Below are 121,896 nucleotides of genomic sequence, written 5' to 3'. Positions count from 1 at the left end.
ACCTGGTCACAATTAGTTTGGGTTGGGAGGGGGGTTTGTGATACTCTCTCTCTCTCTCTCTCTCTCTCTCTCTCTCTCTCTCTCTTTTGGTGCACCGCACCAGCACATTTCTAGTAACAATAATAGTAGAATGGTACTAAAGATGACAGCAACAACAACAAAACAAACAACATAACATAAAAGCCTGCTTTTAGGATGTGGAAAAGGTTGGGTTTGGGCAGAAAGGCAGAAAAACCATGCTTTTTCTACAGGCCCCACTGGCAGACACAAACAAGAGGCCTGATGTAGCACCCGGGCAGACTTCTATACAAAGAATTTGGAATTCAGCCCGCCAGATTCTCTATACATGCATCCTGGGGTCCACCCGGATGGTGCGGATTCCATGCGTCCTGAGGCCTTAAGACAGTGTGTGTCGCTTCTTTTAACTGACCATCAATCCCATTCAGGGACTCTGGCACCTCGCCACTGGGACTGAATTCCTTGTGAAGTACTCGGCCCCAAGTAGTGGATCTGCTCAGCAAACAAGGGGGCTGCTGCCTTCCTTAGGGAAAGTGGCTTGAAAAATCGCTGCAACCCTGCCAGGACAGTGACACGGCTAGGTCTCTGATCCTGGGGGCGGTTTCTCGGTGTAAATATAGAAAAAAAGTCCATAGCCATCGCACATTGCAATTTGCATGGCAATGGACTTTAAGCACAAGCACAAACAAAACTATGAGAAACATTCTGGAGGACTGAAAATAGTGTATAGAAAACCATTCACAGATAATTTACATGGGATGGCTGTACAAAAGGGAAGTGAGAAGCAACAAGACAAGACTGAGATCTGTAACTGTACAAAGAGAAAGTCTGCACCAGCGTCTATATACAACTCTAATGGCTTAATTGGTAGGATATCAGCATGTCTAGGAAGAAGTTTGAATAGCATCAGGTAACATGGCCACTGTAACAACAAAATACTCACTGCCAATTGGAAGGTTGTAGGGATTAGTGGAGTTCGTCTGTCCTACACCAATACATGGCAACTTGTCTACCGTAGAAATGTTTCGATTACCAATATCATCCAACCGATCTGATTTTGTTTCTTCAGATCCAAAAGAAATTGATGCACTTACTACCTTGTGTTCAATGTGCACGATCTGCCCAATTACATAAATGGGTTTAGTTGGCAGGTTTTCCACAAACAGGGCAACTGACTCTGATGAGAGGAAATAATTAGAGCAATTTCTATTAATTGCTTCATAGAGCCCTCCTGAATTGAGAACAAAAGCGGCAATCTCGTGGACTTCCAAGCAGCCAAAAGAAATCTTATCCTTGTTTGCCTGTTACAAATGAAATTTGCCAACAAGCCTAATTTTTAATTTATGGAAACGGTTAGCAAAATTACCATCTCAGCAACCAGGACAAAAACTAACCTGTTTCTCAAGCTTGAGTTTCACATATAAACTTTTAACCAATTCATTCTTCCCTTCCAATTCCTTCGAGAGATGTCCTTCTGCAGCTTCAGCTCTTGAACACCGATCTTGGAGCTCAGAGCGGAGCCGAGACAGGTATCCCACTTTGTCAGCAAGAACTCGAATACAGGCACGAATGTCTGCACCAACATCATCCTCGCTATCGTTGACAGAGCTGAAATAAAGCAGAAAAAAGAAAAAAGAAAGAAAGAAGAATCATTAAGAGAATATAATTGCACAAATTGCACCATAAACACCATTGCATAAAAATGCAAAAGCTCCTCTTGTGATGATGCAAGATGGAACTCAGTTTCTCAAACTGGAGGAGGTTTAAGATAGGCAAAGATGCTTAGATATTCGACCTGCATGCAGTATTAAAATAATAGGTGGAAAAGAGAACAGAAATTAATAGCTTTAAAAAAAGAGAGAAAACCAGCTAATATATGATCCACAAAGTATCTTCCCAGCTGATAGAACCAAAACTAATAGAATTACCTTCCCAAAGAAAGAGCCAGGGACCGCAATGATTCAGCAAAACCAGCTACTCCAGCTGAAGCACTGACACAGCTACGAAGCCTCTCAAATAGACCACGTATTTTGACAGCAGAAGCACGCAATGCATTATATTCAGAAACCCGTCTCTCAGCTGCACACATATTAGTATGCGCTTCTTCCCTTGCCTCATGCAAGCAATTTTCCAAATGTGCACAATTCATCTGTATGTACCAAAGAAACATTATCATATCAATGTACGTGGCATCAAGAACAAGAGCAAAACGACATGTACAATCATGCATCAGAAGATGTATGTCAACATGATATGCATACATCCCGATATTTTGGTGCAAGAAACATGGCAGACCAATACAACAATGTCTGAGGCAACAAAATACAGTGGCCGTCAAGAACCAGGTTTTCCATTTGCCGTCCTTGTTTGCCATATCAATCCCCCTAACTGAACCTATATGATTCCCCATGTTATTTCTATGTATTCTTGTGTGTGGCATGAAGTAGAAGCAGGCAGAAAAACTCTTAAGAAAAGAAGGTAGAACACAAACACTTTTAAGGATACTGAAGACATGGATGTAGATCATCTCATGAAATAAAGAGTTATGGTTGACGAGCATGATAAATATAACAATGTAAGCAGACCTGACATGTCTACAACAACTGCAAACAGTAATAGCACACTGCCAGTGGTTTAGCACTTCCAAAACTAAAACAAAATGTGTGATGTTTCGTTTGAACATTAAATCCACTCACAATTGGAAAAAACTAAATAGATTGACAGTCTGGAACACCTAGAAAGATATGAAGTATTCAAATGCAAAGTAGAAAAAAGAAGAATAAAATATCAATATCCAGTTATTGCATGTATATAAAAGTTTTTTCGAACAAGACACCTGAGAATCATCCAGGAGCTTTAAACTAATTTCAAGTTCTCTTCTGAGTGATGCAACTTCTTCCAAAGCAGAACTAAGTTTTGATTCAGTCTCACTGCATTCATTTGATTTCTCCGCTAGAGTATTTTGCAGCTCTGAAATGAGTATGTCCTCCGCTTTGGAAGCTCCATCAGAATGATCAGTAGCATTGAATCCCTGGGAAATGGTGTCAAGGGGATCTTCTATGCTTGCAATTGTGGTACCTGCTGTTTCCTCCCCCAACTGCTTTGTTGCATTGTCTAATCCATCACCAGTTAGAGGTTCAATTCGACGTGTATCTAGCATTGATGAATCCAATGAACAAGGCACAGAATCTGCATGTGATTGTGGCATGGCTGGAAGATCCGTCATATTCTCGTCCATACCTTCTTGAAGCTTAGAGCTTTGTCCAGGGAAATGCTCTTCCTTGGTGTCTAATGAAGCTGAGATACAAGAGACCTCATCCATAGGGTCAGGAGAAATATCGGGGCCTGGTCCTGCTGCATCCGCTGATAGATCAGAAACATAGTTGTCATTCTTCAATGACGAAAGTGAATTTTCAGATATATTTTTCCCATCAGGTACTGGATGCACCTGGAGATACTGTTCAGATAACCTCTGTTCAAGTTCCTGAATACGTTTTTCATAAGAGATGCACTGCATCTGTTTCACCCTTACCATTTCCTGGAGATGTTTGCAATATTCATCCTTCAGATGCAAAGCTTCTGCAGTCGTCTTCAGCACGGTACCTATCTTACTATCATCCAGGGATGCATAATCAATGTCAGGGCCAATAGAGCAAACTAAAGCTATTGCTGAAGCTAGTTCTGCTTTGAGCCAAGCATTTTCAACTTCTATCTTGCTTGTTCCTGCAATCTCAACAGAGTCACAGTCCTCCAGGAGCTCATCTGTTTCATTTTTCTGAAATGAGCCTTCAGACCTTTCATCAACCTGCCCTGAGTGACAACTGGAATGCGAAGTGGAAAATGAACCCCTTGCCACAGCATTCTTCTCCATTTTTAATGATAACACACACACATATTCAGGTGCATAACGATCTATATCTGCTATATCAATCTCAAGCAAGTTTGCATCAAAGGGAATTATGTTAACATCACATTGACTAGGAGAGTCAAAGAGCCCCATCAATGCCAGTATATCACGAGGGATGTATGGACTATGTGCTTTTAAAAACTCCTCCCTTCCTTTAACTTCAACATCCCTTTTCCTTGCCAGTCTTTCCGCTAACTGTCCAGCCAGTCCCAAATAGAGTTTCATCCAAGTCTTCCTCCTGACTATCTCAGCAAGGCATGCCCTGTAGGCAGGTCCAATCCTACGTACCATTTTGAAATCACCAAAGAGTTCATCCTGGCGGCCCATTGCTTCCTTGAAAGCTGGAAGTTGTAAACGGATGTCCCTGATGGATGATTGAACTGATGCTATTTTTTGCATACTAGCATGTACAAATAAGTTCATGTCATTTTTTTTAATCCTACAAAATTCAAGCAGCTTGCCAATAGCGCGATCACATGCCTGCATCTTGGGGATGTGACTCTTGTGATGGACATCATACATCGGACCAAGGGCTGAAACTGCATCATGAGGACGAATTGATGAAGATAACTGGCACCTCACACAGTCATCCACAAGTTTCTTTACCGTATTGACATCCTTGCTGCAGTAAACAAGTTAGTTTTAGAGCCTCCTCATGCCTATGACTAAAGCTGAGATGTGCTGTGTAAAGAAAATGAAACAAATACAAATTGCTTTGAAAATTGACCAAACACTGTAATTTTCTGTGCTATTGCTTGCACCATAATAGTTTCAGAAATTGGGAAGGGTGCTGAAAATTGACCAAACCATATCTCACGACACAGCCCTTCCTGCTCTCTTATTATTGTGAAGGGCATCTATCAGGTTTCCATCCATTACAAAGCTGGAAAACAGATAGAAGGGTGATGTCCCAGCCAACCAGAATTAATCCCACCAGTTTCCAGCATTTCCAACACCATAAAGTCATATACTAGCAACCATAGGATTAGCTCTCTCTCTCTCTCTCTCTCTCTCTCTCTCTCTCTCTCTCTCTCTCTCTCTCTCTCTCTCTCTCTCTCTCTCTCTCTCTCTTATATATATATATATAGGGCCACTAGAATATGTTAACTGGAAATATGTGAACTGGAGTATGAACCGAGATTTTCATTGGTTTATTTATTTATTTCTTAAATTTCACCATACGGATGTGATCTAAAGGATTAGTTTTATAGAGACCGACTCATGCATACGAAGGATCTTTTAAGGCTTGAAAATCAACAGCTCAAAATTTTTGTAAATATTCAAGCATCCAAAACTCACATTATTCATCAAAAATACATGATCCAACAGTCGATTCCTAGCAAATGGACCATGCCGAATACATCTGCAGGTTGTATTTGCGAAAAAAGTGTCGAAAATGCCTAGTTCAAATCCTGGTTCACATATTTCCAGTTAACATATATATATATATATATACTATGAGCAGATATACTATGCAACTGGTTCACTTCAGTTAGACTAAAAAAATCATTCAAACTGAAGTGATATGTTTAATCCATCACTAGAAGTTTTGGTGTCATCCCAAGATTACTTCACAATTCTTCAAGAGAACATTGTAATTTTTTTTAACAGGACCAAAAAGAGTAATCACAACTTCTAGTCTACAGGGAAGTGAACTATGATTTCAAACGGATGTGTGTCAACAGTAATAAAATAATAGTAAGCAACTCCTAGCATGATGAACTTAGTCACTGAATAAAAATTAAATACGATCTGGATATACTGCATTCGCAGAAAGAAATCTGGTTGAAAGAAAACAAACCTCAGAGATTGCATCATACTAGTCTGCTCATCAAGATAATGCTGATGGTCTTTAATCATGTGCTCCACCTCCCGTATGCAAACAGATGATTTATTTATGAACAGATCTTCAACTCTGCATTTTAGTTCAGAATACATTGCCTTGAGCTGAGAAACCTTTGATTCAAACTGCTTGTGGGAGCCTGTGCAATTCTCAGCAGACTTACGCAGGCCTTCCTCTTTGATGAAATCCAGCAGGGACTTGCGTGAATCAGTCTGAAGAGCTGGATGCAGTTTACATGACCTCAGCTTCTCGATGTCCTTATCCAAGTTCGTCAAAAGATCCAAGTGATACCGATGCTGTTGGGAGAAACACTTCATGAAATCCATGTACATTTGATTAATCATCTGATAATAGTGATCCATATTCCCTCTAGCAGTCTCCAATGCCTTCTCCTGCACCTTTTGCTCTCTCAAAAGCCGCCTGCAAATCTCAAATTTATCTTGAGTCGATCCATAGATAGCGTGCCCCCTCTGAAAATGGTAACGGAACTGTCTTTCATAGGAAGGCAAAGCCTTTAGAGCAGGGTCGGGTGCACCATCCAAAGGATGGGGGTTCCGCGAAGGTGAAGGCAATGGAGGTTCCAGAATCTCAGGTATCTCAATCAGCTCAGGGACAGGTAGGGGACAGTCAGGGACTAATTTAGCTCGGTTATATAGAAACAACTCGCGCCCTTCGCAAGGGAGCTTGTAATACGAGAGAGGCCGATTAGGCTCGAGCTTCACGTCCCCGCACAGAAGAAGTTGCACGTTAAGTGGAATTCCAGAGAGCAACTCCAAGCAAGTCTGCACCGCTGCAACAGACATTCCTTCGTCGCAATCGACTTCGAAACTGCGCCCATTTTCTGCAACATGAACCACCAATTTCCCACCACCACCACCCACATACTCGCTCCCCACAGAACTCATCGTCACTACCACACGGAAAGCCCCTGAACAAGAACCTTCAATCAGAAATCATCCTAAATACACAATTCCCAAATAAATTATACTCAAACCCATTCCTCAACATAAGAAACGAGGAAAAGAGCAAACAGTATTTCCATCAAACCGAATACCCATCAATCACTAATTGCTCATTACGTGTCTGATATGAGAAAACAAAGATATTTAACAGAATTTCTGCAGGAACAGATTGCCCAATTCAAAGAGCAACCTTGTCATCTAACGAATTTCGGTCATATAAGAGAAACCCATCATCATAAACACCACAATTTACTCGTTGCCTCAAAATTCCTATCAACCTCTTATGGTAACACAGAAGGAAACCCACACCCATCATCAAAGAAAAACCAAAATAACAAAAAACCCGCAACAAAATAAAGAAAGAAAAAAGATACTTTATCACCAACAAAAGAATACCCATGAATCGGATTCCGAAAGAAAACAACATACCCGAATCAACCAACGCTCATTCGCATAACCACGAAGATGGGACGATCAATTGCTCGCTGCCCACCGAACCAGAATTTCAACCCCTTCAGCAACTATTTTTCTTCTTCTCCCCTTCCTTTTTATTATTTTAATCATTTACTATTCACCATTTGGTCGGTTTATTTATTGGCTGGAGGTTGAATTGAACAAAAGAGAGAGAGAGAGAGAGAGAGAGAGAGAGAGAAGCTTCTGCAACAAGCAACCCCTCGTCACCCACAGCAGAAGACCTCTCTCCTCAGCCGGAGAAGGTTTGGAAAAGAGAAACAGCTCCAGCAGTTTCTTGCGATTTAGATTTGTTATATTATTTTATTTTTCGTTTTTTAGTTAATAATTTGTCTTTTTGGTAAGGCAAGGAGAAAGCTGGGGTTAGGAAGACCCCTGCCAGTTATAGAACCATACCATTTGGGCTCGAACTTGCAACGTCCCAACACAAGTTGACGTGCACTAACTGCTCCTGCCAGATAAGCGGAGCCCCCGTTGAAAATATTGTTTTATATTTCATTAACGTAGATAGAATAAATATTTTCAAGCTGTGGTCCCCACAGAAATCCTTGATACTGCTTGGGAATTTATTTATTTTTTTGGGAATTAGAAGAATCCTTGTTCATTACTTTGTTATCTTGCCTGGGGAAGTTATTTTGATGATCTGATCTATTTTATTTTTGTTTAATATTTAATATTTAATATTTTTCTTTTTTTTTATAGGCAGGCTGGTTTTTATTATATTTCATTAACGTAGATAGAATAAATATTTGGGGCTTTTGCAAAAAGGTACCTTCCTTATATATTTTGGCAAAAACATCCCTGAATTTTTGTTAATTCTTGCAAAAACAATCCTCAGATTTAGGGATGGCAGTGGGCCAGGGGAAAACAGGCCCGACCCCGCCTCATCTCATTTGGACCGGGGATGGAGGACATGAAACGGGAATGGAGGCGGAGATGAAGGTTAAAATCCAAACCCGTGTGGGGATGAAGGCAGGGATGAACTTACGCTTTCCTCCGCCCCGCCCTGCCCCCGATTCTCATTAGTAAAATGCTAAAATACTCTTTAGGGATGACATTGGACGAGGAAAAACAGAGCCCTGCCCCGCGTCGCCTTGTTTGGACCGGGGCTGGAGAACATGAAACAAAGATGGAGGTGGGGATGGAGGTTAAAATCAAAACTCTTGCGGGAGTGGAAGTGGGGATGGAGGTTAAAATCAAAACTCGTGCAGGAATGAAGGGCAGAATTTTGAGATGGGGGCGAGGGTGGAGACCTTGTCCTCTGCCCCCGCTCCGGTCCACTGCCATCCCTATTCAGGTTAACAACTGTTTGGTTTGTGGCCATAACCCTTAAGGACAGACAAAATAACATTTATGTCCTCATAAAAGGGCCATTAAAAAAAACAGGAACTAATTTGTAAAAACACTTCTGTATAAGGCAGCAAGATGATAATTTCCAATAGGTTCTCGGATTTGAAGAGAAAATTTATTACCCAAACACTGAATAGCAAGGTTTTTAAAGGCGTGAGGCGCAATGAGTAAGACTCATTCAAGGCATAAAGTTGAAAAAAGAACTGATATTGATCCATTTGCAGTCGTATGAATGTATGGTTCAACAAGTACACACCTCAATTGCAAACATCATTGAATTCAACTTAAACAGATCTAAGTTCATATGAAAAAGGCTAATATTGAATCTGGATCCTGTTGGGTGTTAGCCATCAAACTAACCAAACTAGATTCAAAACAGCTAACAGGATCCAAATTCGTCTTGGATGCAAGCATTATCAAACTAGACTAAATGAGAAATAGATAAATCTGCCACTTAAGTTTCTGATTTGCATCCAATTTCCGATATAAATGCAATGAATCCTATTTAACAATTAGATTACTCTACCAGATGTAATCAATTGGATATAGATCCAAATCCAAACTATTGGCATTCCTGTGTACACAAGTGCAGGTCACTGGATCCCTGTTGGCTAAATTGGAATGCCTGTGGATCTCTGAAATAAATATGTAGAATTTTTTTTTAGGGAATTAAAGTTTGGAAAGAAATATAAATAGTGCTAATTGATTTTTTAAATGAAAACTATCATCTTTGATTTGTTTCCTTTAATTCTCTGCTCAATATCAATTCTTCCCTCTTATTTTATAACCTTTCAATGGCTTTCAAGTTTTAAGGCAAATCTAAATTTAAAAGATGCCCAACATATATCTTTTTTTTTTACTTTTATTAGGTACTTATTTAATAATATAAATACATGACATTTTTTTAAAATTGTGAACTTAATTGTCATTTGACATGTAATCTATGGGTTACCTAGATTTTGGTGAATAAAGCACAGTGACTACATTATTCAATGTGTAACTAGTTAAGAGGCCAACGCCTCTCATTCAAGCTTAAACTTTTTTTTATATTATAATGAGTCTTAGGCCTCAAACCTGTCTTTTAACGCCTGTACCAACGCCCTTAGAAACCATGATGAATACCCCCACCAGTTTCATGTGCACATTGTCAAACAAGATCTGAAGAGAGTTTTCAAGGTTTCAAATCTTCACCCAATCAATGGACCAAATTTCCACACAAACACGGCAAACTGTGGGGGAAATAGTTCATTCCCTCGTGTCTAAAACTACCAATCAAGGAAAACAGTAGCCTAGCAGTGGGGGCACCACTGCAATCAATAAGAAAATCCCAGAATAAAGGTTTTCTTTTCAGAAAATGATAATCTTGTACAGATAATTTATCATGATTTTCTAAAAACCTTATAATTTTTTATATTCGCTTGATATCCAAAATTGTAAATATCCGACATCCTTAGGATTTTTTAACCTTTTGCAACTAAGAATTTAGACATTTTTGTAATAAAATTGCACCGCCCATTGAATATTTCCAACACTCATTTAAATTTAAAATCATAGGTTTTTTATGCAAATTTAGACCTCACAAACTCGCATAAATTTATTTGCAAAATCTCGACAAAATTAAAACCACCAAGATAGTAAATATTATACTCTTTCGCATAAAGATATTTGTGAAACCTCTCTTGTAAATAGCGTACTTTCGGATATATCATGAAATCACATAAATTTATAAGTAAAACTCCACTTAAAAGAAACCAACAAAATAACAAAATAGGACATTCTTATTTATCACCAAACCCTGACCCTATAGGGTATAGTAGGGGTTAGGTCCCATTGACCAGTGTGACAAATATCGCGAGATTTATGAAAAATCTCGCGTTAATATCGTGAGAAATTGCCTGAAAGTTTAAAACGGCAATTTCTCATGAGATTTTTAAAATATTGCAAGATTTATGAAAAAAACATAAATACCATGATTTAAATGCAATGTTTATGTTTTAAACGGCTATTTATCACAAAAAAATCATGTATTTTTATATTTAAATAATTTTTAATAATATTTTCTTATAAAAAATAATTTTATATTTTTAAATTTATTTGTTTATTGCTGAGATTTTGCCAAAAAAATGTAAGATTTATGGAATTTTTCCAATTTCTCGCTAGTTTTTAAAAAACTAGAAATTGTCGATAAAAACGTTTGTCACTATGCCATTGACACCCCCTGATGATGGGTGAAGAAGGATGAGGGTCCTTCTATTGGTTTTCATTAGAAAAAAATTCATTTAGGGCCAACTTTTGCCCTTAATTGAAAAAACGAGTGACACTATTTGAATTTTCAAAAATAGGCCATAGGTTTTCTGGAAACTGTCAAGCTGGGGCCTCATGTCAACATCCATCATCTTGGAATGTGATAACTTTTTTATTTCATATATTTTCCTTTAAAATTGAAAATTATTCATTCCTCATAAACGAGCGAAAAGGTAAAATATTTTAAACATTTGGTTATTTTAAACAAGGTATGCCTCTGTTTGGCAGTTTCTGATAAAATAGAGGACCATATTAGAAAATTCGGAAACATGAAGTCCATTTTTGGAATTAGCGGCAAAATGCTGCCGCTAAATTGACGAGAGTAGAGAAACTAAAAAAAAATGATTTTGGTTAAAACAGTTCTATATTTGCAGTTCATGATGATGGGTGGAGGATGAGGGTGACGATTCTGTTGGTTTTCATTAGAGAAAATTTCATTTAGGCCAACCCTTGGCTCCTAATTTAAAAAATGGGTCACACTTTTCTGAAATTCGAGAATTGGGCCACAGATTTTTTGAAAACTGTCTTTTTTTTAGAATAAGAGAAAAGCTTTATTAGGATATTGTAAAGAAACAAAGTAAGTTGACGATGGGGGATCGTCAAAACTGTGTCATTTGTACATGATAACAGTGAAGATAAAAAAACTGTCAAACTTCCCTCATCTTGGAAATGTTAATTCTTTTTTTTCAATATTTTCCTTTAAAATTAAAAAATTCTCATTCATCCTCATAAAAAACAAAAAGGTAAATATTTTAAACATTTGATTATGAAGGTCGTTTTTGTAATTTGATTTATGATTTAACCTGAGTTCATACACAATTATAAACAAAGGCATCTGTTTGGCAGTTTCCAGGAAAACAGAAGCCCGTATCAGGAAATTGAGAAACGTGAGGCACATGTTTGGAATTAGGGGAAAAAACTGCCCCTAAATGTAGTTTTCTCTTTTTTAGTATTTACTGTTGCTTTATAAAACAAGTTGGCCCTGTTTGGGAGCTGGTAGTTGAGATAAGAGTTGAGGATTTAGGTTTGAATTTGGTTAAACTATTTATGGTGGTAGTTGTTTGGGAAAATAACGTTCAGAAAGTAGTTATGGCAATGAGAAAGGCAGTGAGATGGGCCTCTCCTTTGCACTTGCACCTGAAGCTGGATTTGGTAATGACACCACCTCCTAGAGGTGGTACCTGTCAATTCCACAATTTGATAGCTTTTTCACTTTTTCAAATGCATATTCTCCCAACTCCACCTGCCAAACAGAGCCTTAGTGGGGCATTTGGGAAACAGGTCCTCTTCCATACGAAAGATGACCTCATTCTCTTAGGTGGTCGAACAATAAGTCACTTTCATATGAAAAACGATGTTTTGTATGAAAGCAGGGTCACTTCACCCCTGGGGAATCTATTTCCTATGAGAGGGGGTGTTTGGTGTGGCATCCATTTTGCATGCACCTTCCGTTTCATGGCGTGTGACAAACACCCCCTTAGAGTGCATTTGACTCATGGCACGGGACAAACCAGTCCCCGTGCAGGGGCTTGCAGCGCATTTGATCGGTGGGACAAAGCAGTCTGCTCTTTCATTTTATAAAAGGTGTGATTGGACATGCCAGTCGCACCCCTAGGCATGCAACTGGTGCATCCATTTTCCAGATGCAGTGACCTAGCCGTGTTGGCTCATCCTGCCTTAAGGTCACTGTCCTGTTAGCCTAAAACTCCGAGGGCTTACCCCTCGACCCCAAGGAGTTGCCAAGCTGATGCAGGAGAGTGACACCCATGGGATTTGAACCTAGGCTACCCGTCAAACGGCATAGGCCCATCCTACTATACTTTTATGAGTCGAAAAACTTTTAAGTATCTATGAATGTTGATTTTTTGATGGCCAAAAACTCACCTGTCAAAATCCGGTGACCTTAAGTATCGATCCTAATAAAATATACTTTTGTGGATCATATCTACAAGGACATATTTACCCAAAAACAATACAACAAACAACAAACAACAACAACTACAACTACAACTACAACTACGCCTTCATCCCAAAACAATTGGGGTCGGCGATATGAACCAACAAAGAAAATCATTTTGGGTCTTCCACATGAATCCTTCTCCTCCAATCATTTACCCAAAAACAATAATTAAAAGAAAAAAAAGATTAACTATGCCCTTTGTAGGAAATCTTTTCCCAGCTAAGAGGACAAATCAAGAATGAAATTTGGTAGCTTGCAAGTAAATATTTTACCAGTCGGGTCTCATGGCATTTGGGGTGGGGGAGGGGGCTGTTTCTAGTTTGGAACGTGAAGACAAAACTTTAGAAATTTAAACCGAAATCGACACTTTGAAACAGTATTAGAAGCACAAATATCATATGATACCTAATAATACTAAGAACAGTATGGAACAACTTCTCTTGATAAGTGTTTGAATGCCAATAGATACTTTGTGGAACTCTGCTTTTGGCTAAGATTATGATTTAATGACTTTGCACTTCCAATGACTATATAACAATTTTTGCATGCATTTGTATTATTTATCATATTACAAAAGTACTCTCAATCATGGGCGACATGTTCAAGATGTGTTTATTAGTTTGATGCATGAATAAAGAAGCATATCGCAGTTGTGACCATAGGAAAACCACCTCCATCATGGACTGCTCATTGGCTGACCTCCTGTTGGTAAAAGTAAAACCCTTGAGGTCCACCCGCCCACCAAGGAGTACACCCAGCTTCGACATTAAGATAAGGAATGCCACCAGTGGGTTTTGAACTTGTGATTACCCATCAACTTGGCAACGTTCACAAGTCGCCCCTACCAGATGATCAGACCCCTTGTAGGCATAGTTGTGCCCAGAGTTAACAATACGTGAAATAACAGATCATAAGAATGCATAATTAAAAATGTTTTGCATTCAATAGCACTGGTGGAAGAACGACAATTAGTTATTAGTAATTTGGCAGATAACATATACAAGATTAACTTTTAATTTTATAAAATTAGATAAAGAAAGTAGACATTCTTATCCAAAAAAATTAAAAACAAGAATATGTGCATGAGATTTTTTTTGAAAATCAAGTTATGGTACATGAACTTCAAGATTTGAATCCAAGTCCTTGCTAACAAGATCCAAACCTAAGATTCAATAAACTTGAAGTCAAACTGGAGCTTATTTGCTTAATGTTTCATACTATAGATATTTCTCACAAAAAAGAACAAGCATTGTTTGCCATCATTATCATAAAAGTGGAGTTAATTTTTTCCTCCTTTTTGGTTTCATTGAGAAGAGATGTAGTCACCAGAGTAACAAAATAATGCATGAAGCATTAAACGAAAAGTGTGAGTCCCAACGGGGTCTCCACTTATCTTTCTGGCATGAGCGGTTAGTGCATGTTACCTTGTGTTGGGACGTTGCAAGTTCTAATCCCAATGGTATAGTTGTATAACCTACAAGTGTCTAATTAACCCCACCTTTCTATGTCGAAAAAAAAAGTATGTTCCAAAAATATCTGGTAACTATTACTATTTACCTACATATTCTTATGGATCTATGTTACTAAAGAATAGAAAAAAAAGTAGTTTTTGAAACATGATGATTTACGGGCTTGTAAAAAAAATGATTTGAGGATAGGTTCTTTAATGTTTTTATTAGATCTTATTGTTCTAGCATGATTAATATGTTAATCTTAGTTTATATTGATAAAATATAGGTTTTATATGATCTAAAAAATCATTATATGCTTGAATCCATGTTCTTGTATGCGAAAAATCGTTTTAATGAAGATTTTGGCAAAAATGTTTTTAGGGCTTGGTTGTTTTTTGTAAAGAAAGTTTATCTAAGTATGTATGATGGATTATTTAATGTTTAGCATGATTAAATTGCATATTAATATATAAATAATCTATGTTTTCATGATTAATTAGGGTTTATTATGATTCTTGCATAGATAAACCATATTTGAGTTATTTCTTGATGGTTTTTATGATTCTTGGATGATGTATGCTATTTATTTTAGCAAGATTAACATTGATCTGAGCAAATAATTATTGTATGATGATATGAACATGATTAGAGCATCAAAAAGTCGTGATTGTATGGATCTTTACCTTGAATCTTGTTCTTTCTTGATGGATGTTGTATAATTTTGGATCTTGGTTTTTTGCCTTCATTTTTTTATCTCGACTTATTTTAGAAAAAAAATTGATAATTCATTGAAAATGAAGTCAATAAATTAAAATAAAAATACTGGAGTGTTCTACATATCCAGGGCTTCAATTTAGATTCTTGAATTGCTTCATTTGGTGTTGTATTGAGGCAGAAACGTCCTTCACAACAGAATACTAGTTTTCTGCTCTGTCTGCATGACTATTCCGACTCATGATTTTATTGATTTTAAATACCTAATAAAAATTCATCAAAATAAATTAGAAAAAATCTGAAAGAAAGGTAATAAGTATAATAAGATCCTGTACAAAGGGTTTTGTAAAAAGCGTTTTCTATAGGTCTGAAGAAATTTCCTAAATTGGGATAAATTTATGCAGATGACAGGATCTAGTTTATATTTTTCCTAAATAGGGTTTAGTCCAAGAATTTTGTGATTTTTGTACAATGAATTTTTAGGTTCTGTTTCTTGGACTGTTTTCGTATAATATAAGGGCATTATCAGTAAAATTAAAAAAATATAATTCGGTACCTGAAAATTTTGGTGGGTTTTTCAAAAAACGGGTTAACAGAGACCCAAATTTACACATGAGGTCATATATGATTGCTTGAATGTATTTTACATTATGCAGCATGGTTATGAATGTTATCTTTAAATTTGAGTTGATATACATGCAAACTGAATGTATTCCATGTTAGTCTTGTTTTATAACCATTTGTATAACATGCATGTTGATGAATATTGAATATTATAAGGTATGATCAGTGTAAAGTGAATTGTTACACATGTTGCTTGTTTAAGCATGATCATAAATTATCTATAGTTGTAGCATTTTTTTATGCATGTGAGCATATGATATGGTGACAATGATATGTGATATGAGCATGTATGTGTGGTTCGGTGTGAGCCAGGGTTCGGTGAAACCTATGGGTGCCTGTGATGTACCAGAGACAAAAAAAGATATTCATGCACATAATTTTCTCGTGGAGGCCAGGCTCATAGTGTAAATTGTGATATCTGGATGGGTCAAAAACATACTTATGAAATCTTCAGTGGAAAGATTGGGCTGATGAGCCCGAGTGTGTGTGCAGTGAGCATATGTAATTTAATTTATGAGCTTAATAATTAAATAACACCCATGACCTATTCGGAACATGTCCTTTGGATTGAGGCCCACTTTGGAGAAAGTGAGGGTACACATGACCGGGTGACCGTTGTTTTGTGTTGGAGAGTGGTGTCATCTCCTGGTCCCCTGTCTCTAATCGTAGAGGCCCTAGACTACTATGTGTCCTAGGTGGTAGGTCCAAAATCTTTGTAGAGTAGGAATCGATTATGCGCTGGACCAATGAGAGTTCTCTCGATTACGAATCGCTCCAGTAGGACCTCGAGGTGAAGTTGCAGGTTCTTTTAGTTTAATGAGGTTAATAAAATACATGATATAATATACCCCTCATTGGATTAGATGAATCGAAGTTAGAAACCCGAGAGTGTACCTTCGGGCGTGAGAAAAAGTGATACATAAGAAATCAGAATGGAATCATTGTAATATTCAGTTTGTGAATAAATTATTATTTCATTGGCATGATGCATTGTAGCATATTTATTTTTGAAATATGAATACAAGCATGATTAGTTATGTAGTTGTAAATTATGCTTAATTCTGATATTATGATATTACATGATTTAGATGATATCTGAAAATGTGTAAATGCCTATTTATGTGATTCAAATATTTGTGTTCATGTGTTTGGTGATTACCTATTGAGGTTGTGGACTTATGCCTTTATTTTTAATATTTCAGGTAATGAGTAGGCCGATGGATGATGACCGTAGGCTCGGAGTGGCGCCAAGAGTGTCATAGTTCTTTACAGTTTCAAGAAGACTTAATATTTTGATATTTGCTTATTTAATTAAGTCTTGTTAACTCCGATAAAGTTTGAGGCTAGTATTTTATTTATTAAATGCATGGTTTGATTTAATTATTCTAGTTTCATACATGTGTGGTGTCTGTAACCCGACCAAGGCTTGAATCGTATTTAAAACGAGTTTTCGCTGTGTTTTTTTGAAAAGTAATAATTTAAGAATTTTATCATTTGGAAGCTTTAACTTCGAACTTAGTTCTACAGAGCTATTAAACGCCGGTGCATGCGCAGGCTGACTCTCTAGAGCTAAATTCGATTAAGGCAAGGATAATGATGAAATACTAATTTTAAAAAACTTCTTATATGTAATGATTCAATAAGATTCGTTGATGGTGGTTTCATACTAGACCTGATACTATAAAGATAAGACATGTTCGCGCTTACGCTCAGGCGGGTCGTCTAGTACTTGGTACGTTTAGAACGAGTCCGTTGATGAGATCGTTGTATTATTACATTAAAGAAAGAAAAAAAATTCTTAAATTTTTTGTTTCAAAAATTGAGGCCTTACAAGAAGAATCACAGAATAACACAAGCTTAACTTTCGTTAAACTTGTAGATGCAAGTTCAAATGTGACAACAACACGTCACAAGGGCATCACTCTCAGTATTTGATTACTGCCCTTCACTCCAACATACGGGAGCTTCTCCTTCATCCTCCTCACAAACTTGCATACAGTCCAACTAAAGAGAGAATGATGAACATTTTAATTATTTTTATTTTTTGTCTTATACTAACAATGTGAGTCCTCCTTTTATAGGCTAATGGAGTTTCCATAAAAACTTTACAAAGTATAAAACATTTCATAAATAAAATTGCAAAGTCTCAAGAGGCTCAACCCTAATTTTGGTTAGGGTATTGAAAAGGGGAGGTCGACCGATCGACCTTATCTCCTTGTGCACATCCACCAAGGGCATTGAAGATTCTTGTGAAAATACTTAATCCAGATCCATTTGATGAACTTTCTTTTAAACTTGAACCTCCAAACATCGCAAATACCTGAGTTACTTCGCATGAAAAATTTCTAAATTTGCATAAAAAATCTATAAATTTTTTAAACTCAAACCGACAAATTACGCAAATACCTGAGTTACTTCGCATAAAAAATATAATAACTTCGCATAAAAAAGCTGTGATTTTTTTTAATTGACCTTAAAACCTTAAAAATACTAGAGTTGCTTTGCTTAAAAATTTTCAGAAATGTGCATAAAAATATGCAAAATTTCTTTCAAACTTGAATCGATAAACTATGCAAATACCTGAGTTACTTCATATAAAAAATATAATAACTTCGCATAAAAAAACTCTAAAATTTCTTTTAAATTCGAACCTCAAAACATCTTATATAGAGAAAATTTGCATCGAAAATTATAGGTGTGAGGGCTAAAAAGGTAATTAAAATAATAGTATTTACTATTTTAGACAACAAACGAATTTAAAAAATTTTAAGGCATTTCAAAAAACATATCATTTTTGTCATATAATCCGATAATTTTTTGTTATGATTTTTTAGAATTTTTGATATTTTTTTAATTTTTAATTTATTTTTTAGTTTTTTTTTGAGCCCGACCAATACAGGTTACAATAAGATACAACCTTGCTCCTACCAGTTCAACGTATTTCCACAACGTTGTAGACATTAATTTACAATAAATTGATGAATGCAACAATTGACTCCAAACTTTCATATGTTTACACATGCTTATGAAGTTACTCTTTCGTGTATTAAGTGGCAAGAAAGGTTATGCATAGGAATGGTATTGATTTTTAAAATATAACCTGAAGTGTGTAAATCAGATAGCATACAAATCATCTTATATTTAAATTGTTAAGCATAATTCTAAGTTAGCTAAAATAGTTGAAGCCCATGACTGAAGAAAAAAAAAGAATAGCAACTTTTAGAAAAAGTGAAAAACTATCTAGGCATCCTCTATGAGTCAATTTTTTGTGTCAAACGCATGCATACAAAAGTACACTTAATAAATATATTTTAAATACGTCAAATATTTCAAGATATACGTATGCCCTACTTTTTCATGAAAAACATATTTATGTATTTGTTTCTCGAGTCCGTGTCGCGTCTATTCGTATCTGTATCCATGTATAGCTTTCTACTCCCGACCGAAACAAGTCTCTTGATTTCACTTGAGGACAAATCCTTAGTCCTTTACCAACGTGAAGTAAAAAAGTCTTCTTCTTGCAGGAGCCCAGCCCACATGGGAAGAAACATGAGTCAAGCTCAAGTCTTCGTCTTGCGTTCCTAACCCTTCTCGGCTTTCATTCCTCAGATGGGATGCTGCTAATCACCCTCTGCAACTCCTCCGAATCGTGATTCCTCACTTTCTTTTGTCAATCGTTAACGCCCGCTACAGTTCAACATGGTAAGCTCGTCTTCATCTGATGCGTTTCTGATGATAGATGTTGGTACCCTTTTGGTTCTCTGATTTTCTTTTTCCCTATGGTTTTCTTGGTTCTGATCGTTTTTCCGTTGATCATGCTATTGGGCTTTCATTCTTTTTGACAAATGGGGTAGAATTGGTAGTTAGGATTGTTTGTTGGGGATGGTTTTCTGATTGTGTGGCTAAACTCTGTAACTGCTGCGGTTCTATTCATGATGAAGAATTTCTAACTTGACGTGTTCTTCTGGTGCTGTTTTTTCTGTGATATCTTTGCTCCTTTTCTCTATCCCTGGCCTTCCCATGGTTGCCCACCTGTTAGTTTTGACTCCCCTGACTCTCTTGGGGCGTGATAAATTGCTGCATGGTCTCCTTTCGCTTCCTAAAACATGATCGGGCCATTTCCTAGCTACCCTCCATGAGGAGTTCTACTAACCGAGTTCCATCATGGGTAACTCGATACCTTGGGTTTATTCTTTGCTTGAAGATGTAATGGTTGGTTTCCATGATTGAATGCATGCAAGAAGTGATATGAATTGTCTAATTGATTGGTATCAAGTTGCAATCAGCGCCAGCGCTGCTCAACATTGATCTTCAGGTTTTGCTGAACTGTGAATGACAACCTTTTAATGTGTGCAGAATTCAGCAGTCCCACATGTGTGGGATCTGGGGAATTCAGAGTTTTGCTAGATTTGGACCCTGAGCTGGTTAATTACCTCAAGAAAAACTGTTGTAAGAGCCTAATGGGCCATTCTTTATCATTGGTATAAAAACAAGGGCTTGTAGAGTTGAAATTCGTGAGTACCATGTAGAGAATCGAGAGCGCTGCCAGCCTCAATTCTGAAAAAAGAAAAAAAAAACTCTAGGCTTTGATGTGACTTTGTAAACATAGTAGTACAATCACAGGGAACGTTATGGTAAAAGTGTGAATAAAACCATGCAATTCCTTTTTCTTGAAAGAGAGGAAAAAGAGAGATAAGGTGAAACAACAATGATATGCAGAATCCTTGATGTATACAAAAAGGAAGTAAAATTAAATAAAGGGTAAAGAAGAAGAAAGAGAAAAAAAAGGTAAAGCAGGATCAAAGAATAAGGATCAAGAAAATGTCATATTGGAAAACCTATACTTATTCATTTGATCCATTATAATTCACTCGAGTATTTGTTTCTTCCTCTCATACTTTTCAATCATTTTAATTGTTCTTGTTAGGAAAGATCTTTTCCCCATGTCTTACGCCTCTTACACCACCTTGTTTCGTATGACCAGATCTCCTCATCCTTCTCCCACACCTTAAAAAAATTTGGTAGTGCCCAATCATGAGGACCATTGCTAGAGGTCACACTTTAGTATTCTAGGCTTCTAGCATTTGTTGTACATGGCATGAGATGTAAATGGTCAAGTTTGGGTTAGGTATTGCCAAATTCAATATGATCGGATTAATCATAATTAGATATCGACTTGGACTCAAGAATATATAGATCTGGATTCAAGTAACTATCAGTTTTATTTAGATGTAAGTTTATATCTAAAATTTATTTGGATTCTCATTGGTTGTGTTATGGAAACCTGAAAACAGATCCATCAATTTAGAATATCATATCTAGAAAGGGCTTGCTTAATACGGACAAAAAGGTAGTTGATCCATCAGGTCTCTGACCAAACCTGATCAGTTGGCATCCCTACCTTACATCTAAAAGATGGTTGCAAGTTGCAAAGGATGGGGAAGTGAGAGTTGTATGTTATTTCAGATCTTTCACCTTGGTCCGCAGACATCCTGAAGGGCCTTGGTACTTGGGGACATATGTATTATGGACATATAACTGTGTGTGTATCAATGCATATGCTTCAGTGCCATTAAGAAATCAGTGCTTCAGTTTACCTCAGGACCACAACTATTGTCACACAGACAAAAGGATAAAAAAAGGAAGAGGTGAATTAGGCCAAGATCCTTGGCAGTTATATTTTGATTGGAAGGATTGAGAGAAAATAAATGGTAATCCTATGTGTCTCCAACAAGGTGACTGAAACACTAGCTAGTTCTGTAACGTGAGCTCTAGAGGACTGAATCTGGAACTTGGTCACTTAAAGGAAACAGTGAAGGCCTCTTTTATGCTGGAATTTGGTTGTTCTCTGGCTTAATGGCTATCCCGTGTCCAACATGGGTAGAAGTCAGGCAACTCCTTTTGGATGGATCTGTGGCTCTAAAAGCTACACATGCAGTGAGTTCCTTTGAACTAGTAATGATAAAGGACCAATTGTTCAGTAGTACACGATTGTTTGCGTTGCACAACCACTAGGTGGTGATTCTTTTGGGATAGATTGGAATCCATAAATCAAGCGAACTTTCAAGGAGAATAAAAAAATGAAAAGAAAAGGAAAGAAACAAAGAAGGAAAATAACTAGTCAATGGATTCAATCCCATGGAAAGTCACAGGGCAGATTTTTATTGTGATTTTGATACCTCTTGCTACTTGATCTTACGGAGATGTTGCTTGTACAAGAGGCTTTATTGGTTGGTGGATTATCACCAAGGGCAAAGGGGTTGCACGTATGAATGAAAGCTTCTTAAGGCCTCCAATGAAAATGACAGTTATTGGCAAGCATATGTGTGCAACGCGATGGGGATCATGGAGTTGAGGGTCATGGGAATCGGGTAATGGGTTGCAGAGAGAAAGGTACAACCATGGTCACCATGGTTATGGTATGGGTTGCTGGGTGTCAAATCCCTAGGTGGCCAAATGCACGGTTTTGCTGGGGTAGGATTGTTTGAATTCCAAACCATATAGACATGGATATGTTAGGTAGACTAAGTCAAAGGTCTTGGATCATAACCTAAAGTAGATAATCCATTAAAGCATGTTTTAGCCATTGAGTTAGATTAGCATGGCAGGAGGCAAGTGACATTTCTGTTAAGAATATACCATTTTAAAGACTCACTTTGCTCTTGATAAATTAGTCTTGGAGTGGGAAAAATGTGTTACAAATGGGTTGTGATTTGGCATGGAGGGCTACTTTCAATCTAGTGAAAAATCTGGCATGTAAATGTTTTATGCTATGTCACATAGGTGCCGGTGTGGGTGCGGGTGCGGGTGCGGTGATGCGGCACTTTAAAAGAACTTCGGTGCGGGAGGGTATATATATATATAATTTTTTTTAACAGTTAACAGCAGTAGCACTAATTTTTAACAGTATTTTTTTTAAAGTCCAGATTTGGACATTTATGACCCTGGGTGCCTTGACCGCACCGGGTGCCACACCTTAGTCGTGTCGCATCGCGTCGACGCGAGTGCGGCACCCTGCTGGCCGAATCCCTGTGACATAGATTTTATGATAAAAAGGCAGCGACTCTGTGAATCCATTCCTGAATGAATCTAATGTTCTATTTCTGTTCTGGGGGAAGGGCATCCTATAGATATTGAAGTTAACTGTTTGCATGGTGCAGAAACAGTGGCTTATATGTAGGCCATAAAATTTGCTAGACTGATGGATCTTAAGACTATGTTCTTATGCTAATCTGATGTCGTACAACATGGAATTAAATATGTGAAGAATGGTATAAACCAAATAATTAATTGCCTTTCCTTTTGAGTGATGCAAGTGGCTTTCTTTCTTGTTCAAACATTGATGCTATTGTTTATTGTAATGAATGAGATGGATGGTTTATTGCTCGTACCTTGTAAATGCTGGATAGGAAACATGAGCTAGAAAGTGTACCTGTGTCTTGTTTTCTTTTGAAAGTTAATTTTTGGACACTGTAAATGTCATTGAATGATTCAAAAGCAAACTAATGTGTTGGTATTTGATCCATAATGCGTTATAAACAATAATAATGATTAAATTGCAATCACATGCACCAGGAAGTAGTTTCATGAATCCATATGTACGGCTTTAAGGCATTTGCTAGGGATGATTCATGTTAAATCTGTTGATAATAGAATTTGTGTTTCTTGCTTGCTTTGGTGCTTCATTGCAGGCCAATCGACATACCATAGTACTAATGCAGACATCTCAGAACAGAGCAACACGGACATTTATGGATTATGCTTCCATAAATCAAGCTATGGATGGTATGTTTAGAGTCTTTTTCCACATGCTCCTATGAGATGAGTTACAAGTCATGCTTTTTGGAAAGCTTAACTTAGAGTGTTGAAAAAATTATTGAACACTGCAATAGGAGCCCATTTCTAAGCATTATGTTGGAAGTTTTGTTTGCATGTGATTCTTGGATGTTCTTGTATTTCTTTGTATTCTATATGGTCATTGTGTATCTTTTTGGAATGTTTTCTACTTGACAGTCCTGAGTGATGTATATTTGCAAAGATATGGCACTTTGGTAGGACTTAGGAGGACTTGAAGATGCTTGCCATTCTTGATTTACTGCCACAAAGTTGATGTTTGGGAGCAGGAGTGCCCTTTCAATCAATGTCACAAATCTCGTTCTTGGCAAAGTTCAGTGAGGAAAATCACATGATATGTTAAAACTTTCAGGATCAGATACACAAAATTTTAAAATGTAAACATATAAACAAAACTGTAAAGAAAATATAAAATCTGTTTTTATTGTGTTAATATCATGATAAAGATGCAATACTTTTGAAATATAGTGTGTAATTGTGTGTGTGTATTTTGGGAGTATATGGGCTTTTGAAAATATCACTTATATTTGTTACACAGGTTTCAAAATTTTTGTAGTTTTATGATGGTCTCACCCCTTCCACCCCCCTCCCCCCAAACACACACAACACCCTTGGGGAATGACTTTCCTGTTGGGGTACTTGTTTCACACGAAATGTGCTTCCCATGGGGCAGCATGTAATAATCGCACCATAAATGATGGAAGCATAATCTTTCAGTGATTCTTCATTTAAAATATAGTATTCTAGGTGCATATCAGAAACAGGAATCTTTCGAACTTCAAGATGGGAACTGGGGGTTTGAGCAAACTTGCAAAATTGCAGAGCAGCATATGGCCACAAGGTTGCTTGTGTCTGCAGATGTGTGGTTATATGCTTATTCTATATTCTGAAAATTTTTTCCATCAAGCAATGAAAGTCTTGATGAGTGCCAATCGTGCTTCCTAACATGGAGGGATATTGGCTTGTTGCTCAGAGCTGGCAAAGCGCCCTTACTGAAATGACATGCTTAAGAAGGTTTACTGATTAATAACATATTCCTTGAGTCCCCAAACTCGTAAAAGCCATTAACTTTGCTTTTCATAAATCGGCTGATGGATAGCAGCGTGTTGTAGTCTCATAATTGAATATTTGATCATCTAAGTTCCTTCATGGTTCTGCAAAGAAAACTTTTTGCGTGATTTATATTGTTTTCGTGGAAATGGGAAAATATATTAGTTAAAAGAGGTCGGGGTAGGCCTAGGAAGACATGGATGGAGGTGATAGGAAAGGATATGAATGCTTTGAACCTCACCGAGGACATGGCATTGGATAGAAATGATTGGAGGAGAAGGATTCATGTGGAAGACCCAGAATGATTTTCTTTTTTGGTTCATATCGCCAACCCCAATTGTTTTGGGATGAAGGCGTAGTTGTTGTTGTTGTTGTATATTGTTTTCGTGATAACTTTATTCTACTTCTTTGATTTTGGTCATCTGAACAAGTTTTAAAGCTTCAGTATTTGAAACCTCAGGTATTTGTGAACTATATGAAAGGAAATTGAAGGAGTTAAACCCTGTCATCCACAATCTTACATATGACATTGCAGATTTGTACAATTTCATTGACGGCCTTGCAGACCTCAGTGCTTTGGTGTAAGTATCCTTGTTCTCTGCGATTCATTCATAACTGGTCTCTCATTTCCTTCCCATATACTTTTTCATGAACATGGCTTGATCGCAGGTATGACCATAATATTCAAGCTTACCTACCAAACGACCGGCAATGGATAAAACAGCGTGTATTTCAGCATCTGAGGAAAATGGCAACTCGTTGATGCAGAATATTTTTGTGATAAACTATAGCTGCTGCATAAGGATTTTTTGTTAATGTCTGTTGATTGCTCAAGTATGAAATATGCTGCTGCTTTCAAAACATTAAAATACGTTCATCTTAGAAAATGTATTATCAGTGTTTTGGAGTTTGTAGTTAGCTTCTATGCAGCTGAGATTGGTTTCTTTGCGATTTCTGCATTGGTGGAACTTGCACATTCATAGGCAGATAATGCATGGACGTGGGCAAACACGTTATGCTAATGTGCGTCCGAACAGGTCCATATTTGATCCCCTTCTGTATTCGACAAACCAAGGAATTCAGCTTTTGAAGATTAGATGTGGTTTTTATTCTGGATATAACTTAGATTCATAGTAGAGCTTTGGATCCAGTTATGAAATGAGGTATTGTTGTACTAGATTCCTTGAAAAGAGGTCAAAGCAATTGATATGTGTGTGTAGTTGCTTTATAAATCTCAATTAATGCTTAACATTTTGTTTGATAGCTTAACAAGCCCATATTGAACGTGTTTACCAACTGAATTCACTATCCGCATTCGAACAAATTAATGTGTAACTCTGGAGGAGGCCATGACGGACGACGCCTACTTTTAAGCGATAGAATCGGATCAGGTGATACGCCAAATCACAGGCCTATCCACCTCTTGATATTTCTCTCCCAAACTCTCGCCGTATGTTACGTCCATTGTCTACTGTGCAACCTGTGGGGGCCACAATGGGTGGTGATGGTGTAGAAACACCACAGAACCGTGATTTGGCATTTCACTCGACCTGTTCACGATTGATGGGGGTGATATAAAAAAAACAACAACAACTACGCCTTCATCCCAAAACAATTGGGGTCGGCCATATAAACCAAAAAAGAGAATCATTCTGGGTCTTTCACATGAATCCTTCTCCTCCAATCATTTCTATCCAATGCCATGTCCTCGGTGAGGTTCAAAGCATTAATATCCTTTCCTATCACCTCCATCCTTGTCTTCCTAGGCCTACCCCGACCTCTTTTAACTAATATATTTTTATTTTTCAAGAGTGCCTTGGAGGGTTTCGAAAGAGCTTGGGGGTTGGTGACCTCACCTGGGCTTACTTCACAGGTTGGCGGGCCCATTAAGTGACCTGGTTCCCCTGCTATGGCGTTTCACTTATCTCTTTGAAACACCTGGAATTCTTAGGACAATAATTAAAAAAATTTATTTTTTTTAAAAAAAAGTGAAACACTTTAAGCAAAAAGTCGACTTGTCCAGGACACCTCCGCACCCGGCTAAAAAGTGTTCAAACAGGACTATTCTGCGCAGTTCTCTTTGCGCAATCAAACACGGGAATTGAGAGGGTTTCATCAATGCTTCCGCGAAGGTCCACGACCGGGTTATCCCTAGCTTGAGAAAAAAATAAAAAGAGGAAAAAATTATGATGACTATTTAGCGTGCCTGCAGCAGCGTTCTCTCTCTCTCTCTCTCCATCTGTTGAAAGAGGACGAATTCCAGAGAGAGCGCGGTATTTATGACGAGCGCATTGGAGCTCTTCTACCACCGGAGGTCTCGCTCTTGGCGGAATTCCGACCCTGGTGTTGCTGCTTCTTCTCCTCCTCCTCCTCTTCTTTCCCACCGCCACCACCATCGATATCGGCACACCCACCACCATCGCGATCCCGACGATTGTGATCCTTCCCATCACGCCCACCACACCAGGCAGCAGCTCTGTCACCGCGTGAGCTTCTTCCCCCTCTTTCCGATTTTCTCCGCTCTAGGGTTTTCTTTTCTCCGCCCGATTTCCTTTTTTGGGTGTGTTTGGATTTGCGGAAATTGGGTGGTTTTGGGATCCTGTTACACTACGTGTTTGGGTGAACCCACTTATCCAGATAAACGGGATAAGCTGCGAAATAGCATTGCCTTATCCCGTTCGTCTGGATAAGTGGTTGCATCCAAACACCACCTATATCCTTCGGCTATTTTCCATCCCCGCAGAAGAACTCTAGTGCGTTTCAATTCCACTGAATTTCCTGAATCCAAACGGACCCTTATGATGATTCATATCGATGAGATTCTTTGTGATCTTTTGATCTGTGTGCTGTCTGAGATTAATTCTCGTGGTTTTGATTTTGCATACTTCGCTTGGTTTGTGCTTCTTTGCACCTCGTTTATTTATTTGTCCCGTATAGTTGGACAGGTTGCAAATTGCATCATGTTCAATTTTCCAGTTTTCCTGCTTTATCCTATTTTTATGGATAAGTGGGTGCATTCGAGTTAAGATATGCCGACTTGATTAAACAGTAACAGGATGGGATCAAAGCCGAACTCTTGTTCTGATTATTCTTCATCAGGAGCTATTTGAATCTTCTTTTCCCTTTTGTGTGTGCACGTGCGCATGCATGTGTCAAATAAATGGATGCTTAATCGTTTTATTCCTTATGGAAATTGTGATCATGGCACCATGTAAATACGTTGACAAATTGTCTTTAGTATCTTTAATATCAAACCTTCTACTTAACTTGCCTATGTCTTAATATGGGTAATTGCTCCTTAATGATTGTGAGAATGACGGAACCATCATAACTAGTTAATAGCAAATGTGCTTATTTACTACATCATGTGAATTTCTGATGTTTGGATGAAATAGGATGAATTGGTTCTTGAGTCTTTAAGAACCATCCATGTTTTCTGCCATTTCCTTTGGATGCTCTTTCCTTTTCAGATACTTTCATGAACTTAGCGTCAGCTATTACTCCTAGTTAACGTTATCAGAATCGCTGTTTTGCTTTAGTTGCTTCTGTTCCGTCTACATGACTTGCTACACTGAACTAGCTCTTTTTTCTTCCTGCATCTTTAGGAAGATTTTGGAGAGCCCGTGATTTTTTTTCTCTTTCTCCTTTAAGTCCTCACACAATAATTTGAAGTTAAAAGAAATTCTCGATTACCTCAAGAGCAAGGCCGAAGCCAATTTATCCTTTCCTTGTTGGTTCTTCCAAAAGCGTCCCTTTTTATTGCTTTTTCCAAGTTCATCCTTAAGGGTAAGCATGTAAATTTGATCAAGGGTTAATGGATTTTATCATTGTTCTGACATGCGTTATCCCCAGGGATCCTTTTGGATGGGTTAATGAACTGTTAGGGATGTTTTTTGTGAAAACCAATAGGGTAGGGACTAATTTGGCTTTGACCTATAAAGGAAGGACTAATATAGAAAAAAACCCAAGCGTAACCTCGCTCTGTCATGGCTTACTGCTCTTATAGATGCAAGTGCTTTTAGAACACATGTAAGGCTGTTTGTTTAATGAATTTTTAAAATTTGAGTTAGAAATCCTAACAAAGAAACCATTCAATATACACTTTTGTGGGGGTGTTTGGAACTTTGGATGTCATTGAAACCTAACAGGGCTTTTTGGGTAACCAGGGAAAACTTGGTGTCTTGGATCGGATGTATGTGTGACACAAAACTAGGTTTTTAAAAACCTAGCCCCTTCCCCTTCTGCTTCTTTTTCCACTCATAAAAGCCTAGTTTACCCTCCCTTCTTCCCCCCTTCCCTTCTTAGTGAAATAATGGTGTACAACCACTATATCCAAATCTAGGGATGGCAGTGGACCGGGGCAGATCCGGGGGACAAGGTCTCCACCCCCACCCCATCTCAGAATTCTTCCCTCCATCTCCGCCTTCATCCTTGCACGGGTTTTGATTTTAACCTCCATCCCCATTGCATGTCCTCCATCCCCGGTCCAAACGGGGCAAGGCGGGTCCCGTTTCTCCCCGGCCCACTGCCACCACTAAAGGTATTTTAGTTATTTTACTAATGGGAATTGGGGACGGGGCAGGGTGGGGTGGGGAAATCGTAAGTCTATCCCCGCCTCCATCCATACACGGGTTTTGATTTTAACCTCCATCCCCGTTTCATGTGCTCCATCCCCGGTCCAATCAGGGTGAGGCGTTTCCCCCCTGTCCACTGCCATCCATATCCAAATCATGGTGGTTGGCACCGTCTGATATGGATGGTTTTGTTCTGGTCATTTTGCATTGGCAGGTGGTTGGGATATAGTTATTGTCTCTCTCTTTTTTTCATTGTTACAATAATCTAACCATCTTATAGCCATCCATTGGCTTGAAAACGTCTAGGTGGTACCATCCAATGTGGATGGTACCATACTGACCATTTTTTTAGTTGGTGCGTTGTCTATTTCTTGAAAATAGCTTGCCAACAATATTGTGTTATCTAGGAGAGATCCCCGAGGTCATTATCGGATGACACTACAGTCAAGGTAGGCATTGTTTCCTTTCAAATGTGAGTAAATGTAACTTCACATATTTAATTGATGGAATTTGTTGCTGACATTCACATAGTTGGTGCATGCAATCCTTAGCTCGTTTGTCGTTTGTCATTTGTTATTTGTACTCCAACATGCAATAGCCGTTTGAGTTGTATCTGATGTTTCAGATCTCAGCAGTATTCATGGGGTGTGCTGTATGGTGCAATCAATTTATGTTTTATTCTTCTTCTTTAAAGTTCATTAATAAGGAGGTAACTTGACATACTAGTTCACATTGTCACGAAAGAAGAAAGTGAAACATGCCTTCCAGTGTACATCTGGAATGGTCCCAGTTCAAGAAAACATTATGGAAAATGGCATTTTTCTAATAATTTCTCTCTGACGCAGTAAGGAGTTAATATCTTGTTTGGTTGTTTTATATGTACTACATACAGCCCTTGCCTACTTTTGGAGAAGTGAACAATCTATATCTGCAACTTGATGGCTAAGATCTTGTTTGGTTGTTTTATATGCACTACATACAACCCTTGCCTACTTTTGGAGAAGTGAACAAATCTCTGCATCTGGATTTTGCAGTTGATAATAGTTTCTTAATCTTAATCTATGTTAACTCTTTCCTGATTTTTTCAATGATGTGTTGATAAGGTCCTGAAGATAATCATGCATGTACTGCTGAATGATAGGGATAATACAATAAATCATCTTACATCTAATAATTGCTCTATTGTGGCTCTGTATAATGTTACCAGGAACATGATTCTCTTCAGTACGACGAGCCCATTCTTTTCTCTCACACAAACACCAGTAATGGTTCTGGAACCTCTGGCAATGGAAGTAACTGGTTAGGAATAGACAGGATCGAGAGACTACCTGGGGCTGTACTACAAGCACGAGCACGACTTCTTGAAAGGCTGAGAGGGGCATCTCTTACAGGAAGCAGGTCTCTCTCTCTCTCTCTCTGTGTGTGTGTGTGGGGGGGGGGGGAGGGGGGGGGGGGCAACTGGGACAGTCCAGCATGACCTTGAAGGCCAGGACAGATCGACTGACATGCTGATGGCCTGCCACAGGGCCAGGCTGCTAAACATTTATAAAGGGTGCTCAAAACACTGACCCTGTCTGTAAATTGGACAGGCTGCAGCCCCTCAACCAGGAATTATACAGAGAAAATCTATTGTGGTTCTGAACCATGGCACCATATGGTCATACGCACACCTGTTTGCATGGGTCTAGCTAATAACCGTATATTATGTGTGTAGCATGATCTATTTGTCATTTTAGTAGTTTTTACCATCTTCAATACATGAAAACAGTAAGTAGGTCATGTTAAACATTATCCAAAGGTTAGTGTTTGCCTTTGAAGATGAGATCTACGTAGGTCAAGACTCAAGAGCGATACCACAATAGGCACACCATTCTGTGTGTGTGAACTGTATGTTTTCTGGGGCTCATAGTTGTTATTGTGAATCAGGCAAAACAATCATGCTCAGAGCGTGTCTGGGAGTGGTTTCTACCCGATGACCAATGAAGATTTGAGGTTTGTCGATGCGGGAGACTGGGAAACTGAATCGCCAAGGGAATGGCTGGCACCTACTAATTCATATGCATCAAGCAGTAGCCCTCCATTTTCAAGTGAGAACAACACAAAGCCTCCTGGACTTTGCAGGCAGGTCATCAATAATTTACCGAGGGAGGTTTTTGCAGGAAGTGTTGGTGTTTCTCTTGAGTGTTCTATATGCTTGGAGAGGTTCACAATGGGGGATGGATTGGTACGCTTGCAATGTGGGCACAGGTTCCACCCTTTGTGCCTGGATCCTTGGATAACTACTTGTGGGGACTGCCCATATTGTCGTACACACATAGAGGTGGATTCTGGATGAGGCGTTGCATGCTTTGCTTTCCCATTTTGACTGATTAAATTTAACAATGTGCAAGTTATCGATGGTTTTTTTGCTCGAGTATTTCTATCCTAATCCATATGTTGTACTTTTAGAACTGAACATACGAACCGACAATTTTGTCAGCATTACACAATCTTGTTATTGACTGATGTCGGCCACGTAGGGCAGCGTGGTGGTGGGCCCCACCCTGGGTTTTCTTCGCTTCCGCGAGGGTTCCTCTTCATCAAAAGACATGCAATATTTAATGGTTCTGATAATATCATGCCCTTCAGCAAGGAATCGGTCTGTCTAGTAGATTGAGGTCGCAGACTACAGGATATTTAGTGTTTTTAAGCTTTGTTGTGAGTTTTGGTATATACAATTTAATTCATACATTTGGCCATCTCTTGATCTATGAATTGTATATTTTCTTTACTGTGTTAGCATTCTCTTCATCCTCCACCATTTTCACTGTGTTATCCTGCTGTTTTCTTGAGGGATCACTTCTTGCACTACGAACTCATAATTACTGGGAAGGGGGCGTTTGAATGAGCGGGCCGACTCATCCACCCGAATGAGTGTGTCCCGTTCCCCTCAGCCTTGCAAAGGCGGGACATGTGGGGTGGGGACAAAATGCCTCCTGCCCCCACGCGTTTTGTCCCAGAATGATTGAATGCAAGAGTCAGAGGGATGGAGCTCCATGACGCAAACAGCCCCTAAGTGTGCATTTGGATAACCTAAGTGAGATTTTTCAGCTTTGGCCTATGTTTCAATTGTTTGGACCAAAAAGAGAAGTGTAAAATGGTGCAAGAGTTTCATTAATTTCTCAATAGTTGGATGCAAACAGCTTTTTTTTTTTCTTTTTTGATGTTTTTTTTGAAAGGCAAGCTGGGGTTAGTCAGACCCCCACCAGTTATCATTCAACGTACGACGGGGGTTTTGAACCTGCAACGTCCCACCACAGGGAGACCTGTACTGGCAGCTCCTACCAACCACTTGGAGCCCCCGTTGGTTCTTTTTTTTTTTTTTCCTTTTTTGATGTTTTTCATTGTTAATGAAGGGTGCCATTTTTTGGCCAGTCATTGGTCGGGAATGGCCTACCCGCATTCTTTTTTTTTTTTTCTGTTTTTTAAGGTTTTTGGCGATAAAAACCTGTTTTGGTTTTTGGTTTAACTCGGGTTTTGACAGCAAAAAAGGATAAATCTTCATGGTGTACTTACTTACTGAAAAAGTATTACCAGTCGTATATAAATGTTATTTGTTTCAATTGTCACAACGAAAAAACGATATTCTATGAGAGACATGACACTTCAATAAAACCACAGTAAATTAAAACTATTCCATCTTCCATATTTAACAAAGAAAAACTCCCCCTTGTTTACCACACCAATCTGTCAATTGATTTTTTTCTGATAAAGTTTAAATTACTGGATTTTATTCATTTTCCAAGGAATTTTTGATAAAGGCCCCCAAGAGAAGAAAAGAAACAGATAAAGGCTTACATTTATGACGCACCCAGTTGCACACAGAAAAGTATGGTGGGCCCCATAAAAAATTCTGCCTACAGTGTCCCACAATACATAACCCACCCCACACAATGCTAGCCCCCCTCTAAACCCTCAACGTCAGGCAGGCAGGCAGCAGTGTCACCCGTGTCATTTGAGCGTGTCCATGTGACATACAATGGCAGGGAAAACCCAGGGGGTTTAAGCAACAGACCCTCCTCCCTCACCCACCAATACCATCTCCATCTCTCCACTTCATCTCCTCCAAAATACAGAAGAGGACACCCACCAGACCAGAGTTTCAGACCCACCACCTTCCACCCTGGCTTCAACGGCCGCAGCCTTTCTCCCGTGCCCACCACCCTTCCAGAATCACTCCAGGATATGCAGAAGAAGGAGAAGCGTGCTATCTTCTCCTCCTCTTCCTCTTTTCCCTCGTACTTCAGTCTGCAGATGCATTCAGACCAACCCCTTCATCTTCTCCTCTTCCGAATTCGAGGACCGCTCCCATTTCAGGAATCTCCTCCTCTATCTGTTTCCTTCTTCCAATTTCCCTCCCTCGCTCACCCCCATCGACGCTGACCTCGTCCTGGACCCCGCCGCCGACGGTTTCAGGTGGACCGCCCGTCGAGTTCTCGAAATTCTCCCTGAGGAGATCCCGCCGAGAGTTTTCCTCCTCGACCCACCTTGGCTTCCGGGAGGTCTCGTGCAGGAGCGTGGCCGTCCGGCGAGGGAGAGGGAAAGGGAGAGCAGCAAGTATAATTTGCTCAGGAGGAGGCAGGTGAAGATGGAGACGGAGGCGTGGGAGGACGAAGCGAGGGAGTACAGGGAGCTCATCAAGGAGATGTGCGAGAAGAAGCTGGCTCCCCACCTGCCGTACGTGAAATCGCTCTTCCTCGGCTGGTTCGAGCCGTTCCGCGACGCGATAAAAGAGGACCAGGAGTTGCAGAGGAGGAGGAAGAAGAACCTGGCGGCCGCATACGCTCCGTTCATCGGACACCTGCCGGCCGATATGATGGCGGTTATCGTGATGCATAAGATGATGGTGCTGTTGATGAATGGGCAAGACGATGGGTGCGTTCGGCTGGTTCACGCAGCGTGCCACATTGGGGAAGCTATCGAGCAGGAGGTGAGGTGAATTCCTGTATTTATGTGCTTCCTTTGTGTCATAAACATGGTTGGTATTTTTTGGTTCTTGTTCAATCCTGTGTATCCCAAACAAGAAGAGTGTTGTGTAATTGTTGAGTTCGATAGATTTTGGAGGAATGGTAATCTTGAAACAGTTCATGGTCATGCCTGAGCTTATAGTACCGGTCACAGAACTAAGTATGTTACCTTGGCGTTCTTTTGAAGCTTCCCAATTCTATACTAACAGTGTTGTCTCTTCAGTTAGAACTAGCTCCTGTATTCTGTGTAAGTAAAGTTAGAACTGAATCTGGAATAGACGTCTCTCACTCCCCAGTTGACATGATTGTGCAAAATGACTGTAAACCACTGCCTCCTCGTTTTCTCTTGGGGAGACTTCAATAGATTTTCACTCATTCATGCTCGCTGGTCAAAATTGGATCACCGTGGATCTTTGCTTATGAGTGCTGCATGGTTTGTTACTTGTAGATAAACTTCTTCTTATGGTTTCCATTAGGCAGTGGATTACTGTCTGAAGCGAGTGCGTGATCCCTTTCTAAAGCTTACCTTGTAAAACAATCCATTGGGCTGAGACAATTGTTTCATTAGCCTGCTTCATTTCAAACTTTGTTCCTGAGATAGCTATCCTCTCCCAGAAAATGATTTCTTGCGCCAGGCATGTCTCCTGTCCCAACGATTTGTTCCACTTTAATGGGAAAATCAATGTCCCTGTGCTTTAACAGACCAAGATGCATCTGTAACATAATCTTTCAAATGCCCTGGATTAGGGTCTGTCCATTTATTTGTATGTTTTGGTGTCTGTTTTTTCTTGTTTACTGTTTGATGTAGTCTTGTATCTTATTTCCTACATGTATTTCATAAATTTTAACAGAAAAGCATCTACGTATTGTGCAGCTTTTATAGTTTCTTAGAATGAGTTCCTGGTGGACTTATGGTTTGTACCATAAGTGCATAAGATTGTGCTCTGTGGCTGCTGTTCTGATCATGTGTAGTTGCTGCTTAATCAAGTACTAGTAAATGATTTTCCTCGATTCTCATGCTCATTAATGGCATTACCAAATGTCACATGTGCTACATATTAGCAAACTTCACTATCCTTGTTTTTAGAAGATGTTGCTGCTTGACATCTTGGTGCCTCTCTTTCAAATGAATAAAACAGACACATTGTAGCAACTTACAGTTACTGCTTGATCTTTTCTCATGTTTCTGTAAAGCTGCATTATGTTGTGTTCTTCAGGCAGGTATGCTTAGGGTTCTAATTCTTAAGCTTTGTTTTTGTCAGTTATTCTTTAATGATCTATTACTGAAATCAAGTTTTTGGCAATTACACATTTTAGGTTAGGATTTATAACTTTTTCCAGAAAATTAAGAAATCCACAAGGGAAAACCAAATTCTAAGTGAAAACCATGAAAATGAGAGCAAAAACCAGGCGGCTCTCAGGAAACATGTGACTAATTTGCTGAAAAAGAAGAAATTTCGTGATGTGCAATTGCTGGTGGAAGCAGATGAGATGGAGCCTTGGGGTAGAGATTCCCATGCTAAGGTCAGTTTCCTAGAGTCATTCTTGTAGTACCAAATTATGTGTGTTATTTACACATGTGCATGCATCCATGTGTGTTTCTTCTAGGGAACTAAATGACATTCCTTTGCCTTTTTCTTTTTTCCTACCAGAGATTTTAACTTATTTTTGTTTTTGTGCATATTTTCAGTTGGGAAGCCGTCTCATAGATTTATTAATTCAAACAGCTTATGTGCAACCTCCACTTAATCAACTAGCAGAAGGCCCTCCTGAAATTCGCCCTGCTTTCAGGCACACGTTCAAAACTATCAAAAAGGAACCTGAGTAAGCATCTTTTTTTTTCCCTGTAAGAAGCCACCCTATGACTGTGCACCCCCCCCCCCCCCCTTTCAAGGATAGGTAATCCATGTAATCAAAGAGTATTTCAGTAAAAGGCCAAAACCACCTTGGTCTTCACTTTGTTAGGTGTCCCAGGACACCAATTTCTTTATGTAAATGTCCTTTGGAATCACCTTATGAAGTAGGTGCAGGGTTAGTCTAGGGATTTCTAAGTCTTGTGAATTTTATCGCACTAGTCTAATTGTACTGGTCATGACACTGTCTAACCACCGAGGTCTATCACATGTTTCAATAAACTTAATTTTAGTTAAGGTATGCATATGCTTGTGCATGACTGATTCGATTGTTGAATTCTTGCATGTAGTAATTCTGTCAAGAGATATGGAATTATCGAATGTGATCCACTTGTACGTAAAGGGCTTGATGCAACGGTAAGTTATTTATTTTCATGTGCTTCATTTATTTGATCCACAGACAACTTTTTTCTTCTGTTCACTCTGCTATTGATTATGAGATCTTAATTGTACTGGTTTCTTGGCAAGTCAACTTTAATAGAATTTGTAGTGAAGTTCATGTAGCAATCATAGTTGAGGAATTGACAGTGTTATTTTCCTGTTAATTTTAAGTATCATGCAATGCATCTTTTATGAAAATTTATCATGTTCCTTGTGAAAAGGGTGTGTGATTTGGCCTATCAACTTTTGGAAAAATTCCTGTTGCATAAACACTATTTATCATCCTTCTCTAGCATTGTGGGTTGATGATTAGATTTGCAAATTGCAAGGGAAGTTAATTCTTCTTGTATCAATTACATTTAATTTTTGTATTTGACAGGCAAGGCATTTGGTAATACCTTACATGCCGATGTTGATACCACCAAAGAAATGGACAGGGTATGTTTTACAATGTTCAGCTGAAGTTTGATCAACTTATTCCTGTGTCAAGTGTCATTTTCAAAAGAGAATGTTGTAGTTTTGATTGTGCCACAGTTTTTTATCTCTGTAAGAAGTGGTGTGTGCGTGTGTGCATGCATGTGCACTCATACCAGTGTGGTATGTGTGTGTGTGTGTGTGTGTGTGTGTGTGTTGGGGGGGAGATGCATAAGCATGCATGTGTCTATATTAAACTATGTCACATGGGTGCGGGTGCGGGGATTCGGCACTTCCAAAAAACTCGGGTGCGGGGGTGTGTTAAAATATATGTAATTCATATATATATATATTTATATATATATAATACCCGATAGGGGTATTTCTGTCATTTCACAAGTACCCGATAGGGGTACTTGTTTTTCTTATTTTATTTTTCTCTTTAATTTTTGTAAAATATATTTTTTGTTTTTTTGCTCACACAAAAGGGGCCCCACCATGTAGTCGATGGGGCCCCCAACGGTCACATTTGTGACCGTTGGGGGCTCCCAACGACTACATGGGGAGCCCCCTAGGTGGCTCTCCTTTTAAGGCCTCTTGGCCCTCTCCCTCTCCTTCTCCTTCTCTTGTGTATAAATAGGGGTGAACCCCTCTTGTATTTTTCACTCTTGAGAGCTCTCTCTCTTTCAATAAGAGGCATTTATATTTTTATGTTGTGTTGTCTCTTGTGGGTTTGGGTATTATCCCTTCTTTGTTTGTTCATTAGTAAATGTTGTAAGTGCTTAGTGCACTCTTTTGCTTTTCCGCATATTTCATTACATGGTATCAGAGCCTTGTGTATGCTCTTCTTTTTAATATAGCTTGTGGTGTAGCTATATTTGTTTTTTGTTTCTCTCTCCTTGGTATTCTCTTGTGAGTGGTTATTATGGAAGGAGAACAAAAGATTGATCTCTCCTTCAAGCTCAATGGTTCCAACTACATGATGTGGGCCGCCGCCATGGAAAACAACCTCAAAGGGAAAAAGCTTTGGGGATACGTTATGGGCACCATTCCGGAACCTCAACTCCAACTAACTAAGATGGAAGGCGATCAAGAAAAAGCTCTTGAAGGAGATGCCCGCATAAAGGCCATTGAAGATCACCAATCTAAAATAGAAGATTGGGAGAGTAAGCATGCCAAGATTCTTGCTTGGTTCATGAATAATGTGAAGCTCAAGATTTGCGCCAACATTGCCAAATTTAGGATGGCAAATGAAGCATGGTTCTTCATGAAAGGTATGTTTACACAAAAAGACCTTGCTCGTCAATTCTTTCTTCAAGAAAAAATCCGGACTATCAAGCAAGGAGAAATGAGTGTTAGGGACTACTTAAGCACTCTTGGCCCTCTATGGGATGAGCTATCCTTACTAGAACCAAAATGGGTTTCTAGTATAGATGTGGAATTAAGGAGAGAACAAATGGAAAAAGAACACTTTTTCCAATTTTTACATGGGCTTAGGCCCGAATATGAACAAGTTAGATCCTCCCTCCTACATAGATCAAAGCCTCTTCCCTTGGAAGATGCCATAGCCGAAATATGCCAAGAAGAAACCCGTCTTGGCATGATTAAAGGAGGAAATGATGTCTTGGCCGTATCAAAACCCGACAACCATATGAAAACCTACAAACCTCCACATTTTGGAAGGCAAAATAACTATAATGGCAACTATAGAAAAGCCATTTGCCATCATTGTCAAGAACCGGGTCATATAAGACCCAATTGCCCTAAGTTGAATGAAGCACCAAAAAATAAAGTTGCTTCCGTTGAAGAAGCTACTCAAAAGAAAGAGGAAGCAATCAAAGGAACAGACTCTTTTTCTCTTGCTCAACTATCGGAGGCACTACAAACTCTACTCAAGATTCCATCAACTTCGGGTGCCGCCGTAGCTTCCTCCTCTCCTCCAGGTATGTCGTCTTGGATCCTTGACTCTGGAGCTTCCTTTCATATGACCCCCCTTGAAAATGAGCTTTCCGATTTATGTAATAACTTTAAAAACTCCTATGTTTCAACTGCCGATGGTACATCTTTACAAGTTAAAAGTTTTGGAACCTTAAATTTTTCAAAAGACTTCTTTGTGCCAAACGTGAGAGTTGTACCTCAACTTAATTTAAATCTCCTCTCTGTTGCTCAAATATGCGATCATGGATGTAAAATCTCCTTCTCAACTAAGGATTGCTCTATACAGGATCTCCGGTCCGGGAAGCTGATTGGGCAAGGCCATAGAAGGGGAGATCTCTATTACATGAGCAACTTGAAACTCCCCATGAACTCTTTTTGTAACCATGTCCAAGATAAAAATATTGATATTTGGCATCAAAGACTTGGACATCCAAGTTTCTCAAAAATGTACTCCTTTCCATTTGGAAAGAAATTTTGTAATGAGAAACATTTTGTTTGCAAGAATTATATTTTTGGCAAAATGAAATCTACTCCTTTTCCAAACCGAACTTTTGTATCCAAAAGACCTTTTGAGTTAGTCCATTCGGATGTTTGGGGTCCTTCCCCAGTCATGTCTAAAGGAGGGTACTCCTATTATGTCACTTTCATCGATGACTACACTAGGTATGTATGGATCTACTTTCTCAATTTAAAATCCGAAGTCTTTGAGTTTTTAAAAAAATTTCATATGATAGTTAAAAATCAATTTTCAAGTAATATCTCTACTCTTAGATCCGATTCGGGTGGAGAATATTTATCAAATGAATTTCAAAATTATTTAGAAGTAAATGGGATTTGTCATCAAAGATCGTGTCCTAGGACTCCCCAACAAAACGGCTTGGCCGAAAGAAAGCATAGACATATCATGGAAACTACTAGGACACTCCTTATTTCCAAAGAAATTCCAAAGAATTTTTGGGCCGAAGCGGCCTTAACCTCAACTTATTTAATAAATAGAATGATATCTTCATCCTTACAAAATACATCTCCATACGAAAAATTATTTGAAAGAACACCTGACTTCAATAGATTAAGAGTTTTTGGATGTAAATGTTTTGTCCTTACTCATAAACGGGACAAATTATCTCCTAAAGCTATTGAATGCGTTTTCTTGGGTTATGGAGAAAATCAAAAGGGTTTTAGATGTTTTGACTTGAAAATTAACAAACTCTATGTATCCAAAGATGTAACATTTTTGGAAAATGAAAATCGTTTTGTGAAAACTAAAGATATTGACGAAAGTGAATATACTTTTTTATTTGATCTTCTATCTCAAGAAGATGAGACTCCTCAAGAAGAGGAAATCTCTAATGAGTCTTTGAATGACCTAGAGGAAATTCCTCTTGATAATGCTATAGATGAGAATAATAGACCAATCCAAACATATGTTAGGCGTGGTCAACAAACTCAGATAAGTGCCTTAGAAAAATACTCTCAAGGATCCGACATTGAAGAAACATCTTTAAGGAGATCCAGTCGGATCTCCAATCCTCCAAATAGGTTTGTTTCCTATGAGTCCCTAACTCCTAGATATAGTGCATGTCTAATTGCGTTGCATTCATTTCATGAACCTTCACACTATAATGAGGCCAAAAATATTCCCCAATGGGTTGAATCCATGACCTTAGAGCTTAGTGCCCTTGAAAAAGCAAAAACTTGGGAAATAACTTCGTTACCCACTGAAAAGAAATCAATAGGATGTAGATGGGTCTTCAAAATTAAAACCAAGAGTGATGGTTCATTAGAACGTTATAAAGCACGATTAGTAGCTAAAGGATATGCTAAGGAATATGATATAGATTATGAAGAAACCTTCGCACCTGTTGCTAGAATGACTAGTGTTAGGACTCTTATTGCTATTGCGTCTGTAAAGAAATGGCCTATCTATCAACTTGATGTTAAGAATGCATTTCTAAATGGCGAATTAAATGAAGAAGTTTACATGGATCCCCCACCGGGAGTATGTATTGGTAAAAATAAAATTCTTAAACTTAAAAAGGCATTATATGGTTTAAAACAAGCTCCAAAGGCTTGGCATGATAGATTTAGTAATGTAATGACAAGTTTAAATTTTCGTTCATGTTATACTGACACTGCTTTGTTTGTGAAAAGTGCAGGGTCTTCTGTAGTTATTTTACTACTTTATGTTGATGATATGATCATCACAGGAAGTGATGAGCAAGGCATTAATGATATTAAAAAGGTTTTGAAAGAAAATTTTGATATGTATGACCTTGGTTTCTTAAGATATTTTTTAGGAATTGAAGTGGCGTACTCTCCTCGAGGGTACATTCTCTCTCAGATGAAACTGGCTGCTGACATCTGTTCCAAATCGGGTATCTCCGATGACAAGAAGATAGAAACCCCAGAAGTCATCAATGCAAAATTAAGGTTGGAAGATGGAACACCTCTCGAGGATCCTACTCCCTACCGGCAACTTGTTGGGTCTCTAACCTACCTATCCATCACACGGCCAGACATTGCTCATGCCGTCCACTCTGTCAGTCAGTTTCAACATGCATCTACAACCGTGCACATGAGTGCAGTCTTAAGGATTGTCAGATATATCAAAAATACCATAACTAAGGGAGTTTTTCTTTCTTCTGCCTCGTCACTTGATTTAATTGCTTATACTGATGCAGATTGGGAAGGAAATCCCAATGACCGTGTCTTAACTATCGGTTTTTGTGTTTTCTTAGGTGACTCTATGATTTCGTGGAGATGCAAGAAGCAACACAAAGTATCATTGTCCTCGACGGAAGCAGAATATCGTGCTATGGCCACTACAACCATGGAACTTGTGTGGCTAAGAAGCCTCCTCAGTGATATGGGCATTGTCATCTCTACTCCTTCGAAGATGTGTTGTGACAACAAAAGCGCAATCTATATTGCAAGCAATCACACCTTCCATGAGCGTACTAAGCATATTGAGATAGACTGCCATTACGTTCAGGATGAATACCTAAGAGGAACTATAGCACTACCTTACGTCACATCAGAGTACCAGTTGGCGGACTTCTTCACTAAGGCTCTTGCGGCTCCTCGGTTTTTGTTTCTCCTTAACAAGCTTTCGGTTATATCCCCGTAAAGCTTGAGGGAGGGTGTTAAAATATATGTAATTCATATATATATATATATATATATATATATATATATATATATATATATATATATAATACCCGATAGGGGTATTTCTGTCATTTCACAAGTACCCGATAGGGGTACTTGTTTTTCTTATTTTATTTTTCTCTTTAATTTTTGTAAAATATATTTTTTATTTTTTGTTTTTTTGCTCACACAAAAGAGGCCCCACCATGTAGTTGATGGGGCCCCCAACGGTCACATTTGTGACCGTTGGGGGCTCCCAACGACTACATGGGGAGCCCCCTAGGTGGCTCTCCTTTTAAGGCCTCTTGGCTCTCTCCCTCTCCTTCTCTTGTGTATAAATAGGGGTGAACCCCTCTTGTATTTTTCACTCTTGAGAGCTCTCTCTCTTTCAATAAGAGGCATTTATATTTTTATGTTGTGTTGTCTCTTGTGGGTTTGGGTATTATCCCTTCTTTGTTTGTTCATTAGTAAATGTTGTAAGTGCTTAGTGCACTCTTTTGCTTTTCCGCATATTTCATTACAGGGTGCGGCAGGGGCAAAAATATAAATATATATATAGAAAGGGGTCGGGGGTTCCCCCGGCGCGGGTTGGGGTTCAGTTTTTTTTGCTGGTGTGTTTGTTTGAAGACTTGTTACCCACGTTCTGCTTGTTGTGTACTTTAGCTCAACGGGACAAAATTGATGAACCGAAAGGATTGGCAATCTGATCGACCCAGCCTGCTGCATTCTGCTGACTGTCATGATTCAATCATGTCTGAAACTCCTTGATCTTCACAAAAAAAATATAAGCGAAAGGTTTGACGTGGTTTGTTGGAGAGAGAGTCTTCACGAGGCCTACGGCGCCACTGCCACGCCACTGCCTAGGGTTCTTCAAATTTCATTTTATATACAGTTGCACACAGATGACAGCTAAAAGAAATTTATTGGATTTGACATGTGGAAAAGAGAGGTCTACACAAGGCTACGGCTAGAGCACCCATCTCGTCAGGAGAAAAGTGAATACTAATAGCCACCAAGGCTCTACTCTACCACCACCATTATCATTTATTATGGAGAGAGAAAATCCTTGACGAAAAAGGATTTGGTTGGTTGAAGCATAAAGACTTCAAAAGGCTCTTGAATTTTGGTTTTAATTTTTGAGGAAGATGGATCATCATTTCCAAGTTAACCGTATGTTTTCCAACGCTGTGAATTAATTGTTTGGAGGCAGGAATAGCATGGGATGCCAACAAAGCTCGTCAGATGTTGTGGACACAAGTGCCCCTTTATAAAACAAGAGCAGCAGCAGCAAACAGCTGTCCAGAATTTTTTTTTTTTAAATTCTGCAGCCCATTTCGTAGGGCAAATTATTATTTTTTTAAAAAAAAAATCCAAACAAAAATAGACCGAAATGACCCTGGGTGCGGTCAACGCACTCAGGATCGGGTTGACCGCACCCGGTGCCGCACCCGCACCTGCACCCGCGTCGAGTCGCGTCGACGCGGGTGCGGCACCCTGCTAGTCGAATCCCTGTGACATAGATATTAAACCTTTTGTATTAACATTAGCAGCATTCAATTCAACTGATGGATGACCAAAATACCCTTAAAAGCAATGGCATTTTTTGAAAATAAATTGTTACTTTTTGGGGTAAAAAAAGATACTTTCACTTTTCAAATTCAAATTATTAAATTACATCTTGTCACTTTTTGTTTCCCTCCAAAAAAAAGCTCTACCCCAAAAAGTAGCCATTTGTTTTAAAAAATGTTATTGCTTTTAAGGGTGTTTAGCCATTTCAATCAATTGAACACTGCTAATAATATATGTATATGTATACTGTGGACAAAAAATTGTGGGAAGTGCCAGCTGGGAGCTGTCATTTACTCTATGGATTGAGATCAGTCTCTGCAAAGTTTTCCTTCTAATTTTTAGCCATTTAAATCAAAAGGTCGATAATTATTTGATGTAACCACTGCATAATCACTTGATTCTATGAGTTCATCATTCAAATTATAAACTAATTTGCTGATTTACAGGTATTACAAGGGTGGGCACCTGTTCTTGCCTTCTTATGTTATGCGCACTCACGGAGCAAAGCAACAACGTGTTGCACTTAAAAGTATTCCAAAGGAGCAATTGAAGAAAGTATTTGAGGTTAGGGTTTTCAATTGTTGACAGAGAACATTCCCATTAATCGCTTCATTTATTCACTGGACATGTATAATAACTAAGAATCCATATTCCATATAAATATTCGTTTGTAGGGTGGGAAATGAACCAAGCAGCTTGTGGATCGACTTGATTCGGCTCCTTATGAACTTGTTCATCCTTGGTTTGTGTAGCTGGTGAGTCGAGCCACGGGCAGCTCATTTACCTTGAATGAGTCGAGCATGAACAAATATTTGGCTCCAGGGAGCTTGTGTAGATTGAATACAGGTTTTAAGGGTAATGTGTCACAACAAGTAATATAGTATAGCTGGTTAGAGTAGATGCCTCTCAAAAAGAAGGTTTAGGGTTCAAATCTCATCAATTTCACTGGTTAGAATACATGTTTTCTTTTTACATGAGCCAACTCGTGTTTGCCTTCGGTTCATTTGGCTTGTTTACCAGGTCTATTTGTTTTACCCTAGCTCTGCTCAATAAACATTTTTCTTTGAGCGAAAAGGTGGTTTGCTTTATGAAACACCTTGTTTGAAAGTTAACCATAAAATGATTTGTGGTCACATGGTCTAAAAGGCCGGCATAGTCATAGGTAGTTACTGATCTATTCCATATTGTCCTTGCTCCAAATATTAGAATGGCTACCTCACAGGTTGTCACACGGACTCGGCTAGGGGGTCGACGCACCCGCGTCGACATGCCCCGACATCGGTGCGGCTTCGGATACGGGGCGGACACGGTCAACGAAGAGTCGGACTCAGCCAATGCACCGGGGCTGAGTCCGTCCATGTTTTGGACTCGGTCAACATTGACCGAGTCTATATTTGTCCATTTTTAGGGTAAAAAACTAAAAAAAAAGAATATATATATATATAACCAGACTGTGTTGTGTGCACAGTCACAGTGTTTGTGCTGTGTGCACAGTTACAGACTGTGCACTTTATATATATATATATATATGTTAAAAATAAAATTGTATCCAAATACCCAATAAGGGTATTTTTGTCTTTTATCATATAGTACAGTCCACTAGGGACTGAAATGTAATTTAACATTATAATAAATAAATAAACTGCTATACAGCTTAGGCACAACAGTAAAAAATATGACTGTTGTGCACAACAGTCAAAATATGACTGTTGGGCACAACAGTCAAAAATATGACTGTTGTGCACAACAGTCAAAATATGACTGTTGGGCAGCAGTCCAACTAGACGTTGGACTGCCACCCAACAATCATAATAATGACTGTTGGAAGGCAGTCCAAAGAGCTGGACTGCCTCCCATGTGTTGGAGTGAGGCTCTATAAATAGAGCCTCACTCCCTTGTTATTTTTCAATGCTTTTAGAAGCATTTGAGGGTTTTCTCTAGAGTTTTTTCCCATCTTATAGGCTTGTATGCCTCTTGTGCTGTTTGGTATTTTTATCTCTTTTGAGATTGTATTTGGTCCATTAGTGACCAACTTTAAGTGAGTTTATTAAAGCCCTTTGTTGGCATTGTGTTTGTTTCCCTATTGTTCTATTGTACCTTGTTTCATTACATGGTATCAGAGCGAGGTTCTTGAAAGAAGGAGAATCTCGTGAAGGAAGTGTTCTTCGATCAGTGATCATTCCCTATCTCCTCTAGTCTAAACTTAAGTATTCATTATGGGAGAAAGAGAGTTCACCACCGTCATCACCTACAAACTCAATGAAAACAACTACTTGATGTGGGCGACGGCTATGGAGAATCATATCAAAGGAAAAAAATTATGGGGTTTTGTTAGTGGTTCTACTAGTGAACCACAACTCAAATTGACTAGAAGAGAAGGAGATCAAGTCAAAGCCTTGTCCGAAGAAGAAAAAGAAAAAGCCTTGGAAGAATTCCAAAATAAATTGGAAGATTGGGAGGCAAGCAATGCACAAATACTCTCATGGTTTATGAATACCATGGAGTTCAAGATCGCTACCAATATCATCAAATTCAAGAAGACATGTGACGCATGGAGCTTTCTAAGAAGTACTTTTATCCAAAAGGATATGACTAGACTTTATTATCTCCAAGATAAGGTACGTAATTTAAAACAAGGAGATAAAAGTGTAAGAGATTTTTACGGTATTTTATCTCCTATTTGGGATGAATTAACCATGTTGGAACCAAAATGGGAAGGTTCGGCTATTGATATGAGAAGGACCCAAATCGAAAGAGAAATTTTTTTCTCCTTTCTTTATGGCCTTCGACCGGAATTTGAGCAAGTAAGATCTTCCTTACTTCATAGGACCACTTCTCCTTCTATAAGTGAGGCCCTTGCTCAAATTTGTCAAGAAGAGACAAGACTTGGAATGCACAAGTCTAATGATGAGGTCCTTGCCATGGCAAGGCCCGGAAATTTTGTGAAAACATATAAACCACCTCACTTTGAGAAGAAGTTCAATGGAGGACACAATGGAGGAGGATACAAGGGAGGATACAAAGGAAAAATTATTTGTCATCATTGTAAGGAACCCAGACATATAAGACCGGAATGTCCCAAATTTAAAAAGGTGACCGCCTTAAGTGAAGAACCTCAAGAATCAAGAAAAGGGGGCAGCTTCAATGAATTAAATCTTGCTCAAATAGCAGAAGCCGTCTCACAACTTCTTAAGGCTGCACCTTCTACATCCGGAGCTGCCATCTCTTCCTCGTCTCCTCCAGGTAAGACATCTTGGATTCTAGACTCAGGTGCTTCTTTCCACATGACTCATAATGAGTCTCTATTATCTGATTGCACTAAATCATATTTTTCATGTGTGTCAACTGCCGATGGTACCTCTTTAAAAGTCAAAAGCTTAGGAAACCTTGATGATATTTCAAAAAAATTCTTTGTTCCAAAAGTGAGAGTCATTCCCAAACTGAATTTGAATCTTTTTTCGGTCTCTCAAATTGTTGACTATGGTTGTAAAGTATTCTTCTCATCTAAGGCGTGTTAGGTGCAGGATCTCCAGTCAGGGAAGCTGATTGGGCAAGGCCATAGACGAGGAGACCTTTACTACATGGATTTCCTGTGTTTACCAAAATACTCGTTTTGTAATCATGTCAAAGACATTAATATAGATCTTTGGCATAAAAGATTAGGACACCCAAGTATATCCAAATTATCTCTTTTTTCATTTTTGGAAAAATTTTGTAAAGATAAAAATTTTGTATGTGAAGATTGTATACTTGGAAAAATGCAAATGATACCTTTTGGGTCTAGAACCTCTGTGACACATAAAATTTTTGAATTAGTGCATTCGGATGTGTGGGGTCCCGCCCCTGTTATGTCAAAAGGTGGTTATTCGTACTATGTAACATTTATAAATGATTTTAGTAGACATACTTGGATTTACTTTCTAAAACTCAAATCCGAAGTTTTTTCATGTTTTAAAAACTTTCATAATCTAGTTAAAAATCAATTTAAAACAAATATTAAAGTCTTCCGCTCCGACTCTGGGGGAGAGTTTCTTTCAAATGAATTTCAATTATATCTAAAAAATCATGGAATTGTGCATCAAAAATCATGCCCTAGGACACCTCAACAAAATGGGATTTTTGAAAGAAAACATCGTCATATCATTGAAACTACTAGAACCCTACTTATTTCAAAAGAAATTCCAAAGCAATTTTGGGCTGAAGCTGCCCTAACCGCAGTTTATCTGATAAATAGAATGCCTTCTCAAACTTTGGAAAACAAGTCTCCTATTGAAAAACTCTTTAAAATTTCTCCTGATTTAAAAAGGCTAAGGGTATTTGGTTGTAAATGCTTCGTGCTTCTTGAAAAATATAGCAAACTCTCTCCTAAAGCCATAAAATGTGTCTTTCTTGGTTATGCTGATAATAAAAAAGGATATCGATGTTATGATAAAACAAATGATAAACTCTATGTTTCTAGAAATGTTACCTTTCTAGAAAATGACAGTGGATTTGATTTTGAAGTTCCTAAGAAAGAATCCGAGTATGCTTTCTTATTTGATTTGTTACCCAATAAAGGTATTAGTAATGATATTGAAACCTTCGAGTCTATTAATGACTCAAGTAGTGAACCATCTCAAGATCTTCGTCAATACTCTAGACGAAATACTGGGGAGCATCCATGTGCCCTTGACAGATATAATCAATTAACAAATACTGAAGAAACTAGTGTTAGAAGGTCAGAACGAACACATAGGCCTCCAAGTAGGTTTGTCTCATATGAATCCTTACCAAACTACAGGGCATGTCTTCTAGCCATTCATTCCTATCATGAACCATCCAACTATAACGAGGCCAAAAATATAAACGAATGGGTTGAAGCCATGAAAATTGAATTAGATGCATTAAACAAGGCTCACACTTGGGCAATTCAACCTCTTCCTATCGGAAAGAAGACAATAGGGTGTAGATGAGTGTTTAAAATTAAAACAAAAAGTGACGGGTCTCTTGAGAGATATAAAGCAAGACTTGTTGCAAAAGGATATTCTCAAGAATATGGTATAGATTATGAAGAAACCTTTGCCCCAGTAGCTCGTATGACTACAGTCAGAACTCTAGTTGCTATAGCATCCATTCGAAAATGGCCGATATATCAGTTAGATGTTAAAAATGCATTTTTGAACGGAAACTTAAATGAAGAAGTATATATGGATCCTCCCCCTGGTCTGTCTATTGAAAAAGGCATGGTCCTTCGTCTTCAAAAAGCCCTATACGGGCTTAAACAAGCCCCTAAAGCATGGTATGATCTGTTCAGTGGTACGATATTAAAACTTGGATTTAAATCTTGTTACACTGACACTGCTCTTTTTGTGAGATCTACAGGTACCTCATTGATCATTCTTCTTTTGTATGTTGATGATATGATCATCACAGGGAATGATCAAAAGAAAATTGAAGATATTAAAATTTTGCTTAAAAAATCTTTTGATATGACTGATCTTGGTTTTTTGAGATACTTTTTAGGAATTGAAGTAGCCTACTCACCAAGAGGATATATTTTATCTCAAATCAAGTTTGCAGTTGATATTGTTGAGCGTTCAGGAATCACAGACACAAAATATGCTGATACTTCTGAAGTAATAAATGCGAAAATGCGAGCTGAAGATGGAGTATTATTAGATGATCCAACCCCTTATCGACAACTTATTGGATCGTTGATGTACCTGTCCATTACAAGGCCAGATATTGCGCATGCCGTACATTCTGCAAGTCAATTTCAACATGCGCCCACAACCGTCCACATGAGTGCAGTATTAAGAATAGTTCGATATATCAATAAAACTATATCTAAAGGACTATTCTTATCCTCTTTCTCATCTTTAAGTCTTATTTCTTACACTGATTCTGACTGGGGAGGAGATCCCAATAACCGTCACTCAACTACTGGCTTTTGTGTGTTTTTAGGTGATTCTCTCATTTCTTGGCGATGCAAAAAACAACAGAAAGTGTCTTTATCCTCTACGGAAGCTGAGTACAGGGCAATGGCTACCATAACCACTGAAGTTGTGTGGATGAGAGCACTACTTTCCGATATGGGTGTTGATGTCTCAGAACCTTCAAAGTTATGCTGTGATAATAAAAGTGCCATCTATATAGCCAACAATCACACATTTCACGAGCGAACAAAACACATTGAGATGGATTGTCACTATGTTCGCGAAGAATATTTGAAGGGGACCATTACATTGCCATATGTCCAGTCCGAATTTCAGATTGCAGACTTCTTCACCAAAGCTCTTCCACTACCTCAATTTTTGTATCTTCTTAGCAAACTTTCGGTGATTTCCCCATAAGTTTGAGGAGGAGTGTTAAAAATAAAATTGTATCCAAATACCCAATAAGGGTATTTTTGTCTTTTATCATATAGTACAGTCCACTAGGGACTGAAATGTAATTTAACATTATAATAAATAAATAAACTGCCATACAACTTAGGCACAACAGTAAAAAATATGACTGTTGTGCACAACAGTCAAAATATGACTGTTGGGCAGCAGTCCAACTAGACGTTGCACTGCCACCCAACAGTCATAATAATGACTGTTGGAAGGCAGTCCAAAGAGCTGGACTGCCTCCCATGTGTTGGAGTGAGGCTCTATAAATAGAGCCTCACTCCCTTGTTATTCTTCAATGCTTTTAGAAGCATTTGAGGGTTTTCTCTAGAGTTTTTTTCCATCTTATAGGCTTGTATGCCTCTTGTGCTGTTTGGTATTTTTATCTCTTTTGAGATTGTATTTGGTCCATTAGTGACCAACTTTAAGTGAGTTTATTAAAGCCCTTTGTTGGCATTGTGTTTGTTTCCCTATTGTTCTATTGTACCTTGTTTCATTACAATATATATAGCCGAGTCCCCGTGTCCAAAATTTTTGAAATTGCGCCGCACCCGTGTCGCACCCACACCCATGTGACATAGCTCACAGGCTAGATAATCTCTCTTGATGGGGTCATGGATCTATGTCAGTATGATCAATAGATAGCTTGTTGAGTAAGTCTGACACCTCCATTTTGGAATAACAGTTTACAAAAGCATGATTATGGTTATGTGGAATGTTATTGAGTTTGACTTTTTCTTCCTTAGCTCTTTGTTTTTGATTAGGAATGACTGATGCCACACACAATATCTTCACTGTTTGCTAGTTGTAGATGTATCAGTAGTGTAAATATACAGAATATGATCCCATCTAGATTTTGGATAAGAGGTTCATGTTCAGTTATATTTTGGGGCCAGCATTCTTTAAGTGTATTGAGTTTGCAAGGCTGTGGTCAAAAGCCTGTATATTTCAACATAGCATTTTCCATCCATATCATGTATTGGCTATGTACCTACAAGATATTGTTAATACTTTGGTAATTTAGCAGTTATTGAAACATGTAAATAAAAGATCAAAACCAGCTAATTAGCGACTATTATAAATTGCTTGCTGCCCTCTAGGATCAAAAACCTCTATTTGTGGCCAACTATACTATCATCCAAAGCCAGCCCAACCAAGACTCATACTTCAACCTGCTATGAGGCATGAGTAACTCTATCATTTAGCATTTCCTTTTTAAGTTTGCCTCTGGTTTTATCTTGCAGAGTTGAGTTCCAATTTGAGTACTTGCTCATGAAAGTGAAATTGTCCAGGCCCTTGATACTCTTGGAAGCACAAAATGGAGGGTGAACAAAAGAGTGCTCGATGTGATAGATAGCTTATGGGCAAGTGGGCGACCTATTGCTGGGTTGGTAGATCGGAGTGATGTGAGTCAGTCTATTTATTCAGAATACATTTATTTGATTTGCTTTTCTTTTTGTTTGAATTAAGTGGTTTGCACCCCCTCTATTGGTGGCCATCCTTTTGCTTTCATTTTTTAACCTTTTAGAATTCATTGCAGATTCCTCTACCTGAGAAACCATGCACTGAAGATGAAGCACATATGCGACGGTGGCGGTGGAGTGTCAAAAAGGTGAAAAAGGAAAATTGTGAGAGGCATGCTCAGAGATGTGATATAGAACTTAAGCTTTCAGTAAGATATCCATTACGAGTGCCCTAGAATACCTTATATCTTGTATGTTGGTTTGTTCTATGAATTTGGTTTTGGTTAATGAAATGTGGCCTTGCACTCAAGCAGGTGGCAAGGAAAATGAGAAAGGAAGATGGCTTTTACTACCCGCATAATCTAGATTTTCGTGGGCGTGCCTATCCCATGCACCCACACTTAAATCATCTTGGTTCAGATCTTTGCCGTGGAATTTTGGAGTTTGCTGAAGGAAAACCACTTGGCAAAACTGGATTGTGTTGGTTAAAGATACATTTGGCAAACCTGTATGGAGGTGGTGTGGACAAACTTTCGTTTGATGGCCGGTTGACATTCGTTGAGAATCATTTGGCAGATATATTTGATTCGGCAGAAAGACCTATTGAAGGAAGGCAGTGGTGGTTAAATGCTGAAGATCCATTTCAATGCTTAGCTGCTTGTATTGATCTTTCTGAGGCATTAAAAAGCTCTTCTCCAGAAGATGCTATTTCACATATTCCTGTTCACCTGGTGAGTTCTCCATTAGTAGCATATAGAAGAAAAACATACATTTGAGGGCTGCAACTACCATTTTTTAGAGTATTGTTAACTGGTATATTGGATTAGAGGCTGAATCCTGATAAATATTTCTATCACATGATTGAAGCAAGAGATAGGGTTTGTGACTGACTGGTGGTGTCATGAATTGATTTTCTTGTATCATACACATGAGGATGACAACATTTATTGCTTTTCTGTAATATTTGATAGTATGTGGTAGAGGCTGCCATGCACCTACATAGATGCGGAAGTGCATTAAAAGAAAACAAATATGACCAATCATTCTAATGGATGCTTTTTGCAGAAGTCCCTTATGATCATAGTTTCCTTTCCAATAAGTCTTCTAAGTATTTGTGAAGGAAAACTAGTTATCCTGGATTAGGACTGAGTATTCTCCCCTGTCATCATGTGAAAAGTATGAGACAAGATGATCAGATACATTACCGTAGTGTGCAGGTGCCTTGTGATTATATTTATATATTAATAATTTGGTTATGTGACTCCCTTAGTTGATTATACCATCCATCTTTGTATCTATTAGTTTATTTTGACATTCATTGGCTTTACATGGTCACCATATTAGTTTCTAACATGTAATACTTAAAGCATGATGATAATGAGAAACTGTTTATTCATAGGACGGCTCGTGCAATGGTTTACAGCATTATGCAGCTTTGGGGCGAGACAGGGTAAGTTTCTACCTTGTGTCTGCATTTTTTATTTGCCCAGCTCCTTGTCTCTGATGTCCTTTGGATGTTAACATCACCAAGATCTCATTTTTGTCAGTTGTGTCTTTAGATGCTCGACTTTCTTTCTTATGATGATTCTGTAAATGTTTTCTGCATTTTGGAGCATTTTTTGGCTTATCTGGTCTTATTTGAAAACATTTGGTATCAGAACATTAGCTACTTATTTTTATTTTTTTCTTTGTATATTGTTTGGAGAAGGTTGACATCTTTTCATCTTTGTTTTCTTTCTTTTATCATTTTCTTCTGTTATTAATGCAAATTTTTCTTATTGATTCTCAAAAAGAAGAAGAAGAGAAAATGGTGCCAGAAGTTTGTGACCACTTTTGGCTGATCTGATTCTATATAAACAATTGGCTTCAGAGTGTTACCTTTTTATTTTGCTCTTTTTGTGTTGGTTGGTGAATGTTGGCAGCTTGTTGTCCTTGTTTCCTCTCTTAATGTTGTTTCTTTTCTGTTAAGTTTTCCTTTTTGGTGCTCAGAAAAAAAAAGAGGAGAAAAGGGTACCAGACTGTTAGATACAACTTTTTGCAAGATATAGTATTGTTTGACCATGTCATTGTGTTTTTTGGATTTAGTTGATTATATGGCAATGGAATACTAATGCATGAAAGTGGAGTTTCATCACATTCAAGTGTGTGATCTTTTAAAGTGTGTCTTCTTGAGTGTATGCCTGTAGCTATTTCCTCTGTTGAATCTATAATAATGGGACATATAGTGATCAAATAGTGTCTAGAAATAGAATATGCTATAACTTTATCTCGTGGTTAACTCTGTCATTTGCTTCTACAGCTTTCCAATTTTTTTCCTACTTTTCAGAAACCCATTGTTTTGTTATGTATTTTGCTTGTTAATGAAGACAATGAATGAACAAATATATGCTTGATGTAACAGATACTATCAATATTTGTATTTACATTTCCAACTTATGATTCTTTATTTCGGTGAACTGCTTGTATCCAGTTGGGGGCGGCTTCAGTGAACCTAGTTTCTGGGGAGAAACCAACAGATGTTTATTCGGGTATAGCTGCAAGGTATTTGTTTTATCCTATTTAATTGGTGACATTGTGGGGATGTCATTTCAATTCTAGATTCTAGAGATGATTACACTTCGTTTCAGTTTAGGGTTGATAAAAGGAGTTTCCTTTTGGTAATGGGAAAGGGAGTTTTCCTCAGTGAATTTTTGAAATGCTGTTAAAATGACATAAGGATAATGATGAATATAGGACTGTGTTATTGTGACATCTGCTTATGGTTTTTCTCTATACAATTCTAAATTATGTATGTATGTATGTATGTATGTATGTATGTATGTATGTATGTATGTATGTATTACTATTAAGCTTGAACTAAGAAGACGATAGAAATGTTGGTTTTCTAGTAATGTTTCTTAGCATAAGTGAATTTTATCGGCTGTTTTCTAGTATACTTTTGGGTCATTTTTATTTAAATAGAATCAATATTTTGTGATAAAAGCATTGAAATATAAATTAGTTATTATACTTAGGATTTTCTGTTAGCTTGATTTTCTATGGAGTCATAGATCTTTTTATAGATGGTTTATTCGGTTGTATTTTAAAGAAAGTATGCACTGGCAGATGACTGAATGTGTGTAATATGCTCTACAACAAGCACTGAGATCAATGTATTTTAAAGAAAGTATGCACTGGCAGATGACTGAATGTGTGTAATATGCTCTACAACAAGCACTGATGTTTTTCCTTGGGAGAAGGTTGTTACTGATTGTAATTTATGATACTTATTTCTTTCTATCCGATTCTCAAATTGTAATACTCAATTAGTCTGTTTTTTCTCTGGCTTTGTTAATTTAATTAAATAATGAGAGTTAACTTGGAATCAACACAAAAATGGCAAACTCTTTTTTTGATTTATTATTTGGGGAAACCAGTGCCAGGCCTGGAGACCTGGCGTGCTGGGTGCATTGCTGAGCTACTGTCACCATGCCTGGCAGCGTAAAACCCTGTGCACCTCCCCTCCCCTGCCCAGGAGCTTGCTGCTTTGGCTTATGCACAAGAGATGCCCACAGAGGGTTTTGAACACCAGACATGGGGATGTCTCTGCTGTTGAAAATCCCCTCCCCAAACCACGTGGGCATCCCTGTTGGTTTCTTCCCAGTTCATGCTGTTAAGTATATATATATATATATATATATAATTTGGGTTCCCCCCAGGGGCATTTTGGTTATTTTGTACAAGTTAGAAAATAGGTTTTTATTTATTCTTCTTTTTAATTTTTGTATTTTCTATTTCTTTATGTAAAGGCATTGTTGTATATGCCTCCACATAGTCGTTGGGAGCCTTCCAATGCCTATTTTGGAGGCTCCCACTTGGCCTCTTCTTGTCTATAAATAAGGGCTTAAAACCCCTTGTATTGGAAGCTTCTTTGAAGTTCCTTGATGAATAAATTCATTATTTTTAAGTGTTGTCTCTCTTTTGATATTGTATGCACTCTTGTGCTTGTGTAAGCCTTAGTGCTTTTTGGATTGTCCCATAGTGGACTTGTGCACTTTGTAATTGCGTTCTTCATAAGCCCTTAGTGGTTTTTGTGCTTTGGACCATTTGTGGGTGTGATTTGTGCCTCTTGAGTGAGGTCTGAAGACTCATTGTTTTCTTACACGTCATCCTTTTTCTACTTGTGGGTGCTTTGAAAATGATTTATTTCCTGTCCATGTGATTTTTTTTTGTGTGTGATGTGTTACGTTGGACATGCAACTTGCAGAGTGATGGAAATTGTGGTAAGAGATTCAAAGAAGGATCCTGCTGTGCATCCAACTTCTCTACTTGCTCGTATTTTAATTGATCAGGTTGGTGATTCATTTTCCTGGAGTTGTTTGGGCATTACAATTAAGACCTATATAGATGTTCATTGGGAACCTTTCCCAATACTGTTGATCTTGTTATTTTGCCTTCGTTTGTGATCAGTTATTTCAGATGATGAACTATGAAAAGGTTTTGCATGAGGCAACTCTTGAAAAAGCCCTTCCTCTCTGCAAAACTAAGAGATTTTGTAACTTGAAATATTGAAGCTGTCCCATCTACAGGGTTCTTGATCTTGCTAGATATAAAATATCAATGTCTTATACTTGGATGTGCAATTGTCAAATAGGTGGACCGCAAATTGGTAAAACAGACAGTGATGACCTCAGTTTATGGAGTTACTTATATTGGTGCGCGTGACCAGATCAAAAGAAGATTGAAAGAGCGTGACTTCATTACTGATGACAAGCTCCTATTTAGTGCAGCTTGCTATGCAGCAAAAGTAATGGAGCAATATTCTAACGAGTTAACCAGCTATCCTGATACTCTGTGTGAGACAAACTAATCCTTTTCTGACTCCAGGTTACATTGTCTGCGTTGGAAGAGATGTTCCAAGCTGCGCGTAGTATCATGTCTTGGCTTGGTGACTGTGCCAAGGTGAAGTTTGTTGGTTTATCTATTCTTTTTAGTTTTCTTGATTTGCTATCTGGAAGCAACTCATGACTTTGATGTGACTTGGTGTTGGCTTCATGACAGGTGATTGCTTCAGAAAATGAACCAGTAAGATGGACCACTCCTCTTGGGCTTCCAGTTGTGCAGCCATACTGGAAACAGTCGAGGCATCTTGTAACTTTCTTAACTCTTTTTGTTTTTCAGTTGACAGGAAGTCTCCACTGATTGAAGAAATCTTTCTCCCTTATTAATTGCTGAAAACTTTCATCTGACGTGCAGTAGCTTATATGAAAAAATAGCTTATAACAGAAAAAACCCTGTTTTTGCACTAAATTCACAAAATTTGAGGTTTTGATTATTTGACAGAGCTGGCTATGAAAACTAAACTGCTCATTAATTCGTATGATGGGTTTTTGATGAATTCTTTGGTGTTATGACAGGAATTAACATTTTTCACATTCCTGATGTTTGATGTGTTGGGTGGAGTAATTTGAGCATTTCAAAAGCTGACAACAAATAGTACAAATTTAGTCTTTTGAGATTTCATGCCCATTAAGATAAGAATTTGAAACAATATTAAACGATATTAAACATGAAATTATGTTAATAAGTATTTTAATTGTCTCGTGTTGGCAAACAATTATGTTAAATGGATCTCCATAAGAATTTGCATAATAGTATTTTTTACCACAGCGACAAAGCTGAAAACTTCTTTCATCATTGCTAGTTTTGAAAAAAAAATACCCCAAAAGGTGCTTCTTGGTGAAATGCATTACTGAACATTCTAACAATACTTTTTCAAGGGTTAATCAATTTTATCTTTTCTTTCTGTAGAACTTAGGTCGCTCTTGTTTGATTATTGATGAGGTCTGGGCAGATGATGCCTTTGATAGTTCAACTCAAGCTCAATCACCTTAATTGCATAATAGTATTTTTTACCACAGCGACAAAGTTGAAAACTTCTTTCATCATTGCTAGTTTTGAAAAAAAAATACCCCAAAAGGTGCTTCTTGGTACATGAAATGCATTACTGAACATTCTAACAATACTTTTCAAGGGTTAATCAATTTTATCTTTTCTTTCTGTAGAACTTAGGTCGCTCTTGTTTGATTATTGATGAGGTCTGGGCAGATGATGCCTTTGATAGTTCAACTCAAGCTCAATCACCTTCATTGCTGGTGCCTTTTTGTTTTAGTTTGATATGTTGCACCAGTTTTGAGAGTTTCATCATCATCATTCTTTTAATTGCAGGTGAGAACTTCCCTTCAGGTTCTGGCATTACAGAGGGAGAGCAACAAGGTACCTTGGTGTGTAAATGCTATTCTGGCACTAGTTTACTTGTGTCCATGTTGCATGATAAATATTTCTTAAAAGTTCGTGAATCGTTTAGATAGCTGCTAGAGACTTTTGAATGTTTTCATGGGTGCTGCAAGTGCAGTTCTTGTTTAATCTTGTCCTTTGCATTTTTCTTTAAATAAACTTTTTGTTTTTTTTGTTATTTTCGGCTTGAAACGTTAACATTATTTTCATTTGTAATGACTGAATTTTTCTAGTGTTTGTTCTTCTGCCATTTTTTTTCTATTGATGCTTGTGGTCTCAGGTTTTGGTAAAACGGCAGAAGACTGCTTTTCCACCAAACTTTGTTCACTCCCTTGATGGTTCACATATGATGATGACAGCTGTTGCTTGCAAGCTTGCGGGCTTAAATTTTGCAGGTATACAACTATATCTGATTCTTTTGCTGATGAACCATTGTTGTTGTGCTTGCTACTGCTACTGCTACTGCTACTACGACTTTTATAAATATTATTATTCTGGCATTGTCAAGAGACTGGTTCTACCAGAATTTTGAAGGTTTCCATGAATTCAGTTGGTTGAAATAATTGTTTAGCAGATTCTGTTTTGAAGAAATGATCTGTTTATATTGAACGAAACAATTGTTCCCTTTGTAGAAGTATTCATTCTATTTTTCATTATTATTATTTTTATAATCTTCATGCCTGCTTATTTGTAGGGGTGCATGATTCATATTGGACACATGCATGTGATGTTGATGATATGAGCCGCATTCTCAGATTAAAATTCGTTGAGCTTTATAGCATGCCCATCCTTGAGAACGTAAGTCTCTCTCTCTCTCTCTCTCTCTCTCTCTCTCTCTCTCTCTCTCTCTCTCTCTCTCCACACACACATACATGTGCGTGCGGGGAAGCATGCTGCTGCTGCATGCATCTGGTGCCATTTTCCACGTCTATTCTAAATAAAGGGTATCGTGCTTTTGCTTGCTTCGTGCAGTTGTTAGAGAGCTTTCAAACATCTTTTCCTACTCTTGTGTTCCCTCCATTACCAGATAGAGGTGACTTTGACTTGCAAGAGGTGCTTGAATCTCCCTATTTCTTTAACTGATTTTGTATCTTGGGGAGACTTCAATTCCATGGATGGGATTACTTTCAAGGTGGCGTCCATTTCATGATACTGGTGGGTTTCAGCATGGAAGGTGCCTTTGAATGTCATGCATGTGGTGCACCGGTACTCGGTGTTGGCAAACCTTCCCCATTGATGTCAATGGGAAAACATCAGGAAAAAGCTTTGGGACAGCACACTTCGCGAAGCAGGAGTGTACAGCGGTCATGAGCTGAATCAACTTCCAGAGGGAAGCTCTCTTAACAAAGAAATCCAGGAAAGAGAATAAAAGCATTCAGTGTATGTTTATTTCATATTCATTCTTATAAATAATTTAATAAAGATATATTTTTATGGCTTGCTACCGTGCAGTTTATAGAAATTCATGTACTGTAGCATCCGTCATTAAAGCCATTGTGCTGGTGAGCCTAATTTGAGGGGATGAGTGTAACAGTAACGTCTACAATTATGGATGGTTCCATTGTACTGATGGGTGTGTGGTTCATACTGGACATTGTTGATGAGACCACTTGTAATAAAATTAGTCCATATAATGTGATCCCCTATTTTTTAGCTGAGGAATTTTTTCTTCCTCTTGTGGCTTCCCCCCTGTTTGCTTGTGTGTGTGTGTGTGTGTGAGCTTTCGAGTACCACTAAAGGATCCATGAACTTCATCCATGAAAAGGATGAAATGATGAATTGAGAGGGAAAAAAAGGAAAACAAATTAAGAGTTGGAAATTTCTTAATTTCTTGCATGGACAATGACCCAAGAGCTTGTCCTTCCAAGGTTAATGAGCCCATCTCAATTCTGTTACCTGTACCATGTGCACACTGTCAACGACAGTAGCAATAAATCGGTCTGCGGGTGATGAGCTTGATACAATGGTTGCCAAAGAAATCCATTTCTTAATCGGGATATGGCAGTTCAGTTTTATGTTAGTCATCTTGGAAATAAAACATGCTAAACGTTGAAGGGCTGAAAGAATCATGAAGGGTTGGCTTGATCAAGAATGATTGTCGATAGATGAGGTTTTGGACCTGTTATCTGTTCTGCCGGTGGAAGAAAGGGAAGAACCACAAATTTTAAAGGGGAGGTCAACCACATTCTTGCTTTTGTAACATGTTTGGTTCGAGTTCAAACTCAAGGGAAAAAAGTGTGTTGATGTAGCTGGGAAAGGCTGTTCTTACAAGGAGCTTTGGACCGCCATCCATGATGTCGATGAACCTTATTTAGGAGTTATGATCTGACTATCTCCTTAAGAAACTGCCTTCGAGGTTGGGCAGACAGAATGACCTTCTTGCAAAGGCAGCCACTCAGGGATGCTACCAAGTAAAATTTGAACCGGCTCTAACGTCCTATTCCTGCTCTCTTAGAAGATTAAAAACAAAACGGCAGTGATTGGGTGAGTGCAAATGGAACCTAGATGGGTTTACAAATTAGAGAACTGGTTTAGATAATTAAAAATGAGCACTAATAGTTTTGTCAGAGAAAGCTGAATTGGGAGAAGATCATGGGATGCATGACTACGAATTTCACCAAGTTTTTGGTGATGCTGCTCTGTTTTGCCATGTGGTTGGTAGGAGCTGTCAGTGCATGTCTCCTTGTGCTGGAACGTTGCAGGTTCGTGGGACGTTGCAGGTTCAAAACCCAATGGTACATTGAATAATAACTGGTGGGGGTCTGCCTAAACCCAGTTTGCCTTTAAAAAAAAATAATGTTATGTTTAACTTACTTAGCTTCTTTTTAATTAAAAGCCAAGCGGTCTCCCCTTGTTTGGTAGTAGCTGTTAGTGTACGTCACCTTGTGTTGGGACTTTGTAAGTTCAAAACCCAATAGTACGTAGTATAATTGGCAGGGGTCTGCCTAACCACAGCTTGCCTATTAAAAAAAAGACTTCTTTTGATATCGAAGTTGAATCCATATCTCTGTGAATAAAAAACAAAAAGAAAATGGGTTCTCTTGAGATCTAACTTCTGGTCGAAAACAATGCAGATCTTGCAGATAACGAACTTCCAAACAATGGATCAAGGCTCTTCCGAGTAGTGAGGGTGCAATTGAATTGGTTGGTTATGCTTTCTCATCAGCTGCATGCCATCTTCATCTTGGCCATTGTTTTGGTTCATGGCTTTGGGGCAAGGCTTCTCAAGATCCCTGTTCAGGGTGGTCTCTGATTACTACTGCAGTTAAACTCTTTGATGGACTCTACGCCCATCTGGGGCCTCCTCACTGATAACTTTCCTGTCAGAGGCTACCAACGTCCACCCGACTTCATTCTTGCAGGTGTGTATATTCCTTTCCTCTTTGGGCCTTAGTGGACATGGTTCTAATATACTTTAATAATTATTTAATATTTGTGTCATATTATTTTAATAAACATACCTTTTTAAATATTAAAACATGAAATACAAAATCTTAAAAAATGTAGTGTCCTCCTGCCCTATTTTTTTTTTTGACAAACAACTTGTGAGCTAAACTTGCATCACGTGTCCGCTGTCCACGTATCTTTGTAGGAACACGAGTCCATTAACCAATCAATTTTTTTGGATAGATCAATACCCAAACTTGATGCCCAAATAAGAAGATTTTGGTCAGTTGTTGAATGAAATGAAATAGCAACGTGTTCACATATCCATGTTTTTTTATCGTACGCCCCAAACAAATAACAATTATTGTCTTAATTATAAAATGCCATAGTGATCGGACAAACAAAGAAAATATATGATATTAATAGAACAAAAGAAAATTATAATATATATATATATGAAATTTTTGTGCACATCTGACCCTCCAAATGTGATCACTTGTTCGGTTTAGTAAAAACCTGCCCTTGGATCATTATGTCAGATTTTTCATGAGTTAAAAAATCAACAGCAAACAATGTACTGAACTTTTTCAATCTTCAAAAAATCATCTTTTGGAATTGAAAAAATACAATTCAAGAGTATTATTATTTTGATCATGTTGAACACATTCCTGGGGTCAGATCTGATCAAAATAGTTTATCCCTATGAGTTCTAATTATGGGGTTCCTTAGCCACGAAGATAGCAAATACATACATATTGGACTTGGAGGCATTCATGCTCAGCTTGGTATATCATGTGACGCATGATTTCATCCTTTCCAGTTTCCACTTTGCAAAGAAAGGATAGTCGCGGTTTTCTTGTGTTACTGATCCGTAGTGTAAAATCCACCCAAATATTGAGTCATCAGGCAGAGAATGTACCTTGTAAAGTTTGAATGCTCCTATTAGTTAGCATGCATTGTCTGTAAGAGTTGAGGATTCAGCGCAATTTCTTCCGGAGGTAGGACGTCTCCCTCGTGAATGTAGGCTGTCCCTTACCACAAATTGCGCAAGCACTCTATGCCAACACACAAGGCCTCAAAACTGAAAAAATATGTTCTATTCAACAGATAATCACTTTAGAGAGAGTTTAGACAACCCACAAATTTGAAAACAACCTCATTTATCCAAAATTTCCAGTTAAATATATCAGAGAGAGAGAGAGAGAGAGAGAGAGAGAGAGAGAGAGAGAGAGAGAGAGAGAGAGAGAGAGAGAGAGAGAGAGCGAGCTATGTTTTCATTTTTTTGCTTGCTCCTTGATTTGTCACATTTTTAATTCTTTGCAAAGCGTCCCAACTTATCAGGGAATACCCTTCATTAGAAAAACATGATCCTCAACCGCATTAGGCTTTTTAGACAAATTTGAGGCACTCTTGTGGTTTACATGACAATTGTTTATTGGCTGCCAACCTCCTTACCTCAATCCAAAACCTCCCTCGGTTGCACTTGCACCAAATCATACTCACAGAAAACAGAGCTGCAATTGATTAACTTCACCTAAATGAAGTGCAGTTTAAAATTGATTAAACAAGGTGGGGGCACTTGACAAAAGCGGCCATGTTACTTATTGAGATCTCGAAATGCCATCCTCATCAAATGCAATTTAGACCCATTGAGAAAATGGCTATCATCCGCCCCCCTCCCAAAAATGTAGAGAGAAACCTCTAAACTCATATGAATACAACCAAAGTAGAAATGGGTTCTTATGAAACTAAATCTCTGGTGGAAGAAGACTGCATGGTGATCAAGCCAGAAAGGCATCCAGCAGAACGCTTGGCTCTGCAGAACAATGTTTGCAGAGGCTTCTTTCATGTGCTCAGGGAGCCCTTTGAATGGTTGGACATGCTCTGTGATGAGCTTGAAACCAGCTTCATCTTAGCCATCGTTGTGGTGTATGGCTTCAGCCATGGCTTCTCTTCTTCTTTCTTCAGGGTGGTATCCGATTACTATTGGAAAGATGTCCAACAAGTGCAGCCATCCGCGGTTCAACTTTACCAGGGGCTCTATGTCATACCATGGATCATGAAACCCATTTGGGGCCTCCTGACTGATGTGTTCCCTGTGGCTGGCTACAAACGCAGGCCATATTTTGTCCTTGCAGGCGAGTGCATTCTTCCTTCTCATCTTTGTTCATGGGATAAGTTATGAGACGCTTGTTATCACCAAGACTTGGTTACCACTTACCATTTTGTGGGATCTAAATTTCTACACCAAGATTGTGCCATGGACGTTTGGGTGTTTGATTGTGCAGACAGAATTGTGTAAAACAGTTCTGCTGGACACTGCTGGCAGGGCACAGAGGTGTCTTCGACAAGTCGAGTTTTTGTGCCAAGTGTTCTGCTCTTTTTTCTTTTAATTTTTTTTGGTTTTTGTCCCAGTGTTCCGGATACCACTGCTTCAAGGAGAGGGGTGGAACGATGCAGGACACTTAAAAGGTGTCCCGCTCGATGCACGGGATTCCATGTTCCAAGCATCTCGCTCATATGATATTTCGTTGGGTGCGGACAGCAGCGACCAGCGGATACTGCTGACTGCATAATCAAATTCCTGTAGCAGGAATCAGGATGATGTGTCTTTTTCTAGCAACTGTAATGTGTCACATGCAATCCTTTTCTTTTTTTAAATATGGTGTGTCTTGAATCTTGACTGTGGCTGGTGTTTAGTGGTATGACGGTTGAAAGGACGTGTTTGTTCAAATTGGCAGTGGCTGAAAAGTAAGCCTCCCCAGTTGGTTTCAGGAACCTTTATGAATGAAATGGTGGTTTATACATTTTAGGCCTCTTGTTGTATTCTCAAGATTGGCAAAATATATGGTGTCAATAGCATTCGGATGCTATGGTGACTAAACTAAGAGATCGATTTCAGTTTGTCTTTCCACTGCTTGTCTTTATATTCTGAAATTGGTTGTGTTAAATCAATCAGGTAGCATAGGCAGTATGTGTGCGCTGCTACTGCTGCAGAAGAAGCTTCCTGTTCTATTTGCTTTGAGCACTCTCATTGGCATAAGTGCTTCAATGTCCATAGCAGAGGTGACCATAGACGCTTGTATTGCTCGCAGCAGCATTGAGCATCCTGCCTTAGCATCAGATATGCAGAGTCTTTCTGGGTTTTGCTCCTCTGCTGGGGCAATTTTGGGATACTCCACTAGTGGGATGCTAGTTCACATTCTTGGAGCTCAGGTATGATTTCTGTTTCACCTAAAAAACCATGACATACCAGAAAACATTTTCCTTTTCGATTTCTTGTCACTGATAATGCTGTTTTCTTCTTGATCTAGTCATTTAATGATGATGGTGAAAGTAAAGGTGATTCTTTTCTCTCTAATGCAGGTAGCACTTGGTTTACTAACCTTACCCCTTGCAATGATCATCACTCTAGGATTTGCCTTGAATGAGACTAAAAGCATTACTCGGCCTGATAAAAAGGTACTAAATTAAGATCCCAGATGCATCTAAGTTTGGCTGATGCAAACATACTCAGAGCATGACATAACATCACAGAAAATGTGAACTTGCATGCTTCTACTAGCTGCAGATACATTGGGGTTCTAGAACTTGGTCGCATGCTTTAGGTGATGAATGAATGCATACTTATGAAAAGTACCAGTTGATGTTTTTGCAGATACTGGTAAACTAGGCAGATGGGCATCCACTGAATTGCACAGAGCATTTTCATGTGGAACACAGTTTTGAGGCCATGAAAATCTAAAATGCCTAGGTCAAGTGCCTGCTTGTATTGGTGAGGTTCCCAATTCTCTAGTGTATGTGGAGGGAAAAGTTACACATCAAATCAACCAAACAAGATTAGTGAACACCTTTTGATCCCTTTTTCTTTTAGTAGAACCCTGTTTTACCTCAGGTCTTGCCCCTGCTTGAATTGCCCCTTGATTTGCTGTAATCATGTCAACCCTGTTTAGGCCACAAATAATTTGTTCGAGTTGAGTGACTATTGAAATTGCTCTATAAATATGTAATGCTCATTGGTTCTCACGAATTAGTGTCTCTAACTTTGGTTGAAGGCGATTGAAATGGTTAAAGGAGCACTATGGAACATGATTAAAACGATAAAGTGTCCTCAAGTATGGAAGCCTTCACTGTACATGTACCTCTCTATAGCACTGAGCATCAGCACTCATGAAGTCCAGTTTTACTGGTATACTGACCCTAAAGCAGGTCCTACTTTCTCAAAGGTATCATCTCAACAGCGCGGACACGGTTTTTTTTGTGTGTTTGTATGTATTGCATCTTTAGATGAAAAGTAACTCTTTCTTTCATGTTCATACACAGGAGTTTGTTGGAATAATCTATGCCATAGGTGCTGTTGGATCAATTGTGGGGGTGATCTTATATCACAAAGCCTTCAAGGAATTTCCATTTAGGACAGTGCTATTCTTTGCTCAGCTTTTATACGGTGTTTCAGGAATACTTGACCTCATGTTTGTTCTCAGACTCAACCTCAAACTAGGGGTGCCGGATTACGTGTTCGTTGTCATGGAGGAAATGTGTTCCCGGATCATCAGTCGTATGAGATGGATGCCCATGATGATACTGAGCACAAGGTTGTGTCCTCTTGGGATAGAGGGGACTTTCTTTGCACTGCTAATGTGCATAGACAGCATTGGATCCTTATCCAGCAAATGGGGTGGAAGTCTTGTTCTTCATCTGCTGAAAGTCACTAGGACCAATTTCAGGAATCTGTGGTTGGCTATTCTGATAAGGAATGTGCTGAGGATTTCTACATTGGCCTTGATTTTCCTTGTGCCCAAAGCAGGGCCAACAGATGTTGTGCTCCCCAATGAAATGTTGGAGGTCTGTGGAAATGATGAAGTGGAAGAAGGCCTGCAGTTGTTATCCATGAATCGCACGAAACAAATTCATGGGTAGTTACATGATTCTTGTGGTAATACTGTATTCCTCATTTGGTTACATAGTTCTTTTCAGCTGTGTGCGTGTGTGCGAGAGAGAGAGTAGGCTTTAAAACTTGGGCAGATGAGCCATGATAATCATGGATGAGGTACTGAGGTCCATCCAACAAAAGTTGGATATCATGATGAGGAGCCAAAATGCGTTGTCGAAGTCGTCCGAGTGGTCTAAGAATCGTGAATGGAACCGTCTCCTCCTACCCCCCTTAATTCAAATCTCTGTGTGAGCGCTTCCTTTGCAAGGGGAAGCAGAGGGTTGAGCGGGGGTGCCCGCAGAGTTTTATGCTGTCAGAATGGCGGCCATAGGTACAACAGGCGCGACCAGGTTTCTAAACCCAGCTGTGGTTTTTTTCTTATAATAAATGAAATAAAAAAGAGCAGGGATTCAGAGATTCAGTGTAATAAATGAAATAAAAAAGAAAACAGATCCAGAGAATAGCTAAGTGCCATCACTATTTGACACAGTCAATCACATGACAGCATTTTATGTAGCTGTTGGCCCCATGCAATGCTGTTATGGGTGTTAACGGGTTTGGTTTATCTTACTCAGACCAAATCTTATAAGGTTCCGGTATAGTGATAAATAAGAAGACCCTATTAATACCCCAAAGGTCTGATTAATACGTAGATCTGGGTATAGCTTGTGAAATTTTATAACAGACCCGAGCCCTACCCATTTCGTTTAACACCCACAAATTTTCAATGTATATTTTATCGGGTATGCTCTGGTTCTGGTTGGTTCCTGTAGTACTTATCGGGTCCGGATATGGTTTTTTTATAATGGACCCGATATCATACCTAAAATTTGGGTCTAAGTCTAGTTTCACCTGGGTCCAAAGCAAGCCCGATCCTTTGACACCCCCTACATGTGATTGGCTAGTGTCAGATAGCCATGGCACTTTAGCCAGGAAGCAGATCAGGTCATGCTGAACATGAGCGTTTTTGCTCATGCCGACATCGTGGCCATCCGATTTGCATTTTAAAAAGCTCAAAAGTCAACAAAACCACGTGGCATTCATCCAAAATGCAAACAGACGGCCACGATGTCCGCATGAGCAAAAACGCTCATGTTCAGATCTGCTTCCAAAAAAATGTGAGAAAAAAAAAATCTTCATCTTTTTCTTCGGCTCTGCAACAATGGCGAAGCTCCCGCTCGACCCTATTCCCCACCCCCAATCTTTTTAGAAATCCTCGTTACGTCGTTACCTCTTCCCTCATTCTCACTGAAACCCTCTACCTCCCAAAACCCTAAACCATTGCCCCTCTCCGTCTCCTGCTCCAAAACCTTATTGACAGATTTGCCCCGTTCGGTAGTCGGGAACAGGCGGCTTGGCTGGACTGTGGAGACGATCATCCGCACGATGAGTGAGGCATCGTTGGGATCTTCAGCGACTTAAAGGTGTCATGCCTTTGCTACCTCGCCTTCCACTCGCTGCAGCACCGCAACCAGGAGGGCGTGGGCATCGTTTCCATGTCGTCAGCCGGCGACGATCACCATCACTGGCCTCGGCCTCATGATGGATTGTAGGAATGTACGAAGGGGACTCTGCCGTTGAGGGATTCTTGTAAGCTTTTTCCCTTTTGTTGTTTTCTGTCGATGAATAATCGATCTATTTATAGGGGTTTCCCCTTAACCCCTCCGTCCCTATCGTAACTGCTCCTTTATGATATTTTCGTTTTTGAATTTCTTGAGATTTCTCCTCCATGATTCATGCAGATTTTTCCACGATTCATGATCCTGATTTTTTGGCCATTGCCAGTAATCGTCATACTTTCCCAACATCTCTCACTTGGCAAACAAATCATCATATATACTCCTATTGTTCGTATGAAGTATGTCATCTGAATTCTGATACTCCCACTGTTCGTGAGATATATCTTTATTTTTATCAAATGTGGACTTTCCATCATCTTTGTCTCCTCCAAAGTCTACGTCATAATAACCAAATAACATCAAGTGTATCAGCTTGATAAACCAACTTGTGGTACAAAGTTCCTTTCAAATATTTCATTATCCTCTTAACAACTTCTCAATATGCTATTCTAGGATTAACTTGGTATCGACTCACCAAGCTCACAGGATATGCCAAGTCAGGTCTTGTACTCATCATAGCATACATCAAGCTTCCAACTGCTTCAGCATACGGCACCCTGAGCGGACCTTGTCCCTCTACAGGACATTGCTCTTTTTCCAACTGTTTCCTAAGGACCAATGGTGTAGGTGCTGGATTGCAGTTATACATTTCAAATCTCTTGAGTACAGACCGAAAATACCTTTCTTGGTTTATACTCAACATTCTAGACTTTCGATCTCGTATAATTTGTATACCAAGAACATAGGAGGCCTCACCCATGTCCTTCATGTCAAACCTTCCACGTAATTCAGACTTGATGTATTCCATCATTTGAATATCTTTTTCGACGAGCAAAATATCATCCACATATAAGGATAATATTATATATGTGCTCCCACTCTTCAATACATATACACAATTATCAACTTTATTTGCAACAAATCCCAATTGAATAATTGTTTAATGGAACTTGAGATACCATTGTCTAGAAGACTGTTTTAAACCATATATCAATTTTTTTAACTTGCATACCCTTTCCTCTTGGCCTTCCTCCTGAAATCCTTTAGGTTATTGCATATAAATATCTTTCTCCAACTCTCCGTTGAGGAACGCAGTCTTGACATCCATCTGGTATAACTCCAGGTTAAGATGCGTTACGATGGCGAAGATAATTTTGATCGATGCAAACTTAGCTACTGGAGAATAAGTTTCTTGATAATCAATACCTGCTTTCTGAGAATAACCTTTGGCAACCAATCGTGTCTTGAACTTATCAATCGACCCATCAACTTTAAGCTTCCTCTTGAATACCCATTTGCATCCGATAGCCTTCCTTTTCTTGGGTAAATTATATATTTCTCATACTCCATTCTTTCTCATGGATTCCATTTCTTTCTTCATGACTTCTAGCCATAAATCAGATTCCTGCGAGTTCATCACATCATTGAAATTTATCGGGTCTATGTGATTATCCTCTTCTATATCTATAGATAAACATGAAGGCCCACACGAATACAAATGATAATCATTCATCCACGCAGGAGAAGTTCTCGATCTTTTGTTGCCAATGGCAGGGGTACTAGATGATTCCGTATTCGTATGATTTTCATTTTCCATTCCTGGCTGAGGTTCATCATCAATTTCTTGATCATTTTCAGGGATATCATTGTAATAGTCATCGCTTATTACAAGTAGAGGTTCTTTCTCCTTTTCCAGAGATTTCTCTTCCACAACATTTTCTAATAATGTTTCATCCCTATACTCAATGATTCCTTTCTCTTTATGAAAAAATCTATATTCATATGATTTCTTACAATATTCTACGAAACTACTTCTAAGTGTGCTATTATCCAACTTATCTTTGAGTTGGCTTGGAATGAGAACATGGGCTACAAACCCCCACTTCCTGAGATGACTCAAATATGGTTTTCTCTAATTCTATAATTCATAAGGTGTACTCACGACAACTTTAGTGGGTATTCTGTCCAGAACACAATTCGCAGTTACCAATGCCTCTCCCCACAAGTTCTTTGGGAGATCAGAATCTGATAACATGCATCTTACAACATTCATCAGAGTTTTATTCTTTCTTTCTGCCACACCATTTTGTTGTGGTGTATAAGGCATTGTCAAATTCCTTTTGATTCTATGTTCTTGATAATATGACTCAAATTCCTTTGAGTTATATTTCTCACCTCTATATGTTCTCAACACCTTAATATTCCTTCCAAGTTGCCTTTCTACTTCCATCTTGTATCTCTTGAAGTAGTCAAATGCTTCTGACTTAAGAGGGATTAAGTAGACATAGGCAAACCTTGAAAAATTATCTATAAATGTTATGAAATATTCCTTGTTGTTGCACGTCTTTGTACTTAGAGGGCCACAAATATCCGAGTGGACCAACTCTAATAATTCCTGTGATCTTTTTTCTTCTGAAAAGGGTTTCTTAGCCATTTTTTTGACTAAAAATGTTCACAAGGTGATAAATCCACCTTAGTCAAACTTGGTATTAAATCTATTTTGACCATTTATTCCATTTTAGATTTTTCAGGATGACCCAATCTAGAGTGCCATAGATCACATTCTGATAAAGTACACAAGGAATACTCAGAAACCACAATATTATTATTTTTAGTGTCAATTACAGGGATACAAAACAAATCATGTTCCGAGATAAACTTTTTCATGGCAAGTACTTTCTTGTCTTTCCCTATTGACACTTTTCCGTTGTAGAACCTAACTTCTAGGCCTCTCTTCATCAATGCTGGCACATAAATCATATTTCTTCTCATTCTAGATGCATAAAATACATCTTTGAGGACCATGATGTTGTCCCCAAGATCCAATCTATAATCACCAACACCTTCCACATGTAGGTAGATGTTGTTTCCCATATACACCCTTTGTTCCCCAGCATTGACGTTCTTCATCGACACCAGCCCCTTTTTCGTTTTTGCTATGTGCCAAGTAGCCCTTGAATCAATCCACCATTCATTAGATTTGGCTAATGCGGCATTGCTTTCAGTCACTCCAATGAATTCTCTCTTTCCAGTTTCACCGGCATTCTGTGGTCTATTCCTCCCTCTATTTTCTTGCTTGTTGGGACAATTGGATTTGAAGTAACCATATTTTTCACAGTTGTAACAGGCACCTTGGGAAACCTTCTTGCATCTTGATTGGAATCTTCCTTTGAATTATGGCTTTTTGGTTTCAAGTGGACGGTTCTGGGCCATGGGCGTCCGATATGCATGGTTGGCCTCTTCCAGGTTCACCTCTAGTTCTCTTCTCCTGGCTAGTATGTCCTGCTTAATTGCTAACCTAGCTGGCAGGTCCATGACACTTAGAACATAACCACTCATTCTCAATATTGTGGCTGCCATATCGAGCGAGGTTGGCAAACTATTCAATATAGTTGCCACCTGCATTTTCTTTGAAATCTCAGTTCCAGTAGTTTCCAGCTCTTTAGCCATGACAATCATCTTGTTGACATGCTCAACAACACTATCACCTTCCTGCATCTTACATGTATTATATCGATGCAATAGGAGTTGGGTATTCACCTGAGTCTTGGTGTCATACTTCTCATTGATAGGTTTTCAAGGTTCATTGGAGGTTTTGTAAGTCTCAATTTTTTTTATCAAATTGTCCTCCATGAATATGAGCATAAAGCTCTTGGCTTTCCTATCATCCGTGATCCACTGATCCTGTTTTTTCCTTTCCAAATTCGTAGATTTGTCATTAATTTTCGATTCAATGGTATCGATGACATGTTCCACATTGTCATGGATAAGACCAAATCTGACTTTTCGGTGCCATATATCATAGTTGGTTCCATTCGATTTGTCCAATTTAGCTAGTTCAGATGCAATGAGCTTGCTAGCCATTAGAACTAGGACTATTCTGAATATAATATTATTTAATTTCATGAACATCATGCTTATCAATAACATAATCATATTTAATAACATTCTAATAGAAAAAATATTATTCATGCTAGCATGAAATTTGAAATTTGAAAACATGCACTTTAATTCGAAACTAATATATTTGTAATTTTTAATTAAAATTATGCATGTTATGAATAAAATAATATATATGTATATAAATATATTATATAAGTCAAATAACATGCATATAATAAAAGCATATGTTAATATATGTAAACTATATATATCATATATAATCATGCATGTTGTAGATAAAATATTATATATTAACATGTGTGTATATATTATATCACATGATAAATAATATATGTTATTATATTATATTTAATATTGTATCTAACTTTATCTAATTTTAAAGACATTAAAAATAGTACAAAGTAGCATTCTATATTATTTTATTATTTATTATAGCTCTATATGTTTAAATAAAATGAAAAATGTACCTTGAAAATGCAGTTTGCAATAGGCTTGAATAGACTGGGTTGTGTTGGCCCGATGCGAAAATAGCTTAGGCGGATAAAAAAAAACTAGCAACCCCTAAAAACAAATATGTTTCTGGAAAGGGGGCGGAAGGAAATTTCTCAAAAAAAGGTTTGGGTTAGGTTTCCGTTCTGTATTTCGACAGAAACAAACGGGAAAGAGAGATGGAAGGCAAAAAAAAAAAAAATTTGTGCAGTGCAGGGGAGAAAAAGTGAGAAAGCAGAGGCGGATGGGTGAGGGTTCTGTCGAAGAGGCATGGCAGGGGCAACACGCAGGAGGCGACGAGATACCTCAGTTTCTTGTTGCAGACAGCCCGAACAGGTCAAGGGTGTAGTCGACGAAGGGGCGGTCCGGCAGCAAGGGGTGCACTCGCTGGTGTTCGGCAAAGGCATAACACGAAACCGAAGGGGTGCAGTGGCAGCGAGATATGATGGGAGAGCGGCGACGACGATGATCGGGCGGACACTCTGATACCAGTGTAGGAATGTACGAAGGGGACTCCGACGTTGAGGGATTCTTGTAAGCTTTTTCCCTTTTGTTGTTTTTTTGTCGATGGATAATCCATCTATTTATAGGGGCTTCCCCTCAACTCCTCCATCTAGTAACCCCTCCTTTATGACGTTTCCGTTTTTGAATTTCTTGAGATTTTTCCTCCATGTATCATGCAAAATTTTGCATGATTCATGGTCCTAATTTTTTAGCCATTACCGGTAACGGTCATACGTTACCAACATGGATGACTTCGACGACGTGAAGCTCCGGCAGCTCGTTGGCGACTCGGTGATCGACCACGTCTGGTACTCGACGGATGCTGAAGAACGTATAACCCTTCTCCTACGACTACTACTTTGGCACCGTTGGCATTGCTCACAGTGGCAACCTCGAGAAAAAAAAAAAATAGAAAACCTACGACAAAAGATACAACGATATATCGCGAGATTTACAAAATCTCGTGATATATGAGATTTTGTCACAAACGTTGAACTTTCGATATTTTGTAAATCTTGCAAAAAAATACAGTTTATAATTTTTAAGGTATTATTCACTAAAAACAAGCAAGATTTTGGTAAATCTCACGATATTTGTCATTATGATCTCGACTCAATTAAAAAAAAAAGGTTCAACGGGAGCCTCGGATAAAGTGCATCAGTATAGTCAGCGATTCCTCGTTGCTTATGAGAAAAAAAGTACTTTAGTGCAATTATTAAATTTTTGAAATTAAACAGTGACCAAGTTTATTCAAAAGCGATCCCCAATTGGTGATAAAATTCTTCCACTCAAAATTACATTAATTAAATCATGAGTTGCTACTTAGGACTTGCGGTTTCAGTCCTCCCATCTGAGAGTGAACTGAAGGCCATCAGAATCATAGTCACAGACATCGTTCGAGGGAGAAAATCTCTGCAAAGAAAAGATCTCATGATGTTTTAGAAAATGTGGCTTTTTCTAAAAAATCTTGACAAAATCTTGGTACATAAAAATATAAATTGTATATAGAATATTTATGTAAATATATAGAGAAAATATAAATAAAACAAATTTTGCAAAAAAAGTCATCAACAAGATACTAATGCCTAGACACGACCCATCCCAAACCCTATAGGTTCTGGGTATGGTAATAAATTAGAAGACCCGATTAAGACCCAAAGATCAGATTAATAATTGGACCCGGGTATAATTAGTGAAATTTTATACCAGACCCAGGCTGGACCCGAGTTTCAATTAAGACCTGCAAATTTTCAATATAAAAGTGATACAAAATATTGTTTTACTAGGTATGGCACGAGTCTGGTTCATGGTTCATATGGTTCTTATTGGGTTTGGGTATGGTTTCTCTTATGGTGGGTCCAATTAGACCTGAATCCAGATCCAATACCATACCCAAAGGTCTGGTTCTACCTGAGTCCCAACCAAATCCGACCAGTTGACACCCTTAATTAGAAATGGTACATTTTAAATAAGTGACCATTTAAAAGGTTTCATGTTTTTAAAGGCAAAACATGTCATTAACAATGTCATGTTAAACCCTGATGCACTTGAATTTTCAGCATACTTGGATGATGTTGAGAAATTGAGTAGGTGTGGTAATTGAGCTTGATCGGAAGTAGTTGAACACACAATTTTTAAAGTGATAGTTGCCCCACTCAGAATTAGAAGGCTATGATCAGGTCAAATTGAATAGTTGCCCCCCTTAGAATTAGAAGGCTATGATTAAGTCAAATTCAATAGGTCAAAGTTCTAAAATTATCAATTAAGAACCTAAGTCAAAATCATCCCAAACCCACTCAACCATTGTGAGACAATTGCCCCAACATATTAAAGTACAAAAAGCAAGTCATTATTTGGTTTTTTGATGCAAAAGGGATTCACTAGCAACTGCCGATTGCAAGATACAGGTAGTCATTAATATAGTGATATTTCAAAAACATAGCATTTTTAAAAAAAATTGGAGAAAAAATAAAGATATCTTGATATATTAAGAAAATCAAAACTGAAAATATTATGATCATATCAAAATATTATCATGATATATTTGGAAAAAAATCAAACATTTAAAAATTAATTTCTTAAAATTTTCTTTTTTGGCTAATATTAGCCTTTAATCTTTTCATTAGTGTTTTCCTTGGAGAAAATCAAAAGAACTAAGCTACATTTTTAAAATTTAAAAATATTAGGGGTGGATAACATGTTAGCCTGGTCAATGCCCTTGCCTCAGCCACTGCTTGCCTGTCTTGTTAGGGCTTAGGGCCTAATCAAGTCCGGCACACACACACACACACACACACACATATATATATATATATATATATATGAGTAAGTGGCAGCAACCTAACACTTTTTGTAATGCCCCAAAAAATTTAACTTTGAAAATTTTAAGAAAAATTTAAAACTTTTGTAATTGATTATTTTTCAGAGTTAATATGAAAGTATAATAAAAAAATATTTAAAAAGATCTAAATTAGTGAACTTTGGGCGTATTACAGAGAAGTACATGATAACAAAAATTGAATCTCTATTTTATTAGATTTGTGTCTGTTTTCATACTCATATTTAATTAAAAATAAAGAAAGCAAAAATTTTAAGACCTTTTATTCTAAAACATAACTGAATTAAATATTGTTTAACAAGTAATATTTTAAAATATCAAGCACATCTAGAAAACAAAACTAAGCAGAATTGTAACTCCTTGACTAGCTCGCGCCATCTCGCCATCGCCTGTAACCACATTCTACTTATCACCTGAAATGATAAGGGGTCAGACTAGATTCAGTTGGTAGGTTTAACAATGTCAAATATTTATAAATAACTAATACATATATGATGGACAATCATGCATTCAATAAGATCATGGTACGTATCAATAATCATCATAAAACTTACTAATCTCAAACATGTTATATATGGTTCACTAGAGATAAATATTATCATTTGAAAATCGTTCACATTAACAAGACATATGTTCCATTCAGGTAATTATATGCATTCAAGATCATTGTTTCGATAATTACTCTCTCTGCAGTACTCACAGGAGAAAAAATGATGAGTCAGACTGAGGCTGCAAGGGAGTTTATTATTCTATGTATTTTAATACCTTGTATGACTAGCTGAAATAATACCTAAAGGAGACAGTGCAATAACTAAGAGAAAATTCTTCAAAAGCGTACATAATAATAAATATGCACCCTATGCCTTGTGCAGAAATTACCAACCTAAGACAAACTCACAATAATTTGGGTCTCAACCCATCATTTGGTTTTTGGATATATTTTTGGATAAAAAATCAAGTTTGGATTAGGTTTGGGTTTGGGGTTGGATCCTTTTTTATCCAACCCCAATTCATTAGGTGGGGGTTTAAACGAGGGGAGGAATTTGGGTCCGATCCATTTAGATCTGATCTCCAAACTATAAATATACATATATATTTGTATAATATATATATAAGTGTTTGTATAATATTAAAAAATATATTATTTATTTAATCACTTTGAATTAGGTCTATTAAATAGATTTAGTTCCAAATTCAAAACATGTGGGTTGATTAGTTTGGATCTCTCTCAAAATTCTAACTAAAACACAAAACTAAAAAAAGAGGAGGCTCTGACAAATGAGGAAGACGCTTTCCTCACTCACCGTGGGAAAGGAGATAGGATAAACCTCACCCCGCACGACCAATGGGTAGAGGGTGAAAGTTATCCTCACCCACCATTAGAGCTCTCGCCCTCTTGCCCCCCAAGATATACACAGAGAGAGAAAGTTGCAAAGAGTGAGAGAAAGAGAGAGCATACCTTGAGAGCATAGAGAAGGAGGAAGTTGTCAGAGCGCCACCGACGTACACCCTTCTCTCTTTCTGATTCATTTTGGAAGATTGGCAACCACAGTTGTTGGTGTATTTAAAAAAAAACTGGCAACTATGATTGTCGGCATTGTGGCAGAGTGAGAGAGAGAGAGAGGGTCAACAACCAAAGGTTGTCGGCAACCTCTGCAACTAAGGAAGAGGGAGGTCGGGAAGGGGTTGTGCCCTTTATGCCTTATACCCATCCTTGAGTTGGCATAATTGATTTGGTCTTGGAGGTAAACCAGACCGAGTCGAGTTTGTCCAATCTCAGGGCGATTTGGGTGCGACCCAAACCAAACCAGGGAAAAAAAACTCAATCTCGACCAATCGGACCGAATCGGTCTGGCTGTGAACCTAGACCGAGTTGGGTCTGACCAAGACCGACTCAGTCCAGACTGAGTCTGGTCAACAGTTTTAAACTCAACTTGGTTCATCAAACCAGTTTTAACCGAATCGAATCGAGTAGGGTCTGACAGGATTTCAGTTTCTTGTTTGGATCTGGTCCAAACCAAATCTGAGTCCAATTCGATTCAGTCCAAGTTTAATTGGATCTAGACAAAAATTGGGTCTGAATCTGGTATAGAGTAGATGAAACAGTATTGGATCCAGGTCAGAACTAGATCTGGATCTAGGTTAGAACTGGATCTGGATCCAGTTCAAGATGGTTTGGATCAGTTTTGCATCCACATCAAAACTGGGTCTAGATCCAGTTCAAAATGGTTTGGATCAGTTTTGCATCCACATCAAAACTGGGTCTAGATCCAGTTTGACGGTTCTGAATCCAGATCAAAACTAGATCTGGATCCAATTTATAGTTTATTATGAATTTTTGATAATTCAATTGAGTTTTAAACCAAACCCAGTTCGGTTGAGACTAGGTTCAGTAAATCTAGTACTCTAAACTTAGACTGAACCTGTTTTTACCTAGGACAAGTGAGGGCAAATCATAAGAGTTGAAATGACCAAATTACTCATGTGTATACTCAATATTTAATTAAATAAAATAGACATAACTTTACACTCTGAACTCAAAATTGAGTGAGGTTTGGTGCGTTGGACTCGTATCGTATAAAGAAATCTTCTTGTCCTATGGTTTTGGTCAAATTAGGGGTACAAAAATTGAGTTACGATGAGTCAATTCGAGAGAAATATTTTTGTAATTTTGTTAAAATATAAAAATGGTATGCATAGTAATATGAACATGCTTGTGTGATGATTTGATTTTATTGTCAAAGCTACTTGAGACTCGATTGCGATCAGAGTACAACATTCGTATTCAAGGTAAGAGATATTATAAGTAATCTTAGTGGTGAATAAATCATATTACGTTACATATTATTATTGTTGTATATTAGCATGTTTAGAAATGTAGTTCTTGAGTGTAAACATGATAAGTATAAAATGACCATGCACGAGTTAATTGTAATGAGATAACTATATGTGTACACTAATTAAGATATATTAAGAATATTAAAAAGAGATTCTTTGTTATAATCTTTGAATAACATGCATTGTGATGAGATTGTGATTAACCTTGAGTCCTTTTAATTTGCTTATATCGATTGAATTTATATTGAAATTAGCATTTTTAACCCCTTAAATCCCGTAAGTAGAGACCTATAGAAAGGACTACCTAGTTTACGGCCAGAGTGCAGTCACCATAGAGAGTGGGTCGTCTGTGATTTAACGATGTAGAGACTCCACCTCGTTGAATGCTTTGTATGATACAAAGTGTGAACCCTAATGATATTTTGAGAATGAAATATTTCATAATTATTTTATGATGACACTCGTGGGAGAACGAGTGAAATATGAGCTTAAGAGTAAGGTTCAAGGTAATGAACTTAAGATATGACTTACAGTATTATATTCACAAAGTATCTGAGACTCTAGATAACCATGGATGGTTGAAAGTCATTATGGTTAGGATGTAATATGAACCATATAGTGAGTTTAAGCCTGACCTTCGGACTAGCTACCAGTGGAGTTTCTCTTGTTGTTTTACTGCCGTGCTTGATGATCTGAGAACCACTAAGAGTATATGATTTATAGTCTAACCAATAATGTAGAATTGAGGTGTTGCATACGTATTGTGATGCCCATAGACGATTATCACTAGTATACCTCACCTAATATTATAATCTATGATGAGTGAGTCTTAGATTGAGAGAATTAAGGGAGAGGGTTAGTAACCATATTGGCCTTACCCAAATCCCATACATATAGTGAAGGTTGGTCACCTCTACTAACCTTTATCAAAATGAGTAATAATTTTCATAAGTGCACCAACTTATCTCAAAACAAAGCTGAGTTTTAACTTGGTAAAATGGTTTTATTAATAGTAACTATTAAGGCAACACTATCTCAACGTGAGCAAGAGTAACAGATGTCACAAGGGAAGAAATACTATATGTACAGAAATGTCACTCGTATAAAGAAAGAGGATGAGTATGGGAGGGAAAAAATATACAGAGAAAAAAGGAAACGAGTCGATCCCCTCTTGTGAGTTTTTTTTTTTTGACCCTTGTCGATTCGCAGCCCAACGACACCTTTCTCTCTGATCTTTAGCCCACTCAGTTGAACGCTTCTGCTGCCTTGAACTCCAACAAGATCTGAGATTAGAAATTAACATTTTTTTAGTCCAACTATTTTTGGCGAGGAATATGGAAAGGGGGTGTTCATGAGATACACGTGGCTCTAATTTAATGCTCAGATCTGACATAAACTCCTATGCTTGAAGACGAGGAACCCTTAATGAGAACTGGGTCACTTAATGGGCCAGCCTTCCTATGAGATAAACCCGGGGAGCCCCCACGGTAGAGACCTATTTAGTTTTGTAATTTTTTTCTTTTTGTATATTCTCTTTTGAAAGTTGGGTATGAGAGTTTTTGGGTGTATTAGTGATTAGGGTTCTGAGAGCTTCTATATTATATTCCGGCACATCTTGTTAGTGGATCTTTACTCCTTTACTCGTGGACATGGGTCTGAAAGCCGAATCAGCACAGCTTTTTTTGTCCCCACTTGTGTCACCAGGTACGCAATGAAAATTGTGTCCCTTTGATGTAGGACCATAGTCACAAATATTGTAATTTTTTGAAAAATTCTTGCGATTTTATAACAAGATTCTAAAAAACTGACACAATTTAAAAAAAAAACAATAGTTTCAAAATATCAACTATTTTTAAAATATCGCTTTTTTATCTTGATATTATCACGTTATTAAAACATACACACACACACACACACATATATATATATATATATATATATATATATATATATATATATAGAGAGAGAGAGAGAGAGAGAGAGAGTAGATGTTAACCACTCTTTAAGATGACCCGCTAGTTAACCGTATTTTTTAAGAGCTGTTTCCATGTTTTCTTTAAATCTGACCATACAGATGTGTTAGACATGGTCAATTTACTAGGGAACAACACTTGAATAGTGTTTTTTAAATAAAAAACATGATTTTTTAAGCCTTGAATATTTATGAAAGTCTTAAACCGTCAATTTTTAAACCTTATAAAAACTTATCGGCATCAGAATCTGGGTTTTTGAATAACTATCAATCTATCATGCTGCTTCTTATGTGTCGTATATCCTATATATTTTCAAATTCAAATATACAAACATCCATCTTCCTCAATTTACCAAGTGATTTTCTGTGTAAAGTTTTATGTGTTTTTCCAAGACAATTTTTCTGTGTTTTGATGTGACCCAGTTAAACTTTTTATCCATTTTTTCCCCAACCTACCTACCTACCCACCTCCTTCAAGCTTTTCCTAATACCACGACCATATGCAAAGTGGGGCCACAAATTCAGTATATTTTCCTTGGCGAATTAGAAAAAGCAAAGCTGTCACACGGCTACTCCACTCTGACTCTTGTTCCCTATACCTTTATATTGAAAACAACCATATTTCCCTCCTTATCTGCAGTCATATCCACGTGACATACAAGAAAAGGAACGATAAAACTTCCAACCTTTGTGTTGTATCTAAAAACAACATAGCGACCGAAACTGACAAAAGTGAGAGAACGAAAAAAGTCTTTGTATCGAAAAGCAGTATCATTTTGTCTGTTCTCACCAAAACCTGCCCTCTTTTAGTTGACGACACTCAACTCAACTCCCCAAGGCAGTTATAGGTGGTTAGCCCACAACCGCCAACCTTTTGTCACCATTATCCATATATCAAGCATGATATGGCCATGTTTCTCTCCAGAAGACATTCATTCATAACAGTAAGAACGTTGTGGATGTGTAATTGGTGGAAAAGAAAGAAGCCTTACCTTAACCAAGGGGTCTTGGGTTTGACTCCAACTAGAGACTGCCCTCTACTGACCTACCCAAAAGCATAAAACTAAACTAAGGTTTTTATTTTTATTTTTGATACTTTGGAGGAGAGCTCATATCAAAGTGAATTCTCAATCCAAAGAAATATCAAGAAAGAGAATTTCCAATCTCTAGATTTACAATGTTTGTGTAACTCGGACATGGTCATTCATTTTCTTTGAAAATTTCCATATTTAAAAGTTGGAACACCTGCAAAAGCTTTCCAGAGCTCATAAAAAGTTCCTGAAAGGTCCAGTTACCATCCTGCACAAATTAAGCCGGTTGCAAAATTGCCCTTTTAATGAAGTTAATCAAAAGCAGGGGCATGTTAAGGTACATCAATTCCCACCAAAATCCAGAACTTTCGGGATTACAACCTCACCATCAAGTCTATACTAGTGTCAGAGGACTTCCATCTTAAGCTATAGCATTGTCATTGTTACAGAGGGAACGATTGAAACCTTGAAGATGAAGAGCCTTTGTGCTTGTTTTGGAAACAATTTTACATCCAATGCTCTTGATCTATGTATCAGGGACTCGCCAACTAGATGCCGCACCCGCACCCGATGCGGTCAACTTGACCCTGGGTGCAGTCAACTAACCCTGCGTCATTTATGTCCAACTTTTGGACTTTATATATATATAATTTTTTTTTTGCTGCACCCCCGCACCCAAGTTTTTTGAAAGTGCCGCACCCCTGCACCCATACCAGCACCCGCACCCACATGTGACATAGTTCTTGATTCAGTGCACATCCCTAAACAAACCAACCATATGATGCCCAAGCTGCCTAGATAGATAGATTGGATCACAGATCCTCAAACATTCATGATAATGAAATACATGTTATCTTACACAGCTTTATAAAAGAACACATAGGGAAAGAGACTCGACTTGCCAATACAAATCCAATGAAAACTTATGTACAATATTCTAACATGAGGTTCCATTCAATACAATGCAAAAATATACACATCTCATTCCACTCATTGTTCAACAGCTGCACTCATAAAGCCTCATGGCCACAAAGTAATGCATAACAACATGAACATACCCCATTACCAAAGGCAATATACAACTCATTGCATATCCTACAACTAAACAATAAGAAATTACATATTCTCATAACACAACATGAATATGAATCATATAGCTATATCTATAATGCATATATATATATATATATATATATATATATATATATATATATATATATATATATATATATATATATATATATATATATATATATGTGCAGTTCAACTAACCAATGAGGAATGAACAATTGCAATGTCTAACCATACATACTGTTCAACGGGGTTGTCCCTCCTCCTCAACTTCCTCCTCTCCCTCCTCCATTGCACCATTTTCCTCGAACATATTCATGAGAACTGCAATCTGGTTCTGAAGCATAGAGTTCTCTCTCTCCACTTCCGCCCTCTTACTCCTTTCCTCTCTTAGTTGAAGCTGCAGATGTTCCAAGCATCTAGCGTCCTCCTCCAATTGCTCGTTCAGTCCATCGATCTCTCTATCCTGTCCACACCCACCAAATTCACAAACCCATCTTCTAGATTTCGTTGTGGATATCAATAACACCGATCAATTACTAGCAGAATAGGGGAACAAACCACGCATTTCGATATGGGTATAGATAATAGTTACATGACCAAAAGTATAATTTTTTTAACGTAAAAAATGCCTTTTTAATATCGAGGAAGCCAAGCCACAGGTGACTTGGCTTATGTTCGGCTTGTAAAGAGCATGTTCCAAGTTCTAACTTGTAAAACAGGCTCGGAAGCTGAACATAAACAATAGACATTCAGCTCAGCTCGTATAAGTTTGTTAAGTAGTAACAAATATATTTGAGATATATTTTACATCACTATAATATAGTTTTGAACAAATGATTGAAGTATTTGGCTTGCAAGCAATAGGATTAGAAATAAAATGTTAATCCAGCTCTGAAAAAATGTATTTTTTGTAATGCTATTACTTCCAGCTCTGAAACAATGTATTTTTCTGTAAACAAACCAGCGTAGCTTAGGCTCATTATGAGCTCGAACAGCCCTTCACAAGAATGAGCCAAGCTTGAACGATCCAAGCTGAGCTTGTTTACCAACCCTACCAGTCCAAAAGAAGTAAGCTTTCTGTTATTTAAAAATGTGTGCTTCTTTCATGCTTCCAAAGAGCTTCCAATGTTAAGGAAGGTTCTGGTAACTACAGTATAGATCTAGATCAATCTAAACAACTAACTAGCAGAAAGAGGGAATCAAACCAATCACTAGCAGAGAGGAAAAAAAACAAAGAAGTTGTGAGATGAATAATTCAGGAGTACCTTCCTATTCATCTCCTGGACCGCAATCCTCCGCATGCTCTCCACCACATCGACGTTGACAAGCTTGCGCTTCTTACCGATCAACCACCCCCTCGGGTAGACGGCGGCATCGAAATCCGGCGGGGGGAGCAGCGATTCAGCCGGCAGAGGTCGCCGGCCGTTGGCGTTCAGTGGCTCCAACGGCTCGAAGAGAGCTCTCCTCTTCTCAGACAGGAAACCACTCGGCTCCACTTCGGAGTCACCCTTCCCCACCACGGCCGGCGACTCCTCAGCCTCAGCAGCGTCTGTCTCCATCTTATCCTTCCCACCACCATCTTCCTTCTCCTTCACTATCCCTAACAAACACAGAAATAGAGAAGATGAGTTCGAACCATTCTCCAAGAAACAGAGAAATCGAGGTGGTGGTTACGAACTACTCCCCAAGAAACAGAGAAATCGAGAAGATGGGTACAAACTACAAACTACAAACTATTCCACAAGAAACAGAGAAATCGAGAACATGGATACGAACAATTCCCCAAGAAACAAAGGAATCGCGAACATGGGTACGAACAATTCTCCAAGAAACAGAGAAATTGGGAAGATGGGCTCGAACAATTTCTCAAGAAACGGAGAAATTGAGAAGATGGGTACGAACTATTCCACTAGAAACAGAGGAAACGAGAAGATGGGTGAGAACTATTTCCCAAGAAACACAGAAAATTGAGATCATGGTACGATTTTTTCCCAGAAAAACTGAAAGGTTAGTTGGAATTACCTCTTCTTTTCCTGGAATTCCAGAAAATCCGGGTGGGGGAGAGCGGGGAGAAGCCATCGAGAGGCGATTGGACCTTACTCGTGCGGTCTGATCCTGCAGGAGCCCTACCCATCTGCCGAAGACCACTGAAAGATTACAGAGAGAGAGTCTTCTTCATGAGAAGAAGGTCAGGTGGAGGCCTCACATGGGAGGAGGAGGAGGATTAGACGACGCTTTCGTGCCGTCGATATTTTCCTTTTCTTTACTAAATATAATTCATATTTATTTATTTGTTTCTCACGTCAACCTTTTTCTTTTCTTTTTTCAGTATAAAGATATCAACGAAGATTCTTTATGCAGTTGGTTGAGGAAATTATTGATTTGGCAGCTGCAACAGTGCAAAGTTTTCCACAATCTTGGATAGCCTTGGTCTTATTTGTAAACGGATCGGATCCTTTGAGCCCGATCCATGATCCGATAATTTTGGGAACCTTTAAGTATATGGGTCTCGGATAGTTACAAACATCGGTTATAGTTTGAAAATATCGCGGTGATAATTGTCTGAAGCTGATATAATCACTAATAAATGGAGACAATATCAATTATATATATATATATATAATTTCTGTGTTAATATTTTTCTGAGAATTTCCCAAAAAATCAAAATTTTAACTTATCCGAAGATTTTTTTTCCTCACCAAGGGAATCCAACCCAAGAACAAGATTTGTGATACTGAGACTTAATAAATCAAGTATTTGTTTTTTTTCTGTATCCAAGTGCTACAGCTTGTTTCTTAACCACAGATCAAAATCAAGAAGAGGTTGATCATTGGGTCTCACATCCGTGTACGGTACTTAATCTGGTGTGGGACCCACTCCAAGGTTCAAGCCTCAAGGTAAACAAACTCTAGATCTCAGATTCATTTTTTAATAGAGATTCAAGTATTGCACACCTAACATACCATTAAAAACAAGATGGGATGTGATACGATAGGAAGAGACCAAGAGAGAAATGCCTACTGAACTTCTTGGAAGGGTGTCAACTGGTCGGGTTTACCTGGACCTGACCCGGACATAACCTTATAAGGTCTGGGTATGGTGATAAATAAGAAGACCCGATTAAGACCTGGATCCGGACTTGAAGGTCTGATTAATACATGGATCTGGGTATAGTTTGTGAAATTTTATACCAGACCCGGTCTCCACCCGAGTTCCAATTACTACCCACAATTTTTCAATATAAAAATGATAACATTTTTATTTTACTGGGTATGGTTCGGGTCTGATTCATGTTGTTTTTATCGGGTATGGGTATGGGTATGGGTATGGGTTTCTCTTATAGTGGACCCGATTAAACTCAGATTCAGACTCAATACCATACCGGAAAATTGGCTCCAAGATTGGTTTCACCTAGGTCCGAACCAAACCCGACCCGCTAACACCCATACCAAATACAGTATATCTCTCAATAAGAGCCAACGGAGGAAAATTGAGAATGGAAGGTTAAACTATGGGGTATTAATGTTTTCACGCGGAAAATTAATGGTTTCAACAGTGAGAAAGTCTCGCCCGGTAAATCATGCATTATAACCACTGTAAACAACTCAAATTCTGTCGATGGCTGCAAATGATCTTGCTTCTTTGCCAACCTAATTGGAAACCCCATTGCTTTGCGATCGTTCAAAACATCAAAACCATTAAGGCCTCGTTTGTTTCATGCAACTTATATGGAAAAGAGTTGAGCTAGCAATCATGATGTAATTCTTTTTCACTAAATGAAACAAAACATCAAATCATCACGTGTCAAGCTAGCATTTTCATGTAATTATTTTTCACCATGAATGAAACTGTTCTCTTGCGACTTATATCGTAAAGTTTTGCTTAGAGTCTGTTTTGCTTTAGTATGATGTAAGTGTCTCTTTTGCTTTAGTCTGATGTAAGTTGTCCTGTTCAGGTGAATCAATACCCCGAAGGGGCAGCCCGTATACTTGAACTGTAATAGCCCTCGGGCAAAATTGTGAATGAATTAGATGCATTGAGTTTTCTTTTGTTCACCCTCATTGTGATTGATTGCAATTCTTCTTCCTCTATTCTATCTTGCTCTCTTGCACTCTGATTACAACTTTCTGCGACTGACAAGCAAACTTGCGGTGGTAAGAAAGGACTGTCGCGTCGCACTAGCCCATTGAAGAAAATAAGCCCGTGACAAATAGTACCAAAGCCTGTTCTCGTGCTAGGAAAGAGATTTTGGAGTCGGTGTCTACAGATATGTCGACAGACTATGATTTGTGAGCAAGACATCGTGACGCCTTATCAAAATCTATGCAACACTAAAGGAAAAGCAGTTGCCGAAGCTGAGGAGATGGGTTCACCTCGGGGCCCAAGAAGAGATGACTGTAACTGTCAACAAGCTAGTGAAAGATGTAACTTCGCATGAGGAAGCGATTTCACGCGTAGTTGAATCATTCAATGGACTGAATGATATGGTGGCGAGCCTGCAAGAGCAGGTAAACTTACAGATGGGGCAGATCACTTCATTGACGACAACAGTGACTAACTTGCAGACTGAAGTAAGGGAGCTTCAATTGAAAAATCGCACATTGCAGCAGTCAGTGACCCTAAATGGCGGAAATAGTGAGAGGCCATCAAGGATTGATGTGCCAAGACCCGCAAAGTTCAATGGTTCTCGAGACAGCAAGGCTATTGAGAATTTTTTATTCCAAGTAGAAGACTACTTGGATATTCAAAATGTGACGTTTGAAGATCTCTGGATTAAGGTTGCAACAACGTTATTGGATGAAGATGCTATCGCTTGGTGGAGGTGAAAGTGCAACAACATGGAAAGTGGTCAATGTGTGATAGACACCTTTGACGACTTCAAAATAGAGTTGCGCAACTACTTTATGTTGAGGAATGCACAGAGGCAAGCGTACCTGATGGTTCATGAGTTTAAACATATTGGTTCGTTATAAGACTATGTCAGAACGTTCCAGAAGCTTATGCCGGAGTTGCCTAACATGCCAGAATAGGATAAGCGCAACTGGTTCATTATAAGACTTTAACTATGGGCACAGTCTGAAGTGGAAAGGAGCAACCCCCATATTTTGAAAGATGCATATGTGGCGGCCGAACACTTAATTGACACTCAGTACAAGCTTTTCACCCCATCAACCAAAGTAAAAAAGAATCCTGACCACAGATGAAAGAAGGATGAGCGGTGTGACAACAAAGGTGAGGCATCGACACACCATCAATCTGACAAGAAATAGAACTATACAAAGCATAACAACAACAAGGGTGTAGTTGTGACATGCTGATACTGTGGCGATAGGCATATCGCCAGACAATGCCCCAAGCGTCTCGTAAAGGACGATGGGCAAGCCAATGTAATGCATGAAGAATACAATGATACTGAATGCAGTGACACTGAGTCCATGCAATCGCGGATGGAAGCCATGCGGTCTATCAACGCAGATAGAAGTTACATAGTTGAGAACAGACATGTTAGCAAAGAACTGATGTATTTCGAAGTCATTACGAATGAAAAGTTTACTTCAGCTATGGTAGGCTCTGGGGCCACACACAACTTTGTCTCGCAAGAAGAGGTAGAGCGATTGGGCTTGAAGCCCGGGCCAAAGCAGAAGACCATCAAAATGGTAAACTCTGAGGTCAAGCCCATCCTTGGTGAAGCAAGAGATGTGGCTATCCAAATAAGGAGTTGGGTCAGCAAAGTCAACTTCTATGTGGTGTCTCTAAATGATTTCAAGATGATTCTGGGTATGGAGTTTCTGCGAAGCCAGAATGTTATGATGCTGCCAAAGTTTAACACATTGACGATTATGGGGTCAAACCTGTCCCACACAGTGTAGTGCCTTACGCTGAAAGGCAAGTCTTCAGTGTTATCGGCGATGCAGTTGAAAAATGGTGTCAAGCATGGAGAGCAGACATTCTTAGTTGTTGTACGTACAAAAAAAGGAAGGTAAAAGCAGCAGTGCCGCCAACCCTAGTCCCACTGTTGAAGGAGTTTCGGGGGGTTATGCCTTCAGAATTACCAAAGCGTCTTCCACCAAGACGTGAAGTCGACCATAAGATTAAATTGACTCTGGGAGTGAAGCCTCCCGTAATGGTTCCATACCGTATAGGGCCAGCTGAGTTGAAGAAGCTGCACAGACAGTTAGACGAGATGTTGGACGCATGCATCATTCATCCATCGAAAGCCCCATTTGCCACCCTGATTCTTTTTCAGATAAAACATGATGGCTCCAAACGGTTATGTGTGGATTATCGTGCTTTGAACAAGGTCACAGTGAAGAACAAGTACCCATTGCTATTGATAGCAGACTTGTTTGATCAGCTAGGTAGTGCCCGTATCTTTTCCAAGTTAGATCTGTGATCGGGTTACTGGCAGGTGAGGGTTGCTGAAGGTGATGAGCCAAAGACAACTTGTGTCACTCGCTATGGTGCTTACGAATTCTTAGTAATGACATTCGGGTTGACAAATGCTTCAGCCACGTTCACGACTTTAATGAACCAGATCTTCTACCTTTGCTTAGACAAGTTCGTGGTGGTCTACCTGGATGATATCGTGATATACAACAATAACATGGAAGACCATGTCGGGCACTTATGAACAGTGTTTCAGGTACTGAAGGAGAATGACCTCTATGTCAAACGAGAGAAGTGTCTCTTCGGGCAGTAGGAAATCAACTTTCTTGGCCACGTTGTGTGGTGTGGTGTGCTGCGTATAGATGAGCAAAAGATAAGGGTCATCCAGGAATGGGTTCTGCCAAGCAAAGTGCTAGAATTGCGGTCATTTCTTGGTTTGACAAATTATTATCGACGTTTTATCAAAGGTTATTATCTCATTGTTGCGCTTCTCATAGATTTGTTAAAGAAGAATCAGGTATGACTCTGGACATGAGCATGCCAAGATGCTTTTGATGGCTTGAAGAAAGCCTTAGTGAGGGAGTCAGTGTTGCAATTGCCTGATCACTAAAAACCCTTTGAGGTCCACACATACGCCTCAGACTTTGCCATTGGAAGAGTTATTATGCAGGAGGGTCATTCGATTGCATATGAGAGTCAGAAGCTGAAGGATGCAGAGAGACGTTATATGGTGCATGAACGTGAGATGACTGTCATCGTGTATTGCCTCAGGACCTGGTAGCACTACCTTCTGGGTGTCGAGTTCGTCGTCAAGACCGACAATGTGACTACGATCTACTTTCAGACACAAAAGAAGCTGACGCCTAAACAAGTTCGGTGGCAGATGTTTTTGGCTGAGTTCGACTTTGCTTTAGAGTACAAGGTTTGAAAGACCAATGTTGTTGCGGATGCCCTGAGCCGCAGGGCTAAACTGGCAGTTGCGCACGTGGAGCCTTCTGAAGTGTATTTGGAGGGCACATTGTTGAGCCACATATGTGAAGGGACATAGCACGATCCGACAACACAACACCTTGTTTATCTAGCACATACATGGTAGACTCGACAATTTTGGCTACAGGATGGCATCCTTATGACAAAAGGGGAACATATCTTCGTGCCGCGGAGAGGAAGCCTCTACTGAGAATTGCTTAAGGAGTGTCATGATACATTATGGGTCATCTTGGTCAGTAGCAGACCTTAGCAGTCCTTGAGTGCGGTTACTATTGGCCATAGATGAGGTACGACATTGAGGGGTATGTGCGAACATGCCTCATCTGCTAGCAAGATAAGGGGACAAACCAGAAGGCTGTCGGTCTCCTTGAGCCTCTGTCAATTCTAGAACATCATTAGGATAACATCTTCATGGACTTCATTATTAGTCTGCCAAAGGTAGAGAGCCTCAGTTTTATTTTGATTGTGGTGGATCATTTCTCAAAGTATGTCACCTTCATCTCAGCTTCTAAGGAGTGCCCTGCAAAGTTGTTCGTAAAGCATGTGGTGAAGCATTGGGGCATACCAAAGAGCATTGTGAGTGATCGCGATGCTCACTTCACGGACAAGTTCTGGCGTGAAGTATTTCGGCTACTTGACTCTGATTTGTTGTTTTCAACAAGCTTCCATCCGCAGACAGATGGACAGACAGAGCATATCAACGGGATACTTGAGCAGTACCTTAGGCACTTTGTTAGTGCCAATCAAAAAAATTAGGCGAAGCTCCTTGATGTGGTACAATTTTGTTACAATCTACAAAAGAGCGAGTCTTTAGGTCACAACCCAGTTGAGATAACCACGGGGCAGCAGCCACTAACTCCGCACACTCTTGCCGCATAAAAAAAGGGAAGGTCATCATTCACCTATCAGTTTATTCGAGACTGGCACAAGCAGAATGAGTTGGCAAAAACATTCTTACACAAGGCAACAAAGAAAATGAAGAAGTGGGCGGACAAACATCGTCGGCCCACTGGGTTCCAAGTTGGGGACTAAGTGTTGGTGAAGTTATATCCTGGGCGTACAAACATCTTCCGTGAACTGCTCAGAAAGTATGAAGTACCCTTCACCATCACAAAGAAGGTGGGCAAGCCGGCGTATAAGCTGGAGTTGCCCTAGACTTCAAGATGCACCCAGTGTTCCACGTGTGCAACCTCAAACAGTTTCATCTAGACGCTGTAGATCCAGAACACGGTGTACCATAACATGCTCCCATCATGCAGAGGGCCCCAGCAGCACAATGGGCTGAGAAGCGTCTTAGTAAGATCTTTCGTTACAAGGTCAAATACTTGGGTGAAGCAAAGAAATATCTAGTGCAGTGGGAGAAAGCAACCGAACCAATGTGGAAGCCTGCATTTCGAATGAATAGCCGCTATCCAGCTGAAGTCAGGGCTTACCATGAAACAAATGGCACAGAGGACAGTGCATGATTTGAAGGGGGGAGCATATTCTCTTGCGACTTACATTGTAAAGTTGTGCTTAGAGTCTGTTTTGCTTTTGTTGAGTCTGATATAAGATGTCCAGTTCAGGTGAATCAATACCCCAAAGGGGCAGCCCGTATGCTTGAATTGTAATAGCCCTCGGGCAAAATTGTGAATGAATTAAATGTGTTGAGCTTTCTTTTGTTCACCCTCATTGTGATTGCTTCTTATGATTGCAATTATTCTCCTTTTATTCTCTCTTGCACTCTGATTACAAGCTTTCACGACTGATAAGTAAGCTTGCGGCAGTAAGGAAGGACCGTTGCGCTGCACTGACCCATTGAAGGAAATAGGCCCGTGACAGAAACAAACATCAAATCATGGTGGTAGGAAAGTGCCATGCTGACACAAGTGGGCTTCAATTTTTTTCACTACCTATCATTATTTGTGCGTAAATTCATTTGTACCTTTCGTCTATAAAAGCTTTCACATGGTCTGAACTGACCGGATTTTTTTAGAAATTCATGCCCATTCCCACGTAAAGCCTTTTGTTTATATGAGAATAAAACAAACGTGACCTAAGGGCTTATTTGTTGCTTTGTTTCACTCAGGTACGTGGGAAAGTAGCGCACCTTAAGAAGATGAGCCATTTCCCCACATACGGGTCATGTGAAACAAACGCAATGCCGGCCCCATGTTGGACCTGCATTTTCATAAGAAAATGTGCTTTTCATATAAAAACGCAGCGGCGCATGAAACAAACAGGCCCTTAACGAGAAAATGCACAAGTGATGGAAGTTTACTGATTGACACCTTCTTTAAAGATTCAGCCTACAAGTGTAGATAGCTCTTGAGCTTTTATAAGCTGGGCTCACCTTACTGGCCGCATGTGCTGAGCCATAACTTTAGCCACTAAATAAGCGATAAAGCAACATGAAGCCCATAAATAGGGGCTCCATACACCTGGACAAAAGTTAAAAACGGCAAAATCTCGTCAGGAAAAAAAAAAACTCGAAAGATTTTGAAATTTTTCATAAATTTCGCATGTTTTTGGATAAAATCTCAGGAATAATAAATAAATAAATAATATAAAAATATTTTTTATAAGAAAATATAAACAAAATACATTTAAAATTAAAAATCTCGAGGGTTTTCATTATAAGTATTTTTTTTTTAAAATATAAATATCACGATATTTGTCGTGGTTTGAAAATCTAGCAAGAATTACCATTTTAAACTCAAGCAATTTCTCGCAATATATGCTAGATATTTATCACAGAGCACCTGGCTAGGTGGGTAAGACATTCAAGTTGAAAGACGTCAAGAGGTGAACCTAAGCAACAAGGCTCCTTGTTTGGCAAAGGGGGGAGCCAAGGATTTTTAACTTTTAAATGTTGCCAGTGCATGCATCGGCCGTACGAGCAGAAAAATGATAGGATACTAACCTGAATCGGTTAATTTTTAATAAAAATTAAAAAATACTTAAAATTAATTTTTAATTATTTTAATGGTTTTAACCCATGTCACGTTATGAATGACACAAAATATTTTTAAATTACTTTTTGGCCGATTCATATCGATTCACTTGAGAATCGGTATAGGCCGAATTCACCTGAATCATTGGCCAAACGATTCAGGGCCGATACCGACACTGACAACATTGGCTTTAACTACTTGGAGTAGGCCAGGTTTCCCTCATTAAAAATTAAAACTAAAGGGCCCGCGCGTAGGGCAAGTAGAACCGCGAGTCACACAGGTAACATCTGATCTTGATATTCTCGAGAAGATATCCCTGAGAAATCTTGATAAGCAATACGAATCAAAATCTCTATGAACCATTAGGCCCATAAAATGTACACGCCCGCGCACACAAAAGGCAAACAATTATAAACTTTAGAAGCCTGCACTCTTGAAACAATCAAGAGGTTGGGGATATCCTTACTATGCATTTCACTGGAAATTTAGGACAGGAGAATTGTGTTCCATGTTTGAAATTCCTCCATTATGGTAGTTGATTTGTTATGGCTCTTCAGTTTCATTTCATGAATCTTGTTCAAAACTGAAATAAACCAATTCATGGGCATCTTACCGCTCATAAGATGCAAGGATTTCTGCACGCTGTAAACAACTGCAATACGCAAGTATATTTTCAGCACCAGCATTCATACACTTTTACGGTCTTAAAGAAAACTTTTCAGTTGCTTGATAATTGAGGATCAAAACCAATGCACAATTAGAACTACGACAGATCGTGCAGAGAGAGAGAGAGAGAATGGCTGTAAATGATCAATTTATATCGATATGCAGAAAGAAGCATGAATGGTAAAACATTTCCTAGATCAGGATTCGTCATATGCAATCATCTGAATCCCGAGAGATAAGAGATTTTCATCACAGTGCTGCAACATCTAAATCCAGTTGAACAGAAACAACAGAGAAGAAGAGGAGCAGAACTGGAGAGCTGTTCAATAATATAATTTCTACAACGAGCCTTCAGCCCAATGAAAAACATCATCACCTAGCATGGTCACCAACGTCATCTGAGATGTTAAACAAGAACTGGGGAAGTGATGCTACTCGAGGAAGGCTAAGCAGCAAATCTCCAAGGGAGTCTTTTCTAGACAATGCAGAGTTCTGCTTGCTGCTCACATTGCCAAGCTCAGGTTTAGACGAAGTTGCAAACTCAGGCATTTTGCCATAACCCCCCAATGGGGACACAGTATCATCATCATCATCAGATTGATCATCGGTTTTGTCTTCAGCTTCACCATTGTTTTCACAGTTTGTCAGTATTGCTTGATCAGTAGTTGCATTCCTCTGTAGAAGACAATAGAGAGAGTTCACCCTTGACATAAGATGCTGCTCATCAGAAGCCAGGGAATTCTGTGAATCACTCAGCAGATGCTGAGTTATCTCATCCAGTATATCCTTATTCCACTGGCCTTCACCAGAGAGGAGAGGATTCCCGGAGGTCATCTGTTCTGTGATGCAGAGTTCAATATGATTTACCAAATCACTCATTGACATTGATGCATATTGTGCAGGAACCTTGAATTGTTCCCAAAGATTCGGCCCCTTTGATACATCATTTTCATTGCTTGGATGTTCTTCAATAGCCCTTGAATCCATCACTACAGCCAAATTTAGAACCATGTCAAGCAATGAGAACAAGGCTGGCATTTAACAAGGCCAAGCTTCCACTTGACCTCCCCAAATGTCAAAATTGATGCAACTGGATTAAAATAGAAGGAAGAAGTAAATTTAGGCTCTGTTTGGAAACTGGTAGTCGGATGGAGAATATGCACTTGAAGAAGTGGCAGCTGCCAAATCCTGGATTTGGCAGCTACCGCCTCTAGGAGGTGGTAGCTATCAGTTCCAATACAAAGGAGAAAGACATCACTTCCAGCCCATCCCAGCTAACAGTTTCCAAACGTCCACCGCCAAGGTAGTTTGACCAAGTTTTTACCAATTGCATTAACTCCCATCCCAGCTACTAGTTTCGAAACAGAGCCTTATTCTTTGAGAAACCTAAGGTCTTCCCTTGTCAAGATGAAAAAGGTCCACTGCTAGATCACCAATTAAAAGAAAGATCACAAACCCAGATAAATTACATGAATGTGCTGCTATCTGAAACGTGAATGATGACTTTATTGAAGCCTCCAGTTACAAAACTATACAAGTCTCAGTAGCAGCACATGTTTCCAAGGTATAGATGACCTTGTTCGTGTGTGTTTATGCACATGCATGCATATGGACATGTTTGTGTGCACATATGAGGTAGTGAAAAGCATGCACAGCAGCAGCACCTAAACTAGCAATTTTACACAAGGAGTGCCTAAAAAGGTACATGCACGCCAGAGGAAACATGCTAGTAGCATGTGTGTGCACATATTCTTGTTTTTTTATGCATGCACAATTACACACACATGTGCTTGTGTGTATGGACAAGCAGTAGGATTAGACAATATTACACGCTAGAACAGTTAGTACTGAAGATCAGATAATAGAAATTTAGGAGAACCTCTACAATATATCTGAAAACCCACTTCAATCATTTTCATGGTAACCGTAAACTGAAAAAACAAACTTGAAAAATGCACAACCAAATTTTGAATAGTTTAAGATCCTCTTAATACTTGATCAAAAGAGTTTTTTATCATGTTTACACCGCTTGGTATTTCGAAAAGTACACAAATAGCATGGTTGTGGCATACCAAATCAAACTCCAGAAGCAACTTGGCTTGACAAACCCTTAACACCAGTTGCATGCATGTTTCCAAAGCACTGTGGTTTCCAATATTTCAAAATTATACCAGAGATATAACAAGCTTCAGGAGCATACCTGAGCTAGGTGAAGGAGTTTCCTTAAACACAGCCTCATGCACTCCCCCAACATGATCCAGAGGCTCGCTCTTAAAGCCTGATGATTGAGCAGAACATGTTGATGCAGAGTCGTGAAACCCAGAGAATGCTGACACATAATCATTCTTCAAATGGTCAAATCCATGGCGTTTTAAATCATCTTGGGCTTCAAATGCAGATTCCCTGGGATCAAAGTATGGAGAATCTAAGGTTATATCTTCTCTCTGACTTAGCAAGTTCAAACGGAGATCACACTGGATGAGATTCTCAAAATGTTTATTAAGCAATCCATGAGGAACCTGTAAGAAATGTCTCCTGCATACACAGATTTGAGAAAATCAAAGATCAATGTGAATATAAAATTATATAAGCCCCCCCCCCCCCACACACACACACAGAGAGAGAGAGAGTAGCTAGGAAAGCATAATCTGTGATCAGCGGAGAAAAGGGAGAGAGTAGAAACAATATTGATTTGGAATTCAATCAAGTACGATGCTAGGACTTAAGATAAACTTTATGAAAGATTTATGCATACGTATAACAAGAGACCCTAAAATTAGATATATGGAAGGATTCACAACAGTGCAAACAAAAGGAGGATTTTGTTAGAAACGACAGAGGTGAAAAACAGAAAGAAAGGAGTAAGCAACAAACTGTCACTCCATAAAAAATTACACTTACTAGAATGTAACCTTATGACAATGATATGATCGAAGTAATTCTACAACAACCAAATTACCTGTGTATAGTTGCTTGGCCTTTGGTAAAGTCTGTGGTTGCCTGCCATAGGGTATGCTTCCTGGGCTGTGGATTAGTCTCCCTGAAAAAGAGAGGCTGTCTGGCCAACTGAACCAGATATCAAGGCAATCATGTCATAAAAGGATAAAACACAAAAAAATATATATCTATATAAACCTAAGTAGTAGAACAGTCATGTGGCATTACCACTATATCAAGAGTGCCTGGCCCATTGTCTGGAAAAGTGGCTTTCAAAGCAGTGATATCTGACCACTGGATCTCAATTTTGCTCTTGAGACCACCATCAAGAACTTCCCACACAAGCTTATGCTTTGCAAAGTAGCACTTTGCAACTAGATCACCCTCATACCTCGATACACACTGCATTAGATACCAGATAAATGGGACAAATACGATTAAAAACTGCAAGACTTTCACAGCTACCAAAAAAGTGCAACATCTAGGGAAGATTAATAAGAAGAAAGCAGCATGAAGGCATAGAATGTAGATGAACAAACAATCCCAAATACTTTCAACCAGAATATAACACATAGTCTTGTTAATGTATCGAAACTATTTAACCATAGATACCTCCCAAGAACCAATCCTTAATAGCGAGGCAGGGAAATTGGATGCCTTCAGCTTGTCGGCTGCACCAGATGTTACAGCAGCTTTTGAGTCCCATCTTGCCGAATCCAAATCTCCAATGCCATAGACCCCAACTGCTGCAGAATCCCCTTGAGAAAGTCGCATCTGAATCAAATCCAACAGAGATGGACTTTTTCTCAATCGCAAACCAAGTGGGCTAGGTTCATCCAGTGGATTGTACAGGGCTGGTTGGGGTGGAATCATGCTAGTCCCCGTGCTCCACTGCCACGAGACACAAAATAAGAAGTAAGGATAGATGGGAGCTTTTCGCACACAAAAGCAAAACCAAGCATCTGCATTGTCATAGTCTTTAGTCCGATTCCAATCGGCAATCGACTTCAACTTTCTGGCCAACAAAATTTCACAAAGGAAGCATACCTACTATACACATTCACCACCAACCCCTCACAAACAGAAGGCATTGATGAATCATCACAAACCACCATTTGTACACCATCTAGGCGCTTTCAAACATCAAAACAGCGCTCGATAACAATACGAAAATTGTCAGAAGAATCATTCAACCAAAAATAAATCCCAACAGTATCCGCTTTTTGTTAGGTGTAAGAAAGAATGGAGAGAAATTCAAAGAAGGAATGAGGTGTTTAAGATAGAGGTCTTGATGAGGTGGAATAGTCCCATATTGCTTTTGCATGAGTTTTCTGAGAGCTTTATAAGCAATTAGTGAACTCATACACTTGTTCCTGAGAACAAGGGAGTGGGATGACCACCACACACACACGCGCGCGCGCCCGCCCGCCGTGTCGTGTCGTGCCGTGCTGAGCCGGGCCGGGTCGGGTCGGGCTCGGGCTCGGGTTCGGGTTCGGGTTCGGGTAATTGGCCCTTTAGGGCCATATCCAATCAAGACAAGTATCTTTTTACCCATAGTTTCTTTGGATTCGGTAACGGGTTATGAGAATGGATAACGGGTCACGACTCCTCGGATTCCGTGCCCGTTATGGAACTTCGGATTCCGTAACGGATCTCGATCTTTCGAAGTCCGTTAACGGATCACGTCCCCTCGGATTCCGTAACGGGCTCCTTCCACGTTTCATAACCGTTCGTGGGTTATAAAAGCGTGGTCAGGGGTGGGGTTACGGAGATGCTGAGACAGGCGATTTTCTGAAGGAGAGTTCTGCGATTTCCCATCTCCCCTGTTACTCTCTCTCTCTTTCCTGTGAGTTTTTCCGAAAGAGTGGTTCTGCAACTTTGGTTCGAAGAGGCTGTTTTCGAAGGACGATCCGCCGGAGTGTACCGTTCGGTTCGTCGTGGCTATTGTATCCTGGGGGAAGGACGCCGGACCCTGATTTGCACAGTATGTGGGGGCGAATCTTCTCTAAGGGGAGTACTTTCGTACGCCTTAGCCTATTACATAAACTAAACATGTTCATGTTGTTTTCTTTATGTTCTATGCATCTGTTTAATCTTATGCTGTCGTCTGGATTTTGGTCTGATGCGGAAAATGCCATGCTTGCTCCCTGTTACTGTTTCGGTCGTTTGTTAATCATGTTATTTACACTGTTATATTTCTTGATTTATTTCGTGTTTTATATCATGATGACGATTGTGAAACTGTGTGACATGAAAGATGATCCAACAGTCTTAGAGAAGATTCTAAGCATGTCGTCTTCTTCTGCGTTTGTACCAAAAGTGGACATGTCCGGTATGCCGGAAAAGTTTGCCGGTCAGAACTTCAAGCGTTGGCAGCAACGCATGAAGATCTGGTTCACTACGATAGGGCTGTTGAATGTTCTGGAAGTCGACTGCCCTTCGGTGTCTGATACTAACCCTGACCCTGCTGCAGTTACTGCGGCTGTAGAGTGGAAAGAAAAGGACAGTATATGCCGTGGTTGCATACTGTTGGCTCTGTCCAACACATTGTTCGATGTGTACTGTTCTTCGTCTACCACTGCTAAGGGTTTATGGGATCAACTTGACAAGAAGTATAATACCGAAGACCAAGGTCTTGAAAAGTACTCTGTTGCCAAGTTTCTGAAATATCAGATGGTAGAAGGCAAGTCGGTCACTGAGCAGGCACACGAGTTTCTGCTACTGCTCCATAGTTTGGCTGAGGCTGAAATGAAACTTCCTGAGAAGTTTCAGGTTATGACCATCGTAGAGAAATTTCCTAAGTCTTGGGTAGACTTCGGTATGTCTCTCAAGCACCGTAGAGGAAAAATTTCTCTAGATGATCTTATGGTAGCCATTGCCATTGAAGAAGAGCATAGGAGCCAGAAACAGATCGTAATGCCAACTGAACCGCCTAAGGTGAACATGATGACCGGAGCTTTTAAGGGCAAAGGACAAAAATCGAAATCTGCAATGAAAAACCAGTTTAAACCTAAGGCCAAAATCCAGAAAAAGGCAAAGAACAAACCGTGCTGGAACTGTGGGCAGGTTGGGCACAAGGCTAAGGAATGTCCTTCCAAGAAGGCCAAAGCTCATGGGACCACAGAAGGAACGCCTCAAGTCAACATGGTGACTGAGGTCGTTGGGACCAGTACTGGGTATGTTTCTGTTAACCCACAAATCTATCACGTTTATGAGCCAACTGAGTGGCTGGTTGACACTGGGGCTAATGTGCACGTCTGTGCTGATAAGTCTGTCTTTGTCTCATACCAGGCTGCTGCAGGCAGATCCGTGACTATGGGCAATTCAACGGCTGCAAAGGTGTTAGGAATTGGACGCGTGGATCTGAAGTTTCCTTCAGAACGAGTTCTATCTTTACACAGAGTGCACCATGTGCCTGTAGTTAGAAGGAACATTCTTAGTGGTTCATGTCTTGTTAGAGAGGGTTATGAATTTAACTTTAAATGTAATAAAGTTGTTATTTTACATTCTGGAACTTTTATTGGCAAGGGGTATTTAGATGATGGTTTATTTAAAATTCGTGTTGAACATGTTTGCAGTGATAAATTAGAAAATGATGTATCTTTTGACTCATTGTCTAATGTTGCTTATAACATAGAATCATCTGACTTATGGCATAATAGATTAGGTCATGTGAATTTCAACTCTGTGAAACGCATGATGAACTTGAAAATAATTCCTGAACATTCCATTGATAAAACTAAAAAATGTGAAATTTGTGTGCAAGCAAAGCAATGTAGGAAACCATTTCATACGATTGTTAGAGATTCTGAAATATTGGATCTGGTGCATACAGATATCTGTGAGTTTAATGGAGTGTTAACTAGAAATCATAAAAAGTATTTTATCACTTTTATAGATGATGGCACTAAATACTGTTATGTGTATCTGCTAAAATCAAAAGATGAAGCTTTTGATAAGTTTCTTAACTTTAAGAATGAAGCAGAAACACAAACTGGTAGAAAACTTAAGAGATTGAGGTCTGATAGAGGAGGAGAATATACCTCTAATAAACTCGATGAATATTGCAAATCTGTTGGAATAGTTCATGAGTTTACTGCTCCATATTCTCCTCAATCCAATGGGATTGCAGAAAGAAAGAATAGAACCCTAACTGACATGATAAATACTCTACTTGGGAGTTCTGGATTACCTACCTATATGTGGGGGGATGCTCTGAATACGGCTTGTCATATTCTGAATAGAGTACCTCAAAAGCATAAGGATAGTAGCCCTTTTGAACTCTGGAGAAATAGGAAAGCTAGCTTAAAATACCTTAAAGTGTGGGGGTGCCTTGCTAAGGTACTTGTCCCATAACACAATAGGAAGAAGCTGGGTCCTAAAACAGTAGATGCTGTCTTTTTGGGTTATGTAGAGAACAACTATGCCTATAAGTTCTTAGTAATTAAGTCTGTGATATCTGGCATAGATGTTAACTCTATTGTAGAGCTTCGAGAAGCTACATTCTTTGAGGATGTATTTCCCATGAAAGTTGGTGTACCTCATAATCTGTCTTCTTTAGATATACCTTCAACTTCTGGTTCAATTCCCGAACATGTGGAAATGATGACAGATGTGGGGGTAGAACCATCTTGTTCCCATCCTAGACCCGATGAGTCTGAGGAAGTGGTTGAACCTAGAAGGAACAAGAGACCAAGGATTACCAAGGATTTGGGAAGTGACTTTATCACTTACCTTATCGAAGATGATCCTCCCACTTTCCGAGATGCAATGGCTTCACCTGAAGCAAAGCATTGGAAAGACGCCATCAAGAGTGAAATGGACTTCATTATCTCTAATGGTACTTGGGAACTGGTTGACCTCCCTCGTGGTAGTTCCACAATTGGGTGCAAGTGGATCTTTAAGAAGAAGTTGAAACCAGATGGATCTATTGACAAGTACAAGGCGAGACTGGTTGCCAAGGGGTTCAAACAAAAGGAGGGAATAGATTACTTTGATACCTATTCTCCGGTTACCCGGATGACCACTATTAGGGTGCTTATTGCACTGGCTTCCATTTATGATCTCTCGGTCCATCAAATGGACGTGAAGACCGCTTTCTTGCATGGCGATCTTGAAGAAGAGATCTATATGGATCAACCTGAGGGTTATGTGGCTCCTGCTAATGAAGATAAAGTTTGTAGACTTGTTAAGTCATTATATGGACTGAAACAAGCCCCTAAACAATGGCATGAGAAGTTTGATAATATTATATTATCATTTGGCTTTGTTGTCAATGAATCTGATAAGTGTGTTTATTGTAAAGTTAAAAGTGATGGTTGTATTATTTTATGCCTGTATGTAGATGATATTCTACTGTTTGGTTCCAATATGGGAATTGTTAATGAGACAAAGTCGTTTCTTAGTAGTAAATTTGATATGAAGGATATGGGTGTTGCAAGCGTGATCTTAGGCTTAAAGCTGACTCGTTCAGCTGAAGGGTTAACCATTTCTCAATCTCACTTTGTCGAGAAAGTACTTGTGAAATTTGGTTATAACCAAGGGAGATCTGTAGCAACTCCATATGACCCTTCTATCCCTCTTCATAAGAATACGACTGGTGTTCCTGTGTCTCAATTGAGGTATTCCCAGATTATTGGAAGTTTGATGTATCTTGCAAATTGCACGAGACCGGATATTTCGTTCTCCGTGACAAAATTAAGTAGATACACAAGTTGTCCAAATCGCACTCATTGGAAGGCATTGGACAGGGTACTTAGATACCTGAAAGGAACCATTTCTTTGAGTTTGCATTACAAGAGATTCCCTGCAGTTCTTGAGGGATATAGTGATGCGAGCTGGATAGCCATGAACTCTGGCAGTTATGGCATGACAGGGTATGTATTTACCTTGGGTGGCGGCGCAGTCGCCTGGAGATCAGTAAAGCAGACCATCTTGTCTCGGTCTACTTTTGAGGCTGAACTCTGTGCTTTAGATGTCACTGGATTGGAAGCTGAATGGTTAAAGGGACTTCTTGAGGAACTTCCTTTAATGTGCAAGCCAATTCCTGCGATATCTGTGCATTGTGACAATATGGTCACTATTGCAAAGATTAAAAGCACAAAATATAACCAAAAGCAGAGGAGACACATCCAAGTTAGGATAAAATCTGTAAGGGAACTGGTGTCTCAGTTAGTGGTTGCTGTGGACTATGTTGGATCCAAAGAAAACACAGCTGACCCATTAACGAAAGGACTAGATAAGTCTTTAGTCCTAAAATCCAGAGAGGGGATGGGACTGAAACCCATCAGTAGTTCATCTACAGTAGCAACCCAACCTATCTGAGTGGAGATCCCACAAAGTAGGTTCAATGTGGTAATAACAAGCTGTAGGGTGAACTGGTTTGCACCTTACTAAAGATGATACTTTGTATCTGTGTCTGTTACTCTGTTCACTCTGGAAAGGTGTTGTAGCTGCAAGTTAAGGAAGAGTTAAAACTCTGAATGGGTTCAAAGTCTTCAAGGCGAGATGTTAGCAGTGCATCTTTGGAGAAGCCCACCTATGTGAGTGTGACTGTGTGGCCGCAGTTCAAGGAATTGGATTATTCCTGAAGTCACTCATGAAACAGGATTCGGGCGCATGGCCATTAACGCGCCGCCCCTAAAGATTACAACCAGAACCTTTATCATGTTGTTGCTGATGGACACTCATACACCAAAGGTTCAAGTTCAAGACTTCAGTTCACTTCGTTCCTGTGGGGGTAAAGTTAGTCAACTAAGGTAGTGGTTCAAACCGGAAGGTACCATTGCTGAAAGCATGATATGTCTTGTTGCAGAATGTCTTTTTTAGCACTTTTGTTTCCTCCCGCTTCATTCTTTGAATTTGTGGGGAAATGTTAGGTGTAAGAAAGAATGGAGAGAAATTCAAAGAAGGAATGAGGTGTTTAAGATAGAGGTCTTGATGAGGTGGAATAGTCCCATATTGCTTTTGCATGAGTTTTCTGAGAGCTTTATAAGCAATTAGTGAACTCATACACTTGTTCCTGAGAACAAGGGAGTGGGATGACCACCACACACGCGCGCGCGCCCGCCCGCCGTGCCGTGCCGTGCCGTGCCGAGCCGGGCCGGGCCGGGTCGGGTCGGGCTCGGGTTCGGGTAATTGGCCCTTTAGGGCCATATCCAATCAAGACAAGTATCTTTTTACCCATAGTTTCTTTGGATTCGGTAACAGGTTATGAGAATGGATAACGGGTCACGACTCCTCGGATTCCGTGCCCGTTATGGAACTTCGGATTCCGTAACGGATCTCGATCTTTCGAAGTCCGTTAACGGATCACGTCCCCTCGGATTCCGTAACGGGCTCCTTCCACGTTTCATAACCGTTCGTGGGTTATAAAAGCGTGGTCAGGGGTGGGGTTACGGAGATGCTGAGACAGGCGATTTTCTGAAGGAGAGTTCTGCGATTTCCCATCTCCCCTGTTACTCTCTCTCTCTTTCCTGTGAGTTTTTCCGAAAGAGTGGTTCTGCAACTTTGGTTCGAAGAGGTTGTTTTCGAAGGACGATCCGGCGGAGTGCACCGTTCGGTTCGTCGTGGCTATTGTATCCTGGGGGAAGGATGCCGGACCCTGATTTGCACAGTATGTGGGGGCGAATCTTCTCTAAGGGGAGTACTTTCGTACGCCTTAGCCTATTACATAAACTAAACATGTTCATGTTGTTTTCTTTATGTTCTATGCATCTGTTTAATCTTATGCTGTCGTCTGGATTTTGGTCTGATGCGGAAAATGCCATGCTTGCTCCCTGTTACTGTTTCGGTCGTTTGTTAATCATGTTATTTACACTGTTATATTTCTTGATTTATTTCGTGTTTTATATCATGATGACGATTGTGAAACTGTGTGACATGAAAGATGATCCAACACTTTTGCCGTTACTTAAAGATCATCGCACCATCTAGCGACTCACACTTTGCATACAGCAGACATTTTAAGGCAAATACAACCCAATTTACTCCCAGAGCAATTCTCCATCATTCAATCACCGCAAAATGAACAATTCTCTACTAAACCCTAAATATCATGATCACGACTGTTTCACACCGATTTCTTCCCCCACCCCCACCCCCACCCCCCCAAAAAAAGAATATGAGATAGCAAAATCCCCCAATTCATCCAGAATTTTGAACAACCAAACCAGACAGACTCAACAAAAAACCCTACAATTCCTTCATCGAAGAATCAGATGCACAAAATCCGCCCAGAAAATGAAAGAAGGAAAAGGGCAAAGAAAGAACAGTAACGAATTTAAGGAGAAAAACGCACAAAAACGACGGATCCGATCCCTACCTGCTGGAACGTCACCGGAAACTTGGACCTCTTTCTCGGCGGCCCACGCTCCTCCTCGGACAGCTCCTCGTTCTCCAATTTCACCGGCAATCTATTCACCGTCTCCGGTTCCGGGAACGCGGCCGCCGTCGGCTTCATCGCTGCCTTCTTCGAATCCAGCCCGCCGGAATTCACGATCTGAACCATACGACGCAGGCGAGATCTCTTCACAAAACCCTAGAATTGCCACGGGCAGTGGGGGAAGACGAATCGGAAACCATAAATTAGCAGGAGCGATGAAGGATGATCTCTGGCAGGACAAAATCTACGGACGAGATCGAGGGCTGACGTAATCCAACGGCATCCACGGAAGAATCAGACGCGCTTTGATCCCCATCGCTCCGATTCTCTCCAAACCTTCCCTTCTTGGCTTCTTCCTCACAGACGGCGAAAAAAACGAAAACGAAAATATTTTACCCTTTTTCGTGCGTACGGAGAATGGGGATGGATAAATTGTTTGATTCTTTCCACCAAATAAGCCGCCACGCTTTTATTTGTAGAGCGGTTAATGACTTCACTGTCCCCAACCTATTTGGATTATTTCTACGTACTTTTCACGGAAGGGTTAAAAAGAGCGTGAGGTTTTTTTTTTTTTTAGCAATTTGAGAATCCCGGCAAGGGGAATGTACGGTACTAACGGTGTGACGCAAACGACCCTCGTCTACTCCAATTGTATGATACAGAGCACAGTGACAAAAAGTTAAAAACGGCAAATTCTCGTCAGGAAAAACAACCCAAGAGAGTTTGAAATGTTTTGCATTTTTTTCAGCAAAATCTTGGGAATAAAAAATAATTTTTATAAGAAAATATAAATAAAATACATTTAAAAATAAAAATCTGGAAGGTTTCATGATAAATATCTTTTAAAAATATAAATATCACAATATTTGTCATAATTTGAAAATCTCGCAAGAAATTATTTTAAACTTTCAGCAAGTTTTTATAAATCTCACGATATTTGTCACAGAAATAATGTTTGATAGTTTATCTAGGATTGAACGAAATGAACAAAAAAGATGGACTTCAACAACTGTACCAAGTCTAACATTTGTTTTCACCGTAATCACATGTGTTCCAAATGTTTGTTCTTTAATAACCATGTCGTAGACAACTTGGACAGCCATGAATAATGGGTCCGATTACTTCATTTTAGATCACAAACGAGCTTATTATTGATTTTTTGATAATCTAATTATAAAAGTAGGTCTAAAATCATGAATTTTACCTTGAATATGAACTTTTCTTTCGAATATGAATCTCAAATTGGATCCATACAAAACTTATGTAAAACAACTACGTAATAACTTTTTTGATATTTTGGCATTTTAATTGGTATCAGATATGAATTCAATTATAAACATATGTAAAAAATCATAATTTTTTTAGGTAAACATGAATCTTGAATTGGATCTAAATACCAAAACATACACTAGCATACGCAGAACAACTACGCAATAAATTTTTTGATATCCCGACGTTATAATTGGTATTAGATATGGATCTAATTATGAAAGTATGTCTAAAATCATGAATTTTTTCTTCAAATATGGATCTTGAATAGGATCCAAATACCAAAACATACAACATAGTATGTCAAACAACTATGCAATAACTTTTTCAATATCTAGACGTTACAATTGGTAATCGGATATAGATCCAATTACGAACATATGTCTAAAGTTAACCAGAAAATGCAAAAATGCCCTTTGAAAGTAGCAAAAAAAACAATAAATGGTAACTTCATCAATATGAACAACTGCAAAGCAGAGTATTACACCCAAAAGGGCCCAACCCTTTATTGAGTATGAAAGTTGTCCCATAGCAAAAAGAATAAGAAACAAATGCATTGCAAGTTATGGTTACACTGGAAACACATGTATGTCTGATGGAAAATAATGACCGCTCTCTCTCTCTCCATGATCAACTGTATCTACATGCAAATTTTCATCCAAGAAAGATACAGTTGCATCTCCCCTCAGTGAAATATTGCCACGACTAGACTCAGAATTCTCATAGTTTACAGGACAAGGATCAGATTCTTCAACAGGAATGTCAATTTTGTCTTCTACCTTCTCATTTGATGATGCGCCAATTGAGGGTAGATCACTGACTGGTTCAGCAGGCACATTCTTGATACCTGGCTTTGCACAATTTCTTAACTCCAAATTTGTCAAAATGCAAGGGGAGAACAACATGGATGTTGGGGAATTCTAAAAGAGTGATGCCTGCCAACTGATTGCTTAGATCAGAATTGATGTCCAACTCACGAAAAGGTGACTCAGTACCTTCCAATAAGAAAAATGCAATGGAATATTTTTACAAAATTTCATTCTCATGTTTGGATATGATATTTGAAAGAAACCAGCATCTTCACCCTTATTAAAAACTTCAGATTGTCCAGTGAATGAAACATACACCTTTTCTGATAAAGCAGGAACTTTTTCATTTCAGAAAACACTAGTTGGCATCAAACTGGGGAACTTTGACTTGCAACAATTCATGGATAAACTACCTATGTAATGTCAAAATATTCTGAACAGTAACACCAGTGGCGGTAAATTCAGCGATGTCTCTAAGTACAGCATGGCCATTACTCAAAATTAGATCAACAAACAAGATTATCTGCATTTAAGCCTATAATAGAACAACCAAAAATGCCAGGCCAAAACAAAACCATACATAAACCACAAAGAAAACCTTACCCATGGTCGATAAAAAGAACATCTGTTGAATGGAAGCTCCACTCAATTGTCCAATAAATGGATTTCTTCCTGCAGACAAAAGGGAGGCAAAAAACATAAGAAATGCATTCTTATTTCGGTCCACAACTTCACTAAAAAAAAAGGAGGATCTTTACCACAGAACTACATGCAGTTCATATGCAACTCTACAATGCATTCTACCTGTAAAAAGCATTTGATAACAAGCAGAATTCTTTCACAGGCAGCAATTGAATATATAGGAAACAGAAGAAGCAGATTACTGTTTTGATCAATATTACAATTGGGCAAAAAACAATGCCATCCAAGATCATGTTGCGAAATGGAGATAGTAGAGAATAATATCTGATTGAATCTTACTTTTCACAAATGCTGAATTTGAAGTCTATGCACCAAGTGGATAATGCCCATGGGTCAGGTCACCTAGTTTGAAAAGTATAATAGTTTTCTGGACAATTGATAGAATGAACTTGTACCTTGTCCATGGTACTGATAAATTCATGAAAACACGGGATTCATTGATTGTAGATTGCAGGTTACCAAGGCCCAAAGACCTTGTACACTGACATAGAAATGTTGAAACTAAAACCGGACTTGAGAATGCTCGAAACACAGGATCGGTAACAGTTTGCCTCCCAAAGTTTAGAACCTGACTCTAGTTACAAGTAACAACCACACAAATGCTTCTTATTCATGCTGGTGTTCATGGTGCACAAAAGGTCAAAGTCTTATCATTTCAAGACTCATTATATTGGAGTATAGCAAAATGACCCTTTTCTGTAGATGTATACAAAAGGAATGACACAGTCCATCTAGAGATTTAGGAATAAAACATGGAAATGAATGAGCACCCACATTCTGATTCAGCATCACGAATAACATGTACAACCCCATCAAGTACATTGGTCACTGAGCAAGAAAAACCCCACAATTGCAGTCTTTGTTCCACCAGGTAAATAGGGCATCTATCGAGATGTAACATACAAAGACCATCACCATCAACGATCCCCATCCCTCACAATACCAAGCAGATTCTAGAGATTTTAAGATTGTACAAACACAAATCCATCAAAGAAGACGAAAACCAACACAAAATCTGGTGATAGGAAACGAAAGATAGACTGACCATCCATGATAAAAGGAGTGGACGAAATGAACAAAAAAGGTGGCGGCCATCGCCTTGCAACCCCGGTTCGTGCTCGCCACCAAGCACCCATCGGTGATGGCCATCGACACATAGACCTCCCAATTCCCCTTAATCAGCAACGGCCCCGCAATCCCCACCGGAATCTGCACATACCCGATCGGAAACTCGCAGCATCGCCCCAAAATCGACCCGTAATCAAACCCATCCAGCGGCAGGAGTTCGATCGACCTCCCGGAGACGTTCTCCAATGCCTTATGGCTCACCCCTAGCAACCGACCCTCGACCTGAGAGAGAGAAAGCATGGTCGGGTGATCCCGTCAATGCATTTTTTTTGGATGAAAAGAAGAAAAAAAAGAACGGAATACAACATTGGTTCTTATAGTTCTGTTCTTTTTATTTCAAGTTCAACAAATGTCATTCGTTTGATTGGAGAAGAATAAAGAAGAAGAAACCCTAATCAATAAAATCAAACAAAAATCCTTAATTTAAGAAAACCCTCAAATATAAAAACCTAAAAATGCCCTAAAAGTTTTTTATTCAATTAGAAATAAAAGAAGAAGAAAGAAAAAGAATGAAAAAAAAAGAAGAAAGAAAGAAAAGAGAAACCTCGTCCGTGGCCTCATCCCCGATGTTCGATATTTTTTTTGTTAAACTTGTTCTCTGTGTCCTTTTCTTTTTGTAACAAGGGGAGGGGTGTTACAAAAAGAACAAGTTTTTAACGATGCCGCTGACATTGTTCCGAGCATCACTGCATCCAACATATGTTTGAATCACTTTTACCCGCCCGAAATGGGAACTAAATGAACATGGGGGATCATGATTTTAACAAATGTTAGATGTTGTCCCGGGCCGACTTTGGAATGGGGCATGAACAATGCGGAGCTCTACCGAGTGGAAAATGCATCGAGCGTAAGAATGCGCGGTATGCGTCAGCTTGATCGGTGACGTGCGGTGGTAGCATGGCATGCGATAGGCAACAATATCGTCGTTAGTGCATCGTTGTATGGCGGCACAGACGTGGAGCGTTGTTTGGCTAAGCAGTGCCAACGGACCAGAGGGTGTTGCCTTTGGAGAGTTGCTTAAGAACCTCTCAACTTGCGGATTTCTCACGCGAGGCGATTGTACGTATGGGGGTGCATGTGGGTTAGGAGTAATTCCACCAGGAGTCACACTAGGTGATTCCAACCGAGTAAAGATACTTGGGGCTAGGCAAGAGAGAGCCTATGCGCCAGTGAATGAGTTTGGGTGGTACTCTTCGCTATGACATGAAATCATCAACTGGTCTTCAGACTGGGAGTCGCAAGACCTTGTTCCTTCAGTGGCGAGGTTTCAACTGGCTTGCGTATGGAGCTGCAATGTGCTCCATGGCATTCCAAGCTAAGGCAGATTGGTGCCCTTCTCGGAAGTGCTTAGTTGGTATGGGACGACTATGCACAAAGTGGCATTGAGAACATAGAACGCATTTGAAGATGCGCTTGAAGAGCTTCCGCTAGGCAGTTGTGCGCGGGGTAGCGCACAGGGCCAATATTCTGATTTAGCACATTGAAGGTGTTGGTGAGTGGCTTGTGGCGGTTAGTCTGGCCATATTGGCTAGTCTAGCGTGTTACAAGTTGCGAACTATTTTATGCCTGTGGCAAAAGTGGCTATGAGATAGCGATTAGAAGGCTTGTGGCGGTAAGGAGGACTGTTGCGCCGCATGGGCTTATTGTGCAAAAATTAGCCCGTGATAATTGGCATCAGAGCAGATCGATATCTTTAGTAAGATACACTAAAAAAGAAAAGGTTCACGGAGACCTTGTTGTTCATGTGCGACACTGAAAGGAACAAAGATGGTTTATCCTTGCGATGCAAAATTGCGTAACTGAAGATTGGTGAATCGAATCGCTGAAGCAAAGTAGTGGTTGGATGGTATGGGACATCTTTAACATGATATTCCGAAGCGTATGATTGTTGTTCAGTTGCCGGCTAAGGGAACGCAGATAAATAAAAAAGATTCTCACCAGTTGTGCGTTAGGCTCACAGGTGGAGCGTAGCGTTTGCCTTGTGCATGCAGAGAATGCATGTTGGATTCGGCTGGAAGGATTTGCACCTTTGGGTCGGGGAGACTTGATAAAACTTGTCCTCTCTCTCAAGTTTGTGGGTTAGCGAAGTGCCCACGTTGAACAAAGATGCTTGTCGGTTTGGTCTCCTAAGTTGAAAGTTCTCTGAGAAGTGTGTGTGCGGAAAGAGTTGTTATTCTTGGATCGTTGATCCCTGCGGAAATTCTCTGTTGACTCTAGAAGAGAGTTGCAGCATGCGGGCTTCGGGAGGGGAGCAACAACATTGGGCTGAAGGTGCCTATGTGAGGAGGACGCAGCAGCATTGGGCCGAAGGTGCCTATGTGAGGAGGACGAGTGCCATGAAGACACTCTGAAGGATCACATTGGGTTAATGCTCCAACAAAGCATTCCCCACTTGAGGACTCAGATGGATCATCGAAAAACCGTAAATGTTGTGCTAAAGGGATAGAGATCCCTGCGGTACACATTGGTGGTCATCTTTCTCTGAGAGGACCACAAAGGGCTCAAAGTGCCCTTGCTGAGGTTGGAAGGCAACCCAGCCATGAGCTTAATGACGACAAGCTTGTTGTGCAGGTAAGGATGCCTTGCTTGAGTTGGAACTACATTGGGGTTCCACGAGCATGGAATGCTCGTTGCGAGAAGGCGTAAGACTGATGTCTAAGCGAACAGAGATGCGCTAAGGTATGGGACTTAGCATATTGAAGATTGTGGAGATGGTGGATGAACACCATAACAAGTTGAGCTGGATGAAAAAGAAGTTAGCCAAAAGTTAACATAAAAAGGGAACTGACAGATCAAGCTAACTGTGTTCTTACCTACACCAACATTATCGAGGACGTATAATGGCTTGGGTGGGGGAGCATGTCCCGGGCCGACTTTGGAATGGGGCATGAGCAGTGCAGTGCTCTACTGAGTGGAAAATGCATCGAGCGTAAGAACGTGCGGTATGCGTCAGCTTGATCGGTGACGTGCGGTGGTAGCATGGCATGCGATAGGCAACGATATCGTCGTTAGTGCAACGTTGTATGGCGGCACAGACGTGGAGCGTTGTTTGGCTAAGCAGTGCCAACGGACCAGAGGGTGTTGCCTTTGGAGAGTTGCTTAAGAACCTCTCAACTTGCGGATTTCCCACGCGAGGCGATTGGACGCATGGGGGTGCGTGTGGGTTAGGAGTAATTTCCCCAGAAGTCACACAAGGTGATTCCAACCGAGTAAAGATACTTGGGGCTAGGCAAGAGAGAGCCTATGCACCAGCGAATGAGTTTGGGTGGTGCTCTTCGCTATGGCATGAAATCATCAACTGGTGTTCGGACTGGGGGTCGCAAGACCTTGTTCCTTCAGTGGCGAGGTTTCAACTGGCTTGCGTATGGAGCTGCGATGTGCTCCATGGCATTCCAAGCTAAGGCAGGTTGGTGCCCTTCTCGGAAGTGCTTAGTTGGTATGGGACGACTATGCACAAAGTGGTATTGAGAACATAAAACGCATTTGAAGATGCACTTGAAGAGCTTCCGCTAGGCAGCTGTCCGCGGGGTAGCGCACATGGCCAATATTCTGATTCAGCACATTGAAGGTGTTGGTGAGTGGCTTGTGGCGGTTAGTCTGGCCATATTGGCTAGTCTAGCGTGTTACAAGTTGCGAGCTATTCTATGCCCGTGGCAAAAGTGGCTATGAGATAGCGATTAGAAGGCTTGTGGCGGTAAGGAGGACCGTTGCGCCGCATGGGCTTATTGTGCAAAAATTAGCTCGTGACAGATGAAATGAATGCTTGAAATGGCATCCGCCGCATCGTTAGAAAGGTGTTAGTTTCATAACATCCTTCCCCTTATTACAAAATGAAGAGGATGTAGGGAACACATGTTAAAAAAAAGGTTGGGAGTAGGGGCTTCCTGGACTCTCTCTCTATCTCTCTCCTTTGTAGCCAAGGGGTCACCAACGCCGGAGATGAAGTTTCCAATGAGGTTTCTTTTTCTTTCTTCTTATTTTCTTTAGCATTTTTTAGGTTTTCATATGTGAGGGTTTTCTTAAATTAGGGGTTTTTGTTTTATTTTATTAATTAGGGTTCGCTTCTTGATTAGGTTTTTTTTTCATTGATTAGGGTTTCTTCTTCTTCATTTCCTCTCATCAAACAACAACTAACATTTGTTGGACTTAGAACAAAAAGAACGAAACGAACATAATCAATGTACAAGGGCAAACATTTGTTGGACTAAGAGTACTTGAAATTAATTTATAAACTTAATGTTAAATAACACCTAATGACCCATTCAAACCCAAGACCACCTTGGAGAGGGTGGTGGTACACTCAACCGATCAACTATTTGTTGCTTTGAAGAGCTAAGCATCTTCATTGGTTATCAATCGTCGATCGTAGGGGACAGACTGCCATGTGGCTTAAATGGCATATCTCGAATCTGTGTATAGTAAGAATTGATTTTGTATGAACCATTAGAAGATTCTTTTGGTCACGGACCGTTCCAGTGAGAAACTCCGAAGAGAGTTGGCAGATTCTTTTAATCAATGATGCTAATAAATCACATGGCATAACACACACCTCATTGACTTTGTTGCATTGAAGTTAGAGTCTTTAAGTGTGTATTCTCCAGGGCAAGAAAAGAGAAACAACAACTAAAATATAAACTCACTGACATTACTTCAATATGCACATGAATGCAAGGTTCATTATGAACTATTTGTTTACCTTTAAAACTATGCATAGTAGGAGCTGTAATGATAACTTGGTTATAAATTTGTATGCCTATGCATTATGATTGCATGATTGGATCATATATTTGAACATGGACCTGTGTATAACTCTTGTATTTAAATTCTATTCGTGTTTATGTCGTTTGGTGTATCCTACTGGGGTTGTGGTTTAATGCTCTCCTACTTTAACATTTTACAGATAATGCATGAGCTGACGTGATGGCGGGTTGCTCGACGGTGTCAGATGGATCATCGTCATTCTCTTTTTTGGAGGATCCAGCTTTATTTTGAATATTTTATATTAAGTTAGATTTTTGTTGAGACATGTAAACTCTGAATTTATTTGAGTAGTGGTTTGAATTAATTTTTTTAATTAAGTTTTTTAAATTCAATTATATGTGTTGATATGTTATTGTAACTTACCCAAAGTTTGATCGGTTTCAAATCTACTATTCTGCTATATTTATAAAAAGATAAGTTAATTTTTTTTTTATAAAATTTTGGAGTATTATATAAGTAGTCATTATAAAGACATTGACAAGTGTGTAGAGACTCCAACAACACTCTGGCTAGGCAGAAGCTCTGGTTGGTTGGGTGAGACAAGGGATCTAGACCTAAACTAGGTTTGAGTTGGCTCAACTAGGTTGAACATAGATGAACTAAGTCTTAGGTTTGGGTTGGGTTAGGTTTTTTATGAAGTAGGGTTTCTTTGCTTAGGATTGAGATGCTTAATGCTAGACTAGGGAGTCTAGGCCTCTATTTACTTATTTTTTATTGGGTATGGATCCTATTTCTATTGCGTTCAGGGTCCAAAAATATTGGTTATCTTTGGATGACATAGTAAAATCCTATTACTTGGAGATTTTAAGGTCTCTTCCTAATTTGTTCTCGGTTTCAGGCTGAATCCTCTTGATTGGAGTTATTTAGCTTAGGGTCTAAACAACCTAAGACTAACCAAATTTAATAAATCTAAAATGAGTAATCTCAAAGGTTCATTGAATGTATACTTGGATATTAGATTTTGGATCAAGTTAGATGACAACTAGATCTAGATTATGTTCAAAGATTCCAAAAATAGTTGGACATGAATCAGGTCCAAATATTTGGGTAAAATTTGGATCTGAATTAGACCAAAAAATTTGAATAACAATTGGATATGGATAAAATCCAAAGAACTGAATGACAAATGGATATGGCTCATGTCCAAATATCTTAATAACAATTGAATCTGAATTAGGTCCTAAGATCCAAACAACAATTGCGCTAGATGGGTCCATGCTGCCATTCAGGTCAGATTTGGATTCAGATCAAACACATTTTAACATAAAATATTGTTTTGGTCATAACTTTTGATTTGAGTATATGTTTGATGTGATTTTCGGCTTGTTGGAAAGCTTATGAATTCTAATTTAATTCTTATTTTGAGTAAAAAGCTTGAAAACATCATTTTTTATAAACAAAAAAAGCATCTGAAATGGATCCAATCATTTTGGACTTAAATCATCTACTCTTCAAAAAAATAATTATTTAGACAAAATCCATGGGATTATTAGTAAAAATTGGGGTGTCTATAGAAGGAAGAAATTTAAAGCAATGAGGATAGTTAATTCAATAATATTTTGGTGCTAGTAGTGAGTAAGATATTCATGATCAATTTGAATAAAGGGTGCTACATAGATTCTCGACCAACCATTTATTTATGCAATGACAGAAGTATATTCAAAACACATAAAACCATGGAGAAAGAATATAAGTTCTACACCGGAGATTCTCATGAAACTTAAGGTTCATGAAAAATTGAGTGTGTAGCTTCGCTTCACCTCTGAAAAGTGCTTAACCCTAAAAAATGTGCATCACGTACCCACCATGATGAAGAATATTATATCTACCTACTTATTTATAACTTATGGTTTTAAAGTTGTAATTGAATCTTACAGTATTATATTGTCAAAGAACCACAAGTTTATAGGTAAAGGCTACTTTAATAATGACTTGTTTAAGTTGAATTTGATTAATAAAGTTGATCATGCTTTTGTTTATTTACTTGACTCGTATGATTTATGACATGCTAGATTAAGATAAGTTAAATATAAATCCTTGAGAATCATGAATAACTTATAAAGACTTGTTTTAAAATGTAAAATTAATCATATAAGAAAATGTGATATTTGCATTTAAGCTAAGTTTGCTAAAAGACCCTTTCCAAGTGTTAAAAGAATTCAAAATTACTTGGCTTAATACACAGTGTTGTGTGATTTGAAAAATACAACTCGTGGGGGTGACAACTACTTTATAACTTTTATTGATGATTTTTCAATGTATGCTTATGTTTATCTCATGAAAACCAAATATGAATATTTTGAAAAAATTAAGATGTTCAAAGCATATGTTGAAATTTTTTATAATTGCAAAATAGTATATTTTAGATATGATATAAGTGGTGAATATCTTTCAAATGATTTTATTGAATTTTGAGAAATTCATAGGATACATAAACAAAATATTGCTCTATATACTCTTTAACATAATGGTGTAACTAAACAAAAGAATAGGACTATGGTAGATATGGTTAATGTGATATTTATAAGTTCAGGAATGAAATATAATCTTTGTGGTGATGCATTTCTTATTTTTTCTCATATCTTAAATAAAGTTTTGTAATAAGATTTGGAAAGGTCTCCCACTTTAGTGCTCTTACTAACTCTCTCTTTCTTGTGAGTTTAGGCCTTGACTTAGTAAAGGCTCTACCTAAGTTGAGCCTAAGGTTCCGTAGACACCTCATTTTGGATCAATATATTTTTTATGTCAAAATCTTTAAATTTTTTCATTAAAGCTAACTTCAATCTAATTTTTGGCCTTTAAAATGACATCTTTAAAGTTTTTGACTAACTTAAAAATTTAAAAAAAGGTTTTTTAGTTTTTCAACTTATCAAGAATCGGGTCAAACTGACATTAAAATAAAAAGTCACACATTTGATTATCGTTATCATGCCTTGAATTGTCGTTATCATATCTTGAATTGTCATCAACTCTTTTGAATTATTGTTAGAAGTAACTGTTTTTGGGTTGTGACATTAGCATCCTTTCAGGTCATATTCGATTGTCGAGCCAATCAACCCCATAATTTGTCATATTATTATTTTTTTAATGAAGGGAAAATTTTATTAAGCCATACTAATTACAATGATCAAGACACAAAAAATCACCCCACTAACCTAAAAGACTAAAACACAAGTCTATCATTGTCATTAATGAGAGAGAGAGAGAGAGAGGAACCCACAAGCAACATCAACTCTAGTAAGCAATATCTCTTTCCTAGTCAAGGCAAGTGCATCTAAGTCTAAGCCTGGACACTTAGTTTTGTTTTAAGGTAGTTTAGTCAGATAGGTACCTCATCTTGTTTTCATAAGATGGTTGGTGAGTGTCAGTAATTGCAGAGGGATCACAATGCAATGACTAGCCTGATTTAAGCTAAGAACAAGTGAAAATATTCACTACCCTTGTGGGTTCTAAACCCTTTAGTTGAATCTCATAGAGGGTGGCCATTTGGATGAAATCTGACCGATTGATGTGTTCAAACATTGTCAAAATAGTAGCAATTAAGAGATATCTGGTAGGGTCATGTGCCAAGCTGAAGGCCTAGGTTCCAATACCTCTGCCATATGGGGCTTAAGAGATATCTGGTTAGGGTCTGCCTAGCCTCAACTTACCTTTAAAAAAAATAGTAGCAATTAACTCTTGGATCACATTCTTTGGACGTACAAATGAGATTATTGTTATTTTAGTTAAAAGGTACATCATGGACCACTACAAGAAACCTGTGGATTAGCGACGACCTAAATCCGTCGTTAATCCGTCGCTAAACAGTTTAGCGACGGCTTAGCGATGGATAGAGGCCATCGCGATTTTTTGCTCGCTAATTGGCGAAAAACTTATATGTCGTTAATTTCGTCACAAATTTGCGACAGATTAGTGACGGACATTATCCATCGCTAATCCGTCGCTAAAATTTAAAAAAAAATAAAAAAAATTGATCCCTGTCGGGCGGTATTCTGGCAGCAATAAGCCAGACTTATACCGCACCCGACAGGCATTGCACAGACTTGTATCGTCCTCCGTGAACCGGTGCTCTCCGGCATCGCCGTCCTCCGTGAACCGGCGTCGCCGTCCTCCAGCAATCGCTCAGCCTCGTCGCCATCCATCATGAAACGACGTCCTCCGAAGTCGTCATCGTCCTCCGTCGTCATCGTCCTCCGTCGTCGCCGTCCTCCGGCGTCGTCGCCGTCCTCTGATGTCGCCGTCCTCTGTGAAGTTGCGTCCTCCGAAGTCATCGCCGTCCTCTGGCGTCGCCGTCCTCCATCGTCGCCGTCCTTCATCGTCGTCGTCCTCCGTCGTCGTTGTCCTTCATTGTCGTCGCCGTCCTCCGTCGTCGCCGTCCTCCATGAAACTGCGCGCGTCCTCCAAAGTCGTCGCCATCCTCCGGCGTCATCATCCGCCGGCGTCGCCGTCCTCCGTGAAACTGCCTCATCGCCGTCATGCTCTCCAGTGCGCTCTTCGATGGGGAGAGAACGGTTTAAATCGTGCGTGGTCGATTTAAATTTCGAATGAGGAGAGGGAAAATTTCGCGCTTGATTTAAATCGAAAATTAGCGAGGGAATTTTTCCGTCGCTAATTAGCGAGGGAATTTTTCCGTCGCTAATTAGCGACGGAAAAATTCCCTCGCTAAATCCCTCGCTAAAATGGTTTTCTTGTATTGAGAATTAGCGACGAAAAATTGTTGTCGTTAATCTATCGCTAATTAGCGACAGATTCGCGATGAAACAACTTTCATTGCTAATCCGTCGCTAATTAGTGACAGATTCACGAAGAAAGTTTTCTCTAGCTAATTTGTCGCTAATTGGCGACGAAAAAAATCCGTCGCAAATTTCCGTCGCTAATTAACAATTTTCTTATAGTGGACTGTTGTTTTTTCAACCCTCAAAAAATCTAACATACACATTAGAAAAACAAGTGTGGTGTGGATGGTCCTAGTGCAATTCACTCTTGAGATGAAAGAGCATCCATGGTTGCAAAAATGAATGGCAACAATGGCATAAAAAAAGTGATGCTTAGGCCAGTTTTTGGTGTCGTAGGAGATGATAAACAATGCCTAGTGTTTCGTAAGACAGTTTTCCATTCAAGATTCCTTTGATCTGATCAACTCTCTTTTTTAGTCATCCTAAGTACCGATAGGCAACAGATCAGGTTGCCCAGTTCGGCACCACCCAATTAACCCATGGTCTTAATGGTCAGGTCGTTCCTATCATACCTTAATCGATCTTGAAACAAATTTTGATTCTGAACCAAATCGGGCTGAATTGGCTAATTTTTAACCGACAGATGACATGTGTCAAGACAATATTAAAGTGAAATTAAAATTTTATTAAAACCTATTTTATTTTAATTTTAAAATTTCTTTCTACAAGCCCCATTGCAATAATGCAAATGTATGTGCAATATTTTGTGACATGTTACGATGCTTTGGTTTCTACAAAGGTGTCGGGTTTGGCTCCAAACTATCATAGGTTTTCTATATGTTTTTCTATATTTACCAAAGTTTGTCGGTTTAGTCTTTCCTACAAGTTTAGCCCCACATTTAAGAGTGTGAAAACCTCTCTTGACCTTATATAATAGGGTGTTGATCTTACGAGGAAGGCCCTTAAGAGGCTTTGATCTTGGGCTTGTCAAATAAACTTTAAACCTGAATCTTGGACCTTGAACCTTGGGCTTTGGACTTGGATTTGAATTTAGATTTGGATTCAGTTTCGGGTTTAGCTCGGTTTGGTTTGACCATCTTTTTTAGTAATTGGGATGGATTTAATTCTCAAGTCTAAGATTAACCTTTAATTGGCCCATTAATGGACTTTGACCTGATCTTAAATTACATTGGATCATTTTTGTGCCTTGACCATAACCTGCCCAACGTCCTTGCATGGGATATTAATGATCAAATGGTCCATGAGCTGCCCTTTTCCTTTGACTGTTGATCGTACACTTGATTTTGAATGATTTTGTCTCTGGTATGTCCCTATTTGTCCTATTGACCAAGTCCTTTTAACCCTGCTTTCACCTGGTCATTTGAAGCTTTATCACTAGTTGTTTGGTGAACCCAAGACAATTATTTTTAGTCATTCGAGCCCATTAAAAGCTTTTTATGGCCTTTATTTGTGGATGGTGGGATGGGGCCTATATAAACCCCCGTCCTCTCCCATTATCTTCATTAAAAAATGAGCTCTCCTCTCTCCCTCTCCCACGAGCTAATGCTCTCTCTCTCTCTCTTAAGGTCCTTAGCTCGCTATAGCTCTCCCTCTTTCTATAGTGCTTTCTTTAGTGATCTTAGATCATGACTTAGTCAAGGTTCTGCCTAATTAGCCAAGCCTATGGTCCCTACTTAAGCTGGACCTAAGGTCTTCACTCAAGTCGGACCTATGGTTCATGCCTAAGCTGAGCTTAGGGTCTAGTCTATAGTCAAGCATAAGTCAACCTAACCCTATCAAGAGGCTATTCAAGGTGGTATGTGTCAAGATTATCGGTTGCATCCAGTGTAGGGCATGGTACAATCTTTGCGAGAAGGCGAAAGCATGGTTGTATCCTAAGAGCATAGTTGCACGAATGCCCATTGTACCATGGATGTCATCCTAAGTGGGGTAATTATTGCTTGAAAGATAGCACACATAATATGTACCTCTGAGTGCATATGGTTCAAGCACAATTGCCTAATCCACTAAGTGAACTATTTTCCAATAGAAAACTCTATAGATTGTTCTGGGATGCACATAGGTGCACACTTAGGGACATTTGTTACATGCTATTTTCATATGAAGCAACTTTTTTCATATGAAAATGAGAAGTTTCTGACAGGTGAAAGAAACATGCTAAAGCTTGGGATTTGGTGGTGCCCGCAATCAATGAGGTCAAAATATCTTTGGTTGTGGGTTTCATATGAAATCCATTCAATATGCCCCCCCCCCTCCGCCACTAGAAACAAAATTTCCATCATCTTTTCTCACAATGGGATTCTTTCATAAATATACAATTTGTAAAACCTACTTTGAGATCAGTAAAAAAGTAAAAATATATATATTTGAGATAAGCTTTAAGAAAATTGTTCCTCATATTGAGGAATGGTTCCTTATCTGGATTGGGAGGGGAATCACGGGGAGTCCTTTCCCACGATTTTGAAGAGAGTGGGAGCATGGGGGGCTCCCACGGTTGTGAGGTTTCTATTTCATCTCCTCATAAACAAAAAAAAAAGAGGGGATTGCAAAAAGAAGAGGTGAGAGAGAGCAGTTAAAAGACATCATTGATGGAAGGTAACCCCCTCTTCTGCTATTTTACTTAAGAGAGAGAGAGAAAGAGACTGTATCGACAACCATGGTGGTTGCTGGTGCTAGTCGATCATGAGAGAGGGTCGACAACCACAGTGGTTGTCGACACCATCAAACGAGAGAGCGAAACCTCTGTCTCAGCCAACAACCACCGTGGTTGCCGGTAACACAGAAAGAAAGAAAGAAAGAAAGAAATGAATGAAGAATCTCGACAACCCCTAGTTGTCGGCGTTTCTGAGTAGAGAGCAGCACCCTCTGTTTTAGTCGCAAGCAACCACTAAGTTGCCTGCATCGTACGGGGAAGAAGGGAAAAGGCAAGGCAGAGGGGGGAAGTCACCCTCTGTCTCAGCAGTTGGCAACCATCGACACCCTAGTAAGAGAAGAGAAGAGCTCAGGACTCAGCTGTTGTTAACCACCCTAGTTGTCAACAGTGCCACCGTGAGCACAGGGGCGAGACTTGTCTCGGCCATGATGGCTGAGTCAGTTGGAATAAAAGAAGTTTAATTCTTGATCGACTCAGTTTGGGCTGAACTAGACTAAGTCAGCCCAACCCAAACTTGTCAGGGTGCGAAACTAGACCGAGTCGAGCCAGACTAAGATCCGATCAACTCGGTTCAAGTATGACCCAAACTAAGTCTAGTCAACAAGTAATATATATATATATATATATATATATATATATATATATATATATATATAGAGAGAGAGAGAGAGAGAGAGAGAGAGAGAGAGAGAAACGTGACAAGAGCTAGGCCTCTGTCTCACTTTTCTATCCTGAACCAGACCCAGACCAAATTGGGTCTGGGTTCCGTATCATGGATCGAGTGAGACAAAAATTGGAGCCTCTGTCTCAGGTCCAGTTTGAACCAAACCCAAACTAAATCGGATCTAGTCTAGTTTGGTACCAAACTGAGACTGAACCTGGTCCAGTTTGCACCAACTTGGTCTGGTATAATTGAGATTGGTTCTGATCTAGTTGGTACCAGATTGGGACTAGTCTGATTGGTACTAGTCTAGACCGATCTGGGTTTGGATCCAATTTACCTAAGAATAAAGAAAGTAGTTGTAAACCAAATCCACTTAGTTTGACCCAAACCAAGTCAGTTTGCCAAGAAAAAGAGAGAGTCAGAAAATTATGTTGGGTTAATTTAAAGCCAATGCACTTGGTCTCGGTGTAGGCCCATACCAAATAGGATCAAACCATATTCAAATATATATGCAAGTATGTATATATATATATATATATATATATATATATATATATATATATATCGAGAGAGAGAGAGAGAAAGTCACTAGAAATATAGGTATTTCCAACACTTCTTTTGCAAACCCATCCATGTGAATGTACTTGGCAGGGTGAATTTGCTAGAAATCAACCATTGGATCGTGTATTTTCAATGAAAAATGTGATTTTTTAATGCTTGAATATTTATGAAGATTATGAGTCATTGATTATAAATCCTTGAAAAATCTTGTTTATGCATCAAAATCGGATTATTCAAAAGCAAATTCTTATAAAACCAAACATGTAGATCACATTCGTACGGTTAGATTCAAGAGAAATGAACAAAAAATCTATGAAAATTACAGTTCACACATTAATTCTCATATTTTAGTATATATATATATATATATATATATATATATATATATATATATATATATATATAAGATGTATGAACCCTTAAGACAACTGGATTGGTTTCTAATCAGTCAATCTGGATTGAACACTGATCAAGTCTACTTCTGATCTCGATGGAGTCAGGTTAGACCCACAACATAACAAAAGAACAAAATACCCTTATGACATGGGATTAGTAAAACAATCATAACTTTTCACCCCAAACTCAGAATCGGGTGAGGTTTGGTTCACTGAAATTAGGACGTAAAGAAGAATATGCTCATCTTTATCTCATGACCAAACACGTAGCATAGAAATCGAGGTCTGACAAACCACCTTCAAGAGGGGTAGT

General features: G+C 39.0%; 8 protein-coding genes and 1 long non-coding RNA gene across 12 annotated transcripts; 5 read left to right on the top strand and 4 right to left on the bottom strand.

Annotated features, from left to right (window-relative positions):
• Nucleotides 1–724: 724 nt before the first annotated feature.
• On the bottom strand, nucleotides 725–7,470 carry LOC149838904 (autophagy-related protein 11-like). The gene is made up of 6 exons (XM_090006871.1): nucleotides 7,160–7,470; nucleotides 5,727–6,696; nucleotides 2,855–4,547; nucleotides 1,947–2,167; nucleotides 1,413–1,626; nucleotides 725–1,319 (listed from the first exon to the last, which is right to left on the bottom strand). Exons 2-6 carry the CDS (start codon nucleotides 6,671–6,673, stop codon nucleotides 903–905), a joined length of 3,492 nt encoding a protein of 1,163 aa, XP_089862997.1. The 5' UTR covers nucleotides 6,674–6,696; nucleotides 7,160–7,470; the 3' UTR covers nucleotides 725–902.
• Nucleotides 7,471–19,132: 11,662 nt separating this feature from the next.
• Nucleotides 19,133–25,422, top strand: LOC149838903 (enhancer of rudimentary homolog). Its single transcript, XM_090007835.1, has 4 exons — nucleotides 19,133–19,306; nucleotides 23,296–23,389; nucleotides 24,969–25,089; nucleotides 25,178–25,422. Exons 1-4 carry the CDS (start codon nucleotides 19,304–19,306, stop codon nucleotides 25,269–25,271), a joined length of 312 nt encoding a protein of 103 aa, XP_089863961.1. The 5' UTR covers nucleotides 19,133–19,303; the 3' UTR covers nucleotides 25,272–25,422.
• Nucleotides 25,423–26,687: 1,265 nt separating this feature from the next.
• Nucleotides 26,688–31,860, top strand: LOC149838902 (RING/U-box superfamily protein). The gene is made up of 3 exons (XM_090006870.1): nucleotides 26,688–26,994; nucleotides 30,290–30,480; nucleotides 31,009–31,860. Exons 1-3 carry the CDS (start codon nucleotides 26,788–26,790, stop codon nucleotides 31,415–31,417), a joined length of 807 nt encoding a protein of 268 aa, XP_089862996.1. The 5' UTR covers nucleotides 26,688–26,787; the 3' UTR covers nucleotides 31,418–31,860.
• Nucleotides 31,861–32,032: 172 nt separating this feature from the next.
• LOC149838900 (DNA-directed RNA polymerase 2B, chloroplastic/mitochondrial-like) lies at nucleotides 32,033–59,222 on the top strand. Its single transcript, XM_090008342.1, has 20 exons — nucleotides 32,033–32,039; nucleotides 33,135–34,051; nucleotides 35,406–35,612; nucleotides 35,779–35,912; nucleotides 36,292–36,358; nucleotides 36,762–36,820; nucleotides 43,897–44,014; nucleotides 51,114–51,227; nucleotides 51,362–51,493; nucleotides 51,599–52,015; nucleotides 52,684–52,734; nucleotides 53,755–53,825; nucleotides 55,531–55,615; nucleotides 55,918–56,070; nucleotides 56,151–56,225; nucleotides 56,325–56,414; nucleotides 57,492–57,539; nucleotides 57,841–57,955; nucleotides 58,255–58,358; nucleotides 58,533–59,222. Exons 1-20 carry the CDS (start codon nucleotides 32,033–32,035, stop codon nucleotides 58,641–58,643), a joined length of 3,075 nt encoding a protein of 1,024 aa, XP_089864468.1. The 3' UTR covers nucleotides 58,644–59,222.
• On the top strand, nucleotides 46,226–47,209 carry LOC149838901 (uncharacterized). The gene is made up of 2 exons (XR_016432002.1): nucleotides 46,226–46,693; nucleotides 46,975–47,209. It is a non-coding gene; the product is annotated as an uncharacterized LOC149838901 (long non-coding RNA).
• A 3,457-nt stretch (nucleotides 59,223–62,679) lies between the features above and the next one.
• On the top strand, nucleotides 62,680–65,867 carry LOC149838899 (putative folate-biopterin transporter 6). Its single transcript, XM_090008341.1, has 5 exons — nucleotides 62,680–63,089; nucleotides 63,911–64,163; nucleotides 64,314–64,409; nucleotides 65,003–65,173; nucleotides 65,271–65,867. Exons 1-5 carry the CDS (start codon nucleotides 62,680–62,682, stop codon nucleotides 65,865–65,867), a joined length of 1,527 nt encoding a protein of 508 aa, XP_089864467.1.
• A 9,083-nt stretch (nucleotides 65,868–74,950) lies between these two features.
• Nucleotides 74,951–83,907, bottom strand: LOC149838898 (Snf1 kinase interactor-like protein). 4 transcript variants are annotated; one of them, XM_090007833.1, is made up of 4 exons: nucleotides 83,671–83,907; nucleotides 82,914–83,248; nucleotides 81,878–82,111; nucleotides 74,951–75,146 (listed from the first exon to the last, which is right to left on the bottom strand). In XM_090007833.1, the coding sequence occupies exons 1-3, from the start codon at nucleotides 83,780–83,782 to the stop codon at nucleotides 81,890–81,892; spliced, it is 669 nt and encodes a 222-aa protein (XP_089863959.1). In that variant the 5' UTR covers nucleotides 83,783–83,907; the 3' UTR covers nucleotides 74,951–75,146; nucleotides 81,878–81,889. The 4 variants fall into 4 exon arrangements, with proteins under 4 accessions (XP_089863959.1, XP_089863960.1, XP_089863958.1 ...); XM_090007834.1 differs by having other exon boundaries at nucleotides 81,883–82,111; XM_090007832.1 differs by having other exon boundaries at nucleotides 74,952–75,146; nucleotides 81,887–82,111.
• An 8,849-nt stretch (nucleotides 83,908–92,756) lies between these two features.
• On the bottom strand, nucleotides 92,757–104,348 carry LOC149838897 (uncharacterized). The gene is made up of 6 exons (XM_090006868.1): nucleotides 103,885–104,348; nucleotides 96,174–96,452; nucleotides 95,790–95,963; nucleotides 95,584–95,690; nucleotides 94,825–95,159; nucleotides 92,757–93,613 (listed from the first exon to the last, which is right to left on the bottom strand). Exons 1-6 carry the CDS (start codon nucleotides 104,068–104,070, stop codon nucleotides 92,997–92,999), a joined length of 1,698 nt encoding a protein of 565 aa, XP_089862994.1. The 5' UTR covers nucleotides 104,071–104,348; the 3' UTR covers nucleotides 92,757–92,996.
• A 1,369-nt stretch (nucleotides 104,349–105,717) lies between these two features.
• On the bottom strand, nucleotides 105,718–108,148 carry LOC149838896 (3-hydroxy-3-methylglutaryl-coenzyme A reductase 3-like). Its single transcript, XM_090006869.1, has 3 exons — nucleotides 107,770–108,148; nucleotides 106,626–106,694; nucleotides 105,718–106,208 (listed from the first exon to the last, which is right to left on the bottom strand). Exons 1-3 carry the CDS (start codon nucleotides 108,090–108,092, stop codon nucleotides 106,202–106,204), a joined length of 399 nt encoding a protein of 132 aa, XP_089862995.1. The 5' UTR covers nucleotides 108,093–108,148; the 3' UTR covers nucleotides 105,718–106,201.
• Nucleotides 108,149–121,896: the final 13,748 nt, after the last annotated feature.

This window comes from Nuphar pumila, chromosome 5 (assembly GCF_984573655.1).
Source record: "Nuphar pumila chromosome 5, dmNupPumi1.hap1.1, whole genome shotgun sequence".
NCBI classification, from domain to species: domain Eukaryota; kingdom Viridiplantae; phylum Streptophyta; class Magnoliopsida; order Nymphaeales; family Nymphaeaceae; genus Nuphar; species Nuphar pumila.
This window is presented reverse-complemented; position numbering and strand designations above follow the sequence as displayed.

Excerpts from the sequence above, each read along its gene's own strand:
- LOC149838904 (XM_090006871.1), bottom strand. The coding sequence starts at position 6,673 with ATGAGTTCTGTGGGGAGCGAGTATGTGGGTGGTGGTGGTGGGAAATTG. Across the intron at positions 4,548-5,726 it reads AGTATGATGCAATCTCTGAG|CAAGGATGTCAATACGGTAA; the intron begins GTTTGTTTTCTT and ends TGTTTACTGCAG. Across the intron at positions 1,320-1,412 it reads AACTCAAGCTTGAGAAACAG|GCAAACAAGGATAAGATTTC; the intron begins GTTAGTTTTTGT and ends CATTTGTAACAG.
- LOC149838903 (XM_090007835.1), top strand. Across the intron at positions 23,390-24,968 it reads CATAAATCAAGCTATGGATG|GTATTTGTGAACTATATGAA; the intron begins GTATGTTTAGAG and ends TTGAAACCTCAG. Across the intron at positions 25,090-25,177 it reads GCAGACCTCAGTGCTTTGGT|GTATGACCATAATATTCAAG; the intron begins GTAAGTATCCTT and ends GCTTGATCGCAG.
- LOC149838902 (XM_090006870.1), top strand. The coding sequence starts at position 26,788 with ATGACGAGCGCATTGGAGCTCTTCTACCACCGGAGGTCTCGCTCTTGG. Across the intron at positions 26,995-30,289 it reads GGCAGCAGCTCTGTCACCGC|GAACATGATTCTCTTCAGTA; the intron begins GTGAGCTTCTTC and ends TAATGTTACCAG. Across the intron at positions 30,481-31,008 it reads GCATCTCTTACAGGAAGCAG|GCAAAACAATCATGCTCAGA; the intron begins GTCTCTCTCTCT and ends ATTGTGAATCAG.
- LOC149838900 (XM_090008342.1), top strand. Across the intron at positions 35,613-35,778 it reads GTAGAGATTCCCATGCTAAG|TTGGGAAGCCGTCTCATAGA; the intron begins GTCAGTTTCCTA and ends GCATATTTTCAG. Across the intron at positions 51,228-51,361 it reads GGTTGGTAGATCGGAGTGAT|ATTCCTCTACCTGAGAAACC; the intron begins GTGAGTCAGTCT and ends AATTCATTGCAG.
- LOC149838899 (XM_090008341.1), top strand. The coding sequence starts at position 62,680 with ATGGGTTCTTATGAAACTAAATCTCTGGTGGAAGAAGACTGCATGGTG. Across the intron at positions 63,090-63,910 it reads TATTTTGTCCTTGCAGGCGA|CATAGGCAGTATGTGTGCGC; the intron begins GTGCATTCTTCC and ends TCAATCAGGTAG. Across the intron at positions 64,410-65,002 it reads TTACTCGGCCTGATAAAAAG|GCGATTGAAATGGTTAAAGG; the intron begins GTACTAAATTAA and ends CTTTGGTTGAAG.
- LOC149838898 (XM_090007833.1), bottom strand. The coding sequence starts at position 83,782 with ATGGGTAGGGCTCCTGCAGGATCAGACCGCACGAGTAAGGTCCAATCG. Across the intron at positions 83,249-83,670 it reads GAATTCCAGGAAAAGAAGAG|GGATAGTGAAGGAGAAGGAA; the intron begins GTAATTCCAACT and ends TGTGTTTGTTAG. Across the intron at positions 82,112-82,913 it reads TCCAGGAGATGAATAGGAAG|GATAGAGAGATCGATGGACT; the intron begins GTACTCCTGAAT and ends GGGTGTGGACAG.
- LOC149838897 (XM_090006868.1), bottom strand. The coding sequence starts at position 104,070 with ATGGTTCAGATCGTGAATTCCGGCGGGCTGGATTCGAAGAAGGCAGCG. Across the intron at positions 95,964-96,173 it reads TAAGGATTGGTTCTTGGGAG|TGTGTATCGAGGTATGAGGG; the intron begins GTATCTATGGTT and ends TATCTAATGCAG. Across the intron at positions 95,691-95,789 it reads CAGGCACTCTTGATATAGTG|TTGGCCAGACAGCCTCTCTT; the intron begins GTAATGCCACAT and ends TATCTGGTTCAG.
- LOC149838896 (XM_090006869.1), bottom strand. The coding sequence starts at position 108,092 with ATGCTTTCTCTCTCTCAGGTCGAGGGTCGGTTGCTAGGGGTGAGCCAT. Across the intron at positions 106,695-107,769 it reads CACTCCTTTTATCATGGATG|GAAGAAATCCATTTATTGGA; the intron begins GTCAGTCTATCT and ends TTTTGTCTGCAG.